Source organism: Sebastes umbrosus, chromosome 13 (assembly GCF_015220745.1).
Source record: "Sebastes umbrosus isolate fSebUmb1 chromosome 13, fSebUmb1.pri, whole genome shotgun sequence".
Lineage (NCBI taxonomy): Eukaryota > Metazoa > Chordata > Actinopteri > Perciformes > Sebastidae > Sebastes > Sebastes umbrosus.
The window spans coordinates 30,234,994-30,345,887 of NC_051281.1; the positions used below are offsets into that span (position 1 = coordinate 30,234,994).

A 110,894-nucleotide genomic window follows, 5' to 3' on the forward strand; every position below is an offset into this window, starting at 1 on the left:
GCATGAGACAGTGTAAAAATAAATCATGTGCCTGTGTGTCCTCCTAGTGCTCCTGATAGAAAGGCGAAGTCCCTCCTCTTCCGGTGGACCACCATGGGACCTGATTTCGGAAAAAAAATAGGAACATTATTCAACGGCTAGAGACCAATATTTTTTGATCCTGTTTGAATTGCGCCATGAATCACACAGATGATGTTAAATTACCATTTTAACAATTCAAAAGATAATTTTGCAAGTCAATAATGTCTCAGTTTGTCGTAGTATCATTTAGTTTGGTGTGAAGCCGCTCAGTGAACTACAGTCACCAACACTAGCCAGCTAGCTAACTTAGCTATGTTCCAGGCACAAATGTAACGTTATCTAAGCTGATTTGTTTTATCCAGCGACTCCTGCTCTTTTTATCAGCCGGGAAGAGAAAGAACGAGCGAGACCCGTTGATGGTGAGTTCATCCCAGTAGGAAACACACAGACATCGTAGCTTCAGAGAGAGAGAGACGTCACTTACTCGACTTTTGGGTGTGTAGTCTTTCTAATTACGTATTTTCACCGTCTGATACTTCAACAGTTACAACAAACTGAGACTTTCTTGACTTGCAAAATGTTATTTTAAATTGACAAACATCATCTGTGTGATTCATGGCGCAATTCAAACAGGATCAAAAAAAAATTGTCTCTCGCCGTTGACTACCGTTCATATTTTTTTCCGAAATAAAGTCTGATGGTGGTCCAATGGAAGTGGCGGGACTTATGCTCTCTATGGCATTTGCAAGAACGAAAACAACCAATTAGAGCCGAGCAGTCTTTGGGCAGCTGTCAATCACTGCTCGCAAAACTTGCGATCAAACTGTCACACTGAAACCAAATTGAGAAAGCTTGCTCTGGCTGGTGGGCGGTGCTTGGTTTTGGCTCGACTGTTTTCAAATGGCTGCCGGGTCACAAACTTTCTCATTTTACAGCTAAACAGCACACTACAAGATGATTCTGAAAACATCTGAGGAGAGAAATAGGCATTACAGTAACAGAATATTGATTCATATTTGATCAGCGCTGCCTAGGTTGACAGTTTGATCGGAGTTCACGAGTTTCACAAGCAGTGATTGACAGCTGCTGTAGAGATTCCTCGGCTCTGATTGGTTGTTTTCCTTCGGGTGCGGGGAAATCTTGCAAATTCCTTTAGGAGCACTAGGAGGTCACATATTATCTGTCTCATACACTACTGTCAGGATATAGTGATCATTTAAAAAAAATTAAAATCTTTTTATCATATTTGCTCAAAGTTACCAACTGCAGCTTTAATAGAAGACAAAGGAGCATTGATGGCACTTTAAACCAGGATTTATGTCCCACATTATAGGACCTGAAGGGGTCTGGACCAGCAGTGTCATGAATCACAAAGTGAATAGTCAGTTGTATTAACTCAGCACTATACTGTTTGTGGTATTTGCTATTCAGAGAAAAAAAAAAGTGGCATCTTCGATCTGCAGTATGGTGTTAGCCTTACACTCTATCAAAGGTGAGATTTCCTGTAAGCAGTTGAATTTCCAGCAGGCTTACGCTGCACTTTCCCCTATAGAAGTGACTTAAATGAGATATGTGCGGCTACCCAGATTAAATATCGCAGGCATCCAGTCAGCATCAGCCTCCTGAGGTAGTCACTCAAATTGAATGATCACATTGTTCTGCCCTGAAATGCCAGTCTTCGTTGGCTTACCCACCTCCAAGCAGAAACGCAGACAAAGCAGATCTACTCTACTTTCACGCTATTGCTTGTTGCCAACGGGCTGCAAAGATCGGGGACCGGCGTCTCGTCTTTTTGTTAACATGGCGGCGGCTGGTGAAAGCACATTACAAGCAGCAGATATTGTTAATATCTGCTGCAAACAGGAGGTCAGTAGAGGAATGCAAAGCCCTTCCCCCTTCTCAGGGAGCAGCAGAGCTCTATTGTGAACCACAAGCATGCTTGTATTCATAGGGTGTAATGTGGGGTGCCCTGGTAAACCACAGTCCTAATGACAGAGAGAGATAATCTGCAGACTGAGCAGCCCGGCCTCGTGGTTCCTTCAGACCATATGCTCTTCTTGTTGCTAACACAGGATATATTTGTATGTATGTATGTGTATTAATACAGTTATTCTTGATATTCTTATATTTTAGAATTAAGATATACGGATGAACATCAACAATCAGTTATGAACATACATAGGGGTAAAACACATCTAAGTTAGCATGTCCATATTTATACAGGGCAAAGTTGTTCCCAATGTTAATGTACTGTAATAGCCTCTTGAACCCAAGGCTGTTTTTCACTTCCTTTATTTTGAGGCATGGTGTATTGACTCACGGTGCAGTCAGTGTCAAATGGAGTCATTTCAGGGCAGGACAGGCTACTCAGAAGTGCCACATTGTAAACCAGGGTCTAAAAAAGTGAAGCCAATGCGGAAGTGCCTTAAACTTGCATTCTTTCTAACAGCCAGCAGGGGGTGACTCCTCTGGTTGCAAAAAGAAGTCTGATTGTATAGAAGTCCATGAGAAAATGAGCGTACTTCTCTCTTGATTTATTACCTCAGTAAACATTGTAAGCATGAGTTTAGGGTCTCAATCGCTAGTTTCAAGTCTTCTTCAATACAGCATGATGTTCATTTAGTCAATTATGGTCCCATTTAGAGTCAAATAGACCATAAAGCAGGGCATGCTTTAGGGCATGGCTACCTTGTGATTGACAGGTCGCTACAACAGCGTTGTCCGGTCTGGGAGTCGTCTGTGTTTTTGTCTTAGAACTTTAACCCTTTCACAGTGTGTTTTCAGTTCATCAAAGTCAATTTTGGTCACCTAAAAATGTCTTATTCAGTGTTCGGTTGTACTTAGCTCCACCCTCTCGTGTCTCTTCTGGTTGAAAAAGACCAACATGGCGACTGCCAAAATGTCGAAATCAAGGCTTCAAAACGACAGTCCACAAACCTGTTGGTGACGTCACGGTGACTCCGTCCACTTCTTGTACACAGTCTATGTTGTGAACGGGAATGGTGCCATTCATGTTAGGATACGTTTTATGACAAATACATGTTGACGCAGTTTGCACACAGCGGGCTGGAGGGGTTAAAATGAAGCCATTGTTCCCCACACTAGGAAAAAATATTTGTTTTTCTCCATCTTCCATCCACAAGCTATAAGCTGACAAAACCAAAAACAGATCTTTTCAGAAACACCCTAGAAAAAGTAAGTAAATTTGGAAGCAACTCTTCAGTGATGATGGGAAAACTGATTGTTGTTTAAATGCTGATTTATGACATACCCTCTGCTCCAATGGCCTGAGATTACCCAACGGAGGACACTTGTGGTTGTGGTGTTTCAGCGTGGGCGTCAATGTTTTTAAAAACACAAATCACGTTTTATGATTCTTCCACATTGGTGAGGATATGGGCCAACCCTACTTGTTTGTTACTTGTCGATGCTGCTTTCGTCCCTGTCTGTACTGGTCGTCCTTAATCCTTCTAACTGACAAATTATCCTTTGTGCTGACAGCTCCACAGATATGATGTTGCAACATTTCCTAAGAGGTGAAAGGGCTTTGCTCAAGACTTGCCCTCTTGTTTTCTTCAGAACCTGACCCACTGTGAATCATCCCCTTGTGACATTCGCACACACTTTTGATGGAAGAGTCAGCCTACAACTGGTGTTGTGCCTAAATGCTTGTGCAAGTGGGAAAGCCATAATGTCCCTCTTAAAACAGTTGTCGTCAGCTCTTTTGCCAGCAGAAGGAACTGAAATGCTTGCGAGGGCCAGGAAGATGGAAAAAAAAACATGCACTGTGTTTCCTCAACTGCCCTTTGTAGGAGATGATGTGTGTATTCATCACCAACTTACAAACACACTGTGAAGGGATTCCCTTTCTCTCTATATTAACACCATCTTTGCAGAGTAGATGAACCACAAACGTTCAGCGACTGTCACATTAGGGTGTCTGAGTTAGCAGAAATGCTTGCTGGTTTTAATCTTTTAACTTGCATTCTTGAGGCAGTCTCCCTGCCAACGCACCCAGGAAAATGTGCAAGGGGCGCGACTCATTTTATTAAATGGCATTAGCACAAGTTTAACCTGGCAACCACCCAAGATGACTTTAGAAAAATGACCAGCCGTGTCTTCGCTGTGGGCCAGAAAGGAGTTCCTTTCTCCTGCAGCCTGACTGTCAGTTGAGAAACAGTTTTTTTTATTATTATTGATTTGTCCTCCCCTTTTTTTATTCTTTGCAATTCATTTCTTCAAATCATCCATACTACGGTCACAAATCTACCTGCACCTGTGAGGTTTTTGGCAATTATTCGCTGGACACAGAATAATTAAAAAAAAGTTCAGCAGTAAACCTAACCCACATTGTTACGTTTTAATTCACAGTACAACGGGGAAGTTGAGTTTCCTGCCAGCAGGACTAATGTGTTCCATCTGTGTGTTGTTTAGGAGTCTGTGTATCCCAAATAGTGCCTAATAAGGCTCTGCTCTGACTCAGTTTAACCCCACAATATAACAGATACAGAAGAACTGGACTTGTTGTCAGTGATAGAGATGAGTTTTGGACAACATGATCTCTTAAAGGCCTATATCCCAACAGAATCACACAGTATGGATAATTTACAGGGCTAGAATATGAAACGTTCTGTACTCTGAGGTACCTACAGTTCCATATATATATATATCACAGCAATAGCCAGAGGTGTTCGTGCTATGCATGCCAAGGAAAGTCAATATAATAACCGTGGCCAGAAACTGGTTTTGGAATGAAAAAAAAAAAGAACTTTGGAAGTGTATTTTGCACACAAGAGCAACTGAAAGTCTGACGTTTATTCTTTATGTGTCTGTGTGTTTCAGTCACCTTCAGTTTATATTATAGCTATATTAATACTGTATTGAATTTAGCAGAGAAAGATTACAGTTTAAAGATGTAATGTTTGAGAAGCTTCATTTCAAAGTAAGATTAGATGATTGCTACCACCATAGAGATAGAATAGGAGTAGAATGGACATAAAGCCGAGACACACCAAGCCCACATAAAAAAAACTAGCGGCGATGAAGGCCGACTGTTGCGTCGCCTGTAGTGGCCAAAAAGTTGCAATTGAACACACCGCAAAGAGTACATTTGACGGTTAGCGTGTTCGTTCTGCGCCTGCGTGAGATGAAATAACTCTGCACACCAGCAGGCGGTGTCTGTATTCATCATTTAAAAACCGGATGGGAAACCGGAAGACCGAGGACTGCGGAAATACAAGCTGTTGTTCTGGTGTGCGCATGAAACTCTCACTCACCACTTAGCTTCATTCCAGATGTTACTGTGAAAATATCTGTGTACTGGAATGATCAGATGAGATGAAGATGCAAACTGAGAAAGAGCCTTCTGTGTTTTTTCTCATGACTTTACTTGTTGGCTTGCTTTCCTCACTTCCGTTTCTTTTCTAGTGCACTGATTCGCTTAAGCTGAACCGCCAATCAGAGTGATTTCTTTCACCGACGGGCTCCGCCGCCGATTCAACATGCTGAATTAGCACCCCGAAAAGCCACGGGCCGACTAGAGCCGACAGTGGCCGACAGACGTTCACAGACGACTCCAAACTGTCCGACGTCTGCCTGGTGTGTCACAGCCTTTCAACCCAGCGCTGCCGCTGTTCAGCTCATTTCCTGTAACCAGTGTAGCATTAAAGCATGGCAAAAGTTAGCCAGCTACCTAACTAGCCAGCTGTCCGCTAGAATTAGCAAGTTAGCTTGCCAGCTAGTTTGCTAATTCCACCATGCTTCACTACACTGGTTGCATAGAATGAGCCGAATAAGTTGTCACTCATCTGGCGATAGCAATGTGCTTTCCTACGCTGTGACAAGAGTGTTTGGATGAAGCATTAAGTTGTTCAATTTGACTCATTTACTCTGGTTCTTTATGTTTGGTAACGTTACTACTCCACTGCTCATTTTAGTGCAAAACCTCACCTCAGTGAGTCCGCGACTTGCCGTAAGAAGGGATGCACCGATAGCGATACCAGATCAGATATCGGGCCGATACTGACTCAAATAGCTGGAACGGATATCGAGGACAATGAGGCCAATCTATTAAATTCAATTATTTATATGTTATATAGGTTATATAGAATATACATTATAACCTTGAATTTGAATTCCTGATAAATGGCCGGATATGGTTATCGGTATCTGGACTGAATAAGTTGAATTGGTGCATCCCCAGCCGTAAATCGGATTAGTTTATGTGGAAGTTAGCTCGCTACAACGGTCACAATGGCAAAGGTACACATGAAAATGGCCGCCTCTCTGACCATCCTGCTACATTGATTTGATGGGAATGTCCGTTCTACTCCTATTCTATTTCTATGGCTAACATAAAGATTATGGGTCATTGATAAAGTTAGGCTGGTGTTAATTCTCTGTGTTTTGAAATAGGGGCTTTTGCGGTGTGGGAGGGTGGGGGGGGGGTTAATCCTCAGTAAGTGGATGAAATCTTTCTTCAGTGCAGTCTCTGAATTGTACTTTCTGGTTACTGCTCCTTCCTTGCTGGTTTACTGCTTGCTCTTCCTTCCTATTCCTTCCTGGGACAGTCCATAGAGGGGGACAGGGTGACTAGGCAATGGGGTAAAAGGGGGTGGGTGGCTTAATTTGCAAGGTCACCTTCTTTAGCATGGGGGAGGGGGACTGATGTTCTCAACAGTGACGTTTCTTACAGTTGTCCAGAGGGTTTCCTGTGTTCTCAAAAGCATCTTAACTGTAATACCATCTTTGTTTCACTGTATGCTGGTGGAAATATACATTATCTGTGGCTGCAGATCCTGTTGTGAACACCCTGTGTGTCATGCAGCCACCAGTAGCACCGCTCAGTAGCATGGACGAGGTACAGTTGGTGCAGACTGCATGTGCGTTGGACACACAAAAGAAACCCCAGTGCTTATAGGGAGGAGGGGTACAGAGTTACCATGGAAACCGACGGCCCTACCCCCGTAGCAGATGGTGGTGGGGAGGGTATCGGGGGCTGGGTGTAGTGATGGCGGGACCCAGAGATGATTATCTGTCCTGAAACAACAGCTTCTGTATGTCTTCTTAACTAAACAAGTGGCTTACAGCAGGTTGGTGTTCAATTGTTTGTTAATGTGAGTAACCTCTCAGATCAAATTCAAAGCCTTTGTACATTTGCAACCACTTGTTTCATTATATTTTAATGAGCTGTAGCTTGATCAAAATCTTTAATTTAGTTTTTGTTTGAATTTAACACTGAAATTGTTGGCTCTGAAATTCTCTGGTACAGCACCAGTTCTAGGTTCACAGTCTAAATCCAGGTCTCCATCCAAGTGTGGCGCAAATTTAAACAGAATTTCTAGAAATCATCAAAAGAAAATGCATCTGTTATGTGAATATTAGGAGTCGGGCATATCGAGATAAACAGTTGGTGTGGGGTATTTTTAATTCAAAAGTCCGTCTTCATGTTTCCCCAGACAGTGTTCCCTAGCTGCATTTGAGGGCTAGTGGCACAAAGACAGAATATAATGTGAAAAAATCTACTTAATTTGGCTAATGAGCTTTGCATTTTTAGAATGCATTTTTATACAGAACAACTTTCCAAATCTGAAGCTGCATTCAGACCAAACTTAGCTATGTGCAAAAAAACAAAAACACCACCTCCAGTCTGGTGGCGCAGCAGAGTGTAAATGTGAATGTTGTATTTCTACAGTAAATATCTTGTAACCAAACATAAAAAACTGCAGCAATGATCATTTTTAAGACTTGTAAAATCCTGTGTCAGACTATAATAATAAACCGCTGTGCAGTATTTTACCATCTGATAAGCCTTAGCACTCATGGAACTGGACTTCCTGCATCCTGCCGGTATCTGAAGCAACACCTCTCCACCAACGCAGCCCCGTGTTGTTTCAGGGCAGGACTGAACCTCTTGCGTCATAAGATGTGACTTTACCAGCTCAGCTTAGCGAAGACACACCGATAACTGGGTTGTAGTGTACTGTTTAGCTATAGAGTGAGAAGGTTTATGATCCGGCAGCCATGGTGAGATCAGTTGAGGAAATACCAAGCACCGCCCACCAGCCAGAGCACAGCCAAAAGGAACGCTCTCTCTCTGAAAGGACCTGTGATGTTCTAAAGCCTGAAAACAGAGCCATGAGGAGGAGCAGAAGTCTAGTTTTCTCTCAGAACACTTGAATTACAATATGGTGAAAGGTTATTATGGAATCTGATTTGTCAGATAAATGTCATCACAGGAAAGTCCACAGCGACTGACTGACCGACTGACTGTCCACCAACAACGGCACGTTACATGTTACATAATTCCAACATCATCTTTTTTGTGGTGACAAATTTCTCCCTCTGGTCATCCATCAGTTTTAAGGACTATCTATTGTGTCCTGCGTGTAGAAAACAAAACCAATACTACCTTCCATTAGTAGATTACATTCTAATATTTTAACTCTGAATGGTAAAAGCAGAATTGCTGCTTCCACTTTATTATTTTTACGGTGTAATGGGAAGACAGAACCCGACACCATTTGGTTTAAGTTTTAGAAACACTGACTTAACATCTTTCAAAGTTTCCCTACAGTCTTTTCTGGCTCTCGCTCCCTTCATTACGCCGGTAGAATGAACAAATCTGAACTGATCCTTTCAAACAAAGATAAATTGTGTAAGTCAAATAGAAACAGACATGTCATTAAATCTTTTTTACTTCATGAACCTGTTCATCCTAAACTTTGTTGTTCTTAGTTTCAGCTGTTGGACTGCTGATTTTTCACTGCTTAGTGACAAAAACTCTCTTGGACAGTTTCCTTTCATGTCCAGTTGTTTCCTGTCATCAAACTGAATCTACTGACAAATGCACCGAAGGACTGAACACAGGCACGACAGTTCCCTGAGCACTACCGTTAAAAGCAGTTGTGAAATTGCGAAACTTTGTTCCTCAGTGGAACATCCGTAGTTGGAGTAACGTGTTATTTTTAACTGCCCACTGGATGTCCTGAAGTTCATATCACAAGCTAAAAGATATATATATATATATATATATACATATACATACATGTGTTTGTAGGCAGTTTCTTCCAGTCAGGGCATAAAATGTCCGCAACGTGAGTTTAAAAGAGCAAAGTCAGGAGCATTTTTATGTCACCGTCACACAATGGGCTTACAACAGTCTGTAAAGAAACCCTAAAACACTTCCCATCCTTGTCTACAAGTCAATGTCACACTGCCCTTGCATTTCTGCTTGTCAAAATAATCTTAACTCGTGGTGGAGTTCAGGAATGAACTCCCATTCTTGTATTTGTGTTTGGGCTTTGGGCATTTTGAATTGGAGAAGAAGCTCGGAAAAGAAGTGTTACCTAACTATACATTTCAATGCCCTTATTTGTGACCTCACCTTCAAGACTTTACTCTCAATGCGATGAGGACATTTGCATATATAGGGTTACTCTCTTTGCACCCTGTTCTCTTATTTCCATGTACAAAGCAACAATGAGGTGGCAATGGGGAGCTAACAGGCCCGTTACTGTATTTGTGTGAAATGTAAGCGTCTATTTGGTATTCAAATTTGAGAAGTTTCTACATTTGAATCTTTTGTTATGCTGCCATTGCTGATCAGCCCATGGATTCAAATCTGCACACATAGATTCAGTAACCAAGCTAGTCAAGTCAAGTCAATTTTATTTGTATAGCCCAAAATCTGTCATGTTCACTACCTTTAGTCTAGAAGTTCCTTTTGTTTCCTATGTTTCCCTGTCCTTTTGTCTCTTGTGTGTTTCCCCCTGGTTTGTCTAGTTTGTCAGTGTGTCGGGAGGTGTGGTCTTCCTTCTCCTCCTCCTCCTCTGGGCGGGCTCGGCTGGAGCAGCTGCCACCAATCATCATCACCTGCAGTATATATACCCCGGTTTTCCTGCTACTCGTCGCCAGATCGTTCCGTCACCCACAGTGGTACATACTATATCAGGCTCACTAATATTTTTTGCTCTCGTCTTTGCTGTTGCTCTCGTTTTGGATATTTTTGACTTATATCGTGTTTTTGTTTGCTCTGTGCTCAGGTCTGTCACCTGCCAGCTGTGGCTGCTTCAACCTGCCTGCTCTCTCCTGAACTCGGCTCCTTGATCTACCTGGAACCCTTTTTGTTGAAATAAATATTCTTTTTGTTCCACCTTTAAAACTCTCGTTTGGTGTGCTGCATTTGAGTCCACGTTTTTGGGAACTAATACATAACAAAATCACAAATCACAAATTTGCCTCAGGGGGGCTTTACAATCTGTACAGGATACGACACCTTCTGTCCTTTACAGTACGACCCTCTCATTAGATAAGGAAACACTCCCCGCTAAAAAAAAACTTTTAACAGGGAAAAAATTTTTTTTTTAGAAAACTCAGGAAGAGCAACAGAAGAGGGATCCCCCTTCCAGAATGGACAGACGTGCAATAGATGTCGTGTGTACAGAGTAACAACATAATGAAAATACAACATAGACAATCCATATGACAAAAAATATATACATATATATATATATACAATATATACATATGTGAACATATGTGAGAAGGTGGATCCAGGAGGATGTCAAGCAGCTTCCCGGCGTCGCCAAACAGATAGAGTCAGAGCAACACAACCTCCTCTCCACGCCAGATAGGTAGAGACAGAGCAACACAACCTCCTCTCCACGCCAAACAGATAGAGGCAGAGCAACACAACCTCCTGTCCACGCCAGGTAGGTAGAGACAGAGCAACACCGCCTCCTATCCACGCCAAATAGATAGAGATAGAGCAACACAACCTCCTCTCCACACCAAACAGATAGAGGCAGAGCAACACAACCTCCTGTCCACGCCAGATAGGTAGAGACAGAGCAACACAACCTCCTCTCCACGCCAAACAGATAGAGGCAGAGCAACAGAACCTCCTCTCCATGCCAAATAGATAGATCCAGAGCAACACAACCTCCTGTCCATGCCAGATAGGTAGAGACAGAGCAACACAACCTCCTGTCCACGCCAGATAGGTAGAGACAGAGCAACACAACCTCCTGTCCACGCCAAATAGATAGAGACAGTGCAACACGACCTCCTCTCCACACCAAACAGATAGAGGCAGAGCAACACAACCTCCTGTCCACGCCAGATAGGTAGAGACAGAGCAACACGACCTCCTGTCCACGCCAAATAGATAGAGGCAAAGCAACACAACCTCCTCTCTACACCAAACAGATAGAGGCAGAGCAACACAACCTCCTGTCCACGCCAGATAGGTAGAGACAGATCAACACAACCTCCTGTCCACGCCAGATAGGTAGAGACAGATCAACACAACCTCCTGTCCACGCCAAATAGATAGAGGCAAAGCAACACAACCTCCTCTCTACACCAAACAGATAGAGCCAGAGCAACACAACCTCCTGTCCACGCCAAATAGATAGAGACAGAACAACACAACCTCCTGTCCACGCCAAATAGATAGAGAGAGAGCAACACGACCTCCTCTCCATGCCAAACAGATAGAGAAAGAGCAACACAACCTCTCCATGCCAAACAGATAGAGGCAGAGCAACACAACCTCCTGTCCACGCCAGGTAGGTAGAGACAGAGCAACACAGCCTCCTGTCCACGCCAAATAGATAGAGATATAGCAACACGACCTCCTCTCCACACCAAACAGATAGAGGCAGAGCAACACAACCTCCTGTCCACGCCAGATAGGTAGAGACAGAGCAACACAACCTCCTCTCCACGCCAAACAGATAGAGGCAGAGCAACATAACCTCCTCTCCACGCCAAATAGATAGAGCCAGAGCAACACAACCTCCTGTCCATGCCAGATAGGTAGAGACAGAGCAACACAACCTCCTGTCCACGCCAAATAGATAGAGACAGAGCAACACGACCTCCTCTCCACACCAAACAGATAGAGGCAGAGCAACACAACCTCCTGTCCACGCCAGATAGGTAGAGACAGAGCAACACGACCTACTGTCCACGCCAAATAGATAGAGGCAAAGCAACACAACCTCCTCTCTACACCAAACAGATAGAGCCAGAGCAACACAACCTCCTGTCCACGCCAAATAGATAGAGACAGAACAACACGACCTCCTGTCCATGCCAAATAGATAGAGAGAGAGCAACACGACCTCCTCTCCATGCCAAACAGATAAAGAGCAACACAACCTCCTCTCCACGCCAAACAGATAGAGGCAGAGCAACACAACCTCCTGTCCACGCCAGGTAGGTAGAGACAGAGCAACACAGCCTCCTGTCCACGCCAAATAGATAGAGATATAGCAACACGACCTCCTCTCCACACCAAACAGATAGAGGCAGAGCAACACAACCTCCTGTCCACGCCAGATAGGTAGAGACAGAGCAACACGACCTCCTGTCCACGCCAAATAGATAGAGGCAAAGCAACACAACCTCCTCTCTACACCAAACAGATAGAGCCAGAGCAACACAACCTCCTGTCCACGCCAAATAGATAGAGACAGAACAACACGACCTCCTGTCCACGCCAAATAGATAGAGAGAGAGCAACACGACCTCCTCTCCATGCCAAACAGATAAAGAGTAACACAACCTCCTCTCCACGCCAAACAGATAGAGGCAGAGCAACACAACCTCCTGTCCACGCCAGGTAGGTAGAGACAGAGCAACACAGCCTCCTGTCCACGCCAAATAGATAGAGATATAGCAACACAACCTCCTCTCCACACCAAACAGATAGAGGCAGAGCAACACAACCTCCTGTCCACGCCAGATAGGTAGAGACAGAGCAACACAACCTCCTCTCCACGCCAAACAGATAGAGACAGAGCAACACAACCTCCTCTCCACACCAAACAGATAGAGCCAGAGCAACACAACCTCCTCTCTACACCAAACAGATAGAGCCAGAGCAACACAACCTCCTGTCCACGCCAAATAGATAGAGACAGAACAACACAACCTCCTGTCCACGCCAAATAGATAGAGAGAGAGCAACACGACCTCCTCTCCATGCCAAACAGATAAAGAGCAACACAACCTCCTCTCCACGCCAAACAGATAGAGGCAGAGCAACACAACCTCCTGTCCACGCCAGGTAGGTAGAGACAGAGCAACACAGCCTCCTGTCCAAGCCAAATAGATAGAGATATAGCAACACGACCTCCTCTCCACACCAAACAGATAGAGGCAGAGCAACACAACCTCCTGTCCACGCCAGATAGGTAGAGACAGAGCAACACAACCTCCTCTCCACGCCAAACAGATAGAGGCAGAGCAACATAACCTCTTCTCCACGCCAAATAGATAGAGCCAGAGCAACACAACCTCCTGTCCATGCCAGATAGGTAGAGACAGAGCAACACAACCTCCTGTCCACGCCAAATAGATAGAGACAGAGCAACACGACCTCCTCTCCACACCAAACAGATAGAGGCAGAGCAACACAACCTCCTGTCCACGCCAGATAGGTAGAGACAGAGCAACACGACCTCCTGTCCACGCCAAATAGATAGAGGCAAAGCAACACAACCTCCTCTCTACACCAAACAGATAGAGCCAGAGCAACACAACCTCCTGTCCACGCCAAATAGATAGAGACAGAACAACACAACCTCCTGTCCACGCCAGATAGATAGAGAGAGAGCAACACGACCTCCTCTCCATGCCAAACAGATAGAGAAAGAGCAACACAACCTCGTCTCCATGCCAAACAGATAGAGCCAGATTACTCTCTAACTAGCCAGCCATCCATCTCTGAAGCTGCGTCCGTTCTCTTCCCGGCAGGCTGCGACCACACTTTACGGCCCCACTGACGAGTGTTCTGTTGTCACGATAACAACTAACAACAATCAGCATTTTCTTTTGTACTAGTCAAACCAGGGAAAACAGTTCAATGTCCGTTCTACTCTTATTCTATTTCTATGGTAACCACTCATATCCTCAAACGGTTGGTGGTAACACTGTTTCCATGTGGATGATGCACCTTGTATAAGAAAGTCATCTCACTATTAAAACAAGCGTCACAGCTCGTCATTGTAGCCACGGAGAGTCAGTCTGACCATGAAGAGAGTGTGTGTAATATGCCCCATCCAGCCCACACACTCCCAAAAGTCTAACTTTGACCTAAACTGTGATGTAACAAGAAGCTGTAGACCCGAAAGCATCTCATGTCATGACATCACCACTCAGATATGAGAGGGCAGGGCCTGATGGAATAAACACATGTGCAAGACAAGAACCATGTCCAAGCTGCTGCTCTCACAGTCCGCTTATTATAGGCGACTTTGGGCTTGTTTCTAAAATGTAGTTGCTAATTTGGGCTTGCTCCTGTCCTCTCCTCTATACCTGTCTGGTATGTCCTGTTGCAGTCGCTCACCGCCACTCAGAGCGTTGCTGTTGTTGTGATACAAATCTTCGCGGGGTTGATGGAGTTTAGCTAACAATGCCGGTGGGTGAAATATGGCATTAAAGTACAACAGAGACTGTGAAAGGAGAGTGGACTTAAAGATGGATTCGCCCTCAAGTGGGGGACGATTCAAAGGCAGTTTGCAGTTTTTGTAAGTGTGTCATACGAGCACATCATGCCGATCTGGTGAAATGCAAAAATGTAATTAAATGTTCAAATTCTTTAAGTTTAGTTAAAAAAAGTAAAGTTACAAGCAAAAATGGATGCAAAAATGACATGAAATGCATGCAAGTATATTCATATGAAGTGATCAAGTGGCAGCCTCTCATTCTCATATTGTGGTAGGTAGATAAGGTCGCTTGTTTTGGCCTTTTGTGGGGGGGAGAGAGTTGCATCTTTTGGGCTTGTTTCTGTAGACATGGTTCCTTGTTTCTCTGGTGGGATCTGGCAACACTGCTCCCAAGTGTGAGGACGTACTTTCACCCAAACTCATGTTTTGAAACTTAATACCTTGTCATTCCATCGGTTACAAAGGAAAAAAAAGGTAAAGCCACCCTTTTTGTGAGATGATTGAAGATTCACAACTGGTCCTGATATAAATAAGAAAATTAAGCTTTTTTTAATTGCGCTAAATTGAATTCAAATGATTCCACTCTGAAGTGATACTGAAGCTCAGCCTTCACTCTGTATTCTCATGACTCCAAACACACAAATCATCCTTTCCTCCGCAGTCTCTGTCGCTGTGATAGATTATCTCATTTTCCTGTCATCCGGAGGAGAGGTGCTGTACGCACTGAATCAATGGTGATCTTAGCAGTTTTACTCAGCCCATAATTCCTCTCTGTCCAACTTCACTCAAAGACTTAGCAATATGGCTGCCAAGTCTTTTACGCATTTATGACTCTTTGGCGCAGTCATGCTGACATCACCAAAGAGTAGCGTGTTTATGACATAGGGGCTTAATAGTCTGGACAATTACTTTGATAGTTTGCCATTTCTTTGAGGCTTAGTACTTCATCAAGCTAATAAGATGGCATCTCTGGAAGACAGAGAACGCTCTCTATCGACAGATAAAACATAGGCAGGCTGCTTTTTGACAAAGATTGGGAGTCATTGGAAGAGGGAGACGAGCTTGGGTGAGTACAGAGTTACAAAACCTCCAAACCAGATGTGTGCAGCTGGAGAGCTGAGTTACACGTGGAGTCTGTTAAAGGAAAGCGTCCACATGCACACACAGAGATAGCTAAGTGTGGGAGTCTATACTCCGTACAGTTTGCTGTCATTTGGGTTTTCCCTCAATTACTTCAGCTAATAATTTTATATGAAATGTTTCAAACATTTCTAAGCAACACGTTCTCATGAACTGCACACAGCTGCTGCTCTGGGAGATGCCGCTACAAAAACCAACATGAATAAAGTGTTTTGGTGCTACTTAATTAAGTCCATGCATCAACTTTTCTCAGTCATTTTTCGAAGAAAAACATGTCACAAAGAAGTTTTATGGGTGCGTGGAATGAAAATGTAAAGAAGGGTCTGCTATCCAGAGATGTGTTGTAAGCAGCGGGGGTGTAGGGGGGGGGGGGGGCACAGAGGCCATCCTCTAGAACCACATTTCCTGTGCCTTGAAGTGTGTCTATTTTCTCCCTTTAAAGGACTGCCTTTGCTCTTAAAGGGGAACTATGCCCATTTTCAAAATTCATACATGTTCTTCCTATGGTCTAAGACAGTCCAAAAAATATTAATAAACATGAACAACTCTCTTCCAAATCCAAAAACTAGAGTGCTGAAACTCAAACTTGTTATTGTTATATATATGTATGAGTATATTGGAACATTTCCTGTTTCACAACTGAGAACACTACGATAGAATAAAGCTCATTTGGGTATAAAAAACAAACATTCTGTGGGTCCATAAAATCAGTCTCCCATTCACTGTCTATGGAGCAGCTCCAGACTTTAGACCCTATGACATCTTCTTTGCACTCCAAATTCCTATTTTCCATATGCGTTTTTTAATCCGTCATCCGATAAAAATCGTTACGCACAGAAACCTTGCACACTGAGTCCGATGCGTTCTATTATTCTATTTGTTGTGGAAATTTGCAATACAAGACAAAACTGAATTAATTACGTGGGTGCAATGGATAGCGCTAGTCCCAAACCAGCTAGTGAATGAATGACATTAGCAAGAAGCAATCGTTCAGCTGCCTATAGAGCACAATCACTACTGTCTACTCTTTCATACATCCTTTGTTTTGCAACCATCTCTGATTCCAAGCTGTTCTGCAATCACCTTCCACAATCTATCTTTAAAATTCTGCATCTCTGTATTCTGTTTATTCTATTTATCATAAAGTGCTTTGTGCCGGGTGACGAAGTGATTGTTTATCAGATGCTATTTTGGTTGATGACGCTTGCACGGACCGTGGCTCGGAGTGATCAAACAACCCTCTATTGGCTTTTGATTGACGGATGCAATATAACGCAGAAAATTTAATTTGTTCCGAAACTTTAATAAGTAGCTTTACAAGTTTGAGGCTGGAGGCAAAATGGTTGGGGAAAAAAACCTGTGGTCTGGACCATAGTCAACACCCTCTGGGTCTTCAGCTTTTCTGTGAGATTTATTTTTATAGACCATCATGATGGGTGCAACATTAAAAAGCTTCTATTAAAAGCTTGGGGTTTCCTGGGAGTGTAGTACAAAAGTCATTTCTTAACTTTAAATGCAATAAGGTTTTGTTTTTTTACTTGGAGCAAACTTTCATTAACAGGGAGCAAATTGAAAAATATATCGGCCTAACGGATTTGGTATTGCCACATAGCCTCTAGGGCAAACAGTTAGTCCAGTGCACACATCAAACTTGGTACACATTAGTATGGATTTCCAGTTACTCATTCATTGAAAAGGATTTTGTAATTCATTTTGAACAAGAACTTCTTCAACAATTTATCAGATTTAGTTTGAAGGTGTATGACTTGTGATTGACTAAGTAGCCTACAGTATATCTCTCATCGACATTATAAAAGAGCATTCAGTGATGATGACTGCTGTAATCTCATTAATTCAATGTAAAGGAGCGTGATTGTTGTCTTATTGATGAATGTGATGATGCTCTGATATTGAAGAGCTTAACTTTGGGTTGAACTGCGACCGCATCAGAAGAGCTCTAAGATGCTACGTCACTTCTGGACACCATCCAAGGGAGGGTCCGGTGGTTTGGCTCGAGGACCAAAACACGAAAGATGACAAAGAGTTCAGTCTGCGTGAGAAACATGAACAAACCATGTCTCACCAGCTGACTAACACAGCGGGTCCATACTTGACTTAATTCATCCGTTTATTTATCTGTGTGGTGAATCTCCACTGTATTCCAAAATAGGGGGTGGGGGGTTGTTCATAAAAACATAGTGGCAGATTTATAACAACAGCTGTGTTCTCCTCCAAAAGAATTTAAGAACTTTCCGCTTCTTCTTTTCCAGTCAAGCCACAACACAGCTGTAGGGTTTTAAAGTGTAAGACTCAGGCCTATTCCTCCAAAGAGAGCCACTGAAGAACCCACAATGACTATCCACTGCTTCAAAAACCATAGAGTGCTCCAGGGATGATGTATTTTTGTAGGCCAACAAGGAAGTTAGCATCGCCCTGGGTTCCCTCAACAAAAGCCCAATGGGGTTTTTCCATTCGGTTTTGGATTATTGCAGAAAATAAACTCTGTGGGAAACGCAAGTTTATTATACTTAAACAATTTGTTCAGCAACATAATCTTCTCAAACGAACACCACTTTTATGATTTTTGAAGTGAATGCAATCGCCAGAAGTAGAATGCTAATGTTCCGTGAAATAATGACAAATATCATGGACGTGTGTTTGTCACAGAGCTGATTTTCTGCAATAATCCAAACCCCGATGGAAAAATCCCATTGGCCTTTTGTCGAGGGAACCAGGGCGATGCTAACTTCCTGGTTGGCCTACAGAAATACATCATCCCTGGAGCACTCTATATTCAACGAGGCTCTAATGGCGGACGAGTCGGGGTGATGACGTTTAGTAGTCTCATTTGCTGCTACCGCCTTTTTAAGACACATAAAAGCATCAAAATTCACGAGTGTGATATTTACTGACGTGTTTTATATCGTAGAACAAAACGTTAAAATCTATTAAGTTTGTGTTAACCACAGACCTTATTTCAGGCGTCTAAAAACCCATTTAAAAAAAAAGCATTGACTTAGATACGAGAGAACTGGAAGTGCTAAAATACTAACTCATTTCTGGGTTTTAGGACTCATTCCTGCAGCACTCTATGTACAGCAGGCAGCACTGCACACACTCATGACTTGCACAAGAAAAGCCTGAGGCTGTTACAAAGCAAGCGGTTTGTGAGCAGCATGTGCCTCTTGAATGCCGGTGTGCACGAGTACATCTCCTGTTTTGCAGGGTTGTTAGTTAAGCTGTGGAGGAACAAAGATATTGGTGTTATATGCAACAACAGCCCTAACAAACGAAGAGGTGATAACACACTGTTTCTTCAACAGCCTCTTGTTAAACAGGTATTCTATGCAACGTCATCGAGCGCAGGCATGGGCACTCCGAACAAACGCTGCCGTTGAGTCACTAAATACTGAACATTCACTGAGAGCCGATACTAACTGAATGGTGAATACATGCTATGTAGTGTGTAACCCTCCTGTTGTCACTGTGTAAATAGCATACCATTGTAAGTCCTGCTCGTTTGTTATGCCTGGTGTATAGTTTGATGCTCATTCTTCTTATAAAAAGGTCAATATTTGTTTTTATGAAGGAGGGGAGCTGAACTGGTTCCACTGGATGAAGAAGAATTCAGTTCCCAGGTCACTGAATGAATCCTGGTGTTTATCAGACGGCCCTTTTCTTTCTCTGTGCCCCCGGGCACATTGGACTGTTGCCTTATGGGATGTCATTGCTGTGAATCTGTTTTATGCGTGATTTATTCTCTGGGAAACAAACCTGAAAAGCCAACCACTTGGCTGACTTTGGTGCTCTGTCAGTATCACGATCATCGTTGAACATACTTGGCCATAGGCATACTGAATATTTTCAATTAATAGACATTTCTTGTGACCTGTCAGGTTGCTGTGCACTCAGTTCATTGGCGTCCACACACAGCCCCACCTAGCATGATAATCTCCAGTTGTGTGCAATGTGGTCCTTATAAGGTCAATTATGCATTTGCAAAGTCAGCCTTCTCATCCTGAAGCTTTCAGACAGAACCTGTTTCAAACACTGACGCTCCTCCCTTCACACAAAATCCAACCTGCTTGTTATTTATGAGTTTGGCAAGGGGCACGTGGGAGGTACACCCTTTTTTCTGTCACCTGACACTTCAGGTATACCTTTTAGATAACTGCTGACATAGGAAGGAAACCTGATATTGGCTTCTTTGAAAGGTAAAGGGTACAGTCTCATCAACTCTTTACAAGGTTCAAATGAAGTTTCTTGTGTAAGAGTACATGGCAAATAAATAAACTGGGCCTGTTCATTAAAGTTGCAGAATGTTTTTGCATCATTGGGCAAAAAATCCATAATAACCTTTCAGCATATTGTAATTCAAGTGATCTGAGAGATGATTATACTTCTGCTCCTCCTCATGGCTCTGTTTTCAGGCTTTAGAAAATCTAGGTTGTGACGGGAGACTTTGACCAATCACAGGTCATTTCAGGGAGAGAGCGTTCCTATTGGCTGTTCATTCAACGGAGGCCGCTGTCAATCACTCACAAACTCTGATCAAACGGTCAAACTAGGCAGCGCTGATCAAAAATGAATCAATATTCTGTTACTGTAATGACTATTTATCTCCTCAAATGCGTTCAGAAACATCTTGTAGTGTACTGTTTAGCTGTAAAATTAGAAAGTTTGCTCCAGCTGGTGGGCGGTGCTTGGTATTTCCTCAACTGATCTCAGCATGGCGGCTGGGTCACAAACTTTCTCATTTTACAGCTAAACAGTACACTACAAGATGTTTCTGAGAACATTTTACGCGAGAAATAACAGAAGAAGACGTAACAGAATATTGATTCATATTTGATCAGCGCTGCCTAGTTTGACCATTTGATCGGAGTTTGTGAGTGATTGACAGCTGCTCAGAGACGGCAAGGCCCCAGCTCGGCTCTGATTGGTCCTTTCCTCCAGTCTGTGAAATGCCATTAGGAGCACCGGAGGACACAGAGGTACATGATTGTTTTCAGATTACCTGTCTCATGCACTACTGTCAGGATATACTGATCGTTTTATAGAAATAACTTTTTAAAATCATATTTGCTCCAATTTGACCTACTGCTGCTTTAATGTTTGAAACACTGTTGGGTTTGCGTTTAAGGTCACCTGAACTTGTCACTTTGTGAACAAAACTCATACTTTAAAAGTGTACTTTTTGGGGAAAATGCAGCCAAAATCTCAAGGAGAGAAACACAGTTAGCTTCAGCCTTTCTCCGCCACTTAAACACACAGACTCACTTCTGTTTCAGGCAACAAAAAACACACACACACACCACCAGTGTGTGGGTTGGCATAACATTTTCATGGCTCCTTTCTGCTCTGTGAAAGAACAGGCCTGTTATTTTAAGCTTGACTCAAATGCTCTAAAATATCCTAAATGGCCTAGTGGTTGAACTTGATTAAGACTTGGTTTTTGGAATATATATGCTGTGGCTTGGGTTGCTGTGAATAACGCTGAGTGTAATACAAACCTGGAAATCCAACTCAAAGGCTCTGGTTCCTTATGTGAAGGCCAATAGAAACGCCTTCCACTGAATGAAACAGAGTTTGGAATCTAAAATAAGACCATCTGATGTCATCTTATAAAACCAGATCCTCGGTCCACACAGTTTGTGCTTTTGCTCAGCCAAAACTGGCATGGGTATGTGGTGCAACTGCAGAGCCCACAGAGGAACAGTAACGGATACCACAGAGTTGAGAAAAGAAAGTCATGGGAACTACTTAGCTGTATAATTTGCTGTACCTCTGCCTTACAACAGAAAAAAGCGAAACAAAAAAACAAGCTTTCCAAACTTTTGGACATAGAAACAAGGCTAATATGACTATGCACCTATACTTGATAAAACAACAAAAAAAATGATTAGAAAATAGATATTGTTGAGGAAAGATAAAAAGACACTGAACTCAGAGGCCATAAGATAAAGAGGAGTCCCAAAGAGAATCACCACAAAGTTTTCTGAAACCCAGATGCTGACTCACTGTGAGTCTGCCTTTTACAGCCACAGCAAGTCAAATTCCTTGTAGGCTAGTTGAACCTAGTCTGATGCAAAACCTAGTTGAAAACTAGCCTGCAAGGAATTTGACTTACTGTGGCTGTAAAAGGCAGACTCACAGTGAATCAGCATCTGGGTTTCAGAAAACTTTGTGGTGATTCTCTTTGGGACTCCTCTTTATCTTATGCCCTCTGAGTTCAGTGTCTTTTTGTCTTTCCTCAACAATATCTATTTTCAAATAATTTTTTTTGTTGTTTTATCAAGTATAGGTGCATAGTCATATTAGCCTTGTCTCTATGTCCAAAAGTTTGGAAAGCTTGTTTTTTGTTTCGTTTTTTTCTGTTGTAAGGCAGAGGTACAGCAAATTATACAGCTAAGTAGTTCACATGACTTTCTTTTCTCAACTCTGTGGTATCCGTTACTGTTCCTCTGTGGGCTCTGCAGTTGCACCAATGCTTTTCAAATAGGCCTCAACACTTAAAGGTAGGTTTGGTAATACTGAGAAACTAGCAAGAGTACACTAGATTTAAAAAAAAAAAATTAACCAACCGAAAAACCCAGCACAGTGTTGCAATCTCTTTTCCACCCTTACCAAAAAGAAGTTTATTCAAGTGTGCTATTAGTATACTTCTGTTAAACTTAAAATAAGAGAGTATACCTTCAGTTTACTTTTGATGTACTGATTAACAAAAGTATGCACAAGTATACTTGGTTTATAGGCCTACTTGTACTTAACCTTTTGATCGAGATATACTTAAGAAAACTATGATTAAGTATTCTTGCCTTATAGGCCTACAGAAATGTATACTTGGCTTGCAGTTGTGCTTACTATTTGATAGAGTAGCCTATTTAACTGTGTGAGAAGTAGCTAGCAGCACTAGCTCCAAAAGTCCCTAAAACTAGTGGGAAAATCGGCAAGTCGGCAACACTGACAGCCCGTCCCTTCAGCCTTCCCTCCAAAGCCACTCCCCCAAAATTATCATTATGAACATAAACATATTATTATGAACGTAAACAATGAAAATGGTTATTGTTAGCACCAACAGCTGTTAAGTTAGCAGCTTGAGGAAGACTTGCGTGCATGCTGGTAGACAGGCAGGGCTGATTACAGTCCTGCGACAGCCATAGATACCACATTTTCTTTTCTTTTTTTTTCAGAGCACTTGATTTATTGATTGCTGTTGGGATGTAATGATAATTTCAACAAATATAACACAAAAATGTATTTGAAGAGTACTACCAACCCTACCTTTAAAATAAAAAGAAGTTAAGTTAGCAGCACATGCTTTCCTTGGTAAGATTGTACAACTAACATCACTAGGTGTATTTCCATGAAACAGGTTATGTAAACCGATTATATTACTAAAGTGTTACAGAGAACAACAAAACATGCAACAGCCATACAACACAGCACTCTAGCAGGCCGGGCTGCCGGTGAAGGCAGAGGTCTATATGAAGTTTCTCACTGGCTCCTGGTCAATAAAAAGCAAATAAATAGGGATGTGACTGACTCTTTTGCACAGTAGGGACATTAAAGAAAGTGCTGAGTCATAGTTTTTATACGTTCAAGGATCCAGACGTCATTTTTAAAAATGGACTTGTCCTTGTGAATGTGCTGTGCAACTGTATCTGTAAGCATATAGCTTGTGAACTATAAAACACGTTTTTTAAGACGACTCTGTCCTTGTGCACCAATGTCAGATAGAGATATGAGGAAGTAAAGGAAAAAGACAGGAAGTTTGATTGCAATACTGAATTCCTAAAATACAGCTGCTGACCTGCATTTGAAATGTCAGGTAGCACAGGCCAAACGTGTCACTGACACAACAATAAAGACCTTTACTGACGAGCAGGAGTGTACACTGGCTACTGTTTTCTCATCCAACTCAACACCCATAGAAATGGACAGGACCTTTCAGTGGTGTGTTCACAACCTAATCTCCAGCCATCGAGCAGACAAAAACAAAAGCAAACAGAGCAGGCCGGGTAGATAGGAGGGGGGTCTGGGTGGTCCCATTTCAAACTGACAGCTCATAAGGCAAATAGGCAGCTCTATGTGCTGGATTATCTTTTTGCAACTGTAGATTGGGGTGTTAAAATAGCAGGAAGGTCTGAAATGACTAAATTTGCACCGGCTGGTGGTGGGTGGTGTTTTGTATATTCTCAACGTATTTCAACATGGCTGCTACAAGATGTTTTTATGAAAACATTTTATGTGAGAAATAGGCATTACAGTAAGAGAATATTGATTCATATTTGATCAGCTCTGCCTAGTTTGACCGGTTAGAGTTTGTGAGTGATTGACAGCTGCTCATGCTGAGTGTATTTTAATCACACATACTGTATATGTTGCATCAATTTGTGAGAGTCGGAGTGTTATTTGTGGGAAGCTCAAGCATCCGAGTCCCACTGGTGATGCTCTTGTGATGTGGCTCACAATCAGCTGGCGGCGTCACTCTGTTGCATCGACACACTGCACCAAGTCACCAGACGTTCACTGAAAAATGATATGATATCATACGGACACTCAATATAATGTGTGGTGTGTTCTGAACTGTGACTTATATATAAAGTTATTGTGGCGAGGAATGCCAGGAAACATTAAGTGTTAGAGTGTTAGATGGAAGAGAGAGAGGCCTTGCCGTCTACTGTCCTTTGCACAGTCGTGTGTTAAGGTCTTGCAGAAGTAATTCATTTCTATGGAGCTATACAGTTTAATATCCACATAGGACTAAACAGCCTCGGACCCAGAGGTTTAATACTCTCACTTCCTCCACAAACAATCAAGATTCATTTACTTGATTTGATTTCTTGGTTATCTAATTTTACAACTTTTGAAATAGTTGTATGTATGTATGTATGTATGTATGTATGTATGTATGTATGGGACAAGGAATGACATTTGACCTCTGCCCAATCCTTGAGGCTACAATGTGCTGATTAGAGCAGCCTGTGGTCCGACAGATGGGAAACAGACAACAGTCTTTAAAGCTGCAGTGGTAGAATTGGAGCAAATGTGATTTTCAAAAAGTTATTTTTATAAAACGGTCACTATATCGTGACAGTAGTTCATGAGACAGGTAATCTGAAAAAAATCATGTGCCTCTGTGTCCTCCGGTGCTCCTAACGGTATCTACAATATTTCACAGACCGGAGGAAAATAACCAATCAGAACTGATCTGGAGTCTGCCGCCCAGCTGCCGTCTATCACTCATGAACTCAAGAATTGTGGCTTCTAGTTTTCAATGAGTAAGTGATTAAGATTAAAAAGTTGTGGGTTGTTCCAATAGGCACATAAAAATTAGGTCCATTGTGCCGCATGCTTCCCATGTTGAATGTCTTCAGTGCATCCGTCTGAAACCGTCTAGAGAGCCTGACCTTTCCCTCACTATTGTTTCTACATTGTAGGTGTTTTTACAGATATGATAGCATTTGAAATTTTTTTTTTACCATGCTTATTGTGTGTCCCATTGCTGTCTCTCTCCTTATATTTTTGTAATCTCTGTTTCTGTGTTTTTGTTGTTGCTATTGTTATTGAATTATTTCACATTATCATTTGCTTTCCTTATTCTTTGATTTCATCATTTTACTTCGTATTTTCTGAACATGTTTAAAGGAGTACTTCAGTAATTTAATGTTACACTCAAAAGAGACAGATAAAAAGTCCCTGTCACGGGTAAAGCTCCAGAAACATTGGATCCTACATTTCCCATATTGCAACTCTATTACATCTTTGGGTAGAACCTGCCTCATAAATTCCCAGTTATTTCAAACCCCAAACCTCCAGTTTGTTAAGCAGACAGGACATTTACAACTATTTTGTTTTTATTATTCTTATTCCAGTAAGTCACAGAGAAGGTCTGCAGTGAACACATCGGATCAGGACTGCTGCTGCCCTCCACTGGACAAATAGTCAAACACAGCAATACAAAAAAAAAAATTAAGGGAAGAATATGTAAGAATTAGGGCTTTCAATCGATTCAAATTCTTAATCGCGATGATTGTCCGTAGTTAATCACGATTAATTGCAAATCAATCGCACATTTTGTATCTTTTCAAAATGTACCTTAAAGGGAGTATTTAATCCTCTTATCAACATGGGAGTGGGCAAATATGCTGCTTTATGCAAATGTATGTATATATTTATTATTGGAAATCAATAAACAACACAAAACAATGACAGATATTGTCCAGAAACCCTCACAGGTACTGCATTTAGCATAAAAAATATGCTCAAATCATAACATGGCAAACTGCAGCCCAACAGGCAGCAACAGCTGTCAGTGTGTCAGTGTGCTGACTTGACTATGACTTGCCCCAAACTGCATGTGATTATCATAAAGTGGGCATGTCTGTAAAAGGGAGACTTGTTGGTATCTTCACTGTAACTTTAAAAACTGAGCCCGCTACAACCTCAGAAATATCGATTGCATTAAGTCGATTGCGAGAATCTGGGTCAGTTCCAAGAATCAAGGTCTGTATTCATCAAACTGCTAAAAGTGGAGTGAAAGATAAAAGATGACGTTTAAAATCCCTCACTTTTACTGCTACTCACACATTTAAAGGGACTGTTGGTAACTTTTTACACGTATAAATCTACCGGGTCAGGATCCCATGCGCGCTCGTGTATGCACGCTCCGTATGCACGTTCTCGCTGTCTCGCTCCACCTCTACACGTGAACACGCGCACACTACACACTGCAGAAGAGTTAGTTTAGCTCTGAGAATATCTAGTGAATGTACAGGGGACGTTTGTGTAGAAATAACTGCTGTAGCTCCTCCAGACCAACAGAGGTTTCCCGTGTCTTGTGAAGTGACGGGGCTCCGCAGAGAGAAACGTTATCATCTCCGACCGGGTGCCGGTGTCTACCTGCGGGCGCAGTCCGGAGACAATAACGTTTCTCTTCCTGCTTCAGCCACGGACTAGTGTTGGCTTTCCTGCTTCAGCCCCGGAGGCTGAAGCAGGAAAGCCAACACTAGGATCAGCATTGATTCATGGAGAGACCTTCGTCTGGTCAGCTAACATTACTGCCAAGCAGCTGAAATATAGAGTGATATTGTGCTTTTAGCTGACGTGTGTCGCCTCACTGTTTTGAGCGATGCTCGTTCACGTCTATGTAGAGCGAGCACAAGCGCGAGCCCGACGCTGACTTTAGTTGACTTAACGGCCACAGGTGTCGCTGTTAACAAGCATTTCTGAAAGTTACAAACAGTCCCTTTAAGAATACAAAGTGTTAATCCTCTTTCTTTTGACTTAAGCCAGGTTTAAATTTCAGAGAGCTCTGGAGGTGTCTGGTTGGTTAGGGGGAGCCTTCTGAGTTCCTATGACGTCCAAACATAGACAGAGTGTGCACCTTTCTAGATGTGTTTTTGAACAGTATTAGTCATCATATCTGAAGCAACAAAAGTCAAATGTCAAATGTTCTGCTTTTTGAAGTCTGTCACAACAGTATTCAGTCGTAGAGAAACATCATGAAGAAAAAAGACAAGGTTCTATGAAAAAGTCTTAAAGTTTGTTCACTAACACCATGTGATACATTGGCATAAAATACTAGATATACCTTCATACTGTCTGATTGCACAAGTACATTTCCAAATGACAATGTTTTGTGATTACGGAGCCCCCCTAGACCCCTAGGAGAATATTTTCATTAAGTCGTGCCCTCAAGTTAGTAACTCTTTCCCTCACTCGAGGCAACGAGTTACTTCTTACTACTGCTCCAGTTACACTGCGCATGTGTTATACCCAATACAAGACCCGTGTCCGCCCGTGTCTCAGCCTCCTTCAATAGGCTTTGGTTTTACGGCAGCTGGCATCTTACCTCCTTTAGGTTTTACCTGTTCACTTTGCTAAATAATAATACAAAAATAATCTAGTACCACTGCCTCCGCGGCCCACTAGATGGCGCTCTGAGGCCCACCGGTGGGCCGCGGCCCACTGGTTGAGAATGGCTGCAGTAGGCTGTGAGACGAGTGGTCGTAGTAGTAAGAAGTAGTAAGAAGTAACTCGCTGCCTCGAGTGAGGGAAAGAGTTACTAACTTGAGGGCACGACTTAATGAAAATATTCTCCTAGGGGTCTAGGGGGGCTCCGTAATCACAAAACATTGTCATTTGGAAATGTACTTGTGCAATCAGACAGTATGAAGGTATATCTAGTATTTTATGCCAATGTATCACATGGTGTTAGTGAACAAACTTTAAGACTTTTTCATAGAGCCTCGTCTTTTTTCTTCATGATGTTTCTCTACGACTGAATACTGTTGTGACAGACTTCAAAAAGCAGAACATTTGACATTTTACTTTTGTTGCTTCAGATATGATGACTAATACTGTTCAAAAACACATCTAGAAAGGTGCACACTCTGTCTATGTTTGGACGTCACAGGACCTCAGAAGGCTCCCCCTAACCAACCAGACACCTCCAGAGCTCTCTGAAATTTAAACCTAGTTTAAGTCAAAAGAAAGAGGATTAACACTTTGTATTCTTAAATGTGTGAGTAGCAGTAAAAGTGAGGGATTTTAAACGCCATCTTTTATCTTTCACTTCACTTTTAGCAGCTTGATGAATACAGACCTTGATTCTTGGAACTGACCCGGACTCTCACAATGGAACGTGCATTGGCTTGTGGTTGCATAATCTATGACGATTATACAGTATATTCCTCTATTCTTACTGGGCCTAAAGTTAAAAACACTAATTTGTTTTAAGGCCACTAATTTCTTTAATGTATTAACGCAATCGATATTTTTGAGGTTGTAGCGGCTCAGTTTTAAAGCTCCAGTGAAGATACTGGTCCCATATGAAACTAAAAATGTCAGGACAGGGATGTCATACTAGCTTGTCGAAAAGGAGGTTATATAACGCTCCAAACCTATGCCATATTTTGCAGTGCAAAAACTTTCATGGCCATTTTCAAAGGGGTCCCTTGACCTCTGACCTCCAGATCAGTGAATGTAAATGGGTTCTATGGGTACCCACGAGTCTCCCCTTTACAGACATGCCCACTTTATGATAATCACATGCAGTTTGGGGCAAGTCATAGTCAAGTCAGCACACTGACACACTGACAGCTGCTGTCGCCTGTTGGGCTGCAGTTTGCCATGTTATGATTGGAGCATATTGTTTTATGCTAAATGCAGTACCTATGAGGGTTTCTGGACAATATCTGTCATTGTTTTGTGTTGTTAATAGATTTCTAATAATACATATATACATACATTTGCATAAAGCAGCATATTTGTCCACTACCGTGTTGAATAGAGTATAACACTTGACAAATTTGAAATTTTAAGGTACATTTTGAACAGATAAGAAATGTGCAATTAATCAAAATTAACTATGGACAATCATGTGATCACTATTAAATATTTGAATCGATTGACAGCCTTACTCTATAGTGTATTACAAATGGATGTAACTGTGTTGGACTCTTGTGATTATGGTATAGCAACATGGATATATTCTACTAGGTAAATTGCTTTATTTCCTAGCTGGGCATCTTACACAGTGTTAGAAGAAATTTTCACACACCATCAGATCATAACAAGTTCTTTGTTATCCAATTATCACGTCTGTTCTGCAGGTTCAACTTATCAACATCCTGTCACGTCCAACATCCAACTATGAGATCAAACATTTATGTTTTGAAAGACATAATATCTATGGTTTGCTTACTTCCCTTAAAGGGACGCAATTTGCAAATAGATCATCAGCAATACCAACACCAGCACACATGTTACCACATCTCTGAGTAAAGACAACAGTCCTTGCCAAATAGCTTCATTCTTGTTAAGCTGTGTGCAACAAGATAGGAGAGATGAAGCTGCAACTTTTGATCGTCAGTGTTTTGGTTGTAATCAGTCAAGAAGAGGAAAAACAGGTAAACAATGATTCTTTCTGAGTTTGTGTTATTGTCAGGTTGTAGTTAAGGTATTGAACTGTCATTCAAATTCAAATTTTTCATTCACTTTTGTTGTAAACAAGCAAATGATATAAGACCTACACACATAAGGCTAAGAAATTGTTTGTTTTGACTTTCAGTACAATTGTATGTTAAATATATGCTATTATGATACAGTGATGTGTAGTTCTGTCGTCTAAAGTGGTGATATTAAGCTCATTCTAATTCAAACTCAAATATTCAGCTTTTTCCAAATAAGTTTGTCAAATCTTAAATAATTAAAGCTGCATTTTGCAATTTCATACATCAGTCAGGCGTGAAATTGTATATACATTTCTTTTTTTACAATGGAAAGTTGCGGGAATGTTTTAAATTTTGGGAAGTATGCTTATTCACTTTCTTACTGAGAGTTAGATGAGAATATACCACTTTCATGTCTAGCCATTCATGATAAGGCTACAGCCAGCAGTCGATTAGCTTAGCTTAGCTTAGCTTAGCTTATCTTAGCTTTACACAAAGACGGAAACAGCTAACTATAAAGAAAAATAAAGTGCAGTGAGTGTATTTCCCAAAGTGGCAAACCATTCCTTTACAGCAGCTAACTTTCATTCTGATACTGTATCGAGAAGATACCTCACAAGTGACCATACCTTACTAAAATACTACTAATAATAATAATAATAATAATAATAATTTGTGCAAATACAGCTCAACAGTGACTGTCCACTTTTTGAATGCCTCCCATTCATTGACTCCATTAACATTTCAGAAAATCCTTATATAAGGACTTTTAAGCATGGAACCAAGCCAACCAGCTACGAGATGAATTGTTACCATAAAACATTTGAATCAGAGCAAAAAAATAATAATAATTGGAAAATGGGAAAAAAAAAAGGGCACAGATATAAGACTGTGTACATAATTATTTTAAGAATGAAAGAACTACTCATTCCATAAACCATTGCGAATGACAACTCACCGCCCCTGGAAACTACCAAAAAACATTTAAACTAAACCTGTCGATCTAAAATGAAGACAGATTCAGTCACTGCAGGCCTTATTTCTCGCCTCAAATATTTTCAGAAACACATTTCGGTGAACTCATTTCGTTATAAGAGAAAGTTTCCAAACGAGAAGCCGTGGTGGCCCGGTTTGAAATCCGGGAGCAGACAACGGAGCAGCACGTACGAGCATGTACCGTAGCCGTTTGCAGGTGCGGTAAACATTTCCATGGTAACAGTGAGCTCCACCAATCAGAGATGTCGCTGTTACACTTAGGATCGTGGGTAGTTTAGTAATTGTCCATGACATCGCAAATAAAACATGTTTTTCTGAAAACAAGGTTGATATTATACGGACATGTGGCTTCTACAGGAGCATATACCATTGTTCCACGATCTCGTAGCTCGTGTTAAATCTACCTTGGATGGTTACAACATTATGGCTAATAATCAAATCAGAATATGGATGGGATTTTCACTTCCGGGACCTCACTGTTGAGCTCTATAGGGTAAAACTTAACTATCTCAATTTGGTAAGTCACTTTTTTGGTGATTTAGGCTTATAAGATCCATTACCTGTTGCCAAGTGCTGCTTTAACAGTGTTTTTTTATTCTCTATGCCACTGTGGCAACACTGAACTGTCTGCTACTTCTTCTACCGCTACAAACTGTACAAACTGTAATGATTTTGTTTTTATTTAGCTGCTATCAACAGAGGAACCTGGCCTTGAATATTTCTTCAATTCCCTTAACAATTCTACATACGAGTATGAGTATGAACCATCTGCTCCTTGCAGTACAACTGCGCCTGGATTTAACAGCTTGGGCCTGATGATCGCCTACATCGTCGTGTTCATCCTCGGCGTGGTGGGCAACAGTGTAGTTGTCTATGTGGTTTGTCAAATGAAGAAAGGCAGATCCAGCACAGATATCTACTTGATGCACCTGGCGGTGGCGGACCTTCTCTTCTGTCTTACCCTCCCGTTCTGGGCCGTCAACGCTCATTCTGGTTGGATCTTCGGCAACTTCCCGTGCAAACTCCTTTCAGGCTTCCAGGAGGCGTCGGTATACAGTGGTGTCTTCCTGCTGGCATGCATCAGTGTAGACCGTCACTTTGCCATTGTGAGAGCTACACGTGTCTTGCCCTCCCATCACTGGGTGGTGAAATGGGTGTGCAGTGTGGCGTGGCTGGTGGCGGGATTACTATCCTTACCCGTGGCAATCCAGAGGGAGAGCTTGCATTATAAAGAACTGGGCCAGACCATTTGCTACGAAAACATAACTGGCGAAAGCAGCGACCACTGGCGTGTGGGCATGCTTGTTCTGCGCCATACGATGGGCTTTTTCCTGCCACTGGTGGTGATGGCGGTCTGCTACGGCTGGATTGTGGTGACGCTGTTTCACACACGTAATCAACAAAAGCATAAGGCCATACGCGTCATCCTGGCGGTGGTGTTTGCATTCGTTCTGTGCTGGCTGCCTTATAACATCACCGTACTGATCGACACACTCATACGAGGCAGCTCACTTGCAGTGGAGACATGTGAAACTGTCTACACGGTGGAAGTGGTGCTAAAGGTGACCCAAGTGTTGGCCTTCATGCATTGTGCAGTGAATCCAGTGCTGTACGCCTTCATTGGGGAGAAGTTCCGTAACCAGCTGCTCTCAGCTCTTCACAAACACAGGCTCATCAGCAAGAGGCTCCAGATGGCTTGCAGGAAGGGATCTGTCAACAGTGCAGGGAGCACCAGATCTAGAAACACCTCTGCTACCATGTAAATAACAGGGTTAGCCTGGCTCTGTCCAAAGGTAACAAACTCCACCTACCAACACCTCTAAAGGTCACTAATTAGCAAGTTATATCTCCTGTGTTTAATCCGTACAAAAACCTAAGTTTAAAAATGGCAAATTGCTGTTTTACAGATGTTTATGTACCAAAGTATTTTTTGGCCTGGGAGCAGTAACATTTGACTTTAGAGGTGCTGGTAGGTAGATTTTGTTCCCATTAAGGCCCAGACACACCAACCCGACATGAAAGAACAAGCGGCGATAAAGGCCACCAGTTGCGTCACCTTTTGTCTCGGCTAAAAAGTTGCACTCGAACACACCGCAAAGACTGCAGCCGACGGCCAACTACCACGTACGTTCTGCTCCTGCGTGACATGAAATAACTCTCCACAACAACAGGTGGCGGTAGTCTGTATTTGTCATTCAAAAAGGGAAACTGGAAGACCGAGGACTGCAGATATACAAGCCGTTGTTACAATACGTACATGAAATAAGCAGCGTTCCTCACTTCTGTTTCTCTTCTCGAGCACTGATTAGTTTAAGCTGAATCGACAATCAGAGTGAATTCTAGACTAGGACCGACGAATGCTCACCGACGGCCCCAAACTGTTCCATGGCCGACCGTTGGCTTGGTGTGTCAGGGCCTTTAGACCGAGCCAGGGTAGCTGTTTCCTTCTGTTTCCAGTCTTTATGCTAAGCTAAGCTAAGCTAAGCTAACCGGCTGCTGGCTGTATAGCCTTATGTTGAATAGACAGACATGAGAGGAGTATTTTCTCAAACAACTCTTCAAAATTGAATACGCTTATTTCCCAAAATGTCAAACTAAACCATGCCATCCTCTAATGTTTTATTGCCTTAACTAATAACACCAAGGATGTACATGGTTCACATGGCTGGTACTAAAGTAAAGAGGGGATATATCATGAAAAACTCTTTTTCAGTGCTTGTGCACATACATTTGGGTATCTGGAGCGTCTACCAACCCACAAACTGTGACATAAGACAACCCAGTCAGTTTTTTGTGGGCTGTCTAGATCAGAAAACATGTGATTCAACAAGACATTCATATGTGGCTCCCCTTCCTATGTCACATGCAGGCTCATTAGAATATACCGCTCTCCATCTGAGTATCTCCACTAACTGGATACAGCGTTGGAAGCGGGCTCCCATTCATTCCTATGAGAGTTGCTCAGTGGCGCATGAAGCCAAAATGGCTCGACTGCCGAGTGATAAAGTACCCGGATCTTCCGGCGATCTTCCACATCCATTGGGCCCATAGAGCAGGAGCAGTAGTGTTTTTCTTTAACTCCGCCTCCCAGCCCTCGCTCCAGCCTCAGTCTCATTTACATGAACGGAGGAAGGGAAATAACTCTGGTTTCAGCAATTAATGCATTTTGCAACTTTTAGGACCTAATGATTTAAAATGAGGGCTCAAGTTGATTTACCTCAAAAAAGTTATCCGCCGACTTGCAGACGTGTCTTTCCCAATGTAAGTCTATGGGAAAAAGTATTTTTGGGCCCAAAGGCATCACATGATGAACACGGAAGTTGTAGTACCACCGTTTGACCACTACAAAATTTTGCTTCAATGCCTGGCACTCTTCCTGGGGGCTTGATCCCCACCCACGGCTTGAGAACTACCTTTCCATATTTTTCTTGCAAGCCAATCAGAGCAGACTGGGTATTTCGGGAGGGGGCCTTAAAGAGACAGGCGCTAAAACGGAGCATTTCAGACAGAGGGTGAATACAGGTCAATTCAGACAGACAGATGAGAAAAATAATGTGTTTTTTGAACATTAAAGCATGCAAACATGTTCTAGTAAAAACCCAAAATAAAAGTACAAACCTGGAAATGAGCATGATATGTCCCCTTTAAAAGTGGATCGTCGCTTCAAAGCTTTAGCAGGATGTCTGCTTGCTTTAGGATCCGGTCACAACCCAGATGTGTACCCTTTAGCTTAAGAGGGTATTTTAAAAAAAAAAAAGAACCTTGCCTTGATGTCTTTTGATGCTGAGTGATTTAACCATGTTTGAAGTGTAATTATTGAGTCCAGCAAGTTTGCACTCCAGAAAAAGAAAACCTGGTTGTTCAACCTCAAAAATATAAATCAGTTGTCAGTGGAGGAAGATGTGGCCCACCACGTGTACACGTACAAGTACATTTGTGTAGTTTTTCATGAAAAGAAAGCCCTTTGAGTCTTTTAATAATATCATTTTTGGATTCTGAGACATTGTGGACATCACTGGAGAGCCATTTTCTTATTTTGCAATCTTTTAATTCGAACAAAAAGAAAAAGAAGTTAACAACTTCTTGTTTTTGTCCTTATGCCAGACAGAAGTGAAAACAAAAGTATTTTTTTCATAATCAGACATCTCAATCTTTCAAACAGGAAGAAGTGGTGAAATCAGCTTTCGGATTTCAAAAACCAGGTAGTGACTGTCTCTTTGATGACTGCTTTTTCTTACCGTCCAGCAACTTTTTTCTTATGTCAAGATATATGCTTATCCGATCACATGGGTATGTTGTCATGTGCAGGTAGCAGGCTACGTGTGGCTATGGTGTGTGTGCATGTGGGTGGCTCTGTGGTTGATATAACAGAGAAGAAGGGTTTCTTCATGAGAAATTGTGCAGTTGTCATGATTGTGAAACAAATTACATGGAAGGGGTGGAATGTTATTGTCTAATCATATGAATCATTATTCTGTTATGCTCTGCTGTTTCTGCAAAACTCATTAAAACAACAAGTTTAATAAAGCCTACTCTTCTGAGTGATTTCTAATAGTTCAGTGTTCAGTTATGCTGAAATGCAATTTTTAAGATATATAACCCAACATGTATGTGTAGTGTACTTACAAATTCCCATTTATCTAATATACAGTATGGAACTCTTATAGAAATGGCTTGGTAGTGCAAAAAATAGTACTGGTTGTAAAAGCAGATGAAATGTAGATTTATGCTTGGATTAAAATAAATCCTTAAACCCTAAACCATGTGTGGTCTTTCCTCAGTCGGAAACAGAGACAGGTGATCTGAGAGGGGAGAGGACGGGAGATGGGGAGACAGAGACAGGTGATCAGAGAGGGGAGAGGACGGGAGATGGGGAGACAGAGACAGGTGATCAGAGAGGGGAGAGGACGGGAGACGGGGAGACAGAGACAAGTGATCAGAGAGGGGAGAGGACGGGAGATGGGGAGACAGAGACAGGTGATCAGAGAGGGGAGAGGACAGGAGATGGGGAGACAGAGACAGGTGATCATGGAGGGGAGAGGACGGGAGATGGAGAGACAGTCAGCTGCAGCTGGACTCAGTACCTGTTGGAGGACTCTTTCAGTGCCACTACAGCGCTGCAGTAACGTTACTGATCTGTGTTTCAGCAGCAGGTTATGAAATGAATTGTTTTGTCCTTGGTTTTTAACATTGTAAAACTCATCTTTACATCCAGGAACAACACAATAGTGTCCCCTTTTTTATTTTCTTCTGTTCTGTATCTCCTCAGTCCTCGTCTTTCATGGTCTCTACCGTTGTATTTGTGTAACTCAGCTGAGCCAACCGACCTGGTGACGTCACAGGCCAGGGTACTGCAACATGGCGGCGCTATTGTCACGAAAGCTGCAGGAAAGATGAAACAGATCTTCTTTTTTCTCTTAAATGCTGACATTTGTCATGTTTGTTTTAAAATGGTTCATTAGAGTGGAAATCCATTTAGTAAACCAGCTTAACTTGGTTCAACGTTTCATTTCCACTTTAAATGAGATGAGGCCATCCCATATCATTAGACATAAGGCCCTTCTCGCCAGAAGATGGAGCTGTTTTCCACCAAATCATTCAATCATTGAACTTGTTGGGGTGGGACAACTTACATTTTCTAATAGGCACAGAGATTGGTGCCATCAGGTAATTTGCTACAGAGCTCCAGCAACTATAACCTGAGCAGAGGTCTAATTAGCCAGAATAAATACCTGTGAGGCAAGGCAAGGCAAGGCAAGGCAGCTTTATTTGTATAGCACATTTCAGCAACAGGGCAATTCAAAGTGCTTTACATAAACATTCAAGAACATTGCGACAAAGTGCAAAATAACATTTAGACATAATTAAAACAGTCATAAAAATGTTAAAGATTAGAAAATAAAAACAAGCTAAAAATAAAAGCTAGAATAGAAGCTAAAATAGAGTATACCACACAAGAGTAAAAGTTATAGTGCAGTATAAGATCATTATCTGGTTTAATAAAAGGCAGCAGCAAACAGGAAAGTTTTAAGCTTTGATTTAAAAGAACTCAGAGTTGGAGGTCCTGCAGTTTTCTGGGAGCTTGTTCCAAATATTTGGTGCATAAAAACTGAACGCTGCTTCTGCATGTTTAGGTCTGACTCTGGGGACACTAAGCAGACCTGATCCAGATGACCTGAGAGGTCTGGATGGTTCAGAACATAGCAGAAGATCAGAAATGTATTTTGACCCTAAACCATTTAGTGCTTTGTAAAGCAGCAGGAGTATTTAGAAATCAATTCTCTGAGAGACAGGGAGCCAGTGTAGAGACCTCAGAACTGGACCGGTATGATCCACTTTCTTGGTCTTAGTGAGGACTCTGAGTGACAGGGAGCCAGTGTAGAGACCTCAGAACTGGACTGATATGATCCACTTTCTTGGTCTTAGTGAAGACTAGCAGCAGCGTTCTGAATCAGCTGCAGCTGTCTGATCGATTTTTGAGGAAGACCAGTAAAGACGCCGTTACAGTAGTCAAGTCGGCTGAAGATAAATGCATGGACTAGTTGTGTGAGGGCAGTGCTGATGGCTGAAGTATTCACACAGGCATTTTTGAAGGACGTCATTTTCACATGTCACAATAGGAAAAGTACCGAACGTAAAAGTACTCAATTCAGAAAATGGCCCATGTGAGTGTTATTGGATTATTATTTCTGATGCATTAATGTCCTGAGCATTTTACTGCTGTAGCTGGTCAAGCTCACCTGAAATATATATAGTAGGGTTAGCTACCTCCTTTAAAAGTCAGAATCTCACTCTAGCTGGTTTTTGAAAGTTGGTAACCTCCCTGGCTAATGTTTCATCACTGCTTTCCTCTTCTTGCTACAACACACAACACTAGTGATGTGTCGGTCGCGAACGAGCCGGCTCTTTTAAGTGAACGATAAGAGCCCGCTCCCGTCCGAGAGACGTTTTTTTTTTCTTTTCTTTAATTAATTTAAGGCAGAATGATAGGATGATCTTCTCCGCGCCACGGGCACTCCATACGCTGACTGTGACTTAATGATGTCAGTGCCACCAATCAGGTGATGACAGACATGGATCATACCATCAAGCAGGGAGGGGCAGGGAGGGACGGCGCGCTGATGGTCTACAGGTACAGAGCAGGAGGGAGAGGAGGAGAGAAAGAGAGAGAGGAGTTTGGTGCGCGAATAGCAGACAAGACGAGTGACAGTCGAAAACGAAGCAGCATGTAAAATTATGGTATTCTGTAAATTATAAAGTTTAGTATAAACATAATATATTAAATAATTTAAGTGATATATTTGCACACATACTGATCAAAAATTAAAACAGCGCTAAATTTGGCTAAATTATAAAACGCAGAAGTGGTAAAACGAAGAGCCGTTTGGGAGCCGAAAGAGCCGGCTCTTCTTGGTGAGCTGAGCCAAATGATCTGGCTCACTAAAAAGAGACGGAATTCCCATCACTATCCTCAATGAGAGTTTATAAGTGCCCCCCCCCCCCCCCCCCCCCCCCCCCCCCCCCGCCCAGTGGGCGTGGTCAAGCCTGTACGTAGGCGGATATATCATGTTTCCATGGTAACAGCATAGTCGCAGCTCGTGTGTTGACTCTGCAGTAGCTAACTAGCTGACTAGCTGTGAATAAACTGCTCTACAGTGTCCTGCTGATCATCTGTGAACCTCTGAGCTGAGCTGAGCTAGAGCGCTTCCTTCAGGAGCAGTAAGGTAATCATAATGTATATTGAAAGATGATATTAATGAGCTGATGTCTACCGTGATCCTCTTATAGTAGAGAAGCTAACGTTAGCGGTCAGAGCTACAGACAAGTTAGCCGACATATGATTGACCGACGCAGTGATGCTTCCGGTTTCTTTTCAAAATAAAATCCCAGTTTATTGAGGCCAGCTAACCACTACAAGCCTTATGTCAACCTATTAATGATATAATGGAAACTAATGTTTAAGTGCTTTGTAAAGCTTAAAGAGGATCCATCTGTACCTGTCACATGACTTGTCTTTCTGAAGAGTAAATATGCCTTAGTTAAAACACTTTGGAAATGTCGATATAACGTTGTAGATGTGAAAATGATACATTAATAGGATTTCTACATCAATAGTTTTGTACCACATGACCTATTCTGTTGAATATTTGTCACATAGTAAGGCTAATGATTTGTTTTTGTCATGAAAGTGGCAGTAGGCAGTATATCTTTGGCATTATTGGGCAAAAATTCCATAATAACCTTTCAGCATATTGTAATTCAAGTGTTCTGAGAGAAAACTAGACTTCTGCTCCTCCTCTGTTTTCAGGCTTTATAAAATCTAGCCTGTGACAAGAGACTTTGAGCAATCACAGGTCATTTGAGAGAGAGAGCGTTCCTATTGGCTGTGCTCTGGTCATGTCACCAGAACTTGGCGTTCCTTCAACAGATTTCACAATGGCAGCGGCATCACAAACTTTCTCATTTTACAGCTAAACAGTGCACTACAAGATGATTCTGAAAACATTTGAGGAGAGAAATAGGCATTACAGTAACATGATATTGATTCATATTTGATCAGCGCTGCCTAGTTTGACCGTTTGGTTGGAGTTTGTGAGTGATTGACAGCCGCCTCTCATAGACGGCAGCTGGACAGCAGACCTCAGATCAGCTCTTACTGCTTGTTTTCCTCCGGTCTGTGAAATCTAGCAGATGCCGTTAGGAGCACCGGAGCAGAGTTTTATACACACACAAAAAATACGTTTTTTTAATCATATTTGCTCCAATCTCGCCTACTTCAGCTTTAAGTGAGTGTTTTGTTAGAAACCACAGACGAGAACACTCAACACCAAAAGTAGACTCTTTTATTTCAAACACTGTTATTTTGAAAGGGCAAGCCTGCCACCGGAAGTTGTAATGCAACAAACTGCGACAGCTTCACATGTTCTCCACAGCCATGTTTCTGTGACCAGTAAAGTCATGTTCATGTTTTAACGCTATGCGCTGTAGTTACTGTACTGAGGTAGTCATATTATAGTATACAGCTGGAGATACACTTCAACCTGCACTGACAAGTAGCATTAGGTTCACCGTCTTTGTTATTAACTGACTAACATCAGCCCAGTTTGTCTGCTGGCACGGTAAACAACAGCGTTGACCGTCAGCCATGCATCTGATCATCTGATCCATGCATCTGATCCATGCACATTCAGTAGTGTAGCTGTGTTATTGGTCGTCTACATTAGTAGTGTAGCTGTGTTATTGGTCATCTCCAGTAGTAGTGTAACTGTGTTATTGGTCGTCTCCAGTAGTAGTGTAGCTGTGTTATTGGTCGTCTCCAGTAGTAGTGTAGCTGTGTTATTGGTTGTCTCCAGTAGTAGTGTCACTGTGTTATTGGTCGTCTCCAGTAGTAGTGTAGCTGTGTTATTGGTCCTCTCCAGTAGTAGTGTCACTGTGTTATTGGTCGTCTCCAGTAGTAGTGTAACTGTGTTATTGGTCGTCTCCAGTAGTAGTGTAACTGTGTTATTGGTCGTCTCCAGTAGTAGTGTAGCTGTGTTATTGGTCGTCTACAGCTTGAGTGTAGCTGTGTTATTGGTTGTCTCCAGCAGTAGTGTAACTGTGTTATTGGTCCTCTCCAGTAGTAATGTAGCTGTGTTATTGGTCTTCTCCAGTAGTAGTGTAACTGTGTTATTGATCGTCTCCAGCAGTAGTGTAACTGTGTTATTGGTCATCTCCAGTAGTAGTGTAGCTGTGTTATTGGTCGTCTCCAGCAGTAGTGTAACTGTGTTATTGGTCATCTACAGCAGTAATGTAGCTGTGTTATTGGTCGTCTCCAGTAGTAGTGTAACTGTGTTATTGGTCATCTCCAGTAGTAGTGTAGCTGTGCTATTGGTCGTCTCCAGTAGTAGTGTAGCTGTGTTATTGGTCTTCTCCAGTAGTAGTGTAACTGTGTTATTGGTCGTCTCCAGCAGTAGTGTAACTGTGTTATTGGTCGTCTCCAGTAGTAGTGTAGCTGTGTTATTGGTCGTCTCCAGCAGTAGTGTAACTGTGTTATTGGTCGTCTCCGGTAGTAGTGTAGCTGTGTTATTGGTCGTCTCCAGTAGTAGTGTAACTGTGTTATTGGTCATCTCCGGTAGTAGTGTAGCTGTGCTATTGGTCGTCTCCAGTAGTAGTGTAGCTGTGTTATTGGTCGTCTCCAGTAGTAGTGTAGCTGTGTTATTGGTCGTCTGCAGCTTGAGTGTAGCTGTGTCATTGGTTGCAGTAGTGTAACTGTGTTATTGGTTGTCTCCAGTAGTAGTGTAGCTGTGTTATTGGTTGTCTTCAGCAGTAGTGTAATTGTGTTATTGGTTGTCTCCAGTAGTAGTGTAGCTGTGTTATTGGTTGTCTCCAGTAGTAGTGTAGCTGTGTTATTGGTTGTCTCCAGTAGTAGTGTCACTGTGTTATTGGTCCTCTCCAGCAGTAGTGTAACTGTGCTATTGGTCGTCTCCAGCAGTAGTGTAACTGTGTTATTGGTCCTCTCCAGTAGTAGTGTAGCTGTGTTATTGGTCGTCTCCAGTAGTAGTGTAACTGTGTTATTGGTCATCTCCGGTAGTAGTGTAGCTGTGCTATTGGTCGTCTCCAGTAGTAGTGTAGCTGTGTTATTGGTCGTCTCCAGTAGTAGTGTAGCTGTGTTATTGGTCGTCTGCAGCTTGAGTGTAGCTGTGTCATTGGTTGCAGTAGTGTAACTGTGTTATTGGTCCTCTCCAGTAGTAGTGTCACTGTGTTATTGGTCCTCTCCAGTAGTAGTGTAACTGTGTTATTGGTCGTCTCCAGCAGTAGTGTCACTGTGTTGTTGGTCCTCTCCAGTAGTAGTGTAACTGTGTTATTGGTCGTCTCCAGCAGTAGTGTCACTGTGTTATTGGTCCTCTCCAGCAGTAGTGTAACTGTGTTATTGGTCGTCTCCAGCAGTAGTGTCACTGTGTTATTGGTCCTCTCCAGTAGTAGTGTAGCTGTGTTATTGGTCCTCTCCAGTAGTAGTGTAACTGTGTTATTGGTCGTCTCCAGCAGTAGTGTCGCTGTGTTATTGGTCCTCTCCAGTAGTAGTGTAACTGTGTTATTGGTCGTCTCCAGCAGTAGTGTAACTGTGTTATTGGTCCTCTCCAGTAGTAGTGTAACTGTGTTATTGGTTGTCTCCAGCAGGCTCTGAAGACAGGATGATGTCCAATGATCTGGCTGGTGTGTGGGAGGTGGCACTGAGTGATGGAGTCCACAGGATCGAGTTTGAACATGGCACGACCACCGGAAAGAGGGTCATCTACGTTGATGGAAAGGTATGGATCTTTAGTGCTGCGAGCCAGGAGAGAGACTGCTTCTCATTATAAAACCTGACCCCTTTTATTAACGACAGCTTCTCATTACAAGGTCAGCTGTTGATTTCTGATTGATCCATCACACTGCAGGAGATCCTGAGACGGGACTGGATGTTCAAACTTGTAGGGAAGGAGACATTCAACGTGGGCAAATCAGACACCAAAGCAACCATCAACGTCGATGCAGTCAGTGGGTTCGCCTACGAGTACACGTTGGAGATCAACGGGAAGAGCCTGAAGAAGTACATGGAGAACAGGTCAAAGGTCACCAGCACGTGGGTTCTCAACTTGGACGGCACTGACTGCAGGGTGGTCCTGGGTGAGCCTCTCTGTGTCTGTCCATCAATCATCATCTATTCATTGGTTATTATGATGTGGTGTGAACCCTCTTTGGAGTTCCATTAGTGTCTGGGTTTATTTGTTTGTTGGCATCATCAAGCAGGATAGATGTTGGATTGATATTTTGCATAGTGTGATTTCTGCCCCTTCAGAACTACCCACTGATATTATGTCGGAGCAGAGGTTAAGCTCTTTAACAGCTTTAAGCCCCACGCCATCTTCAGCCACCTCTGTCATCGAGTTAATCCTTCTTATAATTATACTGCTTACAGCTGATCAGGCGGCATGCTACCTGAAGCGTGTGCAACACATACTGTAAGAAGGGATGCACCCTTCTGACTTATTCAGTCCCGATAACGTTAGTAATACCTGGGCTTTGGGTATCGGCCGATACAGAGTGCTGTACATTATGGTGCAGTAAATATCTATATATCTCAACAATAAAGGAATGTAAATAATTCACTGGAGTGGTGAAAATATGTAGGCGATACAGTATCACAAATAAATGGTTGTGGCATCATGGTCAATGAGTTCAGTTGTTGTTGATAACAACATAACGATCATAACCAGCTTCATGATGCCGTTGCGTGGTGTTAAGGGAATCCATTAGCCTTTCTTGTCCCATAGAAAAGTTAGATCGGACATTTTTATGTAGATCAAACTCTCTCTCTAGACTTCTGCTCCTCCTCATGGCTCTGTTTTCCGGTTTCAGAAAATCTAGCCCATGACGGGAGATTTTGACCAATCACAGGTCATTTCAGAGAGAGAGAGAGAGCGTTCCTATTGGCTGTGCTCCGGCTGGTGGGCGGTGCTTTGGTGTTTCCTCAACTGATCTACACTACAAGATGTTTCTGAAAACATTTTACGTGAGAAATAGGCATTGCAGTAACAGAATATTGATTCATATTTGACCGTTTGATCAGAGTTTGTGAGTGATTGACAGCTGCTCAGAGACGGCAAGACTCCAGATCAGCTCTGATTGGTTGTTTTCCTCCGGTCTGTGAAATCTTGTGGATGCCGTTAGGAGCACCGGAGGACACAGAGACACATGTTTTTTTTCCGATTACCTGTCTCATGCACTATTGTCAGGATATAGTGACCATTTTATAAAAATAACTTTTTGTAATCATATTTGCTTTATTTCTACCCACTGCTGCTTTAACTGTTGGGTCACATCACTTACTTTTATTGTCCAGCAGCAGCATGTTTCATTGATTCAGTGTCTGTTTACTTTCTTTCAGAGAAAGACACGATGGATGTTTGGTGTAATGGACAAAACATTGAGACTGCAGTAAGTGACAGTAACTGATACTGATTTGTGATACAACAAAGGATACACCACTTAATTTAAGAAGTCATATGTTAATACTAAATCAACAAGTTGTGAATACACGTCTCCTAAAGTCAGAAACCACAGCACTATAAACTCTACAATGTCTGTGGGTAAAAAGCCTCAAACAGCCTGTAGTTAAGGCTATCACTTGATTACAATATTTAATCGCGATTAATCACGATTGTCTCATTTTTTATCTGTTCAAAATGTACCTTAAAGGGAGATTTGTCAAGTATTTAATCCTCTTATCAACATGGGAGTGGGCATATATGCTGCTTTATGCAAATATATGTATATATTTATTATTGTATATCAATTAACAACACAAAACAATGACAGATATTGTCCAGAAACCCTCACAGGTACTGCATTTAGCATAAAACAATATGCTCCAATCATAACATGGCAAACTGCAGCCCAACAGGCAACAACAGCTGTCAGTGTGTCAGTGTGTTGACTTGACTATGACTTACCTCAAACTGCATGTGATTATCATAAAGTGGGCATGTCTGTAAAGGGGAGACTCGTGGGTACCCATAGAACCCATTAACCTCCTTCATAACAACTAGTATGACATGGTTGGTACCGATGGATTCCTGAGGTTTTCTAGTTTCATATGATGCCAGTATCTAGCTTTAAAACTGAGCCCGCTACAACCTAAAAATGTCAAGTTGCATTAATGCGTTAAAGAAATTAGTGGCGTTAAAACAAATTTGCGTTAACGTGTTATTATCACGTTAACTTTGACAGCCCTAGTCTGCATATGAGAGCAGCTTCAGAGCCGACAATACGGAACTGAACGACCACTTTCTCAGTCCACTGTTTTGTCTGATTCGCACCTGCAGGGGGAGTTTGTGGACGACGGCACGGAAACCCATTTCACACTCGGAGACCACAACTGCTGCGTGAAGGCCGTGAGCAGCGGGAAGAGGCGAGACGGGATCATTCACACGCTGCTTGTGGACGGCACAGAGATAGCCGAATGCACAGAGTGACTGTGTGTGTTTACATTTGTATGAAAGCAGATGTGTGACTTGGTAGACCTGTAGAGTAGGAGAATGTCATTTAAAACTGTCGGAGTCGGGGACCAACTGACGGAAATACGAGCTCCTATGTTTTGATGGCCGTGCTCCGGAGAGTATATTAGCCATATATTGGTACTGTAAGGGTTATTATTTTTTTTTTTTTTTAAAGTTATTTTTTGGGGTGATTTTTAAGCATTTTATTGATAGGACAGTGGATAGAGTGTTGGAAAGGGGGAGAGAGAGAAGTGACATGCGGAAAGGACCACAGGCCGGATTCGAACCCGGGTCCACCGCTGCTAGGACTGAGCCTTGGCATTTACATGGGCGCTCGCTCTACCGACTGAGCTAACCAGCCGCCCGTAAGGGCTATTATTAATATAGTAAGAGTTGGAGACAGGACCTGCAGTCTGGGCAGTTTTAGGAGAGAGGGTGCAGCCATACATTTCAGCCACTGAAAACCTTTTTGGAGTTGTAAACTGGTACTTTATATTGATATAAATAGATCAATTTCAGTAATATGAGCATTAGAGGCCAGATGTGCCATATTTATGTAACTCAGCCCAGCTCGGTTTGTCCTGTGATTGTTAACATGAGCAGCTGGTGTTCTCTTAGAGATGCACCTATTGTCATTCTGGAGGAAACAACCAGTAAACCCCAGACTCAACCTGCTCCCCATGCTCGTCTTCTAGTACGTTTCAATGTTGCGCAAAAGGAGGATTAAATACCAGGATACAAGATTATTCCTTGAATGTAGCATCATTCCAGTGTGCATTGCTCAGGAGTGAGAAATGGTCCTTTGTATGATTGGTTCAGCCAGTTGTTATTACATTAATATGTAATTAGCTTTTAGCAGACTGCTGTAGATGTGTCAACGATCAATTTACAATTTAAAGGGGAACACCACCTAAATGAAGAATTCCAATATGTTATTTCAATGGTCGAGGAAAGTTCCATCAATATGTGTGAACATGAGCTGCTCTCTCTCAAAGCCAGAAACCAGAGATGTAAGTCTCAAACTAGTGATGTCATAGGGGATAAAGTCTGAAGCTGTTCCGTAGACGATGAACGGGAGACTGATTTAATGGACCCACAGAATGTTCGGTTTCTTTTTTATACCCAAATGAGCTTTATTCTGTCGCAGTGTTCTCAGTTGTGAAACACAAAGTGTTCCCATATACTCAGAACATTCCCCTATAGGTGCTCTCTGTGTCATCTATTGAGAGGCGAAGTCCCTCCCGTTCTGTTGGACCACCATGGGACTTTATTTTGGAAAAAATATCTACGGTAGTCAACGGTGAGAGACAAATCATTTTTTGCGCCCGTTTGAATTGTGCCATGAATCACACAGATGATGTTTGTCAATTTAAAAGATAATTTTGCAAGTCAAGAAAGTCTCAGTTTGTCATAGTATCATTTAGTTTGGTGTGAAGCCGCTCAGTGAACTACAGTCACCAACACTAGCCAGCTAGCTAACTTAGCTATGTTCCACACGCACAAATGTAACGTTATCTGACCTGATGTGTTTTATCCAGCGACTCCTGCTCTTTTTATCAGCCGGGAAAAGAAGAACGAGCGAGACCTGTTGATGGTGAGTTCATCCCAGTAGGAAACACACAGACATCGTAGCTTCAGAGAAAGAGACGTCACTTACTCGACTTTTGGGTGTGTAACAGTTAGTCTTTCAAAGTCTGATACTTCAACAGTTACAACAAACTGAGACTTTCTTGACTTGCAAAATGATGTTTTAAATCAACAAATATCTCATGTGTGATTCATGGCGCAATTCAAACAGGATCATGAATCACGTCTCTCGTCGTTGACTACCGGTCATATTTTGTCTGAAATAAGGTCCCATGGTGGTCCACCGGAAGAGGCGGGACTTTGCCTCTCTATAACATCTCTCCCAATGGAGCAGCTCCACACTTTATACACTATGACATCACACATTTGAGATTTAGCACTCTAGTTTTTGGATTTGGGAGGGAGTTGTTCATGTTTTCTGATATTATTTGGACTGTCTCAGACCACAGGAATAACATGTATGGAGTTTGAAAATGGGCGTAGTCCTCCTTTAACAGCTGTAACAGTTTCATAGACAATCATTCAGAAGTGGCATTATTGCCAGTAATAAATCATATACAGTACACAGCTGTAGTAAATCACTCAGTGATATCCAAACATACTCCCTGTCGTCCTCAGAGAGGTCTCTGGAATTCTGTTGTGCCGTCAAATTATTGGTCTCTTTAGTATGTAAAGACCAGATGTTGTGGTTACACCGAATTTAAGCTAAATATTTTTTTATAAAGTCATGGTCACAAATTACAAATTGAATGTTTTTCCAATGTATCTCTAATGCTTGTTTACATTCTGAAAAGAGAGGTATTTACTATTTATGGAGCACTGATAAAATACATTGGAAACAATTTACAATAACAAGTTCTACCTGCAGAAACAAGACTTGACTCAAGGTCCACCAAGGTCTCCATGACAACTGTGTGAAAGTCATCCACTGATGGCTGAGATGCAGCTGAAAGGATGACCTTCAATGCTCAATAGACTGTGATTTCTAACAGTTGTGATATTGTATCATTAATATGAGAGACTTCCCTTTATGTCTTTCATATGTCCTGTATAAAAGCTTTATATTAATAGATGCATTTCATTTTGTTTACCGTTACACGTGTACATGTTTGTAAAATGTAAATTGTATTTAATTTCATTAAATCCATGTTGCTGATGAGGTTTTGTTGTTGAGCTTCGTGAAATGACCTTCAAATATAAATGATGAGTAAACAAGGCTGCACAAGTACTAGAAGCCACGGCCTGTGTTTCCATATTCTTAGAGCTCGGACTTAAAGTTAGGTGTCCAAAGAAACTGTTGGAAAAAAGAATACGATGAATCAAACTTTTTTTTTTTAACATAGTTTAATTTTGACTTCAGCATCAGACACTCTTATTAACCAGCTCCCCCATGTGCTCCATTCCAGTTACATTACTATACAATCACGTTTGTAGCCAAAGCTTTTCATCTGTTATATGAATGGTTATATTAGTCTTCGTCTAATCAGAAATAAGTCTGTTGGTATCATGTTGTCTTCTAAACCAGTGTTTCTCAAACCTTTTTTCTGGGGACCCACTTTATAAAAAGGACAAACCATTGTTACCCAATCTACGATAGGTCTGATCTATTAATCCTGAGGAGAGCCAATATGTGTGTAAAAATGAACATTCGTAACCATTTCTACTGCCATTTTCGAATCACCTTATATTATCTTGAACAGGTAAAGCAGCAATTTTAAAGAAATAAAACTTTGTTTCATGCATGTGTTACTGAAAACATCAAACAAATGTCAAATACTTACGGATGAATGCATTTAGGCGGCGTTAACAGGCTATCTCACTCTTTTCATTTCCTCTCATCGGTTAAACAATATACATTTATGCAGAGTTAACAGGCTCTTTCCTCTCATCAGTAAATAAACAGAATGTACACTAACCTTTCATATTAGATTTATGGCTGTCAATCAATTCAAATACTTAATTGGGATTAATCGCATGATTGTCCATAGTTAATAACAATTAATCACACATTTTTTATCTGTTCAAAATGTACCTTAAAGGGAGATTGGTCAAGTATTTACTTCTTTTTATCAACATGGGAGTGGACAAATATGCTGCTTTATGCAAATTAATGTATATATTTATTATTGGAAATCAACTAGCAAATTAAAACAATGACAGATATTGTCCAGAAACCCTCACAGGTACTGCATTTAGCATAAAACAATATGCTCACATCATAACATGGCAAACTGCAGCCCAACAGGCAACAACAGCTGTCAGTGTGTCAGTGTGCTGACTTGACTATGACTTGCCCCAAACTGCATGTGATTATCATAAAGTGGGCATGTCTGTAAAGGGGAGACTCGTGGGTACCCATAGAACCCATTTACATTCACATATCTGGAAGTCAGAGGTCAAAGGACCCCTTTGAAAATGGCAATGACAGTTTTTCCTCGTCAAAATTTAGGGTAAGTTTGGAGCGTATTTAACCTCCTTCCCAACAAGCTAGTATGGTACCAATGGATTCCTTATGTTTTCTAGTTTAATATGATGCCAGTATCCTCTCATCCTCTTTAGCTTTAAAACTGAGCCCGTTACAACCTAAAAATCACAAGTTGCATTAATGCGTTAAAGAAATTAGTAGCGTTAAAACAAATTTACGTTAACGCGTTATTACTGCGTTCACTTTGACAGCCTTAATTACATACAATGTTATAAGTAGGCTACAATTATCAGAACAATCATGCCAACATCCAGGCTCCCCCATGTGGCTCAAAGGTGTACTGCAGATCTAAATCTGAAAAGACTGGGAGAAATTGTGTAAACTTCTTTGGCGACCCTAATAAAATCTCCTGCGACCCACCTTTGGGTCCCGACCCAGGCTTTGGTAATGACTGCTCTAAACAAATGACTCATCCAGTGTTAAAAGTATGATGTTGTTGCTTTAAGTGCATTTTTAAAGCGGAATCTTTGATTTACATACAAATGATTGTGCTGCTATGTGTAATAGGTGCTTATCACCCAAAAGAAACAAACTTATAATGTAAAAAAATAAGCAACTCAAATCTAATACATGTGTTTCTCAAGCTGATTATAAGCTGGTACTGTGGTAATAGTCTCCATTATATGATTTCAAGGAGTGATGCAAACAGCCATTTCTTTCTAATAGCAAAGACATTAATCAAGAATGCACTTCAGCTTGTTTTAGAATAATCTAACTTCCTGTTCGACACAATGAACCCAGAGGAAACAGTGAAGAAATCACTCCTCAGACCATCCTACAGGTGATGATGTATTTGGGCAGAGCTTGGTAACCACTAAATATGACAGAGATATCAGGCCCTCCGCTCACACTGTCGTACACAACGTGTGGCTCTGCCCCCACAGCAGGAGGCAGAATGAGACCTGGTGTACCAGGGGTGGAGTTTCCTGTCAGCACCTCGGCCTCCACCAAGTACACATACTCCTCCTTTCGCTCCTTCTGCACCTTCCACACCTCCATGGCCTTCTCGATTTCACCGGCAAAGTAGATGCCCTGTCCGCATGTTGGATCTGTAAACAGAGGGAGACACAAAAGAAAAAATAACTGTATCGTTTCTATATTATATCATCCCTCTTCTGACTTTGAGTTTCTCTATCTGTAAGGCTGTCATTCAACACCCTGGAAAATGATCATTTACCAGACGTAAAGAATTTATTTGCATATTATCAAATGCTATTTGTAGAAGCGTTATCATACCATCAGGTGGTGCGTACTCTTCACGGAATCCAATATGGCTGACCATCTCACAGAACTGTGCAGGTATGTGCTGGAACATTTTTCGAGGAGTGGAGCATTGGAGCTGTTTTTTCTTGAGGTCAAAGAGCGTCTGCAGTGTAGGATTCTCCACTCTGTCCACCTAAAAAAATGAATACAGTATATCACTGGTCAAGCAGTGGTTCACAATGAGACACTTGCAGCTAATTGATCGACAGTATTGGAAACAAATTAGTGCAAACACTCCTCCATTTGAGGAAGTAATATGTTCACTTATTATATTAAACTGCTTCAACATCAACCAAAAGACAAAACTTTAGTTTCCCACAACCACATCCCACATGTTGCATTTACACACACTGTACCTTCAACATCCTCGGCCCGTGCTTTCTGAAGACAGATGATCTCCCAAAGAACTCTGGGCTTGAGTTGTCAACTGTCTTTCTTTCAAAGGACACGTTGTTAGACAACACAGTATGAAGCATGGTGCGTTCCTCCTCTGTGGCAAACTCCCTCTGGATGTTGCAGAGCATGGCCTCCACCTGCAACCCAGCAACTTCAACATCTTCATCTGAACCGTTTACAATTATGCCGGCGCGACCTTTCTCAAAGAACACCTCGATGAACACGCCCTTTTTGATTAGATGGGACAGCTGCAGATGCTCTTGCTCGCCGAAGTGCTGGACGAAGTTGTTGCAGATAACGACAGTGCCGGAGGAGTTGAAGAGAAGCCTGCTGAGCCATCGGTCAGCCTCGCGCGTTGCTTCTTCAGGCCCGTTCAGGCTGATCTGTGGAGTGGGAGCACCGCCGCCGCCACCACGGACGCCATCTCTGTGCTCAAATGCTGACGGAGAAGACAGCATCACGTCCACTGCTGCAATTTAACATCACGGTTATTTTTCACATAATTTCAGCAAAACATGCATTCCCACTATGCTGGAATTTTTTTTTTACAATAGCTGTCCTACTTTAGCTTTTCTACGGTAACCTCTGCAAAAAATGACAAATCATACAGTATGCAGACATGGATGTCACTACAAGGACAATGCAAATTTAGTTGTTTCTTGAATCAAAACTAGTGTTCTGCATCGCAGTACTTTAATGCTAACTGAAATATTGTGTTACCATGTGTGAAGCTGGGATGAGATGCTTGTTTCTGGAGATATCCCATTTGTTCCTCAAAAGCCTGAATGAGACACATCCACAGAGCATGAATTGCATTTCCTCGAGTTATTAAGTTAGAGAGCATTTATAAGCAACTGAACTGAAACCCGGTCAACAATTATCAGCAAGTATAGGGAGCGTCTCACACAGCAGGAAACACATAACCACATTCCACCTAACAACATAGATATTACATTAGACCTACCTGATTAAGATTATAGCAACTTTATACAAAGTGTCACTTTGTCAGTTGTTGTTTAGTATTTTGGTTTAGATTCATAGCTGTTGAAGTTGTCTTTCTAGTATGATTACTGTCATATTTTAGCCACCCACTGTAGACCACAGACTGTATAAAGATGGACGACGCGTCTCCTCTTCCTCCCACTGTACTGAAGTGAAGCCAAAATATCCCGAATACGGGAACTGCCATCTTCAGATTTTGAGGTCATTTGGAGCCAGAGTCTGCTCAGTAGTGATCGGGCGGTGGAGCCGCGGTAATCGAGGTCACCCCGCCCGAACCAATCGCGAGCTGAGGACGGCCGCAGCTTGTCAGCGAGAGAGACTCACACGTATCACCCCCTTTTTATAGCTTCAAATAACTTAATAAACCAAACTTAACAGAAAAATGAACACTTGAACATACATCAGCGTGATGAGAACTACCTCACGACCCTCGTTAACCGATTAATAACCGTTAACCGACAAGATTTGTGCCTCGTACCAGCTGCAGGAGCACAACAGATATTGGTTGACGGTAGTCCCCAGTTCACCGTCCGGGAGCGTTAACTTAGCAGCTACGATGCTGCGTGTAGTGTCGCCGACATGCAGCCACTTTTCGTGCTCGCCGCCGCACACATAGTCTGTGTAACTTTAGCGAGTTTCCAACAGACCGTGTGTGTGTGTGTGTGTGTGTGTGTGTGTGTGTGTGTGTGTGTGTGTGTTGGCGGTGAGTTTGAGGTTGTTGGTGGCGTTCTAGCTGTGATCGTAAGTGTAGCAGTGTGTGTACACTTTATTTGTCGGTGAATAAATGCTACTAAACTACAACTCCTCCACTCCGCTCAAGCGAGCCAGAGACCGGAGCTGACTTCCTGTATCCTACAAATCTGGCTCTGCCTCTTAAGGTGGACTGTTAAGGTGGACCAGCTTTTCTCCTTAAAGAGACGAGCCGCTCCTCTGAGCCGCTCAGCTTTTTTAACATTATATTATATTAACATTTCTTTTAACCGTTTTAACCGATAGAGTTAATCGGTTAAAATGCTTAATGTCGGTTAACGGTTAAACGGCTAATTATGGACATCCCTAGTTTGGATTGTAATTTTGACAAGTTCGTATGCATTCATCTCTTGTTATACAAACATTTGTTTATGCACATGTCTAATTATTATTATGTGATCTGAACCTGAGCGTTGGCGATACCTTAATAAATGAAGGTTGATCACCGCCATGTCCCTTCAGTCTTCCCCCGTCCAACACAGTGGAGGATATTACTGATCCAGACTTCTCTACATATCTGATTGAATCCCGTTAGGCTGAGTGTTGTCTGTAAATAACCAACGTGTTAACAGACAACTGTTTGATCTATAGGCTGGAGACGACAGTCTGATGCTGCTATAACGTTAATGTGTGACTGTATTACTGCAGCAGCCTCCCACTCAAGCTAGCGTTAGCTAGCCATGCTAGTCACTGTCACCAGCATCATTTAGCCATTTAGCACACTGACGGTGAATAGTAACGTATCGTATGAGCCTCGAATCTCAGTGTGAAAGCCTCGATTAACCCGCAAAACAACAGCTTTTCAGCATTTTCTCTCCTGTGACAGCAACGTTCTTTCCCCCAAAAGGGAGCGCAGCCTCGGGGATGATGCTACGCTGGTCTGGTCTGTAGCTTGGAGCCATAAAGTTCCTCTAATATATAATTTTTAGGTATGTGGCAGGGGAACAAATCAGAGATCAAGGTTTTTGGATTTATTGTTGGTGCAACCAACTACACAGTAACTCTTTGGGATAGCGTTATTACTATAACCGGTTTGTTTAAAGCAGAAGTTTGGAGACATGTTTCAACTTCTTCTCTTTAAGCTGTTCCCGTCTACGAGGGACTGTTGGAAATATATCATGATAAAACTGTTGTTGTGTAACAAACTTAATTATGTTGTGAGTTTAGCGAGTTTGGTGTTAAATACTAGGCTTAGACTGTCTACAGATAATTGACTGATGTAAGACGGGGCAAGAATGATCACATGGATTATCTCGTGATGGAATGTTGAGTGGGCCTGTAAAAGGAATAGCTACAAGGATGAAAGGGCCTTGGGGGTAAAAGCGGATGGGGGAAGGGACAGGATGACCATGCAAATAATGTTGTGTATTGGGTCTGCAGAAAGCCTGACCCCTTCCCCAGGGTTCGCCTGCTAATGTGTATAAAGGTAAACGTATAGCAGAGCTCGGGGTTCATTCTCTGCGAACTGACAGCCGTGCGTGGTGTCGGGGACACACTGATGAATCCAGAACTTCTGTAATAACTCTGTGCAACTTTGATGAATATATCTGCGGAATAAATTGATACTGATTATACTTTAAACTTACTTTGCATTTGTTTGTGATATACTCTGAGCTTGCAGCTGCTTAGAAGATAAACCAACACGCATGAAGGTGACGATTCTATGAGGGGAATTCCTTCAATTTGGTGACCCCGACGTGATCTTCAGAAAGAGTGACGCGAGCCAGAGACTGGACGACTCAGTGAGAGAGAGAATAAGGGATCCCTGACTACAAGGCAAAAGGTAAGCAGAACCTGTTAAATCAAATCTGCATATTGGCATAGGCTCTAAATTTAATCTCTCTTGCTGAGTAAGACACATCTCTGTTTATTTAAAAACATCAAGTTGCATAGTTGAAAGGATCTGGGATCCTAAAGGATCTGGGATCCGCTAATGATCTGGGATCTTAGTTAAAAAGGATCTGGGATCCGTACTGTGGTATTTGGAACACTAATAAACTGTATTGATAGTGTACATCAGAGGAAATTTAAAACTGCCTCAGATATCGGGCCAGCACCGCTGACGGGAGACCGTTAGTAGAAGCTTGTGTTGGTGGGATCTGTGGTGGGGGCATAACGACCCAATTACTCTGATATCACTACTGTTTGAAAACTAAAAGGAGGAAAGTTGCCCTTTTAGTAACGTCTGGGACGTTAGAAAAGCGTTTGGAACGCTGCGCTTGGAGCGCTAGAGTAGTGCGCTTGGAGCGCTAGTTTAGTAACGTCTGGGACGTTAGAGTTTAGTAAAAATAGCGCTTGGAGCGCCTGTATGAGTGTACATTAATAACTAGTATTCAGAGGAAAATTAAAACTGCCTCAGATACCGGGCCAGCACCGCTGACGGGAGACCGTTAGTAGAAGCTTGTGTTGGTGGGATCTGTGGTGGGGGCATAACGACCCATTTACTCTGAATCTAGTTACTGTCATAAACTGAATAAACCTGTGTGAAATAGTACTGGACAGAATGGACGGAGAATTTGACAAAGATTGGGAGGAGAAAGGCGGTTGTAACAAAAATGGGTTAACCTTCGGCCAACAGTGGGCGAAAGTAAGGACAAATGTGATATGCACCTTTGACCCAAGGAAAAGGGCAGAATGAACTAGGGATTTGGATGACTGGTTCAAAGGAATGATAGAAAAAGAGGAGTTTCCCAAAGAGGACTCTAAGGCAGCTGTTACCCTGGCAGTTCGAAAGACCATATTAAAGCAGCAAGACGATTTGGCTGAAAGTAGAAAACAATTGAAAAACAGCAACATGTTCACACGAGTAAAAGCAAAAAAACACGTGGAACAACAAGCCAGCTTATTGGCCCAAGCTAATTGTGTGTATCTAGCCTCAGTGACTGAATTAGGCCATCAATGGCCTTCAAAAAAGGAAAAACAACAGCCTAAGACAGAGAGTACTCTGTACCCTAAACTAGGTGATTATCATGGCCCATTCCCCGATCCTCCCCCCATGCCACAACATCAAATGATAATGAGAGAAACACCAACTACACCTCCCCCATATGATGACAAAGACTTCCCTCCCACACCCCCTCCCCCAGCGGCTGATGTGCCCGACCCTCCTAAACCTCTCGTGACTGTCCAAATGCCTCAGTTTCAAGTAAAGGGGGGCAGACTATGGCTAGAAGATCCTGAGGGAAAAAGGAACAGAGAAGATTTAGAAAGAAGGACCCGGCTCCTAGAAATGGGCCTGCTAGGGTTAACCAGAGTGGGAAATCAGCCTGGGGTTGTGGATCTAATGGGGGAGACAATCTCAGAACAGAACTTAACATCTCCCATATCACCACTGATGGTCGACTCCCCAAGTAAACCCTCTGACCCTAAGGGTAGGCGGGTAGATGAAGAAGAAACTGAGCAGGGGAAAAGAAGAAGAAAGGGAAGAGCAAGACATAGAGGGAGCATGTGGAAGGGACAACCGGAGTGAGGATGGTGGTACATCCACCACATCTAGTTTGTGCCATAGGTCGGGACCTATGTATACATCTAGTAGAGAAAGAGAGAGGTCAAGGAGGGAAGATGACAGAGAAAAGGAAGATGGTAGGGAACAGTTTCATTGGCAAAAATCTGAGGAGGAACCTCAATCGGATGAGAGGGGGACAAGTCCCGACCGTGGGCCTGGTATACTGTCTGGACGATTTACTGCCCAATTAGACACCGATGGTGGGCCACTACATGGGTATGATTTGAGAAGACGAGGAAAAGATAATAAAGTAATGAAAACAGGTAAAGAGTATATGCTCCCAATAATCCAGAGTACCAATGGCCCACGATATCAGCCATTTGGGGCTTGAGATAAAGGGGCTATTTTGGCTTTAATGCCCGAGCTAACAGAAGGAGGAGGAGCATGGTTAAGAGCATTGGACGCGCAGACTCGGGGTGTGGAACTCTCTATGGGAGATGTGAGAGCACTTATGGGCGGGGGAGGAGTGTCAGCATGGGTTCAAAGGGAATTAGAGGAAGAAGCAAACACCACTCGAGTGAATGATGACAGACCCTGGGCAAGCTATGCCACTCCTTTAGGGGACAGTATAAGGGCAAAATATCCCATACCTGCAGGAAAATTACATAGCTTGGTCTTCAAAACAAAGCCAGACGAATCCGGAAGACAATATCTAAATAGGTGTAGAAAAGAATGGGCAGATGCATCTGGACATAATCCAGATAAAGTAAATCACCAACACCCATTCAGGGCTGCAGTCCTAAAGTATGCACCCCACGGAGTGAAAGACGCTATGGATAATAATCCCGATATGCATGGGGCTGATGTGGGGAAATGGGAAACACACTTCCTACATCATTGGAGCAAACATGAGGATAAGAAAGATAGTGAGATGGGGGAAATGAGGGAAATAGTGGCACAATTAGCGAAACTACAGTTAGCCTCAGCTAGGGACAGTGCTACAGAGGATAAGAAGAACAAAAAACAGAAACAAATGGTGCAAACACCTGCACCTATCCCACCTCCCGCACCTACCCCACTTCCAGTTTCACCATATCCGCAATATTACGCACCCCAGCAGTATGGCCCCCCACCACCTGCCCCGTTTCAATATGCACATTATCAGAACAGACAGGGACAGAATAGAGGAAGAGGAAGGGGGGGAGGACGAGGAAGAGGAAGAGGAGGACCCCCTGGAGGAGGAGGTTGCTTCCTATGTGGAAGCCTGGATCATTGGGCAAGAGAATGTCCCAGCAACAACCAGCAGCAGAGTCAGGGTGGGCCACCCCCACCCCCACAGGCTCCCAACCAGCAGTACGCACCAGTTCAGGCTTCCCTCTATCAACAGCCCCCTCCCTGGGGACTATAGGGAAGCCTAGAAAGCAGAAAAGAGCAGGGATTGGCCGAACCTTGCTTACAATTAACAGTGAACGGAAAAAGAAGATGGTTCATGGTGGATACCGGAGCCCGGTATTCAACAATGGCAGAACCACAGTGCCAACTATCCTCTCACTATGTGTCTGTTTTAGGGTTTTCCGGCCAGGAACAACAGTTACCTTTTACGGTACCCATCACTGTTAAAAATGGAACTCAAGAGTTTGATGCATTCTTTTTTATATGCACCAGAATGTCCTAGAGATCTTTTGGGAAGAGATGTGCTGGCTGCACTGGGAGCGTCAGTACATTGTTCCAAGGAAGGAATATCAGTGGAATTCCCGAATGGACAGATAGTACACTGTTCCGGGTCAGCAGGGAAAACACATCAAATGATGTTAAAAGAACTATCAGACCCACAGGACATAGAACCCATGGCTGAGATATATTGGGTTCTCTTGGATGACCCAAACCCTCTACTGGTTTTTTATCTACAGTGGCAACCATGGATTCGAGCCCTTCATCCCTATCTCCCCGTTCCTGATCCTCTCCACTGCACACTAAATTATGACAGGGAAAGTGACTTACAATATCAAGATGAGTTTCAACAGCAGTTAGCTGATAAAGGATGGTGTTTACAGGTGACAGACATTATAATAGGACCACAAGGGGTGGCCGCTGTAGTGTCCCTAACCCCAGAGCAAACGGAATGGTACTGTCTTTCAGATTATGCTGTTTCCCATATCTCGTTAGCATTAGCTCCAAAACATCAAGCAAAAGACTTAGGAACTATGTGTAAAGAAGCAGGGCACCTCACCGGATGGGAGGAAACCACATTAAAGGGAGTATGGGTGGCTGACCAAGGGAGACATTACAAAATATCATATTTTGGGACCGTAAGGGGAAGATGTGAGAATGTCTCGTTGCAGCGTCATCACGGATGTGAAATGACCGATGGGGAAGGAGCTACTTCCATGTTGGCTACTCTCCCTTCCTCTTTGTGGTCTACAGGACCATTTGATGTGGGGAGATGCAATATGGAACCAGTGACCTTTGAAATGAACTCATACTGTCCCATTTGGAAACCACAATACAAACATAAAGTAGAAGCAGCACAAGGGATCTCTCCTACCATTGAGGGCCTAATAAAAGCAGGGGTGTTAAGAAAATCGTATTCACAGTGGAATACGCCCATCCTGCCGGTAATAAAGCCCTCTGGATCGTATCGAATGGCTCATGACCTTAGAGCCATAAACAAGGAGGTGTTGACTCAAGTCACACCAGTGCCCAACCCCCACTCTGCTCTCTCAATGCTCACTCCTGCTCACACCTTCTTTACGTGTATAGACCTGGCTAATGCTTTTTTCTGTCTACCATTAGCAGAACATTTACAGGATATTTTTTCATTTACATATGAGGGACAAAGATTAACCTATAATGTCTTACCACAGGGGTTTATCCTCTCACCCTCTATTTTTAATGAAACATTGAGACAACACTTAAAAGGGTTGGAACTCCCAGAAGGATGTTTTATTGTACAGTATGTTGATGACTTGCTTGTGGCAGCACCCTCGGCCGAGGTGTGTCTATCCTTAACGCATGCGTTGTTGTTAAGACTACATAGTTGTGGCTATAAGGTCTCTAAAGAAAAACTCCAGTGTTGCAGAGCGCAGGTATCATTCTTGGGAAGAATGATTACAGCTAAAGGCACTGCCATGTCACCTGCACACAGAGAGTCGATTTTGCATCACCCAAAACCACGAACGGTGAAGGAAATGTTATCATTTCTAGGTCTAACTGGTTATTCCAGACAGTACATTCCTAACTATGCAGGAGATACACAGTTGCTAAGACAGATGGTAACTATGGCAGGTAGGAGGAATCTTACTGCAGAACTGGAATGGTCGCAAGAAGGGGAGGAGGGGTTCATCAGACTGAAACAAGAGATGGCTGAGGCGGCTGCTTTAGCCCTCCCTGATTACTCCCAGCCCTTTCATCTTGACGTTTCGGAACAGCTCTCCACAGCACATGGAGTTCTATATCAGAAGCAAAGAGGGGACAGGAATGTACTCTATTACTGCAGTATTTTACTGGACACACCAGAGCAGAGAGCTAGTCCCTGTGTAAGATATGCAGCTGCACTGGCTAAAATAGTGGAGAAAGTGGGTCATATCGTCATGCACCACCCACTCCAAATTCTCACTTCCCATAGTACTGTAGCCTACGTTACATCAGCGTGTTTCACTCTCACTCCATTGCGACAAACCAAGATCTTACAGATACTATCAAAACCACATGTTTCCTTTGTACACGAAGGCTGTAACATGGCAGATAATATGGGTGAAGGGGGGGGAGAAAAACATTCATGTGCTGAAAAATCCGAACCTTTTGTGAAATTGAGACCAGGACTCTACGCTTTACCGCTAAACAATCCTGATCTTAGCCTATTCACTGACGGCTGCTGTTTCAGGCACCCTATAGAGGGACTTAAAGCTGGATATGCTGTTGTATCCTGTACTGACGACGGTGCAAATCCCGTAACCATGTCATCTGCCCCACTTGAGGGCAAACAATCAGCTCAAGCTGCTGAGCTAACTGCCATGATATGTGCTCTTAGATTGGCCGAGGGTAAAACTGTCAATATTTTTACAGATTCAGCTTATGTATGTAACGCAATACACAGGGATATGTCAGGCTGGGTCCAGGCAGGATTCAAAACAAGCGGAAATAAATCTATGGCTCATGAAGGACTCATGAAAGATTTATTGGCTGCTGTCCACCTTCCGGAGAAGGTGGCTGTGGTAAAGGTAAAAGGACACTCACAGGGTAGTGATCCAGAGAGCATTGGGAATAACGCTGCCGATGAAGCAGCAAAGGCTGCTGCAGGGTATGTCGCTGAATGCATAATGTTATTAGCTGAAAACATAGGAAGTTTTATAGATGATGTACAAAAAGCTCAGGAGGACGCTCCCGAGCATGAGAAAAAATCCTGGGAAGACGCAGGTGCCACTGATTGTTTCACTGGCTTATGGCAGAAGAATGGGAAAACTGTCATGCCCGAGGGATGGATCCCGTCAATGTTGAAACAGACTCATGGTTTATGCCACGCAGGAGTAGCAATAATGATGTTCGCATTGGATGCATGGTGGTTCCCTCAAAAGAGGAAAGTTGTGGTGGATTTTGTACAACAGTGTGCTGTTTGTCAGGCGTGTAACATAAGACCCACGGACAAGCCTCCAGTGGGCACATATCCGAAACCACAGGGTCCGGGGGAACAAGTGATTATGGATTTCACTGACATGGGTGTCCGGGCTGGGGGGAAAAGGTTTCTCTTGGTAATTGTGGATGCCTTTTCCAGGTGGATTGAGGCCTATCCCACTGGAAAAGAGGACGCGAAATCAGTCATAAAATGCCTGGTTAACGATTATATACCAAAACATGGTTTTCCAAAACTAATCAGATCCGACAATGGTTCTCATTTCAAAAATAAAGACCTAAGGACGGTGGAAACGGTCTTAGGTCTTCAACATAAGTTTGGCTCAGTTTACCATCCCCAATCACAGGGCAAAGTTGAACGGGCTAATCGGACTATAAAGGGTAAACTATTGAAAGTCTGTAAAACCACGGGGATGTCCTGGCCAGATGCTTTGCCTATTGTGCTCCTGGCCATCAGATCCTCTGTAAACACCTCTACAGGTTTGACTCCCTTTGAACTAACCTGTGGCAGACCATTTCCCGGTCCTTCGCATCCTTTTTGTGTACTTCCTGCTGTTGGTTACCGCCCGTATTATCAGTCGGTTAATGCCATTGTATCAGCTTTTTCTTGTCCAGGTGCCCCCCATCCTGATCCTCCCGTGTTGAAAACCACCCCAGCGGGTCCACCGGAACACCTTTGGTTGAAGGTGTTAAAGAGGAAGTGGTCGGAGCCACGGTGGACGGGTCCACACCAAGTGACCGCACGAACAACAACAGCAGTCCAACTCAAAGGGAAAGGTGGCGTATGGTGGCACTTAACCCAGTGCAGCTCAACAAAAAATCCACCGCCAAAGGCAGATCTGATCAGCGGAGGAGTGGACGAGCCAACTACACCACCAGATGAACCGGACAAAGGATCAGCACCAGGGGTAGATGCAAGCATCTCTGCAGGGACACCAGAGAAGAACACAGAAGAAGACACGTGAACAGTAAAAGCGTGACTATAAAACTCTCTTTTCAGATTTTAAATCTCGATGTCGCCAGACGGGCAAGTCGACTGTATTTTCTTTTTCTATTTTGGTAATAACGTTGGTGATGATTCATCTTATGTTATACATTCTATATCTGTATGCTTAAAAAGAGCTGTATGAGACACAAATCTGGGAAAGAAGGTTTCAAGGTCTTGCCGGTTTTACAGTTAAAACACGGCTTACAAGTAAAGAAAAGGTGACTCAATAGAAGATTTATATGCTTTATGTTATTTTACTTCTTGCCTTATACATTGCTTTAACGATATTTTACTTTTTGTGCATGCATCCAGAGGAAGAGGGAGAAATATTAGGGATAACATGAGATGGATAAATAAGGCGCTAGTGGTACTGGGATCAGTGCTACTGGTGAGCCTTACCCTTCTCTTTTTAGATTTCTTACCACGACAAAAAACTAAACATGCTCCAGGTCCAACCAGTCCACCGACTAACTCAACACCTGACAACTACACACAAGCGTTCAACAGCTTCACACAGAAACAGGTCCATAATAGACTAAAACGATCAACACACTGTCCGCCTGCCAGGGTACAATTAAATTACACCTTGGGAAGTAACACTAGCTTTCAGGTAGATTTATGTGAAATAATACCTTGCTCAGGGGGCGATCAAGCATGGCGGAAGTATGAAGTATATTTGTGTGGATATGTCAAAAACTACAAAAAATGTAAAACATGGAACCATGTATTTGCATATACATGGGGATGGAATCCACCGCAAACCGGGTTCTTCACCCAAGAAGCCAGACGAAAAATAAGCGTTATGAGGGGATCCCTCCAAACCGCTGTACAACATGGAGGATCCAGACGAACGGAACATACCACTAATCCACTAATCTTTACGTTTAAGAACTTACACACCAATCCATTTGCAGCTGGGGATTGTGGGTCAAATACCACAGGCCACATGACATTGGGGGTGGATCATGAGGGCAAGGATACTCTAGCTGAGGTACGGGTTAATTTCGAACACCCAAAACACGAAGAAGCATCAACAGCTGCCCTATCGACTAAAAGGGCGGCTGCTCCCGAAACCACTTCAGAGAAAGTGCTAGCATTAGATTTCTCAAAGTTAGGCAACAACGATCTAATCAAGTTAGCCACAGGATATGGGGATAAAAACATATGGCTTGATTGGATGATATACACAGCCAAAGAACAGAGTCAAGGTAACTGTCTGGCTTGTTCCACTGCTCGACCCTCCCTATTGATGGTGCCGGGACCGGTACACATGAATGATACGGATGGATGGCAGTGTTTACAAGAGATGTTCATACCAGGGTATAATAAAACGTTGAATTGTACAAAATTAGAGGAAGTATATCCCATCATTCCAAAGACTACAGTACCACCTGTATTTTCAGTAAAACCAGGGGTCTTTACCTGTTTTAATCGCACAGGTAGTACGCCAGTAACTTTCACCGAACCAAGTTGGTGCCAAGACACGGTAAACTGTGAATCATCCAACTTGACGGACCCTGGCAATTGGACACAGGCAAGAGGTGATCTATTTTGGTACTGTAGCCAATATACATTACGCGTGAGTCTTCCATCAAACTGGTCAGGGGTTTGTTCATTGGTGAGACTGGCTGTGCCTATGACTCTAATAAATCTTAATCCTAAAACACAGCGCGATAGGACCAAACGCAGTTTTGACACCACACAGGATAATCCGACGTATATTGATGCCATTGGAGTACCACGGGGAGTACCCGATGAATTTAAACTAGTAGACCAAATAGCGACAGGATTTGAGAATCTTCCCATAATATCTGCATTGTTCCCGGTCACACCCAGTAAAAATGTAGACAGGATTAATTACATACATTACAACATACTCAGACTGACAAACCTAACTCGTGACGCCATAGCTGGACTGGCAGAACAGATGGCACCAACCTCACTTATGGTGATCCAGAACAGGATGGCACTTGACATGTTACTAGCAGAGAAGGGAGGGGTATGTTCCATGTTCCAAGATTCATGTTGTATCTTCATCCCGAATAATACTGCACCTGACGGTACAGTGACCAAGGCGTTAGAGGGACTAAGGACATTATCTAATAAAATGCATGAGGACTCCGGAATAGACAGTCCAATAAATGACTGGTTGGACAGAACTTTTGGGAAATGGAAGTCTATGATAATTTCCCTTTTTTCGTCCATTTTAGTGGTAATGGCATGTCTGGTTTTATGCGGTTGTTGCTGCATTCCTTGTATCCGCCATTTGACGGAGAAGGTTATAGTAACTGCCATAGAGAAAAGGCGTCCTGATCAACTACCTGCCTATCAAATGAATATGTGTTCACCAACAGAAGCACAGGGGTTACTCAACATAGAGTTCCATGATCATGACTCAGAGGACGAGGTGGTAGATGATAACTCTGTGTAAAAAACTGTAACACTGTATATAGTATAATAATGATGAATGCCTCATGAGAATATATTTCTAGGACAGAAGTGAACTTGGACAAGTTCAAAAGAGGAATTGTTGGAAATATATCATGATAAAACTGTTGTTGTGTAACAAACTTAATTATGTTGTGAGTTTAGCGAGTTTGGTGTTAAATACTAGGCTTAGACTGTCTACAGATAATTGACTGATGTAAGACGGGGCAAGAATGATCACATGGATTATCTCGTGATGGAATGTTGAGTGGGCCTGTAAAAGGAATAGCTACAAGGATGAAAGGGCCTTGGGGGTAAAAGCGGATGGGGGAAGGGACAGGATGACCATGCAAATAATGTTGTGTATTGGGTCTGCAGAAAGCCTGACCCCTTCCCCAGGGTTCGCCTGCTAATGTGTATAAAGGTAAACGTATAGCAGAGCTCGGGGTTCATTCTCTGCGAACTGACAGCCGTGCGTGGTGTCGGGGACACACTGATGAATCCAGAACTTCTGTAATAACTCTGTGCAACTTTGATGAATATATCTGCGGAATAAATTGATACTGATTATACTTTAAACTTACTTTGCATTTGTTTGTGATATACTCTGAGCTTGCAGCTGCTTAGAAGATAAACCAACACGCATGAAGGTGACGATTCTATGAGGGGAATTCCTTCAGGACACAGGATTGTTTTCCCCCAAAAGGGTGCGTGGTCATGAGAGCCTACTCTGGGTGACGTATTGCCGGTCTGATGCATCTGCTAACATGGATGGGGGCGGGATTTATGACCTATACTGCAGCCAGTCACCAGGGGGTGATCAAGCTGCTTTGGCTTCACTTTTGGGGAGCTGTCATGTCGTCCATCTTTATATACAATCTATGCTGTAAATACACATGGCCAATACAGCATTATTCCAACATCATGACAGCATTTTTGAAATACAACCTTAAATGTGTCGTTGTCAGAAGGATATATGACGAAGTAAACATCCATCTTCTTTGGGACCCTTTGGGCAAAGTCGACCACTGCATTCGACATGATGTCGGCAGCTTCTTTTTTACCGAACCCGAGGGCTCCTGTGCCGATGGCAGGAAAGGTGATTGACTTGTGGCTACTTGCGACTGCCTGCCATAAACACTCCAATACGGATTTGAAAAGAATCTGTAATGAATGAATCAGTGGACAAATAGAGAAATTCAAGCTCTTATTAAAGTTCAACAGAAACACTTTATACATAGATATGTGCTTTATTAACAGTGTGCATTCTAGGCTTTCAGTTGTGCTATTTCACACTACTTGGAATGTGTGCTCTCTTGATCAAGAAGACAGATCTAAACAAATTAACTCTTTGATAGAATATGTTTTTGAGATGTCACATATTTAATCTATTTACAGTTTTGCATATATCATACTATGAACAAAAGCACAAAAACATAATGAATTATCCCTTTACTGAAACGCCCCATAACAGTTAAACTCATACTGTACCTGTCGTGCTCCGTCGCTCCCCTTTGCAGTGCAACAGGTATGATACACCTCTTTACATGGCAGCATGTAGGGTTTTGTGGTGATGACATGTCCTTTCTGAGGAGCATTTCTAATTTCTTGTTGCATTTTTTTACCAGCTTTCTGCAGTAAGGCGCGGGAGATTTCACCACTGCTCAAGTCCAGGTTTAATGATGCAGTGTTTACGATGACATCTGTCTGAGAGATAACATAGTTGGTACATGAAAATGCAAATATGCAGTTTGTGACAAGTATTACGTACTAATGTGACTTTAATATTTTTCCTTAAATGTTAGAGAAGCTTAGCTACTGTTGTTCTTTACATGTGACTCCAACTATGGACCAGACTAAATGCATGTCTGTGAAGATAAGTGAAGTAAAAGTTTAAATATTCTTGAAAATATTAAAAATACATACAAATATTTTTGTTATACGAGCAGCCATCCACATTAAAGGGACAGTGTGTAGGATTTGGTGGCACCTAGCAGGGTTGTTGCAGATTGCAACCAACTGAGCACCCCTACGCTCACTCCTCTCTTTCCAAGACTGTGGTAACGTGAGCCACCAAGTGCAACCGTGGTAACGCCGTTTGCCTCGCTCAGAGGCCATCCTTACCATAATAACATTACTCTAGGAGCAACGGAAGTGAGACGGCAGCTGGCGGTACTACGGTTTGGCCCTCTGCAGCTCACGTTAGTGTGTCAGAGAACTACTGTCGCCTTCAGGTAACGTAAAAATGCAAAAGGCTCTCTCTAGAGCCGGTATTTTCTTTGTCCGTTCTGGCCTACTGTAGAAACATGGCGGAGCAACGAGGCGGACTCTGTGAAGAGGACCAGCTCCCTATGTAGATATAAAGGGCTCATTCTAAAGCCAAGTTCACACTACACGACTTTCAAAGTCATCAGATTGCTGTACAGTTCACACTACACAACTTGCTATCTTGTAATCAGGAGTCTTTAAGTTGTTGTTGTTTTCACACTACATTACTGACCGGTGACAGGGGGTCACACACCTCAAGATCTTTCACCAGGAGGAATCCCTGATGAGGTCTTCAAACTACGTTTAGTCACAAAAACACACGTGAGGAATACAGAGTAAATGACGTATGCATCATACGTGAGACACACTACTGATGTTGTTGTTGGCCCGTGTTACACAAAACAGCCTGTTTCCACCAGTTTCAACATCATTTTTTACTTTTTATTCCTCTAGATCAGTGGTTCTCAAACTATGGTACATGTACCACCGGTGGTACAGTGCTTCCTCTAGTGGTACGCGGAGGATCTCTGAAATATTTTTTAAAAATTAAATAAAATTTATTTAAAAACATGTAATACTATCAAAATACTACTACAAATGAAAACACCTTAACCATGAGATCATTGAAATGGGATTTAAAGTAAGTTTCGGCTTTGATGTAATATTTTTTATTTTGAAACAAAAGAACGTTTGCACGCGCTACTACCCCGCCACGTAGCAGCTACGTAGTTGGGTAGTAGTGCATGCAAACATACACGATTAGTTACAAGCTAAACTGTGATGACAAGAAAGTAAGCGGAGGTAGCTAAAATGATGAAGGGTTCAAAAACACTGCAATCGTGGCTCCAAACAGGAACTATTATTATGGTTTTATGGAAGAGTTTAAGTGCCAGTTCTAGTACTACCCCTTTGTACAGCGTGGCTGTGGCGGAGAAAAGTCAACAATAAGTAATATTATTATTAAGAATAAATTTGCCTCCTGCGTAACCTGTGCATTGCTGAATAGGGTAGGCCTACGCTACTGTATTTTAACATCAGTCATAATGGTGGTACTTGGAGAGACAAGTATTTTCTGAGGTGGTACTTGATGTAAAAAGTTTGAGAACCACTGTTCTAGATGCAACAACAACTTTGCTCCGTGTTGCAAATGCAGCACATACAGTAGGTTCTTATTGTTACAGGCGACCCCTCCTCCCCCAGGTTTCCCCTCAACCCGTGTCTGGCGCTCTCATTGGCTGTAGCTCGTGGCCGGAGTCCCCGACAGGTCCAGATAATTACCATGCTAGATATCTGGAATGTGTCTGCGAGGCATCATTGAGCATCTTTGAGCAGTTCACACATGGCGCTCAAGCCCTGATGTGCGAGCGGCGAGCCAACGCAGATTTGTTCTGATCTGGGGCTTTTGTCGGTGAGCTCCAAAAACTGTCAGGGAGCGAAAAATCAGGACTAAAGTCGTGTAGTGTGAACTAGGCTGAAGTTAACAAAAACACAACGATCCTTAGTTTCAGGTGATTATGCACTTAAAGAAAACATAGTTGTGAATATTATATTCCATTTCTGCTAATAGATCCCCCGAAATGTTACACACTGTTCCTGTAAATGTGTAAAATAAGTAAATAATCGATTAACTAATTAATGCAGAAACATTACAGATTCTTACCTGCTGTTCCTCAATTTTTCCCCTCTTCAGTGTCAGATGGACATTTCCAAGCTGGACAGTCGGTGTTGAGGTTTTGGCATCACTTATGCTTTTACTGGCGGCTAACAGCTGACGGCAGGCCCTCTCCATTTCTTTGACTGTAGGCTCGTCATTGTTCACAAGGAGGATCTCTTTGGGAAGATGTCCTGGAGAGTAGGAGGAGGAGCTTTCATAGTAGCGTTTCACAGTTCTCACTATGGTGTTGGCACATTCTGGCAGGGGATAGTTGAACAGACCGGAGCTTATAGCAGGAATGGCAACAGACTGCAGACGGTGCTCCTTAACTTTATCAAGAATGCTCACGATGGCCCTCTGCAACAGCCGTTCCGCACCCGAAACATCAGACTTAGAGGGATGTTTTGGTAGGTATGGGCCCACAGCATGAATTATCTTCTTGCATGGTAGGGACCCAGCATCAAAGACAAGTGCATCTCCTGTTTTCAATTCACCGTGCTTGTTGATGTAATCATCACTCTCTCTTTGGATTTGTGGACCGCCAGCTATGGACAGAGCTAGAGGAAGGCCGCCATAATGCTGAAGACGGACATTAGTGGTATTCACAACAGCATCCACCTGGAAATTGGTGAGATCGGCCTTCCACACAGACACCTGAACACCTCCATACAGCGTAGCATCACACCTCTCTGGGACAACAGGTGGCCTCATCTGCTGCGCACTGCTCGGATCTCTTTCAAAATTCACACCATCCATGGTGGCCACACATCCAAACTTGCTTTGAAGGACTTCACCCAGAGCAGGTCCACATTGTCTCACAATGTTGAGTGACTTCCCATGAAGAGGAATATCAGGTTTACTGGTCATGGTTCCTAAACAGAGCTATGGAAAAACATAGTGAGTAAATCATACAATAACACCAGTGTTTGGTTAATATATGTGATACACAGCGTTTGAACACCTCAAACACCCTGCATACACCATGCATACACGAATGAATGACTGACAATGTCTTTACATGCTCAATAAATATGTTGAGCTGAATATGTAAGAAATATGATTGTAGCTTATGGCAGAAGGGAAATGATGGTCAGTGTCAGACAGTAACTGCAGATGAGGCACGAAATGGGATTATCAATAAAACTGGAAGAACTTCATTTTATAAATCAAAGTAAGGGCAGTGATTAGATTATTGGTTAAATATGAACAGTTATTCACCATACCATTGGTCTTTCAATGGGATTATATCATTCCATATATAAAAACGATCCCCTTTACACTAAATCTGGAGCTTATATTCAACCGGCTGTGAACTTCATCTGAGGCTATGATTGAGGCAGCTGTTCAAGATCAGCTGTTGACCCAGAACCAGGAACCCACTGACACACAGTGACCTGTATCACAGTTTTGTGGATTTATAATAATTTTAAATACTACTGGCAGTGTTATCAGGTCTGAAAACCCCTAATATGCATTGGAAAATAATTAAACAAGAGCTTTAAACCTGCAATAGGCAGAACGTTTTTGACATCATTGGGCAAAAAGTCCATAATAACCTTTCAGCATATTATAATTCAAGTGTTCTGAGAGAAAACTAGACTTCTGCTCCTCCTCATGGCTCTGTTTTCAGGCTTTAGAAAATCTAGCCCGTGATGGGAGACTTTGGCCAATCACAGGTCATTTCAGAGAGAGAGCGTTCCTATTGGCTGTTCATTCAACGGAGGCAGCTGTCAATCACTCGCAAAGTCTAATCAAACTGTCAAACTAGGCAGCGCTGATCAAATATGAATCAATATTCTGTTACCGTAATGACTATTTCTCTCCTCAAATGTTTTCGGAAACATCTTGTAGTGTACTGTTTAGCTGTAAAATGAGAAAGTTTGCTCCGGCTGGTGGGCGGTGCTTGGTATTTCCTCAACTGATCTCAACATGGCTGCCCGGTCACAAAATTTCTCATTTTACAGCTAAACAGTACACTACAAGATGATTCTGAAAACATTTTACGTGAGAAATAGGCATCACAGTAACAGAATATTGATTCCTATTTGATCAGCGCTGCCTAGTTTGACTGTTTGATTAGAGTTTGTGAGTGATTGACAGCTGCTCAGAGACGGCAAGGCTCCAGCTCGGCTCTGATTGGTTGTTTTCCTCCGGTCTATGAAATCTTGCAGATGCTATTAGGAGCACCGGAGGACACAGAGGCACATCATTTTTTTCGATTACCTGTCTCATTCACTACTGTCAGTTTTTTTCATCGGTGCTCGAGCGGCGAGCCAACGCAGATTTGTTCTGATCTTGGGCTTTTGTCGGTGAGCTCCAAAAACTGTCAGGGAGCGAAAAATCAGGACTAAAGTCGTGTAGTGTGAACTAGGCTGAAGTTAACAAAAACACAATGATCCTTAGTTTAAGGTGATTATGCACTTAAAGAAAACATAGTTGTGAATATTATATTCCATTTCTGCTAATAGATCCCCCGAAATGTTACACACTGTTCCTGTAAATGTCTAAAATAAGTAAATAATCGATTAACTAATTAATGCAGAAACATTACAGATTCTTACCTGCTGTTCCTCAATTTTTCCCCTCTTCAGTGTCAGATGGACATTTCCAAGCTGGACAGTCAGTGTTGAGGTTTTGGCATCACTTATGCTTTTACTGGCGGCTAACAGCTGACGGCAGGCCCTCTCCATTTCTTTGACCGTAGGCTCGTCATTGTTCACAAGGAGGATCTCTTTGGGAAGATGTCCTGGAGAGTAGGAGGAGGAGCTTTCATAGTAGCGTTTCACAGTTCTCACTATGGTGTTGGCACATTCTGGCAGGGGATAGTTGAACAGACCGGAGCTTATAGCAGGAATGGCAACAGACTGCAGACGGTGCTCCTTAACTTTATCAAGAATGCTCACGATGGCCCTCTGCAACAGCCATTCCGCACCCGAAACATCAGACTTAGAGGGATATTTTGGTAGGTGTGGGACCACAGCATGAATTATCTTCTTGCATCGTAGGGACCCAGCATCAAAGACAAGTGCATCTCCTGTTTTCAATTCACCGTGCTTGTTGATGTAATCATCACTCTCTCTTTGGATTTGTGGACCGCCAGCTATGGACAGAGCTAGAGCAAGGCCGCCATAATGCTGAAGACCGACATTAGCAGCATTCACAACAGCATCCACCTGGAAATCGGTGAGATTGGCCTTCCACACAGACACCTGAACACCTCCATACAGCGTAGCATCACACCTCCTCTCTGGGACAACAGGTGGCCTCATCTGCTGCGCACTGCTCGGATCTCTTTCAAAACTCACACCATCGATGGTGGCCACACATCCAAACTTGCTTTGAAGGACTTCACCCAGAGCAGGTCCACATTGTCTCACAATGTTGAGTGACTTCCCATGAAGAGGAATATCGAGTTTACTGGTCATGGTTCCTAAACAGAGCTATGGAAAAACATAGTGTGAGCAAATCATACAATAACACCAGTGTTTGGTTAATATATGTGATACACAGCGTTAGAACACCTCAAACACCATGCATACACCATGCATACACGAATGAATGACTGACAACGTCTTTACATGCTCAATAAATATGTTGAGCTGAATATGTACGAAATATGATCGTAGCACATGACGGCAAGGCCCCAGCTCGGCTCTGACTGCTTGTTTTCCTCCGATCTGTGAAATCTTGCAGATGCCGTTAGGAGCACCGGAGGACATAGAGACACATGTTTTTTTTTTCCGATTACCTGTCTCATGCACTACTGTCAGGATATACTGACCATTTTATAAAAATAACTTTTTAAAATCATATTTGCTCCAATCTTTCCCACTGCAGCTTTAATAGCCTGCAGGGGATCCACAGTGTACTTCTTTCCCTCACAGATAAGTGCTGATTTCCTTTCCCTCCAGTAGAGGGAGACACAGACAGTATCCAATGTACATGGCTATCCCATTCAATAATCAATCACCTCTCAAAAAGACATGAGCTGAATGTGCTCCTATCCCATAATACTACATAAAGGAATATGCTTAGTGTACTGCTTGGCAATAAGTATACAAGAAAGTTATAATGCTTTACTTTTTTGTAAAATGTAAAATTTGGAAACTTTACAAAGAGAAAGCAAAACATTTATTCAATACTATGTTTTCTGAGGTGTTCCTGCAGTTGCCTCAATGAGCTGCTCCTCCATTGCGCTGTACTTAAAAATAAAGTTTACTTTCCTTTATTAGCATACTGACATCTAACGTTCGCCTCCTTAAAGCAGCAGTGGGTAGTTATGAAGCAAATATGATTAAAAAAGTTATTTTTATAAAACGGTTGCTATATTCTGACAGTAGTGCATGAGACAGATAATATGAACAAAATATGTTCCTCTGTGTCCTCCGGTGCTCCTAACGGCATCTGCAAGATTTCACAGACCGGAGGAAAACAAGCAGTCTGAGCTGATCTGGAGCCTTGCCGTCTCTGAGCAGCTGTCAATCACTCAAATAACTCCGACCAAACGGTCAAACTAGGCAGCGCTGATCGAATATGAATCAATATTCAGTTACTGTAATGCCTATTTTTCGCCTCAAATGTTCTCAGAATCATCTTGTAGTGTACGGTTTAGCTGTAAAATGAGAAGGTTTGTGACCCGGCAGCCATGTTGAGATCAGTTGAGGAAATACCAAGCACCGCCCACCAGCCGGAGCAAACTTTGTCATTTTACAGCTAAACAGTACACTACAAGATGTTTCTGAAAACATTTTATGCGATAAATAGGCATTACATTAACAAAATATTGATTCATATTGATCAGCGCTGCCTAGTTTGACCGTTTGGTCGGAGTTTGCGAGTGATTGACAGCTGCCTCTGTTAAATGAACAGCCAATAGGAACGCTCTCTCTGAAATGACCTGTGATTTTTTAAAGCCTGAAAACAGAGCCATGAGGAGGTGCAGACAGAGTTGCCAAGTCTGCTTATTATAAGCAACTTTGGGCTTTTTTCCTGAAATGTTGCTTAGAAATATTGGTAGTTGCGGGTTGTGTTTTTTTGGGCTTGTTTCTAAATTGTAGTTGTGTAGTTATGTGTATTTGGGCTTGCTACGGTCTCTCTCCAACAATTCGAAGGCAGTTTGCTGTAATTGTAAGTGTGATATACAAGCACATCATGCCGATCTGGTTCAACATGATAGCACTGAAAAACATAAAAGAAACGCAGCACCGTTCTCTTTAAAGAGGCTCACCGACACTGGAGTCACGGCCTTTGCAAAAATGCAAAAATTCAATTATATGTTAAATTTTTTTTAGTTTAGTTGACAAGAAAAATGTAAAGTTAAAAGTTAAAAATGGAAGGAAAAATTACATGAAACATTCAACTTCTTTAAGTATAGTTGACAAGAGAAATATAAAGTTACAAGCTAAAAATGAAATAAAATGTTCTACTACTTTAAAGGGACTGTTTGTAACTTCTAACACATATAAATCACCCGGGTCGGTGTCCCATGCGCGCGCTGCTCGCATATATAAGATAAGCATATATAAGATATAAAACTGCTGATTAACAACTGACAGTTATCCATATCTCTCAGAAGGAATATATTTCAAACAATGTGTGCTTCTTACTGTATATTTAAAAAGTAAAGAATGAATGGGTTCAACAACATGCAAAAAGACATATTTAACTATTAATTTAACTATGATGTGACATTTGTCACACATTGATAATAATGATCTTTCTGTCTGCACCACAGATGGCTAACATTAGTATTGGTAGCCTCTTGGATGAAACTAGTTGTACAGATCTGCGCTATGTAATATAATCTTATAACACTAGATTTCCTTTATTTATTGTTGTACAGTGAATATCTTTGTGTCACATATCTTTGTACAGTGAATATCTTTGTGTCACATATCTTTGTACAGTGAACATCTTTGTGTCACATATCTTTTTACAGTGGGGGGGAGCGGCATATTTACAAAGATATATGACACAAAGATATTTACTGTACAAAGATATATTCATATATGTGTCATATATCTTTGTACAGTGAATATCTTTGTTTCGTCTATCTTTGTTCGGTGAATATCTTTGTGTGATATATCTTTGTACAGTGAATATCTTTGTGTCATGTATCTTTGTACAGTGAATATCTTTGTGTGATATATCTTTGTACAGTGAATATCTTTGTACAGTGAATATCTTTGTGTGATATATCTTTGTACAGTGAATATCTTTGTTTCGTCTATCTTTGTTCAGTGACTATCTTTATGTGATATATCTTTGTACAGTGAACATCTTTGTAGAGTGAATATATATATATAATATAATATAAGTATATTTTTACAGTGGGGGGTTTGGGGAAGTGGCATATTTACAAAGATATATGACACAAAGATATTCGCTGTACAAAGATATATCACGCAAAGATATTCGCTGTACAAAGATATATCACACAAAGTGAATATATTTGTGTCATATATCTTTGTGTCATATTTTGGGACCCTTAAAGTAACTGTTTATTTCCACTGAATAAGAGAGCATTTATACATTAAGCATCATTATGGCATGTCTTGATAAACCACAGTGAAGGTGTCAATAAATAAATAATAAATAAGGTGTATGATTCTAAATTAGAAAAGTTCTGATCTGTCAGGAATAGACGTGGTTTTAAATATTAATAACTATTACAGACTGTGGGCTAAAATGCACGAGAAGCCTGATTGTCCTTTACAATAATTCACTAGCTACATGTTTACAATCAGGCAGGCAAACTCATTAAAATACATAATAATTAAGATCAGTTTATATGATGGAATAATAAAAAAAACAAATTCTGGCTTTTATAAAAAAAAAAAAAAGTCTCCGGGAGAGACCTTCGTCTGGTCAGCTAACATTACTGCCAAGCAGCTGAAATATAGAGTGATGTTGTGGTTTTAGCTGACGTGTGTCGCCTCATTGTTTTGAGCGATGCTCGTTCATGTTTATGTAGAGCGAGCACAAGCGCGAGCAACAGGACGCTGACTTTCGTTGACTTAACGGCCACAGGTGTCGCTGTTAACACGCAATTCTGAATCTTACAAACAGTCCCTTTAAGTTTAGTTGACAGGAAAAGTGTTAAAGTTAAAAATGGCTGACAAAATGAAATGAAATGCATGCGATCCAAAATAAATTCATACATAGGCTATATATGAAGTGATCAAGTGGCCGCCTCTCTATCATATTGTGTCATATTGAGTTTTGTGATTTTTTTGTGGGGCAGGGGAGTTGCTTCTTTTGGGATTGTTTCTACAGACCTGGTTGCTTGTTGCTTGTTTCTCTGGAGAGATCTGGCAACACTGGGTGCAGAAGTGTAGTTTCCTCTCAGAACACTTGAGTTCCAACATGCTGAAAGGTTATTATGGAAACATTGTGCCTACTGCAGCTTTAATGTGGACAGCTTCCTCATCAACACAGCGACACTGACGGCGTAAAAGACATAGTTGACATTCTCCGTTTCACTGTTTACAACCTTATTTGACTTATCAACATAGTTGAGTTAGCTCTGGATTCATTAAGCAACTATTTTATATCTTTAACGAGTAACGCTATCAGCGCGAGCTACCTGACGCACGGTGCTCACGAGACAACAGAACAAATAGCTTTGTGTTAGTTTATAGTTATAGTATAGTTTATAGTTTATAGTATAGTTTATAGTTATAGTATAGTTTATAGTTCTTCATAGTTTAAAGTTCTTAATAGTTTATAGTTCTTAGTAGTTGAAGTTTAACGTGTATTTCGACGCTAATATGACATTCAGCTAATGTAAGAGACTAAATAAAGTGATATGATGAGATAATACTCACCCACCTCTCTGGGTAGTCCCGAGGAGAAGCAGAAAGTGAAACAGTGAGACAGAGAGACAGAGACAGGGAGACAGTGAGACAGGGAGACAGGGTGAGGGTGTCTCTTCAAACTGCCGACTGTTAACCAAGTTTTGGTAAAATTTCATGTCATACGACCACTGGACAGCTGTGTCCTGTCTTCAGCTGTGTCCTGTCCTCAGCTGTGTCCTGTCCTCAGCTGTGTCCCAGTCTGCGTCAACACTTCATGGCTGAACTCGTCACCAACGTTGAAAACAAGCCAACAGTCCCTCACCCTTACCGTCTCCGTCTCGAGTCATTTCCTGAGAAACAGAAGTGAAAGTAGATCAGGATCAGAGGGTATGGAAAGCCTTTTGAGCATTTATTCCATATCCTTGATATCAGACGTCAGTGTCCTCCACTAGTTCGATCTTTGTCAGCTCTAGTTGGACATTTGATCTCAATAGTTGGCCATTTTGTCTTACTAGTTGAAAAAAAAACTCTTACTATTCACTGTTTTTCAGCAACTAGTGGCACTTTTATCCAACTAGTTCCAACAGAAGCCTTACTAGTGAGACTGTGCACCAAACTAGTAGGACCAAAGCCCAACTAGTCAACTTTTTGATGCAATTGTGGACCTCTGGACCCAACTAGTAACGCTGACAGTCTTACTAGTTAACTAGTAAGCTGCAAAAGCTTTGACATGTTAACTAGTAAAGGACATATTCATCTCACTAGTTGGCTAGTGACCTACAATGTCCTGCACTAGTTAACTAGTGAGGGCCAAAATGATCACTAGTTAACTAGTTAAGACCAAGATGTCCACTAGTTAGCTAGTTAAAGCCCTTTGACCATACTAGTTAACTAGTGCGGCTCAAAATGTTCACTAGTTAGCTAGTTAAAGCTCTTTGACCTTACTAGCTAACTAGTGCGGGTCAAAATGTTCACCAGTTAACTAGTAAGGGACAAAATGTTCACTAGTTGCACTAGTGAAGGTCTTTTTGACCTTACTAGTTAACTAATGTGGGCCAAAAAGAGCCACTAGTTAACTAGTAAGTGCCAAAATGTCCACTGGTAACACTAGTCGTGGTCTTTTTAGTCGAGGCTCAAAATGTTTACTAGTAGTAGCCTACTTGTGAAAGCTAAAATGCTTACTAGTTCACTAGTTGCAGTAAATGCTAATGAGGAGGCGGGAAAGGGTTATACATGGAAGCTTCCTATTGGCTCTCCAGTAGGAATTCCACCCAAAATGTAACCCTATAAAGCCTGATGAGCTTTCACTGTTGTTTACTGACAGCTCCTTGTTCACTGTCCATGCAGAATAAAGCAGCTAATGAATGTCCCTTCAGATGAATCATCTTTTCTATAAACAACAATGAAAGGTATTAAATTGTTTTTCTGTTATGCAAATTCACTGCTTGATTTTATTTTTATCAACAGAAACACCAGGGGAGGAAGTACCCGCTCTCTAATTGAAAATAAAATCCCATAGCAGTGGTGATGGTTAAAGTATATTTATTAAAGTTTGTCGACAAATAACAACGTATATATAATATATTATATTATTGCCGATCAGTGGCAATAACTAATCTAGCATACTGTGCAATAATTTAAAAATAAATAAATAAATGAAAAAACAAAAAAATTAAAATAAATAAGTATGTATCCTATATATAAACACTATACAAATTACATTCTAAACAATGAGTAGGCCTACATCAGAAAAATCAACTCTGCCGGCTCACTTTCATCATAGCTTGTTATGAAGTAACAGTTATATTTTGGCTGCATGGCTCTGTTTGGAGCTCCCTGCCCGTCCAGCAGCAGCAGGAGAGCAGCGACCTACACAACAATCACTTCTAAACCGTGGCACTGATATAGTACAACACAGATAATCAGTCAAAACACGCCTCTCTGACTGTCCCACATCAGTAGAGTACATTTCAATGTTATTCTGCTGATATTACATGCTTCCTTCTCTTATTTTGTCCCTTTTCTTGTGATATTCTGATTTTTGTGTTGTAGTATTATGAAAACATTCATCAGACTGTATGGAAAGAACACATGGACGAATACTGGAGTCAATTTTCTGTTTAATTGGAATCACAATAAAAAAACGATTGCTTAGCTTTGTATTTCAAAAAGGGAAGAAGGAAAAAAGCAATCAAGCGGCAAACTTGCTTTTCCATACTGGCCCAGAGTAGAGAATTATTTTATACCTTTTTGTTTTACAGTTGATACAGAAATGATTGATCAGAAGGTGCACTCATTCATGCAGATGCCCTTCCAAATACATGAATATTCCATTGTAGGGCTACAGTATTTATTGTGCTATTATATTGTGAACTACTAATCTGATTTAGGTTTGAGAAGGTCGGTGTATGTAGGTTACTGCCGCATTTACGATTGCCAGTAGGTGGCAGTGAAAAATGACAGAATGACCTGATTAGCTTTTCTATAAATATAATAAAGGATAATAGCACAAATACTGTATATAAGAAACATAAGGTATATCATATTAAATTATGACAAAACGAGTTACAATCTACCTCAAAATGCTGTAATTAGGAGAATGCTGTGTTGTAATCAAGAGAGAACGCTCTTGTATTTATATAGTCTTTGCTGTTGTGATCTTTACATCACAGGGAAAAGAGAGTTGTTCATGTTTTCTGATATTTGTTGGACTGTCTCGGACCATAGGAATAACATGTATGGATTTTGAAAATGGGCGTAGTCCCCCTTTAACAGCTGTAACAGTTTCATAGACAATCATTCAGAAGTGGCATTATTGCCAGTAATAAATCATATACAGTACACAGCTGTAGTAAATCACTCAGTGATATCCAAACACACTCCCTGTCGTCCTCAGAGAGGTCTCTGGAATTCTGTTGTGCTGTCAAATTATTGGTCTCTTTTGTATGTAAAGGCCAGATGTTGTGGTTACACCGAATTTAAGCTAAATATTTTTTTTATAAAGTCATGGTCACAAATTACAAATTGAATGTTTTTCCAATGTATCTCTAATGCTTGTTTACATTCTGAAAAGAGAGGTATTTACTATTTATGGAGCACTGATAAAATACAGTGGAAACAATTTACATCAACAAGTTCTACCTGCAGAAACAAGACTTGACTCAAGGTCAACTAAGGTCTCCATGACAACTGTGTGAAAGTCTTCCACTGATGGCTGAGATGCAGCTGAAAGCTCCAGTAAAAGCTACTAAATGGACCTTGAGTTAATATTTTTTTTTTTGTCAAATTATTTTCAAGGTCAAGGATGACCTTTAATGCTCAATAGACTGTGATTTCTAACAGTTGTGATATTGTATCATTAATATGAGAGACTTCCCTTTATGTCTTTCATATGTCCTGTATAAAAGCTTTATATTAATAGATGCATTTCATTTTGTTTACCGTTACACGTGTACATGTTTGTAAAATGTAAATTGTATTTAATTTCATTAAATCCATGTTGCTGATGAGGTTTTGTTGTTGAGCTTCGTGAAATGACCTTCAAATATAAATGATGAGTAAACAAGGCTGCACAAGTACTAGAAGCCACAGCCTGTGTTTCCATATTCTTAGAGCTCGGACTTAAAGTTAGGTGTCCAAAGAAACTGTTGGAAAAAAGAATACGATGAATCAAACTTTGTTTTTTTAACAGTTTAATTTTGACTTCAGCATCAGACACTCTTAACCAGCTCCCCCATGTGCTCCATCCCAGTTACATTACTATACAATCACGTTTGTAGCCAAAGCTTTTCATCTGTTATATGAAAGGTTATAATATTAGTCCTCGTCTACACAAAAATAAATCAGTTTTATGTCTGTTGGTATCATGTTGTCTTCTAAACCAGTGTTTCTCAAACTGTTTTTCTGGGGACCCACTTTATAAAAAAGGACAAACCATTGTTACCCAATCTACGATAGGTCTGATCTATTAATCCTGAAAGCCAATTTGTGTGTAAAAATGAACGTTCGTAACCATTTCTACTGCCATTTTCGAATCACCTTATATTATCTTGAATAGGTAAAGCAGCCATGTTAAAGAAATAAAACTTTGTTTCATGCATGTGTTACTGAAAACATAAAACAAATGTCAAATACTTACAGATAAATGTATTTAGGCGGAGTTAACAGGCTATCTCATTCTTTTCATTTCCTCTCATCGGTTAAACAATATACATTTATGCAGAGTTAACAGGCTCTTTCCTCTCATCAGTAAATAAACAGAATGTACACTAACCTTTCATATTAGATTTATGGCTGTCAATCAATTCAAATACTTAATTGGGATTAATCGCATGATTGTCCATAATTAATAACAATTAATCACACATTTTTTATCTGTTCAAAATGTACCTTAAAGGGAGATTGGTCAAGTATTTAATTCTCTTTATCAACATGGGAGTGGGCAAATATGCTGCTTTATGCAAATTAATGTATATATTTATTATTGCAAATCAACTAGCAAATTAAAACAATGACAGAAACCAGAAACCCTCACAGGTACTGCATTTAGCATAAAACATATGCTCACATCATAACATGGCAAACTGCAGCCCAACAGGCAACAACAGCTGTCAGTGTGTCAGTGTGCTGACTTGACTATGACTTGCCCCAAACTGCATGTGATTCTCATAAAGTGGGCATGTCTGTAAAGGGGAGACTCGTGGGTACCCATAGAACCCATTTACATTCACTGATCTGGAGGTCAGAGGTCAAGGGACCCCTTTGAAAATGGCAATGACAGTTTTTACTCGTCAAAATTTAGCGCAAGTTTGGAGCGTTATTTAACCTCCTTCCCAACAAGCTAGTATGGTACCAATGGATTCCTTATGTTTTCTAGTTTAATATGATGCCAGTATATTCTCATCCTCTCTAGCTTTAAAACTGACCCCGTTACAACCTAAAAATCACAAGTTGCATTAATGCGTTAAAGAAATTAGTAGCGTTAAAACAAATTTACGTTAACGCGTTATTACTGCGTTCACTTTGACAGCCTTAATTACATACAATGTTATAAGTAGGCTACAATTATCAGAACAATCATGCCAACATCCAGGCTCCCCCATGTGGCTCAAAGGTGTACTGCAGATCTAAATCTGAAAAGACTGGGAGAAATTGTGTAAACTTCTTTGGCGACCCTAATAAAATCTCCTGCGACCCACCTCCGGGTCCCGACCCAGTCTTTGGTAATGACTGCTCTAAACAAATGACTCATCCAGTGTTAAAAGTATAATGTTGTTGCTTTAAGTGCATTTTTAAAGCGGAATCTTTGATTTACATACAAATGATTGTGCTGCTATGTGTAATAGGTGCTTATCACCCAAAAGAAACAAACTTATAATGAAAAAAAATAAGCAACTAAAACTAATACATGTCTTTCTCAAGCTGATTATAAGCTGGTACTGTGGTAATAGTCTCCATTATATGATTTCAAGGAGTGATGCAAACAGCCATTTCTTTCTAACAGCAAAGACATTAATCAAGAATGCACTTCAGCTTGTTTTAGAATAATCTAACTTCCTGTTCGACACAATGAACCCAGAGGAAACAGTGAAGAAATCACTCCTCAGACCATCCTACAGGTGATGATGTATTTGGGCAGAGCTTGGTAACCACTAAATATGACAGAGATATCAGGCCCTCCGCTCACACTGTCGTACACAATGTGTGGCTCTGCCCCCACAGCAGGAGGCAGAATGAGACCTGGTGTACCAGGGGTGGAGTTTCCTGTCAGCACCTCGGCCTCCACCAAGTACACATACTCCTCCTTTCGCTCCTTCTGCACCTTCCACACCTCCATGGCCTTCTCGATTTCACTGGCAAAGTAGATGCCCTCGCCGTATGCTGGATCTGTAAACAGAGGGAGACACAAAAGAAAAAATAACTCTATTGTTTCTATATTATATCATCCCTTTTCTGACTTTGAGTTTCTCTATCTGTAAGGCTGTCATTCAACACCCTGGAAAATAATCATTTACCAGACGTAAAGAATTTGTGTTATTACCATCAGGTGGTGCGTACTCTGCATGGAATCCAATACGGCTGACCATCTCACAGAACTGTGCAGGAATGCGCTGGAACATTTTTCGAGGAGTGGAGCATTGGAGCTGTTTTTTCTTGAGGTCAAAGAGCGTCTGCAGTGTAGGGTTCTCCACTCTGTCCACCTAAAAAAATAAATATATCACTGATCAAGCAGTGGTTCACAATGAAATACTTGCAGCTAATTGATCGACAGTATTGGAAACAAATTAGTGCAAACACTCCTCCATTTGAGGAAGTAATATATCCACTTATTATATTAAACTGCTTCAACATCAACCAAAAGACAAAACTTTAGTTTCACACAACCGCACCACACATGTTGCATTTACACACACTGTACCTTCAACATTCTCGGCCCGTGCTTTCTGAAGACAGATGATCTGTCAGAGAACTCTGGGCTTGAGTTGTCAACTGTCTTTCTTTTAAAGGACACGCTGTTAGACAACACAGCATGAAGCATGGTGCGTTCCTCCTCTGTGGCAAACTCCCTCTGGATGTTGCAGAGCATGGCCTCCACCTGCAACCCAGAAACTGCAGCATCTTCATCTGAACCGATTACATTTATGCCGGCGCAACCTTTCTCAAAGAACTCCTCGATGAACACGCCCTGTTTGGTTAGACGGGACAGCTGCAGATGCTCTTGCTCGCCGAAGTGCTGGACGAAGTTGTTGCAGATAACGACAGTGCCGGAGGAGTTGAAGAGAAGCCTGCTGAGCCATCGGTCAGCCTCGCGAGTTGTTTCTTCAGACCCGTTCAGGCTGATCTGTGGAGTGGGAGCCCCGCCACCACGGACGCCATCTCTGTGCTCAAATGCTGACGGAGAAGACAGCATCACATCCACTGCTGCAATTTAAGATCACCGTTATTTTTCACATAATTTCAGCCAAACATGCATTCCCACTATGCTGGGATTATTTTTTAACAATAGCTGTCCTACTTTAGCTTTACTGGTTTCTACGGTAACCTCTGCAAAAAATGACAAATCATACAGTATGCAGACATGGATGTCACTACAAGGACAATGCAAATTTAGTTGTTTCTTGAATCAAAACTAGTGTTCTGCATCGCAGTACTTTAATGCTAACTGAAATATTGTGTTACCATGTGTGAAGCTGGGTTGAGATGCTTTTTTCTGGAGATATCCCATTTGTTCCTCAAAAGCCTGAATGAGACACATCCACAGAGCATGAATTTCATTCCTCGAGTTATTAAGTTAGAGAGCATTTATAAGCAACTGAACTGAAACCCGGTCAACAATTATCAGCAAGTGTAGGGAGCGTCTCACACAGCAGGAAACACATAACCACATTCCACCTAACAACATAGATATTACATTAGACCTACCTGATTAAGATTATAGCAACTTTATACAAAGTGTCACCTTGTCAGTTGTTGTTTAGTATTTTGGTTTAGATTCATAGCTGTTGAAGTTGTCTTTCTAGTATGATTACTGTCATATTTTAGCCACCCACTGTAGACCACAGACTGTATAAAGATGGACGACGCGTCTCCACTTCCTCCCACTGTACTGAAGTGAAGCCAAAATGCCATCTTCAGATTTTGACGTCATTTGGAGGCAGTGTCTGCGCAGTAGTGATCGGGCGGTGGAGGCGCGGTATCGAGGTCACCCCGCCCGAACCAATCGCGGCCCATGCCATATACATCAGACCAGCACATATTCCCAAAAAGTCAAAGCTGCGCCCCCTTTTGGGGAATAGAAAAACCGAAGATCCCAAAGACTTCAATGTAAGCTGACGTATGTTTGGTTTGTAATTTTGACAAATTTGTATTCATTCATCTCTTGTTATACAAACATTTGTTTTATACACATGTCTAATAATTATTTTGCGGCCTGAACCTGAGCGTTGGCGATACCTTAATAAATGAAGGTTGATCACCACTATGTCCCTTCAGTCTTCCCCCGTCCAACACAGTGGAGGATATTACTGATCCAGACATCTCTACATATCTGATTGAATCCCGTTAGGCTGAGTGTTGTCTGTAAATAACCAACGTGTTAATGACCAACTGATCTATAGGCTGAGATTTAGTTGGAGACGACAGTCTGATGCTGCTATAACGTTAATGTATGACTGTATTACTGCAGCAGCCTCCCACTCAAGCTAACGTTAGCTAGCCATGCTGTCACCAGCAGCATTTAGCCATTTTCCACACTGACAGTGAATATTGACGTATCGTATGAGCCTCAAATCTCCGTGTGAAAGCCTCGGTTAACCCGCTACACAACAGCTTTTCAGTATTTTCTCTCCTATGACAGCAGCGTTCTTTCCCCCAAAAGGGAGCACAATATTATTCCAACATCATGACAACATTTTTGAAATACAACCTTAAATGTGTCGTTGTCAGAAGGATATATGACGAAGTAAACATCCATCTTCTTTGGAGCCTTTTGGGCGAAGTCGGCCACTGCATTCGACATGATCTCGGCAGCTTCTTTTTTACCGAACCCGAGGTTTCCTGTGCCGATGGCAGGAAAGGTGATTGACTTGTGGCCATCTGCGTTTGCCTGCCATAAACACTCCAATACGGATTTGAAAAGAATCTGTAATGAATGAATCAGTGGACAAATAGACAAATTCAAGCTCCTAATAAAGTACAACCTAAACACTTTATACATAGATATGTGCTTTATTAACAGTGTGCATTCTAGGCTTTCAGTTGTGCTATTTCTCACTACTTGGAATGTGTGCTCTCTTGATCAGGAAGACAGATCTAAACAAATTAACTCTTTGATAGAATATGTTTTTGGAGATGTCGCATATTTAATCTACATTTGATTTATTTACAGTTTTGCATATATCGTACTATGAACAAAAGCACAAAAAAATATTGTATTATCCCTTTACTTAAACGCCCCATAACAGTTAAACTCATACTGTACCTGCCGTGATCCGTTGCTCCACTTTGCAGTGCAACGAGTATGATACACCTCTTTACATGGCAGCCTGTAGGGTTTTGTGGTGATGACATGTCCTTTCTGAGGAGCATTTTGAATTTCTTGTTGCATTTCTTTACCAGCTTTCTGCAGTAAGGCTTTGGAGATTTCACCACTGCTCAAGTTCCGGTCATCTGATGCAGTGTTTACGATGACATCTGTCTGAGAGAAAACATAGTTGGTACATGAAAATGCAAATATGCAGTTTGTGACAAGTACTACGTACATACTGTGACTTCAATATCTTTCCTTAAATGTTAGAGAAGCTTAGCTACTGTTGTTCTTTACATGTGACTCCAACTATGGACTAGGCTAAATGCATGTCTGTGAACATAAGTGTAGTAAAAGTTTAAATATTCTTGAAAATATTAAAAATACATGCAAATATTTTTGTTATACGAGCAGCCATCCACATTAAAGGGACAGTGTGTAGGATTTGGTGGCATCTAGCAGGGTGGTTGCAGATTGCAACCAAATGAGCAACCCTACGCTCACTCCTCTCTTTCCAAGATTGTGGTAACGTGAGCTGAGCCAAGTGCAACCGTGGTAACGCCGTTCATCTCGCTCAGAGGCCATCATAACAAATTTGGAGCAACGGAAGTGAGACGGCAGCTGGCGGTACCACGGTTTGGCCCTCTGCGGTTTACGTCACCGCAGTTTCGCAAGCGTGTTGGAGAATTGCGATGGCTTTCGGGTAACGTAAAAACGCAAAAGGCTCTCTCTAGAGCCGGTGTTTTCTTTATCCGTTCTGGGCTACTGTAGAAACATGGCGGAGCAACAAGGCGGACTCTTTGAAGAGGATCGGCTCCCTATGTAGATATGAAGGGCTCATTCTAAAGCCAAGTTCACACTACACGACTTTCAAAGTCATCAGAACGCTGTACAGTTCACACTACACAACTTGCTGTCTTGTAATCAGGAGTCTTTAAGTCGTTGTTGTTTTCACACTACATGACTGACCGGTGACAGGGGGTCACACACTACAAGATCTTTCACCAGGAGGAATCCCTGATGAGGTCTCCAAACTACGTTTAGTCACAAAAACACACGCGAGGAATACAGAGTAAATGATGTATGCATCATACGCGAGACACACTGCTGATGTTGTTGTTGTTGGCACGTGTTACACAAAAAAGCCTGTTTCCACCAGTTTCAACACTCTTTTTTACTTTTTATTCCTCTAGGTGCAACAACAACTTTGCTCCGTGTTGCAAATGCAGCACATAAAGTCGGTTCCTATTGTTAAAGGCGACTCCTCCTCCCCCAGGTTTCCCCTCAACCCGTGTCTGGAGCTCTTTTTGGCTGTAGCTCGTGGCCGGAGTCCCAGACAGGTCCAGATAATTACCATGCTAGATATCTGTAATGTGTCTGCGAGGCATGCAGGCCTCTCGGCGAGCGTCTTTGAGTAGTTCACACATGACGCTCGAGCCCCAATGTGCGAGCGGCGAGCCAACGCAGATTTGTTCTGATCTGGGGCTTTTGTCGGTGAGCTCCAAAATTGTCAGGGGGCGAAAAATCAGGGCTAAAGTCGTGTAGTGTGAACTAGGCTGAAGTTAACGAAATAACGATTGTTAGTTTCAGGTGATTATGCACTTAAAGAAAACATAGTTGTGAATATTATATTCCATTTCTGCTAATAGATCCCCCGAAATGTTACACACTGTTCCTGTAAATGTGTAAAATAATTAAATAAATCGATTAACTAATTAATGCAGAAACATTACAGATTCTTACCTGCTGTTCCTCAATTTTTCCCCTCTTCAGTGTCAGATGGACATTTCCAAGCTGGACAGTCGGTGTTGAGGTTTTGGCATCACTTATGCTTTTACTGGCGGATAACAGCCGACGGCAGGCCATCTCCATTTCTTTGACCGTAGGCTCGTCATTGTTCACAAGGAGGATCTCTTTGGGAAGATGTCCTGGAGAGTAGGAGGAGGAGCTTTCATAGTAGCGTTTCACAGTTCTCACTATGGTGTTGGCACATTCTGGCAGGGGATAGTTGAACAGACCGGAGCTTATAGCAGGAATGGCAACAGACTGCAGATGGTGTTCCTTAACTTTATCAAGAATGCTCACGATGGCCCTCTGCAACAGCCATTCCGCACCCGAAACATCAGACTTAGAGGGATGTTTTGATAGGTATGGGCCCACAGCATGAATTATCTTCTTGCATGGTAGGGACCCAGCATCAAAGACAAGTGCATCTCCTGTTTTCAATTCACCGTGCTTGTTGATGTAATCATTACTCTCTCTTTGGATTTGTGGACCGCCAGCTATGGACAGAGCTAGAGCAAGGCCGCCATAATGCTGAAGACGATCATTTGCCGCATTCACAACAGCATCCACCTGGAAATTGGTGAGATCGGCCTTCCACACAGACACCTGAACACCTCCATACAGCGTAGCATCACACCTCCTCTCTGGGACAACAGGTGGCCTCATCTGCTGCGCACTGCTCGGATCTCTTTCAAAATTCACCCCATCGATGGTGGCCACACATCCAAACTTGCTTTGAAGGACTTCACCCAGAGCAGGTCCACATTGTCTCACAATGTTGAGTGACTTCCCATGAAGAGGAATATCGAGTTTACTGGTCATGGTTCCTAAACAGAGCTATGGAAAAACATAGTGTGAGTAAATCATACAATAACACCAGTGTTTGGTTAATATATGTGATACACAGCGTTAGAACACCTCAAACACCATGCATACACCATGCATACACGAATGAATGACTGACAACGTCTTTACATGCTCAATAAATATGTTGAGCTGAATATGTAAGAAATATGATTGTAGCTTATGGCAGAAGGGAAATGTTTGTCAGTGTGATTATCAATAAAACTGGAAGAACTTCATTTTATAAATCAAAGTAAGGGCAGTGATTAGATTATTGGTTAAATATAAACAGTTATTCACCATACCATTGGTCTTTCAATTGGATTATATCATTCCATATATAAAAACGATCCCCTTTACACTAAATCTGGAGCTTATATTCAACCGGCTGTGAACTTCATCTGAGGCTATAATTGAGGCAGCTGTTACCCCAGAACCAGGAACCCACTGATGCACAGTGACCCGTATCACAGTTTTGTGGACTTATAATAATTTGAAATACTACTGGCAGTGTTATCAGGTCTGAAAACCCCTACTATACATTGGAAAATAATTAAACAAGAGCTTTAAACCTGCAGTAGGCAGAATGTTTTTGGCATCATTGGGCAAAAAGTCCATAATAACCTTTCAGCATATTATAATTCAAATGTTCTGAGAGAAAACTAGACTTCTGCTCCTCCTCATGGCTCTGTTTTCAGGCTTTAGAAAAACTAGCCTGTGACGGGAGACTTTGACCAATCACAGGTCATTTCAGAGAGAGAGCGTTCCTATTGGCTGTTCATTCAATGGAGGCAGCTGTCAATCACTCGCAAAGTCTGATCAAACTGTCAAACTAGGCAGCGCTGATCAAATATGAATTAATATTTTGTTACTGTAAAATGTTTTCAGAAACATCTTGTAGTGTACTGTTTAGCTGTAAAATGAGAAGGTTTGCTCCGGCTGGTGGGCGGTGCTTGGTATTTCCTCAACTGATCTCAACATGGCTGCCCGGTGACAACATTTCTCATTTTACAGCTAAACAGTACACTACAAGATGATTCTGAACACATTTGAGGAGAGAAATAGGCATTACTGTAACAGAATATTGATTCATATTTGATCAGCGCTGCCTAGTTTGACTGTTTGATCGGAGTTTGTGAGTGATTGACAGCTGCTCAGAGACGGCAAGGCTCCAGCTCGGCTCTGATTGGTTGTTTTCCTCCGGTCGGTGTAATCTTGCAGATGCTATTAGGAGCACCGGAGGACACCAGAGGACACTGGAGGACTCAGAGGAACATGATTTTTTTCAGATCACCTGTCTCATGCACTACTGTCAGTTTTTTTAATCATATTTGCTCCAATCTTGCCCACTGCAGCTTTAATAGCCTGCAGGGGATCCACAGTGTACTTCTTTCCCTCACAGATAAGTGCTGATTTCCTTTCACTCCAGTAGAGGGAGACACAGACAGTATCCAATATACGTATCAATCACCTCTCAAAAAGACATGAGCTGAATGTGCTCCTATCCCATAATACTACATAAAGGAATATGCTTAGTGTACTGCTTGGCAATAAGTATACAAGAAAGTTATAATGCTTTACTTTTTTGTAAAATGTAAAATTTGGAAACTTTACAAAGAGAAAGCAAAACATTTATTCAATACTATGTTTTCTGAGGTGTTCCTGCAGTTGCCTCAATGAGCTGCTCCTCCATTGCGCTGCACTTAAAAATAAAGTTTGCTTTCCTTTATTAGCATACTGACATCTAACGTTCGCCTCCTTAAAGCAGCAGTGGGTAGTTATGAAGCAAATATGATTAAAAAAGTTATTGTTATAAAACGGTTGCTATATCCTGACAGTAGTGCATGAGACAGATAATATGAACAAAATATGTTCCTCTGTGTCCTCCGGTGCTCCTAACGGCATCTGCAAGATTTCACAGACCGGAGGAAAACATCCTATCAGAGCCGAGCTGGAGCCTTGCCGTCTCTGAGCAGCTGTCAATCACTCAAATAACTCCGACCAAACGGTCAAACTAGGCAGCGCTGATCAAATATGGATCAATATTCTGTTACTGTGATGCCTATTTTTTATTCTCAAATGTTTTCAGAATCATCTTGTAGTGTAAGGTTTAGCTGTAAAATGAAAATGTTTGTGACCTGGCAGCCATGTTGACATCAGTTGAGGAAATACCAAGCACCGCCCACCAGCCGGAGCACATCCAATAGGAATGCTCTCTCTCTCTGAAATGACTTGTGATTGGTCAAAGTCTCCTGTCACTCGCTAGATTTTTTAAAGCCTGAAAACAGAGCCATGAGGAAGAGCAGACAGAGTTGCCAAGTCTGCTTATTATAAGCGAGTTGCTTAGAAATATTGGTAGTCGCGGGTTTTGTTTTTTTGGGCTCGTTTCTAAATTGTAGTTGTGTAGTTATGTGTATTTAGGCTTGCTACCGTCTCTCTCCAATGATTCGAAGGCAGTTGGCCGTAATTGTAAGTGTGAAATCATCTGGTTCAACATGTTAACACTGAAAAACATAAAAGAAACGCAGCACCGTTCTCTTTAAAGAGGCTTACCGACACTGGAGTCACGGTCTTTGCAAAAATGCAAAAATTCAATTAAATGTTCGATTTGTTTTAGTTTAGTTGACAAGAAAAATGTAAAGTTAAAAGTTAAAAATGGATGGAAAAATGACATGAAACATTCAACTTCTTTAAGTATAGTTGACAAGAAAAATATAAAGTTACAAGCTAAAAATGAAATAAAATGTTCTACTACTTTAAGTTTAGTGGACAAGAAAAGTGTTAAAGTTAAAAATGGATGATGAAATGAAATGAAATGCATGCGATCCAAAATAAATTCATACATAGGCTATATATGAAGTGATCAAGTGGCCGCCTCTCTCTCATATTGTGTCATATTGAGTTTTGTGATTTTTTTGTGGGGCGGGGGAGTTGCTTCTTTTGGGATTGTTTCTATAGACCTGGTTGCTTGTTGCTTGTTTCTCTGGAGAGATCTGGCAACACTGGGAGCAGAAGTGTAGTTTCCTCTCAGAACACTTGAGTTCCAACATGCTGAAAGGTTATTATGGAAACATTGTGCCTACTGCAGCTTTAATGTGGACAGCTTCCTCATTGACACAGCGATACTGACGGTGTAAAAGACATAGTTCACCCTTCGTTTCACTGTTCACAACCTTATTTGACTTATCAACATAGTTGAGTTAGCTCTGGATTCATTAAGCCGCCATTTTATATTTGTAACTCGGTTGTTGACGAGTAACGTTGTCAGCGCGAGCTACCTGACGCACGGTGCTCGCGAGACAACAGAACCAATAGCTTTGTGTTAGTTTATACTCTAGTTAAGTCCTTAGTAGTTGAAGTCTAACGTGTATTTCGACGCTAATATGACATTCAGCTAATGTAAAAGACTAAATAAAGTGATATGATGAGATAATACTCACCCACCTCTCTGGAAAGTCCCGAGGAGAAGCAGAAAGTGAAACAGTGAGACAGAGAGACAGGGAGACAGAGAGACAGGGTGGGGGTGTCTCTTCAAACTGTAGTCTGTTAGCCAAGTTTTGGTTGAATTTCACTTCTCTGTCACACGACCACTGAATAGCTGTGTCCTGTCTTCGGCTGTGTCCCAGTCTGCGTCAACACTTCATGGCTGTCTTCGACAACATCGTTGAAAACAAGTCAGCAGTCCCCCACCCTCTCCGCCTCCGTCTCGAGTCATTTCCTGAGAATCAAAAGTGAAAGTAGAGTCAGAGGGTGTTGGGCCAGCCACGATGGCGGTCGCTTATTCGTATGTTCTGCTCGTCGAGCTCGAAGAAAACAACGTGTCAAGACTAAAAAACAAACTAGTGAAATATTTCCAAAGTAAGAAATCTAACGGAGGCGACTGTGAGGTTGAGTACGAGCCTGGCAGCAGGACCGCGCTGCTGCGCTTCCGCCGAGAGGAGGGTGAGTTAAAGTCGGCCCGATAAACTAGACCCGAGCTGACTGCACTTCATTAAAACAAGTCAAGTTATTACCACACACTTCGTCACTGAGAGGGGTTGAATGTTTTTATTTATTTATTTCTTACAGATCAGAAAAAGGTTTTGGTGAAAGAGGGGCATCAGATCCGTTTGGATAAAGGCGTGTTGAAGATGACAGTTCATTTACCTAAAGAGGAAACAACAACGCAGGTAAGTGTCAACAGCTGCTTATTGAGACATTCAAAGGAGATAACTCAGAGCCCAAAGGAGGTTATTGTAGTGTCAGTTATAAAACATTCACTTCCTGTTCCTCAAATCATATATCTATGCTATTCAACTGTTGTTCATGATCTGGGGATCACAGGAACCCCTTCTCAGGCTCTAATGGGACTTATCAGTGTGAGATAAACTGTGAAAGAGAATAGAGAGGCCAGCTGTGTTGCTTCCTTCTCACTGGTAGTCATGTGACTTATCATAAATCCACCAAGGCCCTGCTGCATTCCTCTCAGGTCCTGCTGTCTGGATATCACAGGGGTCCAAATTAGAAGTACAAAACACCTGGGAAGCATTGTTGGCTTATTCTTTGACACAAAAACTGTTAATGTGTTTCACTGGATTGTTAGGGTGACCAGGTGTCCCACTTTACAAGGGACTGCACAGCAGTTTTATCCCTGTTGTTGTTGTTCCACATATTCATAACTCACAAACTATGCAGATTTAGGCCGAATATGATGGAAACTATCACAAAGAAAAAGAAAAGCACCTACAAGACTACTTTACAAGTGGGTAAAAACAGATGGAAGGTGTGATTTTTAGAGTTTTTTGGGAAATTTGCCAGTTATTTATTATTGCACATGTGAGTCTCACAAGAAACGTTTCGCTCAAAAGGAGATGTGCCGATCTCTGGATGCATTCGGGCAAAGCATAGAGATGTTACGAGGTAAGGGACAGAATAGAAATGTTTATTGTTAAGTTAGTTTAAGTTTAAGTTAGATAGACATTATATCAAAATGTCAGACTACCTCTCAGCCTTGGTCATGTGTCTCACATTGTCCCACACAAACACACTCTTTGTCCCATGTGAAACTTGTGATATGGGATGTAAAAGTGATTCATAAAAAAGGTGTTGTGAAGACAATCAGTGCCGATTGTTTCTGTGGTTCGTATCCTCCTAATCTGTAATCTACTGGTTTGACCCTTGTGAGTACGGGTGACCCGAATGCTTCGAGGTGTTGACCGTTACCATGGTAATCAACGTCCAAATCAGTATTTGAATGCTTCGTCGATTATTATATATATATAAATAAATATATATATATATATATATAAGTATGTTATAATAATGTATAAATCCCCAAATAGCCCATGGATAAGGAATAATCCCACAATTCATATTCAACATGAATTATTATTAGTTAATATCAGACGGATATTGCTGTTTCTTGTGTGTAGAGGTGTGTGTATGTACAGTCAGCGGCGCCGGAATGAGTTTTGAAGTGGGAGGGGGGGCCAGATTTGGATGACGTAATACAGTGTTTCCCACAGGATGTTTGAGAGACTAAGGTGTGGTGCTCCCCCGGAAGAACATTTGGAACATTTTAAAGTTAAATGCATCAATGTGGAGCACTCTGAGAGCAGAATTACGAGGCTATGTCTATGAAGGACTTTGTGCTCTAGTAAACAATTTATTAATAAAGGTTGTATGGTTATGAATGCTAATGGCAAAAAATCACACAGCATGAGCATGGCAAGCGGTGCCCCTCGCACTGAGGACAGTCCACCCCGGCTGACAGTTCTCCACAGAGAGAGAGAGGACGCACTGTGCAGCGATGGGTGCTATAAAACTCACGGTCGGCCCTTTCCGAGCAGCCCTCTCTCCAGACCACCAGTTGAGAAGTGTAAAAATATTTTCGGTTCATTATGAAACTGTAGCGCGCTGGATATCAGAGCACTTTGATTTCATTTGAATTAGGCACATTAAAAATCACACTCTGCTCCGCCGGTTACAAAATGTGGATAAATGCACGTTTTGTAAAAAAAAAAAATAGACTTGCAGCATAAATAAAGGCTTCAGTTCAGGTTGCGGTTACATGAGACACAGCTGAGACGGAGCTGCGCAGACAGCTGCTTCACTGATTAAAATGAGAGCGTATCTGTGGTGTAAAAACCACTTCTGATACCTCCAGTCTGGACATGCACGGGGACGACGGGAGTGATTGAAACGTCTTTCTTTACCGTGTTGCAATATAGGGGCGTTTGAGGGGATACAGTGATTCACAACCTTAAAAAGAAAGCGGGACAGGGCCGTAAAGTGGGGGGCCAATGGCCCCTTGGCCCCCCTACTTCCGGTGCCCATGTGTACAGTATTGCAGCAGCGGCACTGTCTCGGCACTGTCTCGGTGACAAACAAACGGTGATTAAAATATATATATTTTCCCCTTCTATACAGGATGCTCCATCTGATGAACTCAACAAGGAATGTAAGTACAAGATATGTGTCCTACTCTGTAACAGTGATTTTTATGCCTCCACGCCGGCAGCCAGAGGGATTATGTTTCCGGGTTGTCCATCTGTGCATACGTCCCATTCTCATGAACATGATATTTCAGGAACGCTTTGAGAAAATTTCACCAAATTTGGCACAAATGTCCACTTTGACGTAAGGTCAAAGGTCACTGTGACCTCACAAAACACGTTTTTGGCCATAACTCAAGAATTCACATGCAAATTATGGCAATTTCACACAAATGTCTAATAGGATAAAATGATGATAAAGTGCTGACATTTTGGACAGACATAGATGTAAACTGCAACTTGACTGGTTGGCGGAGGCATACAACTGTGTGGCGGTAATTGTAGTACCGCCACACGAGAGATTAGACAAAATGTCACTATTGACTTAATGTTGGTAGCCTATTCTATTGCTTCTTGGACAGAGTCACACACACGCACGCACGCACGCACGCGCACACACACACACACACACACACACACACACACACACACACACACACACACACACACAGTATATGTATGTGATAAAGGGAAATTATGGTAGCTAAAAATACGAATATACCATGAACAGTTTAATCTGTTTTAATAATTTTCCGTATTTTCCTTATTGTTTGAAATTATAATGTCAATATGTACATTTTTTTCATCAATATAGTCTGCTAATAATAAGTTAATAATTTTGTTCATGCATGTGTACTGTATGTGGTCAACAAAAATGTGTTTAAATGATTAACCTCAATTATCTTGATTAATATATCTGGATATAACAAGCACTATCCAAACACTTTTCTGTGGTCATTTAAACGTTGCAGCCCACCATTCAAATCAAATTGGCCCCGAGAGCTCAACGCACTGCAAATTAAGACAACATCTCCATCAACTTGGCGACACATGAGAATTTAGAAATACATGTAGCGCTGCAAGAAGCTCACAACACAACAGAAACTGTTTCCAGGGGGCACTAAAAGGTTATGCACACAGATGATAATCGCATGATTCGGATATTATAATAAAAATCAAAAGGCTAATGCTAGGTAAAAGGTGGAGTAGGCAGATATGATTTAAAAAAGTTATTTTTATTTATATATATAATATATATATAATTATTAGATATTAATATTATATATATATATATGTATATATATATATATATATTTTTTTTTTCCAACCTCATGGACATATCGCCGACTTCAATAACTTCATGAGCCACACACACCGTGGCAACAACAAGCATTTCCCAGCAGTGTGCATCACTTTTTAGTCTCCCCTGGAAACAGTTTCCACTGTGTTGTGAGCTTCTTGCAACGCGTTTCTTTATTTGCCGCTCCCCTCACACTGGTTCAGAGTGTTGCACAGTACCTGCAGTGTTTTTACATGAAGACATGCAGAAACACTGCTAGTACTGCACTTTAAGAATTGTTGATAACTTTGCAGTCTGGTTTAGGACATGCAAAATGATACACAGACAACAATGTATGTAGTATAATCAACACTGAAAAGCAAGATTATACTATCAGGCTGGCACCTGTTACAAGAGGGAAGCAGGAGGGGCTTAAAATGAATCTTTCACTAACCTTAGCATCGCCTAAAATTTTGAAAATAAAAAACAATCATTAAAAAAAAATATATTTTTCTTTTAGGGGTGGGGAAAACTTTTTGGGTTGCCACCTAATTAAATCAAGCACAGGGGAAACACTTGGAATAAGCACATAGAGATGTCCTTCATGATTGGCTTGGTTGTTTAGTGTTAAATGATCTCACTTCATTAAGAAATGTGTGTTCAGCCTCTAAACCTTCATGTCTTATGAACAGCGGATGTTGCTGTGATCAACAAGCAATCGAGCACCGATGAACACACACCTGCAGTGGAAGTTCAGACAGAGGCGAAAGGCAGTGAAGATGAGGCCGCAGGCGAAGAGCTGTGCTCCACTTCGGCTGTTTTAGGGAATATTCCCGAGACGTTAAGCCAGGAGTTTTTGGAGATGCTGGTGGAGAACGTTTTAAAGGATCCTGACAGTCCATCTGCCAGCCAAAGCTTCACTTTGGAAGTCATTCCTAACATCTCCTCTGCTGTGGTGACTTTCCAGAGTGGGAAAGGTACTCATTTACTATGTGTGTGTATTAATAGTTCCAAAAAGCTCAATTTGTGCAGAGGTTTTCTGTTTACAGTCAAGGATGCACCTGTATAATCTCCAGCATACCTCTGGTAGTTTTCAGCATTTAGAAATAACGCAAACCTGCTGCTACAAAAAAGAAAAGAATGAAATTTGTATGAGAAAACATATTTTATGGCATACATCAATAGACAGCTGATAGCACTAGTTAACAGGACTATTGCATGACACTAAGCTGAATTACAGCAGCCAAAATTACTTCTGGCGAGTGGTGAGAAATGACTTGATTCCTGCAGTTTTCCAGACCACTAATGAGCAGCACAGATAAAGAGATCAGAGGTGTTTTCATTCTGAATACTGGTAGCCAGTGTTATATTCCTGCTGTTTGCCAGCAGAAAACACATGTATGCCAGATATATGCTTAGTGGTCAGCAATGCACTGATTGATTGCTGTACTTCGTATTAAATTATCGCTGAACGTTAAATCCCCGTATAGCCTAAAAAACATGTAGTCTGCAGTAATTATGCATATAGTTAGAGGCCTCTTTGTCTTGTGGAGGGCCATGAGTGCTTGGCCAAACAGCCCTGTTTAAGATCAGCCGCCAAAGGATATGAGATAGTCCAAATGTCCATGCATGCATCCCAACAATAACTTTACAGCAATCTTATAGAAAAGCCCACTGTGGACCTAACACTGGCTTATAAATCACTTCATATGTTTATGGACTATGTTGCTGGAAGCATGTTCTCTAGGGGTACTAAACCTTTTCCATCAATCCCTTTTGCAGTTGCTCCAACAACTCCCCCTCAACGATCATTTGTGTTCATTCGCATCCCTCGCACTACACGCGCTGGAGAGGAGGAGGGGTATACCTCCACGTAGATACTAACCACGTTTCATCACTATTGCTGCTTTGTACATGTTGTGGAAGTCCCAGATACGTCGGAAAACCAAACGCCGTCTTGTCTGGGTTCATAACCGGCGGTGCTCTGTGAATTTCACCGTGCTAATCACTGTATCAAGCAAGCCACACGTCGCTACAGTGCTATGAACCCAAAGTAAACAGATTGTGCTGTGATTTAGTTGCAATAAACGGATCCAAAGGAAGCCGAAATAATTACATAATAATGCAGATTTGTAAAAAGTCTGAATTCATGCGTTGTCAGGTCTGTCCACAAGACGACAAGCAAACAACTTTAAAAATGCTTGTTTTTTGAGTGGAGTTTGGATTGATCAGTGCTATGCTATGCTAACAACGTAGCTGCACCATCAACACTCAACATAACGTCATCTAGGCATAAATACGGCAGCGACGTTGTTGTTTATACCATAGACAGTCTGTGATTTATATACATACATTTATGAACAAAGTTTCGTCCAGTCTCTATACAAATGAGATACTATTGTAGAGCTCCGGCTGCCCACAGACGGCTGCAATATTTTTTTCCTGCATTTCTGATTCAACAACATCAGGACGTCAGTAACTACAGGAGAATCTCAATGCTGAGAGGCTTTCGCGTGTCAGCGTCAAAGTCAAGAAAATTTCTCGCAAATGACACAAATTTCACATGTTCGCGTCCTTCACGTCACCTGGCGTGAACACGTGTCTATTTGCTTCTTTGCATTGACTTTGTATGTAATTGTGCCGCGGGAAAATGTTTGCTTTACGTTTGGTGTGAATGCCCCATAACAGAAAGGTCCCTACAAAGCTGATGCCTTTTTTTTTTTTTTTTTTTTTTTTAAAAGCACAAATAACTGTTTATTGTTTGTGTTATTTTTTGGAAGTGTTTTTGCCTAACTAACGTAACGTTTTTTTTTATCACTATCTCACAGAAAACACTGATTTCGTGACAAGATGCCCCCAAAACAGGACCTTCACAAAGAAGGGCCTATCAGTCCGGCCTCTTGAAGTCACAGAGCAAGTTGTAGTTGAAGACCTACAAAACTTTAGTGAAGACCTCCTCCGCCTTTATTTTGAGAATGCAGGTGGGGATGTGGAAAATGTTGTGCTTAATGAAGCGGAACAGTCTGTCATCATCACCTTTAAAGACGATAAAGGTAGTGCATTTACAGTACGCATTAAATATTACTATGTCATCTGAGATTGCCACCTTTTTATATGAATTCTAGACAATTTGACAATGTTATATTTGATTGTATTTTTTCCCCCGTAGCTGTTCAGAAAATCATGAAGAAGAAGCATTGCATCAAGAAGGAAGAGATCAGAGTTTATCCTTTTTATGAGTCTTTGGGAACAGCCCTCTATGGCAAAGATAAGCCCTCACTAAAACTCCCTGCTGCTTTCTCTGAAACCGTTGACGATGCTGTCTGGATATACCTGGATGCCAATCAATCACTAGCAAAAACCATTCATAGTCAACTGGCAAAAGACTTCTGCAACGTAAACCTCGACCAGTCTACTGTGTGCTTCAGCCCCGTATCTTCACTACTACAGCAAAAGGATGCCAAAGACATCGTCAAAGAGTGGAGAGATACTGTGAAGTCGGCCTTTGCACAAGCTCTGTCAAAATTCAAATCCCTGAAGCTTCAGCCAGAGTCAGAGGCATGGGAAGAGTCTGAGGAGAAGATCAGACAGGCGCTGCTGAATGAAGATGTGATTGTAGTGCCTGATAAAGCCAGTGGTGTCTTAACAGTGGTTGGCCCTGTGGCCGATGTCAACAGACTAGAGCAAACTCTTTGTGAAGTCGTAAACAAGATTGCCAAAAGGGTGCAGAGGGAGAAATCGAGCGTGACCCAAAAGATCAAAGTGTCGCCGTCGATTTTCCACATCCTGTGTCAAGATGGTCTTCAGGACAAGCTGCTAAATGTGTACCCAGAACTCAAAATGTCATTCAAAAAAGAGAGTCCTGACCTGTTAGTAACTGGCTTTGGGGATGAGATTTTGGCAGCAAGCAAAGTCATATATGATGCAGTGTTTGCATTAAAACGACAGAATTTAGAAATGGATAACTATGTCCTCGACATGTTGAAGGATGAACAACAAGAGGAGCTTACAAATGCCCTACTCATGTCCAATGGAATAAATGTAGCAATTGAGATCAATGCAAACCGGGTGCAGCTCCTTGCTGCTTCCGACAGAGATCTGAATGATGCGGAAGATCATCTGGGGAGGCTGTTAATATCTCAATTCATTGACGTCGAAGACAGTAATGTCCTGGAGAAGCCAGAGTGGCAGGACCTGGTCAGTCAATTAGAGAATACCAACAATAAGCCATTCAGGAGAATTCAAATCCACGCCACTGGTCAAGAAGTCGTGGTGTGTGGCCACAAGGATAGTGTTGTAAGAGTTACCAGCAAACTTGACGACTTCTTAACGCTGAATGCTCAAGTTGAAGAAACCGTTGTGGTCAAGCCCAACGCCAAAGTTGAATTCATTGAAAAACTTGACGCATCTAGGTTGGAGCAAGTGAAAGACAAAGTGGTGGTGTCTTACAGAAAGGAGGCCATCTGTCTGAGTGGCTCCAGAGTTGATGTCGCAGAGAGCAAGCCCTTGATTGAAGACCTGGTCTCTTCTGTGTTCTTTGAAAGTTTAAAAATCTCCATGCCTGGAGTGAAGAAGTTCTTCCAGGATAAAGAAGCTATGTATGTTTCCTCACTCTGGAGTGAAACTGGCTGCCTGGTCAAGCTGGTTGATGAGACTAGTGGTGGACAGGGCGACTTGGCCCAAAAACAATTACCAAAGCCTGTGTATCAGCTTCAGACATCTGATGGAGTGGAAATAGCTGTTTGCAAGGCAGATATGTGCAGCTACCCAGTGCATGCAGTTGTCAATGCTTCTAATAAGGACTTGAAACATAGTGGAGGTCTTTCAGGAGCAATTCTTAGTGCTGCTGGACCTCAGCTTCAGGATGAATGTGACAAACTAATTAACTCGAATGGACAGCTCAAGCCCGGAGACTGTGTCATAACTAGTGCGGGGGGAAAGCTTTCCTGCAAAAAAGTCATCCATGCCGTGGGACCCACTTTTGATCAAGCTAAACCCCAGAAGCCTCTGGCACAGTTGAAAAGAGCCGTTAAAGGAAGCTTAGAACTTGCTGAAAAGAACGGCTGCGTCTCTGTGGCTCTGCCCACCATCAGCAGAAACCTAGGCTTTCCTCTCGATTTGTGTGCAGTCACCATCGTCAAAGCGGTAAAAGAGCACTGTGATGAAAAGGGTGATGAAATCACCCTGAAGAGGATCCATTTGGTGAACAACGACGACGGTTCTGTTCAGGCTATGGAGGCAGCTGTCAGGCAGGAGTTTGGAAATCAAGGTGTCAGTCTTTCTCAACAAACTCTCCCTAAAAAATCTGACACAAACTGCTTGGGTCAAGTGCAGACCAAAGAGGGCTTGGGCATCACTCTCATGAAAGGAAATATTGAGAATGCCACGGTAATTAAATTTTTTTACCATACTTCACTAACAGCAAACACTTAGTTTAAAAGTGAAACATTCTTACGGAGGGACTACATACTACTAGAGTATGCAGCATTAACTATTGAACTATTATTCTAGCTCTAGAGTATCCCCATAATTGACCCTTCCTAAGTCTCGCCCCTTTTCGTCCTGTGCTCCAATAATCATTGAGCAAGCTTGGTCAGCATTCCCCTTTCCTGTTCGGTTATACTTAGATATGCTACGTCTGTTCAAAGGTAACATTACTATGTAAGTCACATTACATTGGTGTCACAATCTTCACAGAGAGATTACATTGTATAGAGTCACAGATCCTACAAGGAACTTTCATTTAGTGTTGATTTTGGTGGTCCCTGTGGATAAAAGCGTTTCCGAGCACCAGAGTCCCTTTAGAAAACCTCTCATTTTCCTGGTTCTGGTGAACCTGCATGATTTTGTTCCTTTGTTTATATTATTTCTGCTTCATTCAGCCCCAAAGTACCTTTTGGTGTTAATTATTTTGATATACACGACGTCTAGCAAAGTTTATCATCATGAATATATCCTTCCATCACATACTATAGTCCTTGTTTTCGGCTTCTTGAAGCTATATTGCTTGACGCCCAAAAACTATTTAATAATAATACACACTGCAGCACTCGGCTAAATGGAACTGGCATATCCATGTTTCTTTTTATCAAGCTTGTCCGACCTAGCAACAGTAACTAAGGAGGGCGGGACTTAGGATCAGTCAATTGAATGTAGTCTCTCTTGACTGATTCTTTTCTGACTGATTTCTTACAGCACTGATGCTCGACTGCTCTATTATCTAAAAGATAAAGACATTGTAAAATGAAGAACATGTAACTGATAACATTCTGCTATTACATTCCTAGACGGAGGTGACCGTGAATACTGTGTTTGAAGATCTTGCACTGAACAAAGGGGCAGTTTCCAACGCCATCTTGAGCGTGGCTGGACCCAAACTTCAGCAGTTGGTAACTGCTAATCATGCCAGTGGAAACGCTGGTGATGTCATCGTTACTGACGGCTGCAAGCTGAAGAGCAAACAAGTCTTTCATGCAGTTGCGCCTCATTGGGACAAAGGACAAGGCACAGCTGAAAAGGTAAAGTGTTACATCATGTACGTTATGGGTTGAAAGACTTCTCTGATCTGAATTTGATGAAATGTCTGAGAACTGAGGAATATACCTCAGATCTACATTTCCTTCCTTCTTACCTTTCTCTGCATGTCCTGGAAAACATTATCTGGCTAATTTGTCTAACAGGAGACATATTGCTTTTAGCTTTTTCACTGCTCTGTTTGAGGTCACAAGTCAGAGGCTGGTTAATGGATGCAACAGCAGTGTAAACTGTCAATATCTTGCACCTAGACATTAATAGCATTTGTGCTTTGACTTCCAGACCTTGAGTGGCATTTTCAAGAATTGCTTGGGCAAGGCAGAGGACAGTGGCCTGACCTCCATATCCTTCCCCGCCATCGGCACTGGTAACCTGGGTTTCCCAAAAAACCTTGTAGCATCACTGATGTTGGACGAAATCTTAGCGTTTGGCACTAAGAAACAACCTAAGCACCTGAAGAAGGTCGTGATCATCCTTTACTCACAAGATGCACAGACTATCCAGGTAAGGAAAGACAACAAGCTTTGTAGTACTTTCATGCTCCGAGTGCTAAACTAAAATTTAACAGTAAAATTCATTTGAAATTAAAAGATTTTGGTTGATTTGATGACCCCATTGGTACCCGGTGGGAACAGCAACTGTGGTTTAAAGGCACTGACACACCGTTTTGGGCGGTCGGTGAGCATCTGTCGACCTAGTGTTACGGTGTGTTCTGCACCGTTGGCGTCAGTCTGTCTGTGTCAGAGATATTTTGGTCGATTCAGCATGTTGAATCGGCAGCGGAGCCCGTCAGTGAGAGAAACCACTCTGATTGGCTGTTCAGCTTAAATTAATCAGTACACGAGAAGAGAAATGGAAGTGAGGAAAGCAAGCCAACGAGTAAAGTCAAAAGGACACAGAGGGCTCTTCTCATTTCTCATATTCATCTCATCTCAGTACACAGATATTTTCACAACAACATGGCCATCTGGAATGAAGCTAAGCAAACGCTGTTTTGTTTTATGTATCAGAACAACGGCTTGTATATCCGCCGTCCTCGGTTTTACGATTTCTCTTTTTGAATTACAAATGGTGTCGAGAGATATTTCCTCTGTCGCAGACACAGAACGTACGTGGTAGTTGGCTGTCGGCTGTAGTCTTTGCGGTGTGTTCGAGTGCAACTTTTTGGCCAAGACAAAGGCAACGTGAGGTGACGCAACAGTCGGCATTCGGGGGCAGCAAACACTCTTTGAGCAGCTAGTCAGACTTGAACAGTAAACAGTCAGGCTGTTATTAATGAGGTCAAATTTTAAAAAAGCAACACTGGATTACATGCATGCGTCATTTCTTGTGAATCCTGGGTGGGAATGGTGGACCTCGCCACTAATCATGAAGACTATTATATAGGGAGGTAATTTGCATAAATGCATTGAAATGCATTGTTTGATTTCATGAAAATTTTTATGACAAATTTGCAGTATCAACCAGAGAGTATGTGTCACTTCTGTTTTGCTGTTATATTTGGTATCTCTTGGATTCTGTCTCCAGGTTTTTAGTGATGAATTCACAAAGAAGTTCCCCAGTTCCTCAGACGGTCAGGTGCCCACGAGTTCCCCACAAAGTCAAGGTAGGCAACATTATTGTAACATTTTAATGCGCAATTACAATGTAATGCTGCATTTTAGAAATGTGTAAGGATTCAAATTACAGCTCTCTCCTAACATCATTATGGAGGGAAGCACTTTAACTAGTGTATTTAAACACCCAACAAAAATGTATTTATTATGTAATGATATTAGGGCTTTCAAACTTAACGCGGTAATAAGGCATTAACACAAATTCATTTTAATGCCACTAATTTCTTTGACACATTAACACAACTTGAGATTTTTAGGTTGTAACGGGCTCAGCTTTAAAGCCAGAGTGAAGATCCTGGTATCATATGAAACTAACTAGAAACCTAAGGAATCCATTGGTACCAACCATGTCATACTAGCTTGTCAGGAAGCAGCCCAAATAACGCTCCAAACTTAGGCTAAATTTTGGCGAGGAAAAGCTGTCATGGCCATTTTCAAAGGGGTGCCTTGACCTCTGACCTCCAGATATGTGAATGTAAATGGGTTCTATGGGTACCCACGAGTCTCCCCTTTACAGACACGCCCACTTTATGATAATCACATGCAGTTTGGGGCAAGTCATAGTCAAGTCAGCACACTGACACACTGACAGCTGTTTTTGCCTGTTGGGCTGCAGTTTGCCATGTTATGATTTGAGTATATTTCTTTATGCTAAATGCAGTACCTGTGAGGGTTTCTGGACAATATCTGTCATTGTTTTGTGTTGTTAATTGATTTCCAATAATAAATATACACACACATATGTATAAAGCAGCATATTTGCCCATTCCCATGTTGATAAGAGTATTAAATACTTGACAAATCTCCCTTTGAGGTCCATTCTGAACAGATAAAAAATGTGCGATTAATTTGCGATTGATCACGATTAACTATGGACAATCATGCGAATAATCGCGATTAAATATTTGAATCCATTGACAGCCCTAAATGAAAAAAAATACTTTATGCAATATTTTTACTTATATCATCATATTAAATGACTTTCATCGTTCAGTAATGATCACATCATAACATTTTTGTCGATTTAACTAATTGGTCATTTTAACAATACTGAATTGTTTGTGTCTTTAAGCTTTAGCTAATGGGCTTTTGCACCGCTGTTAATTCTTAATTTGTGTCTACTGCCTTGAGGTCCCTTCTCTAAAGTTGTCTCGGGCTCAGGAATGCATGAGACCAAAATGGGAAGTGTGGCTGTCCAGGTGGTCACGGGAGACATAACCAAGGAGACCTCTGATGTCATCGTCAACTCCTCCAATGAAGCATTCTCTCTTAAGTCAGGTAAATGATAGCCAGAACTGAAATGTTTCGATAATGCAAAAATAATTATAATTTCAGATTATTTTAGATTTAATGTAAATAATTACATATAGTGGATACTACTTTAATAAAGGTATGATACCATTAAAGTAGTATAGACTATATGGCAACATATTTGACACGCTAATCCCACGCATAATCATGTCCTCCAATTTATATTTATTCATTGATTTTATATTGATTTTTGTGTATGATATTTGTTTTTATCTTTCGCTCCTCTAGGAGTATCGAAGGCCATTCTGGAGGCAGCTGGTCCGGCTGTTGAAGCAGAATGCCTAATCCTTGGTAAGGAAACATTTGCACAAAGAGTTGACACCAAACACAGCATAACAATTCTCTTGTTGGGACTGTAAAGCTGTGGATAAAGAGTCAATCATTAAGACAATTCTGTTTTCAAAACTGAATGTTTCTAAAAGGAAGTATGGCCTAAATACACAAACACACACACACACACACACACACACACACACACACACACACATGGTTGTCAAGGTTCAAAGCGATTTAAATCCACTGTCTACACCTTTAGGTGCCCAGCCCAACCAAGGCATGATAATAACCCAGCCAGGCAACCTCAAGTGTAAGAAGATCCTTCACCTCGTTGGACAGACGGACCCAGTAAAAATCAACAAGGCTGTGAAAGATGTACTCCTACTGTGTGTGACAAACTCACACACTTCTGTCTCATTTCCCGCCATTGGCACAGGTGAGATTTGTTATCAGGATGTGGTGTTTATCATTTGTGAAGTCTTGACATTTACCCTCAAACCCATCTTGGTTTTATAAAACTCAGAAGCTATAGCTTCTTCAGTGTGTTTTACCACAGTCTTTTTTTTTTAAATTGCCTTTTAGGACTGCTGTACACTTGTACGTAGGGATGTCATGAGAACTGATACTTCGGTAGTCAAAGCCCAAATTCTGAAAACGTGACGGTAGTACCGTAGATACCGCCAGGGCTCAAGACTCACTGCGTCCCGTTGTCCTGGGAACGATAGAAAATGTGTTTGGGATGCCGTAAAGTCACTATCAACGCGTCCAGGGTACGCACCCTATTTTTTCTCTGATAAAGCTACATTGTGAACAACAAATCAGTGTTCAGTGTTGAAATCAGCAGGAGGAGCGCTAATTAACGTTAGCTGTTAGCAACCGGTAAGCAGCTAACGTTAAAGGGACTATTTGTAACTTTCGGAAATGCTTGTTAACAGCGACACCTGTGGCCGTTAATTCAACGAAAGTCAGCGTCCTGTTGCTCGCGCTTGCTCGCGCTTGCTCGCTCTAAATAGACCTGAACGAGCATCGCTCAAAACAGTGAGGCAACACACGTCAGCTAAAAACACAATATCACTCTATATTTCAGCTGCTTGGCAGTAATGTTAGCTGACCAGACGGAGGTCTCTCCATGAACCAATGCTGATCCTAGTGTTGGCTTTTCCTGCTTCAGCGGAGGCTGAGGCAGCGGAGGCTGAGGCAGCGGGGCTCCGCAGCGAGTAACATTATCGTCTCCGTTACCGTCTCGAGACGATAACGTTACTCGCTGTGGAGCCCCTTCACTTCACAAGACACGGGAAACCTCTGTTGGTCTGGAGGAGCTGCAGCATTTATTCCTGCACAAACGTCCACACATTCACTAGATATTCTCAGAGCTAAACTAACTCTTCTGCAGTGTGGAGTGAGCGCGCGTTTACGTCTAGAGGTGGAGCGAGAACGCGCGCGGTGTGAGTGAGTGAAGGCGAGCAGGCAGAGGAGCGGGGACTCCAGCCACACGCGAGCGCGCATATGCGAGCGTGCATGTGTCCCGACCCGGTACATTTATACGCTTAAAAAGTTACAAACAGTCCCTTTAACGGGAGGTGCCATTGATTTACATTATGATGCGTTCAACACTATTCAGTAAAAATGAGCATTGGGCGAAGGAAAATACCAACGTTATCATGATGTGTTCATCTTGTTAAAGTAGATTTGGTGAGAAACTTGAATAGATACAGTTGTTTGAAGGAGATGTTTTCGCATCAGTACAAAATAGATATTAGAGAGGGAATTATGACCTGTTTAAATTCCTAACAAAAGTCACAATCAGTATGCAAACAGTAAAAAAGGAGTGTATGTTGACGTACATGGAATTTATTGTTTTACTTTTACCGTGGTATCGAATTGGGTATCGAGAATCGTGTAATTTCACTGGTATTGGTGTCGACTACTACATTTCTGGGATCGTGACATCCCTGCTTTTACACTCTTGTAGCAAAAGTCTGAAATTTATGCTGTTGCATTTTAGGTCAAGGCAATGTACAGGCAAGGCAGGTGGCAGACGCCATGCTGGATGCAGTGGTTGATGTGTTGAGCCAACACACTTCTGCCCCCCTGAAGACTATTCGGATAGTTATTTTCCAGCCACCCATGCTGAAGGAGTTCTACGACAGTATGCACCAAAAAGAAGCCACTGAACCGAAAGATAAAGGAGGGTTCTTGGGAAACTTCTTCTCCAAATTCAAATGTAAGTACAGAGCAGAGAGTAATGTCATATTCTTGAATCCATAATCACTTTTAAATGTTAAATTCTAATGTAGCTCTTGGGATTTGTTCTTTCAGCATTTGTTAATATTGGAGTTGCCGACAAGCCACAGATAGAAGGGGATTTTATCATTGAGGCTCTGAAAGTTGACCCTGCTTGCTTCCACATCTGCGGCGAGTCGCAGCCCAGAGTAGACTCAGCCAAACAGCAGATCAACCAGCTGATATCCAAAGAGCAACACAGCACCTGCATTTCCGACATCTCCATCCTTAGTTTCTCGGATGCAGACCGCCAGCGCATTGTTGACATCCAGAAGACGATGGACGTGACAATAACGACTGAGAGCAAGAATGCCCAAGCCTCAGTCACCATCGAGGGGCTCAGCAGGGACGTGCTCAAAGCCAGCAATGAGATCCACGAGATGCTGAGGTCGGCGAGACAGAAGGAAGAGCTGAAGAAGAATGTGGAGCTGGCGGGCACGGTGGCAGACTGGCAGTACCAGCAGAAGGGGCTTCCGTTTAAGAGTTTCGATTCAATGGCCAACTTCAAGCTTGAGCAAGCACTGGAAAAGGGACAACCAAATGTCAAAGTGACAGTTCAGGGTCAAGAGTACACAGTCACCATGCCAAAGGGGCCTGCCACTGGTAACCAGGGAAGCATCCTACAGATAAAGCGCATTGACAAGCTGAAAGGTATCTTAGCTGTGTCCTCTGATGAGTAGAAACATGTATCCTGGCTTCTGTGTCCTGCCTAACATCCACAGTAACGCAGGAGAACCTGATTATGTCTTCATAGAGACCAGAAGTCCCTTCCGGTGGACCACCATGGGACCTTATTTCACTAAAAATATCTACGGTACTCAACAGCGAGAGACAAATATTTTTTTGACCCCATTTGAATTGCTCCATGAATCACACATATGATGTTTGTCAATTTAAAAGATAATTTTGCATGTCAAAAAAGTCTCAGTTTGTCGTAGTATCATTTAGTTTTGTGTTAAACTGCTCAGTGAGCTACATCTCTCAAACTGTACGTCACCAACAAAAGCTCGCTAGCTAACTAAGCTACATTTCACGCACCCAGTGATCATGAGTTCATCCCAGTAGGAAACACACAGGCATCGTAGCTTCAGCGAGAGCGACGTTGTCACTTACGTGACTTTTGGGGTCTAGTCTTTCTAATTACGTATTTTCACCGTCTGATACTTATACAGTTTTACAACAAACTGAGACTTTCTTGACTTGCAAAATTATGTTTTAAATTGACAAACATCATCTGTGGGAGTCATGGTGCAATTCAAACAGGATCAAAAAAACATTTGTCTCTCGTCGTTGACTACCGCTAATATATTTTCTGAACTAAGCTCCCATGGTGGTCCACCTGGAAGGGGCGGGACTTCCCCTCTCTCTTATGAAGCCAAAATAAAGTGCATTCAAACCAGATTTGAGTCAGTAAAATAATTCTCAGGTTTTAGCATGCTGGGTTTTTTTATTGGCAACTTCATTATTACTATATGGTTATATAACGTTCTGTATATTGTTGATGCCAGGAACAACTAAAATGAAATAGTTTATTATTCCACTAGATGAAGACATGCCTGAGCACTGGGATACAATGCCAGCCAACACCTCGTGTCAGGCCGTCACCATCACAGCTGGGACAGCAGAGCACACTGAAGTCCTGAATCTGTTCCGGGTCACATGCCCCCAAACCATTATTAAGGTAGACTACATTGAACGTGCACTGTATGTAATGAATAATTTATTTGTTACATCTTTATCATCATTTGTCTCGTCATCAGGTGACATTAAAGGGATAGTTTGGGTGTTTCTCAGTGGGGTTGTATGAGGTACTTATCCATAGTCAGTGTATTACCTACAGTAGACGACGGTCGGCATCCCCCTAGTTTAGAGAAACAGGCAGGAACCAGCACGGGAGCAAAGCAATGTACTCCTGTGGACAGGGGGCAGCAGCAAAACATATTTTAGACACCTATATTTAGAATATTTTCACTGCTTTACCTTGCTGTGAGACAGTTATACAGTCTATGTTCCTGACAGGGAACTGAAGCCTTTATCTATGCTCCCGCCAAAGCAACCTAACTCCGTTGAAAATTGATTTAGTAATTTTACTGCACAAAACGGGTTGGTGGTCTACCGCTGTCTCGTTCGGTTTGTTTGTGCCATTGCGTGACTTTGGTCAGTTCGGATTCACCAAAGTCACACAATAACACAAATAAACTAACCGATCGTGGCAGCGGTAGACCAGCAACCCCCGTATTCTGAGGTAAATTACAGTTGTTTTCAATGGAGTCTGGTGGCTTTGGCGAGAGCATAGATGGATACAATAGCTTCAGTTTCCAGTCCGAAAAGGGCTGTCCGACGGCAAGGTAAAGCGGTGAAAATATTCTAAATATAGCGTACACTTAAACTGATATTGAATTTTTTTAGGTGGGTGTTTCTTTTAGGTGGCTAAAATATGTTTCGCTGCTGCCCCCGTCCACAGCAGTACATTACTTTGCTCCTGTGCTGATACTCTGGTCTGTTTCTCCTAACTGGGGGCATGCCGACTGTCATCTACTGTAGGTAATATATTGACTAAGGATAAGTTCATCATACAACCCCACTTCAAAACATCCAAACAACCCCTTTAACATATCAATCGCATATCCACTTTTTGATGAATCAAATTTATTCTAAATCCATTATACGGGAAACGCAGTTAATGTGATGTGATGTGATGTGACATAAACTCAGACACTCAAAAATGTCCGTTTCCTTCCTCCTTAGATTGAGAGGATCCAGAACCCTTCATTGTGGAAGGGCCTACAGATCAAGAAGCGCGACATGGAGCAGAGAAACAAACACCAGAACAACGAGAGACGCCTCTTCCACGGCACCGCCCACGACACCGTGAACCACATCAACGAACACGGCTTCAACAGGAGTTACGCAGGAAAGAACGGTGAGGAGTTTAAGTTGAAAATATTGGACGTTGCTTCGTCAGACACTTCCTCAATCTGTATTGAAAAGCGGAAGACAACTCCAGTGTGACACATCCCATTCCTTTTAATGTGGATTAGTAGTTTTTAACATCACAACTAAGCATATTTTTAAACCATACTTTACCACAGCTTAATTTGAATGGATGTTCACAACACTACAGATATTATTTGGTAATTTCTGAAAATGTACTTATACTTTACTATAGAACTATAGCAAGTACCTCAAAGACTAACTCAATGTCTTTCTGCATTTTCAGCTGCTTGTTACGGCAATGGCACATACTTTGCTGTCAATGCTAGTTACTCTGCCCAAAACACCTACTCCAAGCCGAATCAAACCGGGGAGAAGTGCATGTACCTCTGTCGAGTGCTGACGGGGGATTTCACCGCCGGAACACAAGGCATGATCATGCCGCCGGCCAAGGGCCCCGTCGCCATTCAGAAGTACGACAGTGTCGTGGACAATGTGGCCAAACCCACCATGTTCATTATCTTCCATGACAGCCAGGCTTGTCCTGAATACTTGATTACATTCAAGTGACACAGCCATGCACTGAGGTAACAAAAACACATGCCTTACATTTGACACTGCTTTACAACAGGAAATACCTGTTTGCTATGAATCATCAGCTGATTCATGTATTTGTGTTTCTTAAGATATTTCATTTAAACTTCTAATTTTCATAATAATATAATGTAATTTTCTGCTTTACAAGCAACCTGTAATAATCACAAGGGTTAGTTATGGAGGAATTAATAGTCAGATACATATAGTGCCTTGAAAATATCTCTGTCATACTAGTGAATTATTATGCAAGAAGAAATCAAAGAAGGAAAAGTAAATGAGATGATTGCTGATACCATTTTTGCCTATGTACTGTATTTCCCTGATCTTTGTACACTGTTTTGTGGTTGGTGGAAGGCTGATGGAAAGCACCTGCTCTGTTCCAGGAAATTATGGGATAATAAAAGCTTGTCTGTGTATGCATGTGTGTAAGTCAGGATAACAATCACTTTTGGTTTTGAAAGGAAAATTGAAAATTAACTGATGTTCCAGTAAACAAGCCTGAAAAAAAAAATAAAAGTTAATACAAGCACATTTATGTGTTGATTGTTTTCTATATATTTAATGTTAAGTTAATTACTCCATCTCTATCTGTGCCTAGTTTTTGTCTATTAGAGCAGCAAGCATAGTAAAAAAAAAAAATTTACACATCTTGTTTTACAGTCCAAACTCTTTTCCTCTAACAAACATATATTCCTTACAGCCTGCTTATTACAAATTGTAACCATTGTGCCATTACATTTAGATGGAAGCTTGACCCAGTTCTTCATTTAGAAAAGATTTCCAACCTCACCCAATGTTAAAGAGGACCTATTATGCTT

General features: G+C 41.8%; 5 protein-coding genes across 11 annotated transcripts; 3 read left to right on the forward strand and 2 right to left on the reverse strand.

Annotated features, from left to right (window-relative positions):
* The first annotated feature begins 29,389 nt into the window (after positions 1-29,389).
* Positions 29,390-32,727, forward strand: cxcr2 (chemokine (C-X-C motif) receptor 2). The gene is made up of 2 exons (XM_037789095.1): positions 29,390-29,533; positions 31,258-32,727. The coding sequence occupies exons 1-2, from the start codon at positions 29,471-29,473 to the stop codon at positions 32,332-32,334; spliced, it is 1,140 nt and encodes a 379-aa protein (XP_037645023.1). The 5' UTR covers positions 29,390-29,470; the 3' UTR covers positions 32,335-32,727.
* A 5,404-nt stretch (positions 32,728-38,131) lies between these two features.
* faima (Fas apoptotic inhibitory molecule a) lies at positions 38,132-44,741 on the forward strand. 3 transcript variants are annotated; one of them, XM_037789099.1, is made up of 5 exons: positions 38,132-38,295; positions 41,726-41,859; positions 41,989-42,217; positions 43,479-43,528; positions 44,416-44,741. In XM_037789099.1, exons 2-5 carry the CDS (start codon positions 41,743-41,745, stop codon positions 44,563-44,565), a joined length of 546 nt encoding a protein of 181 aa, XP_037645027.1. In that variant the 5' UTR covers positions 38,132-38,295; positions 41,726-41,742; the 3' UTR covers positions 44,566-44,741. The 3 variants fall into 3 exon arrangements, with proteins under 3 accessions (XP_037645027.1, XP_037645026.1, XP_037645028.1); XM_037789098.1 differs by having other exon boundaries at positions 41,729-41,859; XM_037789100.1 differs by lacking the exon at positions 38,132-38,295 and adding an exon at positions 39,394-39,690 and having other exon boundaries at positions 41,729-41,859.
* Positions 44,742-49,082: 4,341 nt separating this feature from the next.
* On the reverse strand, positions 49,083-75,630 carry LOC119499871 (protein mono-ADP-ribosyltransferase PARP9-like). Of its 4 annotated transcripts, none has more exons than XM_037789091.1 (8): positions 75,310-75,630; positions 70,045-70,923; positions 65,053-65,268; positions 64,510-64,725; positions 51,041-51,101; positions 50,281-50,759; positions 49,898-50,057; positions 49,083-49,710 (listed from the first exon to the last, which is right to left on the reverse strand). In XM_037789091.1, the coding sequence occupies exons 2-8, from the start codon at positions 70,906-70,908 to the stop codon at positions 49,427-49,429; spliced, it is 2,280 nt and encodes a 759-aa protein (XP_037645019.1). In that variant the 5' UTR covers positions 70,909-70,923; positions 75,310-75,630; the 3' UTR covers positions 49,083-49,426. The 4 variants fall into 4 exon arrangements, with proteins under 4 accessions (XP_037645019.1, XP_037645017.1, XP_037645016.1 ...); XM_037789089.1 differs by having other exon boundaries at positions 50,281-50,789; positions 75,314-75,629; XM_037789088.1 differs by having other exon boundaries at positions 50,281-50,789; positions 75,310-75,629.
* Positions 75,631-80,538: 4,908 nt separating this feature from the next.
* LOC119499872 (protein mono-ADP-ribosyltransferase PARP9-like) lies at positions 80,539-90,522 on the reverse strand. Of its 2 annotated transcripts, none has more exons than XM_037789093.1 (8): positions 90,373-90,522; positions 86,048-86,926; positions 84,260-84,475; positions 83,705-83,920; positions 82,459-82,519; positions 81,698-82,170; positions 81,320-81,479; positions 80,539-81,165 (listed from the first exon to the last, which is right to left on the reverse strand). In XM_037789093.1, exons 2-8 carry the CDS (start codon positions 86,909-86,911, stop codon positions 80,882-80,884), a joined length of 2,274 nt encoding a protein of 757 aa, XP_037645021.1. In that variant the 5' UTR covers positions 86,912-86,926; positions 90,373-90,522; the 3' UTR covers positions 80,539-80,881. The 2 variants fall into 2 exon arrangements, with proteins under 2 accessions (XP_037645021.1, XP_037645020.1); XM_037789092.1 differs by having other exon boundaries at positions 81,698-82,200.
* A 142-nt stretch (positions 90,523-90,664) lies between these two features.
* Positions 90,665-110,607, forward strand: parp14rs1 (poly(ADP-ribose) polymerase family member 14-related sequence 1). Its single transcript, XM_037789076.1, has 17 exons — positions 90,665-90,874; positions 91,001-91,101; positions 93,341-93,371; positions 95,218-95,502; positions 97,354-97,578; positions 97,695-99,913; positions 100,813-101,043; positions 101,342-101,563; positions 102,587-102,665; positions 103,807-103,953; positions 104,215-104,277; positions 104,522-104,698; positions 106,268-106,486; positions 106,582-107,196; positions 108,090-108,226; positions 109,294-109,468; positions 109,766-110,607. The coding sequence occupies exons 1-17, from the start codon at positions 90,700-90,702 to the stop codon at positions 110,047-110,049; spliced, it is 5,385 nt and encodes a 1,794-aa protein (XP_037645004.1). The 5' UTR covers positions 90,665-90,699; the 3' UTR covers positions 110,050-110,607.
* The last annotated feature ends 287 nt before the right edge of the window (positions 110,608-110,894 follow it).

Bases quoted from the DNA above. Each gene is read 5' to 3' on its own strand.
- cxcr2 (XM_037789095.1), top strand. From the start codon at position 29,471: ATGAAGCTGCAACTTTTGATCGTCAGTGTTTTGGTTGTAATCAGTCAA. The intron at 29,534-31,257 runs GTAAACAATGAT...GTTTTTATTTAG, and splicing joins GTCAAGAAGAGGAAAAACAG to CTGCTATCAACAGAGGAACC.
- faima (XM_037789099.1), top strand. From the start codon at position 41,743: ATGATGTCCAATGATCTGGCTGGTGTGTGGGAGGTGGCACTGAGTGAT. The intron at 41,860-41,988 runs GTATGGATCTTT...ATCACACTGCAG, and splicing joins TCATCTACGTTGATGGAAAG to GAGATCCTGAGACGGGACTG. The intron at 42,218-43,478 runs GTGAGCCTCTCT...ACTTTCTTTCAG, and splicing joins TGACTGCAGGGTGGTCCTGG to AGAAAGACACGATGGATGTT.
- LOC119499871 (XM_037789089.1), bottom strand. From the start codon at position 70,908: ATGACCAGTAAACTCGATATTCCTCTTCATGGGAAGTCACTCAACATT. The intron at 64,726-65,052 runs GTACAGTATGAG...CATTCATTACAG, and splicing joins GGAGCGACGGAGCACGACAG to ATTCTTTTCAAATCCGTATT. The intron at 49,711-49,897 runs GTATGATAACGC...CTCTGTTTACAG, and splicing joins AGAGTACGCACCACCTGATG to ATCCAACATGCGGACAGGGC.
- LOC119499872 (XM_037789092.1), bottom strand. From the start codon at position 86,911: ATGACCAGTAAACTCGATATTCCTCTTCATGGGAAGTCACTCAACATT. The intron at 84,476-86,047 runs GTAAGAATCTGT...GTTTTCTCTCAG, and splicing joins GAAAAATTGAGGAACAGCAG to ACAGATGTCATCGTAAACAC. The intron at 81,480-81,697 runs GTACAGTGTGTG...TTATTTTTTTAG, and splicing joins ACGGGCCGAGAATGTTGAAG to GTGGACAGAGTGGAGAACCC.
- parp14rs1 (XM_037789076.1), top strand. From the start codon at position 90,700: ATGGCGGTCGCTTATTCGTATGTTCTGCTCGTCGAGCTCGAAGAAAAC. The intron at 99,914-100,812 runs GTAATTAAATTT...TTACATTCCTAG, and splicing joins GAAATATTGAGAATGCCACG to ACGGAGGTGACCGTGAATAC. The intron at 103,954-104,214 runs GTAAATGATAGC...TCGCTCCTCTAG, and splicing joins AGCATTCTCTCTTAAGTCAG to GAGTATCGAAGGCCATTCTG.